General features: G+C 45.7%; 3 protein-coding genes across 3 annotated transcripts; 1 reads left to right on the top strand and 2 right to left on the bottom strand.

Annotated features, from left to right (window-relative positions):
• Positions 1-1,549: 1,549 nt before the first annotated feature.
• On the bottom strand, positions 1,550-24,524 carry LOC117354533 (gastrula zinc finger protein XlCGF57.1-like). Its single transcript, XM_033932235.1, has 4 exons — positions 24,387-24,524; positions 14,783-14,909; positions 8,148-8,234; positions 1,550-4,364 (listed from the first exon to the last, which is right to left on the bottom strand). Exons 1-4 carry the CDS (start codon positions 24,411-24,413, stop codon positions 2,833-2,835), a joined length of 1,773 nt encoding a protein of 590 aa, XP_033788126.1. The 5' UTR covers positions 24,414-24,524; the 3' UTR covers positions 1,550-2,832.
• Positions 24,525-44,170: 19,646 nt separating this feature from the next.
• Positions 44,171-102,718, bottom strand: LOC117354534 (zinc finger protein 569-like). Its single transcript, XM_033932236.1, has 4 exons — positions 102,493-102,718; positions 86,306-86,426; positions 53,768-53,884; positions 44,171-46,291 (listed from the first exon to the last, which is right to left on the bottom strand). The coding sequence occupies exons 1-4, from the start codon at positions 102,514-102,516 to the stop codon at positions 45,153-45,155; spliced, it is 1,401 nt and encodes a 466-aa protein (XP_033788127.1). The 5' UTR covers positions 102,517-102,718; the 3' UTR covers positions 44,171-45,152.
• Positions 102,719-114,904: 12,186 nt separating this feature from the next.
• On the top strand, positions 114,905-130,437 carry LOC117354540 (zinc finger protein 664-like). Its single transcript, XM_033932245.1, has 3 exons — positions 114,905-115,051; positions 120,107-120,233; positions 128,837-130,437. The coding sequence occupies exons 1-3, from the start codon at positions 115,028-115,030 to the stop codon at positions 130,036-130,038; spliced, it is 1,353 nt and encodes a 450-aa protein (XP_033788136.1). The 5' UTR covers positions 114,905-115,027; the 3' UTR covers positions 130,039-130,437.
• The last annotated feature ends 12,415 nt before the right edge of the window (positions 130,438-142,852 follow it).

Raw genomic sequence — 142,852 nt, 5'->3', positions numbered from 1 at the left:
CACACAGGAAGTGACATCAATGAAAGAGCCGACGGGGTCACGAGGAGCACGTTCAAATTCTCGTTGCGGTGAACAGCTAGAGGTACGGGGGAAGGGAAGGGGGGAGTGGGAAGAGACAAGGGCGGGGGAGGGGCGCCTCTCACCCTCGCTGTGCCACTGTGTAGAGGAGAAGGGTACTGCCAAGAGAGACGTGCTGGAGTATTTGTGCACATAAGTGGCTGGAAAACTAACATGGCCATGTATAAATGTATTTATTTTTAACATTTCTATTCCACTTACAACCTAATCGGATTACAATTTCCGTTCATGACATTGTCTTAAGACACTTTTGGACACTTCCCTCTCTGTTCCAAGTGGGCTCACATTCTAAGCTAAAGTGCCACAGGGAAATAGAGAACATGAAAACTCTTACAAATATTTTACAAATCCAGAAAAAAAAATGAAGAGAAAAGGAAATAAAACAGGAAGGCAAGACAATAACATAAGAACGCAACAAAAATACACGTCCCCTCCATATTCGCGGTTTCGGTTATTCACGGTTTTTCGTTTGCAGGCTCTGCCCCCCCAAATTACATCAGAGAAAATCACTGCTCCCAGCGTTGCACAGGGGAAATCGCTGATCTTTCTTCCAAGGAACTGCTCAGTTATTCGCGGTTTTATCATATTCTCTGGGGTTTGTAACAGAAAACCGCGAATAACATCTGAAAAGTTATTCGCGGTTTTTCTGTATTCGCTGACTTGTTATTCCGCTACTGCTTCGAATGCGGAGGGGGAAGTGTAAATAGAATAAGCAAAATAAATAGCTATATGTTGCTTAACTCCTCTTGTATTTTGCCCCCTTTCTTTTATTTTAAGCAATGTATCTTCCCCATTTGCCCTTATGTACCTTGTTATGTCTGTAGTGTAATTGTGAGTTGGTTCCCCACTATTTTATATTTTTTTAACGTGTTTTTTAATACTTTGTATAAATTGAAAATCTGCGCAGAAAGCGATATATCAAGACCTAAATAATCTTGAAATAAACTTACTTCTATTATAAGTACAAGAGGGTGCTGAAAATTTCTCTGCCCAAGCAAGAGGAGAATGACGTGGATAGGGTTTAATCGGTGATCTGAAAAAATGTCAAAATAACCCGCCCAGACATTCGCACGCAGGACGTCAGCGCGCTGGATTTCAACACTATTTTAAAACGCTCTGAGGGGATGTGTGGGGGATTGTTGGCGCTCCCATGGAGGGGGGTAGAAACCCCCATTACAGAGGAAACAGCCTTTTACCCTGTTTTTTTAGGGAAAAATGACTGTTCCTCTGTAATAGGGGGTCCCACCCCCACCTCACCCCCAACGGGAGCGCCAGCATTTCTAAGTAAAGTGTGGGGGGGGTTCCCCCCCCTTGGAGCGCTTAATCTTTTCCTATCATAATAAATTTTACATTACGCTGGTTCCAATCGTAATTATTTTAGCAAAGTTTTGTATTATTCACCGTTATCATTTACGGCTATTGTAAACATAGTGTAAATATGTCATAAGTCTGTAAATTCAAATATTTCGTGTTCCTGGCTCTTTATTAGTCCATACAGATTGTTTATCCACGATGGCAATGACATTTTTGGAATGTCCCGTTATCCGGGACACACGATAGGAAAAGATTAAAATAGTGTTGAAATCCAGCACGCTGACGTCCTGCACGTGATTGTCTTGCGTGCCAAATAAAGGGATAAAAATAAGAGGGAGAGTTGGGCATTTGGGATCCGTCCTTAAATCTCCTTTCACATAGACAGCACAGCCAGACTTTGAATATACTATCATCCACCGTTGGCTTAGTTCAGGGGTAGGGAACTCCAGTCCTCAAGAGCTGTATTCCAGTCGGGTTTTCAGGATTTCCCCAATGAATATGCATTGAAAGCAGTGCATGCAAATAGATCTCATGCAGATTCATTGGGGAAATCCTGAAAACCCGACTGGAATACGGCTCTCGAGGACCGGAGTTCATTACCCCTGGCTTAGTTCTTTATCTTCCATCCACAAATTTAGGATTCTGTCTTGGATGGCGGAGGGGTGTGGGCAGGGATTGAGATGGTTTGGGGTTAGAGCTCAGGAACGGTTGTTGTGGGGGAGGGTAAGGGGGTAGAATGGGGAGGGGGTTAAGTAGGGTTTGCTCTGTATTAATACTGAATTCTTGGGTTTCCTTGTGACTCTTAGCGAGAGCCTCGTTTGTTTTGCTAGCAATGATTACTCAATCTGTCGATTTGTTTTTCTTTTCTCGTTTAATGCTTACTGCCTTGCTTTTATATCTGTTATTCTCAAGGTGCAGTTCTGAATAATAAAAACTGTTGAATCTAAAAATAAGAGGGATTGGGACTTGTATACTGCTCAAAGTGTCTTACATGCAGGTACTTCAAACATTTTCCCTGACTGTCCTAGTGGGCTCACAATCGAGCCCATGTACCTGGGGCAGTGGAGGATTAGGTGACTTGCCCAGGGTCACAGGGAGAAGGGTGGGATTTGAACCCACAACCTCAGGGTTGTAGCTCTAACTACTATGCCACGCTCCGCCCCATAATAACCTTATCATATGCCCCTTTTTGAACTTTACAGATAGGCATCCTGTTACAAAACCAAGCCCATTGTGTCTTTATGTGACATCAGAGGTGAAACGAGTCGTCATGTGTCAAAATTTACTTATGGGGGCAGGGTCTCCAAATATGTGCACACCATGACAGCATGAATCTCACTCGTAAGCCAGGATATGAACTTAGTCTGTCCAAAACAGATCTTTTACAGACTCGTCGGATCAGTGAAAATGTTATTAGAATTTTCTGAACTTGTGGTCACTTCATGAAGTTTCAGATCTCAAGGCGTCATGATGTTTCTTTCTGCGGTGGATTGCTAGGTGAGTTTTCAGCGTTGAAGACTGACTGAAGCTTCTATTGCATTCAGTACATGTAAATGGTTTCTCTCCAGTGTGAACTCTCTGATGAATTTTCAAATGTGATAACTGGATATAACTTTTATTACATTCGGGACATGGAAAGGGTCTGTCTTTTAGGTGAATCCGTTGATGAATTTTCAGATTTGATAAACAATTGAAGTTTTTATTACACTCCATGCATGTAAATGTTTTCTTAAATATGTGGATCTTTCGATGCTTCTTTAAATCTGACAGCTCAATAAAACATCTTTTGCAATCAGCACATGTAAAGGTTTTCTTTTCTATATGAATCATTTGGTGCCTATTCAATTGTGCCAACTGACTGAAATTTTTATTACATTCACTACATGCAAAGGGTTTCTCTCCAGTATGGATTCTTTGATGAGTTTTCAGTCTTGACAGACAAATGAAGTTTTTATTACACTCGGTGCACGTATAGGGTTTCTTTCCTGTGTGTTTCATTTGATGCCTGTTCAAATGTGAGAGTTGAATGAAACTGCTATTACACTCAGTACATCTATAGGGTCTCTGTCCTGTATGATTCCTTTGATGAATTTTCAGTTGTGACAACTGAAAGAAACATTTATTACATTCAGGGCAGGTAAATGGTTTCTCTCCTGTGTGACTTCTTTGATGAAGTTTTAATTTTGATAACTGAATAAAGCTTTTACTACACTCTGGGCATGTGAAAACTTTCTCTCCTGTGTGGATCCGTTGATGAATTTTTAGCTCTGTTACAGAAGTGAAGTGCTTATTACACTCTACACAGATAAAGGGGTTCTTTCCCGTATGGCTCATTTCATGCCTTCTTAACCATGATAAATAAACAAAACTTTTATCGCACCAAGAGCACGTAAAAGGTTTTTCTCCCAAGTGAATCTTTTCATGAATTTTCAGCTCTAAGAGCCAGGAGAAACATTTGTTACACTCGGTACATTGAAAAGGCTTCACGTCATTGTGAATTTTCTGGTGCACCTTCAGCTTTGACTTTTCTCTGAAACATTTCCCACACTGAGAGCATGGAAATGGTCTCTCTCCCGTGTGGGTCCTCTGGTGCAATAGCAAATTATACTTCTTATGAAAGCATTTTCCACAGGTGTCGCACAGAAACATTTTCTTCCCTTGGCGGTATTCAGGAGTCATCTGACTGTTATTATTTTGAGACGATTCCTCAGTTCTCCGGTGTCTGTAGTGCTCGGAGATACTTGCGAGCTCCCTCTCACTTCTCTCATATCCAGTGACTCTTCCTACTGAGTTTGCTGCAGGATCTCTCTGCCTCTTCTCCGATTCCTGCTCATAATGCCTTCTGTTTTTCCTCTCGGTCTCCTGGGAAATATTCTCACAGACATCTGCTAATTGTCTTAGGATCTGTTCCGCCTCTGCGGGAGGTCCTTCTCGATGTGTCTCCCTCTTCTGTTCCAATAGACCCTCACTTTCTGCAGGATATAAACAGAAGACATTAATCGTGAATTAGTGACAATGAAAAAGTTTTGATAATCAAGGAAAATGTTAATTTGGGGGAGGGGGGTGTAGTTTGCAATGCAACATAGGACTGTAACATTTAGGAAATTTCATAGGTAAGTACAGTGTCTCGCAAAGTTTTTTCGAGCCGGGGCACACTAACCCCCCCTCTTCTTTTAAACTGCGCTAGCAGTTTTTAGCGCAGAGAGCCGCGCTGAACGGCCTGTGCTGCTCCCGACGCTCATATGAACTCTATGAGCATTGGGAGCAGCGCGGGCCATTCAGCGTGGCTCCCCATGCTAGAAACTGCTAGCGCAGTTTAATAGAAGAGGCCCTAATCCTAGTGTCCCTGGTTCAAGACACCTGGAAGTGTGCTGGCATCAGCGCAAAGGCCCTTCAAATGGGCCTTGCGTCGGAGAGCAGGGCCGGCAGAGAGTAGAGGTGCCAGCGGCGGGAGATTGCATACAGGACATAGAAACATAGAAAAAAGCAGCAGAAAAGGGCTATAGCCCACCAAGTCGGCCCATTCCAAGTATCCCCTCCCCTGAATTTACTCCCTTAAAGATCCCACGTGAGTATCCCATTTTCTCTTAAAATCCGTTACGCTGCTGGCCTTTATCACCTGGAGTGGGAGTCTGTTCCAATGATCCACTACTCTTTCGGTGAAGAAGTACTTCCTGGAGTCGCCATGAAACTTCCCTCCCCAGATCTTCAGCGGATGCCCTCTGGTAGTCGAGGGTCCCATGAGCCAGAAGATATCATCTTCTGACTCGATACGTCCCGGGATGTACTTATATGTTTCAATCATATCTCCCCGTTCTCTTCTTTCCTCAAGTGAGTACAGCCGCAATTTTTTAAATCTTTCTTCATACGTGAGATCCTTGAGCCCCGAGACCATCCTGGTGGCCGTTCGCTGAGCCGACTCGATCCTCAGCACGTCCTTTCGGTAGTGTGGTCTCCAAAACACACAGTACTCCAAGTGAGGCCTCACCATGGCTCTGTACAACGGCATCATAACTTCAGGTCTCCTGCTGACGAAACCTCTGCGGATACACCCCATCATTTATCTTGCCCTGGAGGAAGCCTTCTCCACTTGATTGGCAACCTTCATGTCCTCACTAATGATTACCCCTAGGTCGCGTTCTGCCGTGGTCCTAACCAAGGTCTCACCATTTAGTACACGAGAGGCACGTTCTGTAGACAGTCAGCTGGCGCCGGCATTTCTCCTCTTCCCCAGTGTACCGCGGCACACCTGAAATCTCAGGAGGCACACAGTTTGCGATACACTGGGTTAGCAGAAGCCGCATGAGAAACAGTACAACTCAAATGCCCTTTGTATGACTGAAACACTATGTACACTTCTTTTACATAGGTTTCTAGAGCAGTCTCTATTCTTCATGGCCCATGCACTATCACTTTATTTATTTACTTATCTGGATTTATATCCCAGAAGAGCTCAGAACGGGTTACAAGTTGACTCGTACATAATAAAACATAGCTGGGTATAGTGATGTAGAGCATGGCAGTACATTTCGTCAGGGGTGTCCAACCTGCGGCCCCGTGAAGTATTTTGTGCGGCCCCGGTCGAGGGCGATGCAGTGTTTTTTTTTTAGTCTTCACATGTTGAGGAAAGTGAGATCCTGCTTCCGCCAACAACATTTTGCTGTCCTTGTACAATCAATCATTCTTTCCAGACTGGACTATTGTAAATCCATCTATCTAAGTCTAACCAATAAAAATCTTCAAAGACTTCAGCGGATCCAGAACACTGCAGCTAGGTTGATCTTAAACAAATTTGACCATCTTTCCCCGCTTCTGTCAAAACTTCACTGGCTTCCGGTGATTTCTAGGATTCACTTTAATTGTACCTGCCTAATATTCAAGATCCTACATGGCATTCTTCCTCCCCTAATTCCACTATCCTGGAATTCTTCGAGACCTGACACTACCAGATCCGCCCACAAACTCAAACTATCTTTCCCCTCGTTAAAAGGCGTCACGTATGCAGGTAAATTAGGGAAAACCCTTTTCTTCAAATTCACCGAGCTTTGGAATAACCTCCCTGCCCCGTTGCGGAACCTAGGCTCATTCCAATTATTCTAAAAGCATCTGAAAACCTGGCTTTTCTCCAAAACGTAAAGCTATCTATTTAAAATGTAAAGCTAGCTATCCTCTTTATAACCTCTAATTTCTTATTATGTTCTTCCCTCATTTATTGAATTACCTGTAAACCGTGCCAAGCTCTATCTTTATGGAGGTGATGTGATAAACAAACTTAAGGTTTAGTTTAGTTTAGTTTCTCTTCCTCTCTCTCTTTTTCTCTCTCTCTCTCTCTTTCTCTCTCTTTTTTTCTCTTCCTCTTTTTTTCTCTCTTCCTCTCTCTTTTTTTCTCTCTCTTCCTCTCTCCTTTTTTCTGTCACTCTTTTTTTCTCTCTCTCTCTTCTTTTTCTCTCCTTTTTTTCTCTCTTTCTCATTATCATTAAAAGGCATCATGTATGCAGGTAAATTAGGCAAATCCCTTTTCTTCAAATTCACCGAGCTTTGGAATAACCTCCCTGCCCTGCTGCGGAACCCAGGCTCATTCCAATTATTCTGAAGCATCTGAAAACCTGGCTTTTCTCCAAAACGTAAAGCAATCTATTTAAGCTAGCTATCCTCTTCATAACCTCTACTTTCTTATTATGTCCTTCCCTCATTTATTGAATTACCTGTAAACCGTGCCAAGTTATATCTTTATGGAGATGACGCGGTATTCAAACTTAAGGTTTCGTTTAGTTTAGTTTCTCTTCCTCTCTCTCTTTTTTTTTTTTTTTTTCTCTCTCTCTCTCCTTTTTTTCTCTCTGTTCCTCTCTTTTTTTTCTCTTTCTATCCCTATCTCTTTTCTTTTTCTTCCTCTCTCTTCCTCTTTTTTTCTCTCTCTCTTCCTCTCTCTCTTTTCTCTCTTTCTCTCTCTCTGAACTGGGTTTCCAGCTTATTTCTGAAATACCAATTCTTACTCTCTACAGGAGTTATTATTACTCCCTCTGTGTTCTGTATTGCTTCTGTTTACTCTACATAGTATTTATTATTACGCACTGGTCTGCACAGTTTTTATTATTACACCCCCTGTGCCTTGTAATATCTCCTCTTACTCTGCACAGTATTATTACTCCCTGTAATACTTCCTCTTGCTCTGTATAGTATTTATTATTACTCCCCCTGTGCTCTATAATACCTGCTCTTACTCTGCACAGTATTATTACTTGCCCTGAGCTTTGTAAGGTATCATACAGTATTTATTACTCCCTGTAATACTTCATCTTGCTCTGTATAGTATTATTGCTATGTAATACTTCCTCTTACTCTGTACAGTATTATTTGCCCTGTGCTCTATAATACCTCCTATTACTCTGCACCATATTTATTATACTTCTCCCTCTGAATCCGCAGTTTCAGTATCCGCGGATTCGGTTATTCGTGATTTTTTGGGGGGGAGGGAAAAGAAAAGTAACGCTGCAGCCCAGACCTTTCCGGACCTTACCTGGTGGTCTAGCGGGCTTTCGGGGCAGGAACGATCTTCCTTCGCTCCTGCCTCGTGCAGATCACTCATAGAAAATGGCTGCCGTGAGTTCCCGTAGGGGAAGGAGGAGGGTGGGTCAGAGCCGGCCCAAATGTTATTTGCGAATTTTCAATATTCGTGGGCCGGCTCAGCCCCTAACCCCGCGAATATTGAGGGAGAAGTGTACTCACCCTGTGTTCTATACAGTACTATTACCCACCTGTATATAAGTGAGAAACTTCTTTTTCTCCTGTCTCTTGGGTATCCTGGACATTCGGTTCTTCCTCTCCCTTAAACGTTTCGTAGCCTGTTTCCAAGAATAAAATCAAGAACTGAGTTATCGTTCCCTTATATTTACAGGAAAACATGCAGCAATAGTTCTCAAGGAAGCAGCACATGGTGAGGCAGGGGGAAGGGGTCTACTGTAGTTGTCCTGTTATAATTAGGGTTCCCATATGGCTCCAGAAAAAGAAGGATGGATCAAGAGATCCAGGTTTTACTTCCATTGCTTTCAGTGGAAATAAGAACATAAGAATTTGCCGCTGCTGGGTCAGATCAGTGGTCCATTGTGCCCAGCAGTCCGCTCACGTGGTGGCCCCCAGGTCAAAGACCAGTGCTCTAAATGAGTCCAACCTCACCTGTGTACGTTCGAGTTTAGCAGGAACTTGTCCAACTTTGTCTTGAATCCCTGGAGGGTGTTTTCCTTTATAACAGCTTCCGGAAGAATGTTCCAGTTTTCTACCACTTTCTGGGTGAAGAAGAACTTCTTTACGTTTGTACGGAATCTATCTAGCTTTGTCTTGAATCCCTGGAGGGTGTTTTCTCCCATAACAGCCTCTAGAAGAATGTTCCAGTTTTCTACCATTCTCTGGGTGAAGAAGAACTTCTTTACGTTTGTACGGAATCTATTTAGCTTTGTCTTGAATCCCTGGAGGGTGTTTTCCCCTATAACAGACTTCGGAAGAGCGTTCCAGTTTACTACCACTCTTTGGGTGAAGAACTTCCCTACGTTTGTACGGAATCTATTTAGCTTTGTCTTGAATCCCTGGAGGGTGTTTTCCCCTATAACAGACTTCGGAAGAGCGTTCCAGTTTTCTACCACTCTCTGAGTGAAGAAGAACTTCTTTACATTTGTACGGAATCTATCTAGCTTTGTCTTGAATCCCTGGAGGGTGTTTTCTCCTATAACAGCCTCCGGAAGAATGTTCCAGTTTTCTACCATTCTCTGGGTGAAGAAGAACTTCCTTACGTTTGTACGGAATCTATCTAGCTTTGTCTTGAATCCCTGGAGGGTGTTTTCTCCTATAACAGCCTCCGGAAGAATGTTCCAGTTTTCTACCACTCTCTGTGTGAAGAACTTCTTTACGTTGTACAGAATCTATCCCCTTTCAACTTTAGAGAGTGCCCTCTCGTTCTCCCCACCTCCATACCTGTCTCTATCTACTAACTCTATTCCCTTCAGTATCTTGAATGTTTCGATCATGTCCTCTCTCAGTAAAATCCAGATGTCTCAATCCGTCCTTTTTTTTCTGGAGCCATATGATAATTATAATGAAGGGAGATCTATAAGTCTCTTGCAAGCCAGATGAAGGGAATCAGAAAGCACTTCATGAATGTTAGGAGGATTAGACTCTTGCAACTTACTGTAGGTTAAAAATATAGAGGTTGATAATATCAGAACAATTTAAATGTTTAAATCACTTAAGTGGACAATGCTGCTGAATTTTGGAATTTACCGACCATATCCCAAGTGTTTAGGTCGGGGTGGTATAGGACCAAATGGAGGAGCCGTGTTTTATGCAGATGCTGACAATATTGTGTGTCAATACCTGCATAGGTAACCGGATACGTAGGACTGAATAAAATGTAGTTGCAATTTTGCGTGGAACTGGACGTTTGTCAACAGCTGTATAAATTCCAGGAGTGGCCAGTGCGGGATGCTATGCTTTCCTCTTCCTCTCACCCTCTGGCACAGCCCCACATCTCCTGCCAACAAGTAACCACAAACTTCCATTCTCCTCCCCCCCCTTTCCCAATTCATTATCTCCCATCCATCTCCCTATTTCTTCTTTCTCCTGATAAGAACATAAGAATAGCCTTACTGGGTCAGACCAATGGTCCATCAAGCCCAGTAGCCCGCTCTCATGGTGGCCAATCCAGGTCACTAGTACCTGGCCAAAACCCAAGGAGTAGAACATTCCAGAATTCCAAAAATTTCGGAACCCCAAATAGTAGCAACATTCCATGCTACCGATCCAGGGCAAGCAGTGCTTCCCCCATGTCTTTTTCAATAATAGACTATGGACTTTTTCTCCAGAAACTTGTCCAAACCTTTCTTAAAACCAGCTACGCTATCTGCTCATACTACAACCTCTGTCAACGCGTTCCAGAGCTTAACTATTCTCTGAGTGAAAAAAAATTTCCTCCTATTGGTTTTAAAAGTATTTCCCTGTAACTTCATCGAGTGTCCCCTAGTCTTTGTAATTTTTGACGGAGTGAAAAATCGATCCACTTGTACCCATTCTACTCCATTCAGGATTTTGTAGACTTCAATCCTATCTCCCCTCAGCCGTCTCTTTTCCAAGCTGAATAGCCCTAACCTTTTTAGTCTTTCCTCATACGAGAGGAGTTCCATCCCCTTTACCATCTTGGTCGCTCTTCTTTGAACCTTTTCTAGCGCCACTATATCTTTCTTGAGATAAGGAGACCAGAATTGAACACAATACTCCAGGTGAGGTCGCACCATAAAACAATACAGAGGCATTATCCAACATCTCCCCCCCCCCAAAAGGTCTGGCAGCTTTCCTTTCCTTCCTCTCCTTCCCAATGTGGCCCAGCATCTCTGACTCTCTATCCCCTCCCCATCCAGCATCTTAGCATCTCTCTCTCTGTATCCCTCTCTATTTCCTCCTATTGCATACCCAGGATTTCTCCCTGCTCCTCCCTTCCTCCGCCAATAAACATCTTTTCTCTCCTCCCCCGTCATATAGTCCAACATCCCACTCTCTTGCCACCCTCTCCCCTCAAATCTTCCTATCAAGGCTCTTCCCTTTGTCACCACTGAAAGAGCAAAACAACATGCACCGAGCCTCCTGCTGACGTGCACTGTTTGGGTCCCACCCCTTCTGTTGTGCACTTCCTGTTATTGTGACCCTTCAGAGACTTGCAACGTGCTTGAGCAGGAGACTGCATCTTGCTTTGCTTTGCTTTTCAGTACCGACACTATCATGGCAATAGGAAAGCAGTGTCTCACTTCCGGCTCACCACACAATTGTTTCCCACGTACTCACCTTTATAGGACCCCCAGGAACCCCTGAAGAAGACTTTTTGTCGAAACGCGGACCGTGTTGGGTCCTGTATCCCTAGCGGACTAGGTCCTTTAAGGCTCTTATGTGGATGATTTATTTTTATGTGGATGATTTCAGTGTACCTTTGGAACTTTGACACTTTCAAATAAAGTCCATTTAGGAACATCGTCACTCCACAGAGTTTTTTGGGTTTTCTCTGGATTTTCTTCTTTGTGGATATTTGGGGGTCAGTTCCTTTTGTTTTTTGCTACTTAGGATTTTAAAGTGTTTGAGGCTTGTGCAGATGAGGACGGAGCTTAGGCATTGGTGGAATGAGGCATTATGACATCACAGTCTGAGCTCTAGAATGTTGCAAACACAAGCAGTGTCTCACTTCCGGCTCACCACACAATTGTTTCACCTTTATAGGACCCCTGAAGAAGACTTTTTGTTGAAACGCGGACCGTGTTGGGTCCTGTATCCCTAGCGGACTAGGTCCTTTAAGGCTCTTATGTGGATGATTTATTTTTATGTGGATGGAATTATTTTATGTGGATGATTTCAGTGTACCTTTGGAACTTTGACACTTTCAAATAAAGTCCATTTTAGAACATCGTCACTCCACAGGGTTTTTTTGGTTTTAATAGGAAAGAGCCAAGACAGGAAAGTTTAAGGGGAGGGAAGGACCAGGGTGATAACAAGAGGGGAGATGCTGGATGGGGTGGAGGAGATGCTTCACCACACTTGAGAAGAGGGAAGAAAGCAGGGAGGTATTCTGCCCTGCCTAGGCTTACCAGATTTCCTCTTTACTTGGCCCAACTCCATTCCACCCCCAAACTCTGCCCTGCTCCGCCCTCAGCCCCGCCTCCACACGAACTGTGTGTCCCTTCCTCAAGCTCGGGGCCATGTCTAAATGTCCTCTGCGCGTGCGCAGATTTGACGCGATGACATCACGCACATGTGCGCGTGCTTGTGACATCATCACGTCGATGCTTGCACATATCCAGAGAACTGGGTTACCAGATTTGACGTCAGTAAAATCCAGACCCCTAGACCCACCCCCAGGCTCATCCAGTTCCACCCATCTCCACTCCATTCCACCCCAGCTCCGCCCTCAGCCCCACCCCCCACTGCAGGAAGGCATCTGCGCATGCACGGATGCCCCCTCCTGAGGCGATTTCTTGACAAAACCCGGACAAAGCGCCAGGTTTTGAAAAGCCGTCCGGACCCCGGAGGACATCTCCAGGGAAATCCAGATGTCTGGTAACCCTACCAGAGAAGGTCCCGAGCTCGGGGCCTTCCAAAACCCGGACAAACTTCCGGGTTTTGGAAATCCCTCCGGGCATCCGGACAGTCCTCTAAAAAGAGGCCATGCCGGGTTTTCCCGGACGTCTGGTAACCCTAGTCCTGCAGCATATAGCAGTGCAATGCCTCCCCCATATTATACCCATGATCTAGACCAGGGGTGTCCAACCTGCGGCCCTGTGAAGTATTTTGTGCGGCCCCGGTCGAGGGCGATGCAGTGTTTTCCTCTGCTGCCCCCTGGTGTTTACCGTCTTGCCGGCTCCCTCCTCTGTCTTGCTGCAGCGTTTGCGCAGCCCCAGAAACATTTTTTTCAGCCTATGTGGCCCAGGGAAGCCTAAAGGCTGGACCCCCCCCTGATCTAGACCTTCACAGTGTCATAGGGAAATGCAAGGTCATGCATACTGGGAAAAAGAACCCGATGTTCACTTACAAGATGGGGGGATCACCGCTAGGGGTTAGCAACTTTGAAAGAGACCTGGGAGTGATGGTAGACACAACATTGAAGGCGTCAGCACAGTGCGCCACAGCCTCAAGGAAAGCAAACAAAATGTTGGGTATCATTAAGAAAGGTATCACGACCAGGACGAAGGAAGTCATCCTGCCACTGTATCGTGCATTGGTGCGCCCGCACCTGGAGTACTGTGTCCAGTACTGGTCGCCGTACCTCAAGAAGGACATGGCGGTACTTGAGAGAGTCCAGAGAAGAGCAACTAAGCTAATAAAGGGTATGGGGGACCTCTCATATACTGACAGACTGAAGAAGCTGGGGCTTTTCTCCCTGGAAAAGCGGAGACTTAGAGGAGACATGATAGAAACCTTCAAGATCATGAAGGGCATAGAAAAAGTGGACAGGGACAGATTTTTCAAACTAAGGGGAACCACAAGTACAAGGGGGCACTCAGAGAAATTGAAAGGGGAAAAGTTTAGAACAAACGCCAGGAAGTTCTTTTTCACCCAGAGGGTGGTGGATACATGGAACGCGCTACCGGAGGATGTGATAGGCAGAAGCACGCTACAGGGCTTCAAGGAGGGTCTGGACAGGTACCTGGAGGACAGAGGGATTGAGGGGTACAGATAAGAGTAGAGGTAAGGTTATAGGGACAGGATTAGAGGTAAATTATAAAATTAGTCAGAGACCACTGTTCAGGCAGTGGGCCTGATGGGCCGGCGTGGGAGCGGACCGCTGGGCGAGATGGACCTCTGGTCTGCCTCAGCTGAGGCAACTTCTTATGTTCTTATGTTCATTGTAAGACAGAAGTCAGGGCTGAGACAGATCCTAATCATGCATGGATATTTCTGTTACCGAGAAGGTACAGAAAAATATCTCAGATTAGCAGGTGCAGCATTTGATTTATTAAAGCTAAAAATGCAGATAACAGCACGGTTGTATATGAGAGAACAGAGCTGGATTTTTAACCTGGACACGCTCCAGCCAGGAGGATTAAATAGTGAGATCGAGTGGCAAGCTTTATTACAGTAAAATTTTTTTACAGAAATTTTTCAGCTTATGAGGCGTCTTTGAGTCTTTTCCAGTCTGAAACTTCCCGTACCTTTTTGTGTTTTATTTAACAATCTCTGACAGCTGCGTCGGCATCACATTTTTTTGCCGTCGTGATGTCAGCTGGTCAGCTGGTCTTTACATCGGAGTTGCGGCATTTTTTGCCGTTTAGAGTGTGGAGAAAGCAGCTTACATTCTTTGAAGAAGCAGTTTAAAGTTTTTGTGGTGGGTACCCTTGGTTTAGCCATTTGAATTTAGCAAATTTACATTCGAGCACAAAAAGTATAAAGTGTTAGCAAGTTGATTTAGTATGTTAAAAACTTATTGGTTTCATTTGTGCTTTCAGAGACAGACGCCACCTTTTAACCATTTGAATCCTGCACACTGGTTCCCTGAGGCAGGAACAAAACGGGCCACGTCGGAACCTTCAGTTAAGATAAGTTTTTTCAACATTCTTCAAGTTATTAATCGTTTAGACTGCTTATGCAGCGAAGAGAAAAGTTTTTTTTTTTTTACAAAGGAGTCTAACGATGTGCAATGATTGGGTGGCGAGGCGTTTTAGCTTGGGGTTCGCCCCTCGCTTCTGCCTTCATGTCTCTGAGCAGATTTTGTGACTAATTTATAAATATACATTCATTATTTAAAGAAGTTTTTTTTATTTTCATACTATCCTCCTTCTTTCACTCCCTGTGATATTTTTACCAAGATATTTTGGTTTCCCCCATTTTTGTTTTGACTGAAAAATGCAGATAAAGCAGTCCTTACCTAGAGAGATCAGGGCCTCATAATTCTCCTTCATCACCTCTCTGTAAAGCTCCTTCTGCCCTTCGTCTAAATACTCCCACTCCTCCTGGGAGAAAGAGATGGTGATGTCCTCAAATGTCACCCGCATCTGAAACACGAACCAGAAACATATTCAGAGACACGTGGAAAGGCTCAGGAAGCATTACATTTCAGCTGGCTTCATTCTCCTGACATTTTATCATGGAAATTCCTGTCCTAAAAGGAAGCGCCAGACTTGTTTTCTCTGTGTCCGTTTCCTCTATGGACTCCAGGGTTTGCAAGTCTAACTATAAACAAGACCCTTTGATACCAAAGACACTGAATATCACATATCACTGCCTGGATTCCAGGGTTGGAGCATGGATGAGACTGTCACACATATGGCTTTTATATGCTTCCCGACCACAATTTTGCAGCTGTACTTACATTAGCTCTATGGCAGATGTAAAAAGGGACAAAGACCAAAACAAATCTTCTATATGCAAAATCTTAACAATTCTAATCTTTTGCTTAATTCGGGAGCTTTTTTGGATGGATCTTACATAACGTGAAATAAATAGAACCAAGAGAGGCTGTTAAATAAATCTATATCCACATAGCACAACCTCAAGAGTATAGGATAACAAGTCCAAGTGTTACTCTTAAGGGAGAAAAGACCTCAGTGTCTAATAGGGAAAATCAAAGCAACCCATATAGACAGGCTAGTTGCAAATATCACTTGCAGCCAGCAGACACATCCTCGGTCAAAAACTCCCAAAAAGTTGAGGACACAATTTCACAGTGAATTTCAACAGTCTTAATTCTAAGTCTCAAAAAGTTTTCAAAAAAAACACTTATCTGAAAATTGTTGTCTTCTCAATCAAATTGCAAACACAAGAACTTGATCCTGGAGCTTGGAAGCAGGAGAAAATCACTCCATAGGAGACAAACTCAGAGCATAGCAGCTACTAAATATCACCACTAGCATAATCCATAATCCATTGGGGTTCCCTGTTTCGCTGGTGCGCTTCTTCAGGGATTTGAGCATCGATTCACCTGCTTCAATTTCTGTCAAGACTTTTTGAGACTTAGAATTAAGACTGTTGAAATTCACTGTGAAATTGTGTCCTCAACTTTTTGGGAGTTTTTGACCGAGGATGTGTCTGCTGGCTGCAAGTGATATTTGCAACTAGCCTGTCTATATGGGTTGCTTTGATTTTCCCTATTAGACACTGAGGTCTTTTCTCCCTTAAGAGTAACACTTGGACTTGTTATCCTATACTCTTGAGGTTGTGCTATGTGGATATAGTCTTACATAACATGACCATACGTCCCGTTTTGAACGGGACCATCCCGTTTTTAATTAGCTTGTCCCGTTGTGCCGAAGCATAGCTTCGGGACGCCGAAATCTCCCGTGTTTGAGCAACCCGCCGCAGTGTTCTCCCTAGCACAGGGGTGCCTAAAACGAAGGCAACGTGAGTCGATCGCCCGGGAACAACGTCAACGCAAGAACAGATCAGGTGCGTGCAGCGACTGCACAAAATTCCCGCCACGACATCAATTCTGACATCAGAGAGGAAGTTCCGGGCCAGCCAATCGCTGCCTGGCTGGCCTGGAACGTCCTCTCCAATGTCAGGGGGCAGGCTTGTGCAGTCGTTGCACGCACCTGGCCTGTTCCTGCAGCAGTGGCTTGGAGAAATCGGCGGCGGCAGTGGCTTGGGGGGGGGCAGAGAGAAAGAAAGAGAGACAGAAAGAAAGATATAGGGGTAGGAAGAGAGAGAGAAAGAAATGAAAGAAAGAAATGTGGGTAGGAAGAGAGAAAGAAAGAGAAGGAAAGGATGCACAGTCAGAAAGGAGTGCAACCAGAGACAACAAAGGTAGGAAAAATTATTTTATTTTCAATTTAGTGATCAAAATGTGTCAGTTTTGAGAATTTATATCTGCTGTCTATATTTTGCACTATATTTGTCTATTTTTCTATAGTTGTTACTGAGGTGACATTGCATATTTTAAAGTTATCTGCCATGACCTCTTTGAAAAAATCCAAATATAAATTATAATTAATATTTTCTCTGCATACAGTGTGCTTTGTGTTTTTTTTCAAATTTTATGGTTACTGTTATGAATTAATAAGATATTCTCCAGCAAAGTTCTGGGCATCACCATAGACTCCTCACTATCCTTCAACGACCACCTCAACTCCCTGATAAAAAAATGCTTCTGCAGCCTTCACATGCTGAGGAAAGTAAGGTCCTGCTTCCTCCAAAAACACTTTGCCGTCCTCGTACAATCCATCATCCTCTCCAGATTAGATTATTGCAATTCCATTTACCTAAGCTTAACAAAGAAAAGCCTCCATAGACTCCAACTAATCCAGAACACCGCGGCTAAGCTTATCTTCTCAAAAAGTAAATTTGACCATGTCTCACCGCTCCTGTCCAAGCTCCACTGGCTTCCTGTAATCTCCAGGGTCCACTTTAAATGCGCCTGCCTAACCTTCAAGATCCTCCACGGCATCCTTCCTCCTCTCATTCCTCTATCCTGGAATTCTTCAAATCCAATTTCCACTAGATCCACACAAACACTAAAATTATCCTACCCCTCCTTAAAAGGCATCTCCCTCGTTGGTAAACTTGGGTCCTCCCTCCACTTCAGAATCGCTCAGCTCTGGAATAGTCTCTCTTCCCCTCTCCGCAACTTGAGCTCCCTTCCACTATTCCGTAAGCATCTGAAGACCTGGCTCTTCTCCAAAATGTAACCCCGTCCCCTTCCTGGTACTCTTACACCTAACTCTCTTCTGATTACTTTATAATTCCATTGGAGTTCCGTTCATACCCAAACCATGTAAACCGTGTCGAGCTCCACTTGTGGAGATGATGCGGTATATAAACCCAAGATTTAGTTTAGTTTAGTTTAGTTTACATGAAAAATGAATGGAAGAAATTGGGGGCGGGGCTAGGGCGGGAATGGGGGTGTGACTGGGGCATGGCAGGGCAGGGATGGGTGGAACTGGATGGGCCTGGGGTGGGTCTAGGGGATATGGATTTTCCAAATGGAAAATCTGGTAACCCTCTATACACCGCCTCTCAACTGATATTTCAAGGAGAGGGCATATACATTTTAAAAAATAAAGTGTTGCTATGTCCAGTGCTTTAATTTGCTTTAATTGTGATGCAATGCAGTGGGGAGAGGGGGCAAATCACAGGTAAGTAAAAGTGACCGTGTACGGCAGTGTTCTTCAATGCAAGGCCTGGGGACCAGTGACAGCCTCTAGAGAGTTGCGCGGGGACAGAAATCCCACCCGTCCCCGTGAGGAATCCTTCCGTCCTCACCCGTCCCTGCGAGAAATCCCTCCATCCCCACCCATCCCCGGGAGGAGTCCCCTCCGACCCCACCCGTCCCCACGAGGAATCCCTCCGTCCCCACCCGTCCCCGTGAGAAATCCCTCCTTCCCCACCCATCCCCACGAGGAATCCCCTCCTTCCCCACCTGTCCCCGTGAGGAATCCCTCCGTCCCCACCCATCCCCACGAGCAATCCCCTCCGTCCCTAACTCTCCCTAACTCCCCCCCCAAGGTAAATTAAAGCAAAACCAAAATGGAAGTCAAACAGAAGCACCAGTCATACAAAGAAGTCATCTTCATACTGAAGAAAGAGTGTGCCTTTGCTGAAACAACTTTTCTATTCAATGTTTGTCCATCACAAGGAAAATCAACAGAGATATAGGAACTTGGAGGGGGGGGGGAGAAAGACAAAGGAAAGCAGGGGCAATAAATACAGGAAGTGACAAAATGGGCAGGCAAGGACAATTAACAGATAAAGCAGAGGCTCCCAACCAGTGTGCCACAGCAGGGAAACCTCAAGAGTGTCACAAAATTAAAGCCATGCCATTAGACAGGACAAGTCACAAGCACCGGCTGAGCTGGCAGGGGGGAGCTAGGGAGAACACTGCTCGTCTTCCATTTCCTGCCTGCCCTGCTGCAGCACACATAGCCGACCGGAAGTCTTCCATAAGCCCTCCTTCCGATTGGCTATGTGTGCTGCGGCAGGGCAGGCAGGAAATGGAAGACGAGCCTCGAGGCAGGGCAGGTAGGAAAATCAGACGAGCCTCGCGACTCGAGTTGTACTGAACCCGAGACCACAAGGGGCGTCCCCACAGGATCCCCGCGACCCTAGGGGCCGTCCCCACGGGATCCCTGTGGATCCCGCGGGATTCCCGTCGTCCCCGTTCCCGTGCAGCTCTCTACTCTGGAGACATCTGGGTTGGCCCTCATCATCATTCTGGCTTATTTTCTGCCCCTCTCTGCCTCTCTACCCAAGCTCATGACAGAAAGAGGAAAGTGGATGGGAGGAAAAGCTGCAAGCTTGAAGGAGAAGGCTTTTCTCACTAGATGAAGAGAATGCATTTGGTAGGGTTACCAGATTTCCTCTTACAAAAAAAAAAAAAAGAGGACACCTGGCCTCACCCTCTTCTGCCCCCAACTCTCCCCCTCCACGAACCTTGTGTCTCCTTCCCCGAGCTCAGAGCTGCGTCTGGAGGACCTCCGTGTATGCACGGACATCGACACGATGACGTCATGGGCATGCTTAGAATGTCGTCATGTTGACATCTGAGCACGCACAGAGGTTCTTCCAGATGCGGCCTCGAGTTTGGGGCCTTCCAAAAACCCAAACTGCCACGTTTTTGGAAATCCCTCCGGGCACCCAGACGGTCCTCTAAAAAGGGGACACGTCCGGGTTTTCCTGCACACCTGGTGACCCCAGCGTTTGCAAATGGCCACCTCCTTGAAAAAACGGGCTGTGGGGTAGATTATATTCCATTAGTGTCTTTTATTCTGCCAATACCTTGCGGTTCTAGGCAGATTCCAAAAGAGATTTGGACACATTCAAAAATAATCACAAGATAGATATTAAGCTGGGACGTTGTGATCTGGAGATAGATTGAGGAGTTGGTTTATGTCATTGGCTTGTTTTGATAAATTTCTTGAACAACATGGGTTTTATTTTTATTTCTGCAATACTCCAGGTGAGGTCTTTTTTTAAAAAACAGTTCCTAGCATCTTGTTTGCTTTTTTTGGCTGCCGCTGCATACTGAGTAGAAGGTTTCATTGTATTGTCTACAATACTAAAACCATACTGGGACAGACCAAAGGTCCATCAAACCCAGGATCCTGTTTCCAACAGTGGCCAACCCAGGTCCCAAGTACCCGACAGAAACCCAAAGAGTAGCAACATTCCAGAGCTGAGATTCTGATGTCATAAAGCCTCATTCCACCAATGCCTAAGAGCCTGCCTCATCAGTGATGTCACCATGGCTTCATTATCCTATACAGTACTTGGCTCACATAAGAACATACGAGTTGCCATACTGGGACAGACTGAAGGTCCATCAAGCCCAGTATCCTGTTTCCAACAGTGGCCAACCCAGGTCCCAAGTTCATTCCAGATCTCTACAAACTTGAAAACAAAAGATCAACTGAGCTTCCCAGCACATTTAATTCCCTTAAAGGAAGGGAAGGCTAACTTATATCTTATGTTAATGTTAATATTTAGCTTATCTCAGTACTGAGCTGCGGTCGGACTAGGGTTACCATATGGCTCCAGAAAAAGGAGGACGGACTAAGACATCCGGGTTTTACTTCCAGTGCTTTCAACGGATGTAAAACCCGGATGTCTCAATCCGTCCTCCTTTTTTATGGAGCCATATGGTAACCCTATGTCCATAAGTTTCAGCGTGTACTTCTTCTGCTCTTGTAGCTATTTGTAAGGTTACCAGACATCTGGGAAAACCCCATGTCCTCTTTTTAGAGCAGGGCTGCCAGAGATGGACTGGCAGGCCAGGTTTTCAGGATCTCCACAATGAATATGCATGAGAGAGATTTTGCCTGCACTGCCTTCTTGGTATGCAAATCTCTCTCTCATGCATGTTCATTGTGGAGATCCTGAAAACCTGGCCTGCCAGTAGATCTCGAGGACTTGGGCAGCCCTGTTTTAGAGGATGTCAGGTCAAAAGCGCGCCGGGGCAAAGGCACGAGCAGACAACTGAGCGCAGCGTGGAGGCGCGCACCGAAGAGAAAGACTGTTTTTAGGGGCTACGACGGGGTGTGGGTGGGGGGAACCCCCCCACTTTACTTAATACAGATTGCGCCGCGTTGTGGGGGGTTTTAACCCCACACATCTTACTGAAAACTTAACTTTTTCCCTGTTTTCAGGGAAAAAGTTACGTTTTCACTAAAATGTGGGGGGTTACAACCCCCCAAACCCCCCACAACGCCGCCGCGATCTGTATTAAGTAAAGTTGGGGGGGGGGGCTCCCCAACAAAAACCCCCGTCACAGCCCCTAAAAACAATCTTTTTCTTCGGCGCACGCCTCCGTCTTGCACTCAGTTGTCAGCGCGCGCCTTTGTCTTCCGCGTTACTGTCTATGAATCGTTTTAGAGGACTGTCCAGGTGGCCGGACTAAGTTTTCCAGATTTTACATTCATAAAATCCGGAACCCTAAGCCCACCCCTAGGCCCACCCATCCCTGCCCTGTTACACCCCAGTCCTGCCCTTTATCGTACCCTACCCCCCCCACCCCCACCCCGCTGCTTGCTCTGGTCAGGCAGTAGGGCATTTGCGATGATGTCACTTGGCATCCGCACACGTAAGGATGCCCTCTTGCCTGACACAATTTGGGGAGAAGCTTTTCAAAACCCAAAGTGCTGGGTTTTGAAAAGCCGTCCGGACCCCCGGACATGTCCTCAAAAGAAGGACATGTCCGGAGAAATCCGGACCTCTGGTAACCTTAGTCCGGACGGATTTTCTAAACCTAGCAGTTTGTTTGGGATTTTGGAAGGCCCTGAGCTCGGGGCTGCGTCCAGAGGTCCTCCGAGCATGCGCGGATATGACGCATGCGTCGGGGAAGGAGAAGAGACAAGGTTGGTGTGGGGTCAGGGCTGGGGCAGAAGAGGGCGGGGCCACATGGCTGAGGGGAGATATGATTGAAGGCTACAAAATCCTGAGCGGAGTAGAATGGGTTCAAGTGGATCAATTTTTCACTCCATCAAAAATTAGAAAGACTAGGGGACACTCGATGAAGTTACAGGGAAATACTTTTAAAATGAATAGGAGGAAATTTTTTTCACTTAGAGAATAGTTAAACTGTGGAACGTATTGCCAGAGGATCTAGTAAGAGCGGATAGTGTAGCTGGTTTTAAGAAAGGTTTGGACAAGTTCCTGGAGGAAAAGTCCATTGTCTGTTATTAAGACAGTGGGGAAACCACTGCTTGCCCTGGATCAGTAGCATGGAATATTGCTACTCCTTGGGTTTTGGCCAGGTATTAGATACCTGGATTGGCCACTGTGAGAACAGGCTACTGGGCCTGATGGACCATTGGCCTGACCCAAAACAGTTGAAGGCTATTCTTATGTCCTTAAATCTGGTAACCCTAGCTATTTGAAAACAGAAAGGTTTAAGCTTTTTTTCCCCCTCAGTTATGTGGAAATTAGGATGCTTTGATCCACTTGTCAGTTCTTGTTGATTAATTCTTATTTTCATAGAGCCAAGGCGGCTAAGAGGGCAATCACATTTCACTTTCTCAAGTATGGAGGAAGAAAACATTTCAGTGATCTGAAATCCAACTATAATCTGCCTGTCAGTTCTGTTGTGCATGATTTTTAAACTTACAACTCTTATTTTTCTGGAGGATCACTAATAAGAAAGGGAAACGGGAGGAACATGCGGGCCCCCCAGAGACTATTTTGTGGCCCGCGATCTGTCCTCTCCACTTCACAAGTTTTCGACTGTGGAGAGGACAATCGCATACAGACCGCGACTGCTGTAATTGGACTTGCAGAAGTCTCTCTGGAGGGAATGTTGGCAAATGGCTCGCGGCTCGCCTAATCTGCTTCCCTTCCCATCTTATTGCCCGCCCCCAAGCCACCGCAATCGGGGAACAGGCCAGCGCCGAGGTCTTAGCTCTCCCTGCTTATCTTTCCCAGCTTGGAGCCGACCAATTCTCGCCACTCGACGTCAATTCTAACGTCGGGGATGAAGTTCCGGGCCAGCCAATCGCTGCCTGGCTGGCCCGAAACTTCCTCTTGGATGGCAGAATTGATGTCGGGTGGTGAGAATTGGTTAGCCCTGCGCTGGGGAAAGTAAGCAGGGAGAGCTAAGACCTCGGCGCTGGCCTGTTCCCCGATTGTGGTGGCTTGGGGGAGGGCAGGGAGAAATAAATAAAGAAAGGGGGGGACAGGGAGACAGAGAGAAAGAAGGGAGACAGGACACAGACAGAAAGGGGCATGGAGAGAGAAAGACAGAAAGAAAGGGTGGGCATGGAGAGAGAAAAAAAAAGAAAGAAAGGGGGCACGGAGAGAGAGAGAAAGACAGACATATAGAAAGAAAGGGGGCATGGAGAGAGAGAGAAATAAAGAAGGGGGCAGGGTGAAAGAAATAAAAAGTTGGGGGAGGGAAGGAGACATATGCCAGACCAGGGGAAAGGAAGGAAGGAAGGAGGGAGGGAGAGAAAGGAAAGAAAGAGATGTTAGACCATGGAAATAGGGACGGAAGAAGAGAGAGATAGAAGGGAAGGTAAGACATGGAAACGTAGATTTTGAAAAGAAAGCAGAAAAATTGAATATTAAGTTAATGCCAAAGATGGATGCAAGGCAGAAAGTGAAGACGGAGAGAAAAACAGTCAAAGGACAAGAAGGCCCTGGAAACATAGTTAAAAGCACAGAAAAATAAAGTCACCAGCCAACATAGGTAAGGAAAATTATTTTATTTTCAATATAGTGATTGAAATGTGTCAGTTTTGAGAAAGGAAAGATATTAAACTTTAAATGTGAGGGCCGCAGAAAAAATAGTTAATGACAATTTTGCATAAGGTAAAAACTCTTTATAGTTTATAAATCTTTCCTTTAAGCCCTGCAGCCATCCTCCTGCCCTGACTCAGTGCAGGGCTCAGCTTCTCTCCTAATGGCTTCAGAGGACACAGAAAGAGGAGAGAAGGGGAAAGTCTGGGGACAGATCAGAGAGAAGGGAAGCAGAAGAGAGGGAGGAGGAGCATGGAAATATAATCTTCTAGAGAGATCAGAAAGCAGAAACTGAGCTAATCATGAAGCCAAAGGAGAACCAAGAAGAAAAGCCCGAAGGGCTGCAAGGAAGAAAGAGCAGAAGTGTCTCTTCTGGAGCCCCAGGGAGGGATTGAGCAGTGCCAGGCTCCTTTCTTCATCTGCCTTGCCCTGCCTCCCCTGCTGCCCACCTGCAGCCATCCTCCTGCCCTTCTCCAACCCTGACTCAGTACAGAGCTCAGCTTCTCTCCTAATGGTTTCAGACAAAGAAAGAGGAGAGAAGGGGAAAGACTGGGGACAGATCAGAGAGAAGGGAAGCAGGAGAGAGGGAGGAGGAGCATGGAAATATAATCTAGAGAGATCAGGAAGCAGAAACTGAGCTAATCATGAAGCCAAAGGAGAACCAAGAAGAAGAGCCCGAAGGGCTGCAAGGAAGAAAGAGCAGAAGTGTCTCTTCTGGAGCCCCAGGGAGGGATTGAGCAGTGCCAGGCTCCTTTCTTCTGCTTGCCCCATGGTATTGCCTGGCACTGCATCACCTCCTGCCAGTCTCCTACCTGCTCAGCAGAAAGCCCTGTGGCCATCCTCCTGTCCTTCTCCACAGCACCAGCTCCAGCCCTGGCCCCCTCCCTCCCTTCCTGCACAGCTTGCCGGGACCTGTGTTGGGCTTTGCTGAGTCAGTGCTGGTGCTGCCGGAATTCAGCCCTGCTGGGTACAAACAAATATGAATGCCACTCCTTCCAGGAAGAGGCGGAGGAGGATTGTACAGGTGTGGGAGTGGATTCTGGGAAATGCCCTAGCATGCCTTTTTCTCTCTACTAGTACAACTGCTACTAATTATTTCTGTAGCGCTACCAGATGTACGCAGCGCTGTACAGAGGATAAAGGGAGGCTGGGAATGGTGGGAAATGCATTCCTGGAGCTGTTTGGGGGGGGGGGGGGGTTGTTTAGTTTTTTAAAGGTGAAAGTACAAATCTGTTTTGCCAGGTGAGGAAGATTCTGGAGATAGAACAAGGAACAGGGGGGAGCAGGAAAGAGGGGAGAGGGGAGAGCAGGGAGGGCAAAGAGGAAGGAGGGAGATTAATGAGGAGGGCTGACCTGACTGCCATCTGCCCCTGCAGCTACCCAGCACTGACAGCAAACTCAGTCCCTCAGTCCAGAGACGAGACCACGAAGGAATTGTACTGGGGCATACTGGTTTCATGGGTTAAGTTTATAACATTTTATTGAAGGAATCAAATAAATATACAATAATATAATACAAAAAGATATTCATTTCAATTAGATTCACAATAATAATTTTTCCATACATATTTCTATCATTCCTCCAAAATATATTTCCATATGGCCTATTTCATTCCTCTATGCTCCCCCCCTGTTCCCTTCCCCCTTTCCCCCTTCCCTTCCTGCCCCCCATTCTTTTTATTTCCAATTATAACATTGTAATGAAAGAATTAAGCAAATATACAATTCAAGTATTTCCATACAAATTGCTATCATCCCTCCTATTCCCTCCCCTTCCCCGGAATGGAAGGTGACACAAATTACCAGGCGTTGGAATGCAATTAATGTTTCCAAAGCTTCAATGTAAAACATTAAGAATCATACTTTGTGCTCTAGAGCAGTGTTCTTCAACCACCGGTCCATGGACCAGTGCCGGTCCTCAGAAATTTCCAGCTGGTCCACAGGGCCAACACGTGCATCAGGCCCAAAACAGTGTTCTTCATCTGCCGGTCCACGATGCAATCAATGTGGTATTATCTTCGAGCCAGCGCCCTCTTCCTAACTGATTCAGTGCACAAAGCCACGGGCAGTGGCTCCTACGGGCATCCTGCGCCTGAACTGGAAGCCTTCATTGACGTTGCAACGTCAGAGGGAAGGCTTCCAGATGAGGCACGGGACGTGCAAGGTGCAATTAGTACTATTATGTGGGTGGGATCTGGGGTGGAGATTGGGTAGAGATGGGCGGGGTCTGGCCCACGACTTAGCCCCGTGTTCTTCAACCGCCGGTCCACGTACCGATGCCAGTCCACAGAATAATTATTTTATTTCTGCCGGTCCATAGGTGTAAAAAGGTTGAAAAACACTGCTCTAGAGGAAAGATTTTGAATATAGGGGTCCCAAATTCTCAAAAAGAGACGAGTTCGTCTAGGAAATGTACGAACCTCCCAAACCTCAAATAAAATTAAACGATGGAGTCGGTTCCTCCAATGCCAAAAACTAGGAGGATCTTTCTGTAACCAATATTGCAAAATGCATTTATGAGCAATCATACATGCCTTTTGAAATAAAATGCTTCTTCCTTGTCCAAACCCCCCACAAGCAGCAGCTTTACCAACTAACATGGGTTAATTTGTCATCTGTAAGGTTGGTCTTTTTTAATCCTTGCTGCCTTTGGATCTAACTGTAATCCTTTCTTTAAAGAAAGAACAGTACTTTCAATCCCCCCCAAAAAAGAGCTTCTCTGTGTGCGGTTCCAGCTTTGCAATACAATTCTTATATTCTGCTGCAGCCAAGAGGTTCAGTGCAGATCACAAGAAGAAACTAGCCATTTCTAGGAATTACAGGATAATGCAATGCCAGATAATGTGTATTTTGATCTTTTTTTTCCTTCAAATTAACAATATCATGCGAGCAAAATACTTTATTAAGATAAAAAAAATACAACTCAATTGCTAAACATACTTAGGATGATATTCACCGCTATTTAACTGGCCAGAAACAGTGCTAACTGGTAAAATAGCGCTTAACTGGTTAAATGTGAACATGCAATGCAAGATAACTGGTTATTTCCACTGAATATTCATGGTTAAAAGTTAACCGACTATATATCATGTGAGAACCAGCAATTTTCAGCACTGAGCTGCTAAGTTTAGCGGCTAGGGCCATTTGGCCTTTATCGGCCATCAAGTTTCTATGTTTCAGCCTGGAGAAGAGATGGCTCAGGGGAGGTATGATAGTGGTCTATGAAATACTGAGTGGAAAGGGTAGATGTGAATCGCTTGGTCACCCTTTCCAAAAATACCAGAACTAAAGAGCTTGCAATGAAGCTACTACGTAGTAAACTTCTCATAAAACTAACCAGAGAAAATATTTATTCACTCAACGTGAAATTAAACTCTGGAATGCGTTGCCAAAAAAATGAGGTGAAAGCAGTTAGCGTGGCAGGGTTTAAAAAAAAGGTTTGGCTCCTATCAGCTCTAGTTTTTGAGATACAGAACATGTGTCATATACCACTCTTCACTCTGCTCGCCCATTAAAAAAAAAAAAAATCAGGATATTTTAATGTAGTGTTTAAATCAGGGTTACCAGACGTCCGGATTCCTCGGATATGTCCCCCATCAAGATAACACCCGGTGAATCCCCTGAAAGCCCTGACAGCACGCCACTGGTACAAACTGTTGACGATGTATTTGAGTTTGAACCAATTATCACCTTTTGCTATAGTAAAGGAAGTGGCATGCAATGTCTAACAGCCAGACTCATCAGTGATGTCACTGGGACAGACCGAAGGTCCATCAAGCCCAGCATCCTGTTTCCAACAGTGATAACCCAGGTCCCAAGTACCTGGCAGAAACCCAAAAAGCAGCAACATTCCAGAGCTGAGATTCTGATGTCATAAAGCCTCATTCCACCAATGCCTAAGAGCCAGCCTCATCAGTGATGTCACAATGGCTTCATTATCCTATACAGTACTTGGCTCACATAAGAACATACGAGTTGCCATACTGGGACAGACTGAAGGTCCATCAAGCCCAGTATCCTGTTTCCAACACTGGCCAACCCAGGTCCCAAGTACCCGACAGAAACCCAAAGAGTAGCAACATTCCAGAGCTGAGATTGTGATGTCATAATGCCTCATTCCACCAATGCCTAAGAGCCAGCTTCATCAGTGATGTCACAATGGCTTGGTTGTCCTATACTTGGCTCACATATGAACATAAGAATTGCCATATCCAGATTTTAGAAATGACTAAGGTTGTAATTTTATAAGGGGGTAAAGTACATGCCCATTTGGCAATATGTTAGTTATTAATGTGTATATGTGACCATATATAAGGGTTAATGGCACAACCAGCATGAAAGTACATGCATTTTCATTGGTTTCTCACAAACATTTTTAGCTCCAGCTCACTAAACAGAGCAAATATATTTCACGGCACATTATAATCTATATATATAAAATCGAATGTATGTATGTATGTGCCGCGATCACGCAAAAACGGCTTGACCGATTTGAACGAAACTTGGTATGCAGATCCCTCACTACCCGGGATGATATGTTCTGGGGGTCTCGCGGCCCACCTGCACACATGGGCAGAACTACAAACAGATAATCGGATTTCACCCATTCATGTCAATGGAAAAAATGTAAAGAGCTGCCAACGCAAAAACGGCTTGCCCGATTTGAACGAAACTTTGTATGCCGATCCCTCACTACCTGGGGTGATATGTTCTGGGGGTCTCACGGCCCACCTGCACATGTGGGCGAAGCTACAAACATAAAATCAGATTTCACCCATTCATGTCAATGGAAAAAATGTAAAACAGCTGCCAACGCAAAAACGGCTTGCCCAATTTGAACGAAACTTGGTATGCAGATCCCTCACTACCTGGGGTGATATGTTCTGGGGGTATCGCGGCCAACCTGCACACCTGGGCGGAGCTACAAACAGAAAATCAGATTTCACCCATTCATGTCAATGGAAAAAATGTAAAAACTGTCTCCGCAAAACCGGCTTGCCCGATTTGAACGAAACTTGGTATGCAGATCCCTCACTACCTGGGGTGATATGTTCTGGGGGTCTCGCGGCCCACCTGCACACGTGGGCGGAGCTACAAACAGAAAATCAGATTTCACCCATTCATGTCAATGGAAAAAATGTAAACAGCTGCCATTCTCACAGTAAATCTAAAACGGCTTGACCGATTTGAACGAAACTTGGTATGCAGATCCCTCACTAACTGGGGTGATATGTTCTGGGGTCTCTTCACCCAAGAATTTATATGTTCTTGCTCCTGGAGGTGAAACTAAAAATGTTGTTTATAATCAAGTTTTGTGTTAGTTGTATTGTATTCATTTTGTCAAATATTTCACATTATAATTTGAATATTGTACTTTTTATAAAGCTGTAAAAAAATAATTTCATTCACCACTATAAAGTATCTTTATTTGAATCCATTTACATTGTTATTGCTATAATTAAATACCCGTGCAACGCCATCAGCTAGTTGAAATGATAAAATTGCAAACCAACAATACATTAAATTTAAGAGATATTTATTTAAAGTTCTTTAAGCTATGTACGGGTAATTGTAACAACGGTGAAATTAAAGTCGATAGAATTGCTAATCAGTGCGTGCTTAACCCTTTAACTGGCAGATGGTGAAAACGGCTGCTTTATGTAACTTGATGTTGAACGAAAGCAACGATGCCAAATAAAGGGTTAACCTCATTCTGAATGCCCTGTTATAAAATGAACCTCACCATCCATCTTCATGCCTTCAGAAGGAGTGCGGTCTGCCCCAGTCGATCCAAGGAGGATTTTGCACATTTCAGGGCAATTTATTATCCAGGAGTGTGGGATGCCATCAAAGGCTTCCTTGCAGTCAATGCACATTATACTGTGATTTCTGCTTTTCTTACAACTCGGCATGATGGCTTTATTTAGCCTTAGCTGATCTTAAATTATGTTGGCTCCCCTGCTCGTTCCCTTCTGTTTTAGTTCCATGACGTTGATGGCATCTATTGCAGTGAACAGGTCATAAATTGTAGGTAGATAAGAACATAAGCAATGCCTCTGCTGGGTCAGACCTGAGGTCCATCATGTCCAGCAGTCCACTCACACGGCAAACCCAACAGGTCCAGGACCTGTGCAGTAATCTTCTATCTATACCCCTCTATCTCCTTTTCCAGCAGGAAATTGTCCAATCCTTTCTTAAACCCCTGTACTGTACTCTGCCCTATTACGCCCTCTGGAAGCGCATTCCAGGTGTCCACCACCCGTTGGGTAAAGAACTTCCTAGCATTCGTTTTGAATCTGTCCCCTTTCAACTTTTCCGAATGCCCTCTTGTTCTTTTATTTTTTGAAAGTTTGAAGAATCTGTCCCTCTCTACTCTCTCTATGCCCATAGTGACATAGTAAATGATGGCAAATAAAAACCAGAGCGGTCCATCCAGTCTGCCCATTAGTTATGCTCATTAAAAATACATGATTAAATCAGCTTGTCTTTTTTTCTTTGATATTTCTGGGCCATAGATGGTAAAGTCCACCTGGCATAAGCAGCGGAACACTGTTTTGTTTGGGGGGGGAGGGGTAGTCCAAGGCTCTGCCCTAGCCAGCAAACTCCTGCGGCAAGGCCTTGCACCAGCTCCCGCCTTACCCACCCACTTCCTCTCAGCACCGTACTTTTAAATCTTCGGGCAACCATTGCACAGCATTAACAAGCAGGCCTGCCCCTGGAAGTAGAATGAAGGATTCTGGGGCAGGCCTGCTCGTTGACGCGGCATGGTGGCTGCCTGTAAATTTAACAGTGCAGCGCCGGGAGAGGGATGGATGGGCAGGAACTGACCGGCGACTGCCAATCTTTAGGGAGGCCAGGGCTCCTGTGGCCTCCCTGTTCTGGCGCTATCAGGTGGCATGGGCGCCAGATCAGGGAGGCCATCCAAGCTCACTCCGGCCTATCTAACTATCCCGTTATTTACAAGGTACCTACCGTAAAATCTGGCCAGTAATGTCCTCATGTTCTAAGTTACTGGAGTTCCCATGGATGCCCTCCCCAGTCCATCCTATACCGAATCACCATATATGGGACAGATTGTGCAAATCTGCCCAATACCCGCCTTTGATAAACTATATCAGTCTGTAATTTTTGGGAATATTATTTGGACCTCTTGTGGAGAGGAGAGTTCTTCTTGTTATTCATTTTTTGTAGTGTTAGATCAGGCTGTCCAATTTTATTTTGGAGTTTGCCAAATCTTAGTGGATAAATGATAACAGTTTGAGCCAATAATTGGTCACCCGCTCTGGGGTGCGGCTCTTCCAGAGAGGGTACATCTTAATGGTGAGATTATCAAATTACTTACTGTTAGCGATACTTTGGGTTCTAAAATACTGTCCCACGACTTATATGTGTTTGGCATCGTGGCATTTTGCCAACCAGTGTTTACGCATGAAAGACTATAGCCTGCACAGAGTGGCGGGTACAGCTTCACCTTTGCTGGGCACACTGGATGGACCGGGTGGTTCTTTAACTGCATTAACGCATTTTTTTATCTACTTTCCACCTCTTCTGTTGTTCCTTCAGGTTGATCCATAGCGTTGATGCTTACCTTTTCCAAAGTCGCTCATGATGGATAACCATTCTGCTTCTCAATTGTGGTCTTCAGGGTCCTCATATGAAATTCCTCTATAGTGGCAGACAGTGAGGTATACAGCCATTTTTTAATTTTTTTGCTTACGCTTCTCCCTCCGTATTCGCTGTGATAGGGGATTATCAGAACCGCAAATACAGAAAAACCGCGAATCACTTTTTCATGTTATTCACTGTTTTCTATTAAAAAAACATTGTGAATATAGTGAAACCGTGAATAATATGGTGGGAGACCTGACCTATTCCTGAAGGATAGGCAAAACACGCCAACGAAAGTGCAATTTTCTCTGCAAATGCTTGGAATCGGCGATCTCTCTGTGCAAGCTGAGGTAATTTGGGGGGAGGAGCCAGAAAGCTAAAAACCGTGAATAATCAAAACCGCGAATACGGAGGGAGAAGTTGTTGTTGTCTGCCTAGCAAAGGTGAAGCTATAGTCATTCATGCGTAAACACGGGTTGGCAATTTGCCATCCTGCAAGCCACATATAAGTCTTGGGACAGTATTTTATAACTCCACACAGTATAGGATCCTCACGTATCAGGATTGAAAATCAGCATAAATAGCAGTCAAGAAATATCATAATGAAGATTGATAAAAAGTCAATGGCAGACCAGGTTTAGTCATTCTTTTACTTATCCTTTATTATATTGTAGTTTAGTATGCTTGCCCCAATGCTTATGTGCCCGACGGGACCCGTTTTGCCAAAACAGGTTTCTCAAGGGTGCCAGCAGGAAGCACTCATTTTTGGCTTCCTCTCGCTTCTTGGGCAGGAAGCCTGTTTTGGCGAAACGGGTCCCGTCGGGCACATAAGCGTTGGGGCAAGCATACTACAATATAATAAAGGATAAGTAAAGAATGACTAAACCTGGTCTGCCATTGACTTTTTATCAATTTTCATTATGATATTTCTTGACTGCTATTTATGCTGATTTTCAATCCTGATAAGTGAGGATCCTATACTGCAGTGGTTCCCAACCCTGTCCTGGAGGAACACCAGGCCAATTGGGTTTTCAGGCTAGCCCTAATGAATATGCATGAAGCAAATTTGCATGCCTATCACTTCCATCATATGCAAATCTCTCTCATGCATATTCATTAGGGCTAGCCTGAAAACCCGATTGGCCTGGTGGTCCTCCAGGACAGGGTTGGGAACCACTGGTCTAGTGCAGTGGTTCCCAACCCTGTCCTGGAGGAACACCAGGCCAATTGGGTTTTCAGGCTAGCCCTAATGAATATGCATGAAGCAAATTTGCATGCCTATCACTTCCATCATATGCAAATCTCTCTCATGCATATTCATTAGGGCTAGCCTGAAAACCCGATTGGCCTGGTGGTCCTCCAGGACAGGGTTGGGAACCACTGGTCTAGTGCAGTGGTTCCCAACCCTGTCCTGGAGGAACACCAGGCCAATTGGGTTTTCAGGCTAGCCCTAATGAATATGCATGAAGCAAATTTGCATGCCTATCACTTCCATCATATGCAAATCTCTCTCATGCATATTCATTAGGGCTAGCCTGAAAACCCGATTGGCCTGGTGTTCCTCCAGGACAGGGTTGGGAATCACTGCTATACTGTGTGGAGTTTTCCTGTATACCTCACTTCCTATCTTCTATATTTTTCGTCACAGTATTTATATAATCCAAAGTATCACAAACTGTATGGAATTTGATCATCTCAACATTCTCTGTATTCTTTTTTCAGATTATTATTGGAACATATGAATTGAAGGTTTGCTTCTGTTAATGCAATAGATTTTAGCTCAGTGTAATGAATTTGATCCTTCAAGGCAGGAGTAGGGAACTCCGGTCCTCGAGAGCCATATGCCAGTCAGATTTTCAGGATTTCCCCAATGAATATGCATTGAAAGCAGTGCATGCAAATAGATCTCATGCAGATTCATTGGGGAAATCCTGAAAACCCGACTGGATTGCGGCCCTCAAGGAGGGACTTTGAAACCCCTGATCAATACCTTGCTAGACCAGTTAGGACAGTGGTTCCCAAACCTGTCCTGGAGGACCACCAGGCCAGTCGGGTTTTTGGGATAGCCCTAATGAATTTTTGCATGGGGCAGATTTGCATGCCTTTCGCCTCCATTATATGCAAATCTCTCATGAATATTCATTAGGGCTATCTCAAAAACCCGACTGGCCTGGTGGTCCTCCAGGACAGGGTTGGGAACTACTGAGCTAGAATAGGGGTGGGCAACTCCGGTCCGCAAGGATTTCCCCAATGAACATGCATTGAAAGCAGTGCATGCAAATAGATCTCATGCATATTCATTGGGGAAATCCTGAAAATCGACTGGATTCCAGCCCTTGAGGACCGGAGTTGCCCACCCCTGAGCTACAAGTAAGTATCCTCAATGGAAGACACAGGTCAACAAACAACTTTGAATTTATATACAGAGGAAAATAACGCACTGAAATAATTGAATGTAGGGGTTCATAGACAAAAGTGCGCGCCGACAATTGAGCACAGCGCGGAGGCGCACACCGCACAAAATTACAGTTTTTAGGGGCTCCGACGGAGGGTTTTGTTGGGGAACCCCCCAGTTTACTTAATAGACATCGCGCCGGCGTTATGGGGGGTTTGGGGGGTTGTAATCCTCCACATTTTACTGTAAACTGAACTTTTTCCCTAAAAACAGGGAAAAAGTTAAGTTTTCAGTAAAATGTGGGGGGTTACAACCCCCCACATCGTGGCGCGATGTCTATTAAGTAAAGTGGGAACCCTAAAAACAGTAATTTAGAGCAGCGCGCACCTCCACGCTACGCTCAATTGTCTGGGCGCACCTTTGTCCCGGCCCGCTTTTGACCTGACACCGAATGTAGGAACCCATTGTCAAAGCTGAAGCTAAGGTTGGATCAATTGCAATGCAAGATTGGCAAGCCTACTACAGAATACAGACCAGCAAGAAGAACGTCAACCAAAAGTGGGATGAGGAAAGCAGCTTTATTGAAGCAACTTCGGAAACCCAACATGTGCTGTGTTTCGGTACACTTGCCTGCGACAGGAGCCTGGATTGCGTTCTTCAGGATCCTCAGATACTTCCTCTGTAGTTTCAGTAGCAAATAAATCCAGTCGACTAAGAGGGGCATAATCAAAACATCCAGACGTCCAAAAACCTGCCTAAATCGGCACTTGGATATCCCAATCACCAGGACATTCAAATGCCGATAATCAAAACAGTTTTTCTGTACGTCTAGAAAGGTGTTACTGTCTCTGTACGTTCAGAGCACGAGATGGGCGTGGTGGAGGTGTGTTATGGACTGGTTTTCAGCAATCCCAAGGGTAGGTTAGACCTGTTTTAGAAAGGTCTAATTGCCACTCCACGCACCAAGGTAAGACACCCCCCCACTCTCCCCAATGCTCATGGACCCCCTCACACCCACAAAGATCAGAACACAAACGTACATACCAGTCTCCCACACATCAGCACCTGGTATAAGAAAGCCTAGTAGAGCTGCACATAGGTGTCTTTAAGTAGCCTGGGGGGTGGGCTAGTGAACCATAGAGCGGACTAGCCAGTCCCATAAGCCGCTCTAACCACTACATTTATGGTGTCCATGGTGGAAAATGTGAGCCCCCCCAAACCCTAATTCTACTGCTATATAGGTAGGACCTGCAGCCATAAGGGCTATTGGGGTTATAGACAGGTGGGTTTTGGGGGGCTCACCATAATTCCCTTATAGGTTATCTGGTACCCTTTATGTGAAGTTCACAACAGTGTCCTCTAAGGTGCCCCATTGCCATATGTGGGTGGTCAGTTACAGGACTGACCCTCCTCCCATAACCAAATGGTCTTGTTCTGGGTTTTTGGGACGTGGATGAAATTTTGGTCAGAAATGTGGCATAAAGATAGACGTACTGGCAGTCTGGGGCCTGGATGTCCAGATAGAGGATTAAAAATATATATATAATTTCTTTCAAAAATAGGCATTTTCTTACTGCCGACGTTGGATGTCTAGCGCCATATGTCCAAATTGGACTTAGATGTATGTTTTGAAAATGCCCCACCACATGCATGTGGTGAATTGATGAACACAAGTAAAAAAAAAATTCCTCTCAAACAGCAGCAAAGAATTTCCGAAGAGAGAAAAAAAAAAATCTTACTGCAGAGAAATACATAGCAAACTCAGTCAGACACAAAATCACATGAAGTTCAAATTTTAATCAGACAAAGACGCTACAGACTTAGATAAAAATTTTACATCAGTTGGGTTAAATCAGGGTTTTCTTACATGATCCGAGTACAGGTTCCTGAATGCAAAATATCAACAAATGGCTAGTATTTACACTTTACCAAAGACACATAAAGCTTTTGGAGTCATTTTCTCTTAAGGACCCCTGCTTTCCATCATTGTAGATCAGTTTTTGAGATCAACGGTTAAAGAAATCCCTTTTTTTGTATTCTTTTTACAAATTTTGGCAAAAGTCTTTTGAAAAGGTTTCAACATTTACATTGATTACTCTGGATGCTTTTTTTCTCTTTTTAATATCATAATTCATCAGGATGCGGCTCACAGTGTACTTTAACAAGTTCTGGATACTTCTTTTTTTTTGGGGGGGGGAAGGGGTTAACCAAAAAAGCCCTAAAAAAACCTAATTTTCCTTATGAAGGGTAATATTATATGCAGATTTCTGGTATAGTTATGAAGGCCACCATGGCCCCCCGTCTTTGGCTAATCTATATATGGCTTCATTTGAAAGTGTTTGAATATACCAGTCACCTTTTTTGACCAAAAATATTTGGGGCTAAATATATTGATATATTCTTGCTAAGAAAGGGCATCGAGGCAAACTTACAATTGCTTTACAAGTGGCAGAATACTTCTAATGAACAAGTCACGGGGTCCTTTTTGATCGTATGATCAATTTTTTTAGATGTGGACATCGAGGAGCGCAGAGAGAGGGGAGACATGATCGAGACGTTCAAGTATCTCACGGGCCGCATCGAGGTAGAAGAAGATATCTTCTTTTTCAAGGGTCCCACGGCAACAAGAGGACACCCGTGGAAAATCAGAGGCGGGAAACTGCACGGTGACACCAGGAAATTCTTTTTCACCGAAAGGGTGGTAGATCGCTGGAATAGTCTTCCACGTCAGGTGATTGAGGCCAGCAGCGTGCCTGATTTTAAGGCCAAATGGGATCGACATGTGGGATCTATTCGCAAAGTAAAGGCAGGGGAGGGTCATTAGGGTGGGCAGACTGGATGGGCCGTGGCCCTTATCTGCCGTCGATTTCTAGGTTTCTATTAGTGTTCAAAATAATAGATTTGTTACTAAGATAAATCCACAGATGATCATTTTCTACATTATGCCAGCTTTCACCTTGATGTTTTGAAAAAGTCCCGTCCTCCTCACGGCCTTTGTGTCATCATCACATTTGTTCAGATACAAAAGATCATAAATTATAGCTGAAGCAACAGGGCCTTTTCGCCCAAGTGCGGTTAAGGTTTTGCACTTACTGTGCAGTAATATGAAAAAAATGAACGCAGGGTTTGTGCAAAGCGTGTGTGGTAAAGCAGAGGGTTTGCTCCGCAGCTTACATCAGAGTGGCCTAGTGGTCAAAGCCACTGTCTCAGCACTCTGAAATTGTGGGCTTGATCCCAGCATTGCTCCTTGTGACCCTGGGCAAGTCACTTAACCCTCCGCTGTCCCAGGTACCATAGGATGATTGTAAGTAGAGAATGACACAGGTACAAATTTGTCCCTTTCTCCGCAGGGACTTACTTTCCCGTCCCTGCCCCATTCCTGCAAGCTCTGTTTTTCTCTGAACAAGCCTCAAACACTTTAAAATCATAAGTGTTTTTAAGAAAAGAAATGAACACTTCTAACTCATCCATTCAAAAAATAGAAAAAGAAATTATAACATCGAAACAATTGCAAGAGACTTTAGTTAAAGACAATATTAACCTAAGGAAGAAGATTGAAATGCTTGAGAACAATTCACGTAGCAACAATTTAAGGTTAATTAATTTTCCAAGACTTGATTTGGTAACACCCAGAGATATGCTTAAGAGATATCTAGTGGAAAATTTGGAGATACCTGAAGAATCATTACCACCATTTTCACGGGTTTATTATTTGCCTGATAAGGAACAAAATCAACAACAAAAAGTAAAATCTTCAGATCAAGAACCCTTAAACATTTCACAGATCTTAGAGACATCTGAGAAGGACTTAGCATCACCAGCCACTATGATTATTACTTTAGCTTTGCCAATTGATAAAACATGGTTGTTAAAACTTTACTTTAAAAATAGACAAAAAAGTTTTCTTGGTTACAAAATACAAATGTTTCCAGATTTGGCACGGGAGACGCAAAGGCGCTGCCGTGAATTTCTTCTTTTGAAACCTGGGGTTTTATCTTTGGGGGCAACTTTTTATTTGAGACATCCGTGTAAGTGTATTGTGTGTTACCGTACCCTCAAATATGTGTTTTTTGAACCATCACAATTGACAAATTTCGTGGCAATGTCTCGTCTGAATGCAAATAATCTTTGAGCCCTATAATCTGGACATTGATGACCTCATCTCACTGCTATAGCTCTCAGTTTCTTATGTATTATTATGATTTTTCTTTATTATTTCGCCAATTTTCTTTAATTCTTGGATCTTAATTTGAGGACTTGAGCATAAATAGTATATTTGTTAATCTATGATTTATATTTGTATTGTATTTGATATCTATTCTATTCTTGCTTTCTGTACAAGTGTAACACTTGGAATTTAAATTGAAAAATAATAAAAGATTTAAACATAAAATCATAAGTGTTTGAGGCTTGTGTGGTTAAGGCATTGCTTATAGGAATGCGACAGCGACAAAATTCGCAGGGACGGGGAAACCGAGTTCCTACGGGAACAAATTTGCCTTCATGTCACTCTCTAACTGAAGTCCACCAGAATAGATAGGGAAAATGCTTAGAATACCTGGGTGGATCTCATTATGGTGCTTAATAAATCGCCCCCCCCCAATAAAAAAAAAATAAAAAATTTGGTAACCCCCATGCTAACTGCTTGATGCAGTTGGGACTATCCATCCAGAGCGGTAAAAGATACACATGGATAAGTGCTGAATATCAGTAGCGTTTTGCTGTTTGATCAGAATTAAGGTACCATCAGAAGACCGAAGGATTTATGATCCTAACTTTGGAAAGTTATTCTTGTAAATTGTGGCCACTTCTGATGTGAAAGAAGCTCAGTATATACAACTGTGATTTCTAGTCAAGAATTACGGTTCATAGACAAGTCGGCGAAAGACAAAGGCGCGCGCCGAAGAAAATGACAGTTTTTAGGGGCTCCGACGGGGGTTTTTTGTTGGGGAGCCCCCCCCCCCCCAGTTTACTTAATAGAGATCGCGCCGGCGTTGTGGGGGGTTTGGGAGGTTGTAACCCTCCACATTTTACTGTAAACTTAACTTTTTCCCTAAAAACAGGGAAAAAGTGAAGTTTTCAGTAAAATGTGGGGGGTTACAACCCCCCACAACGCGGCGCAATCTCTATTAAGTAAAGTAGGGGGGTTTCCCCCCACGCCCCCCCCGTCGGAGCCCCTAAAAACAGTAATTTTCTTCGGCGTGCTGCGCTCGTCTGCGCGCGCCTTTGTCCTGGCGCGCTTTTGATCTGACACCAAGAATTACAACAGAGAAGTCAACGTATCCGTTTCAGTCGTTTTACTAACTCCGCTCCATTGTAGAATTTCAATCACCGAAAACTCAGATGGGTTGAGGACCGTGGCACCAGGAAGCATCATCAGAAGTCCTCTTTATGGCACACTGTGTACAGTTTAATCATCAACTATGATTCGAAGGGTCGACAGCATTAAATGTTTATTAAGATGGGAGAAACGGTGGAGGAGGGTCACGAGTGGTGTCCCGCAGGGCTCGGTGCTCGGGCCGCTGCTATTTAATATCTTCATAAATGATCTAGAAACAGGAACGAAGTGCGAGATAATAAAATTTGCGGACGACACCAAACTATTTAATGGAGCACGGACTACAGAGGACTGCGAAAAGTTGCAAAGGGACTTGAACAAATTAGAAGAATGGGCGGCGAAATGGCAGATGAAGTTCAACATTGAAAAATGTAAAGTATTACATGTGGGGAGCAGAAACTCGAGGTACAACTATACAATGGGAGGGATGTTATTGAATAAGAGTACCCAGGAAAGGGACTTGGGGGTAATGGTGGACATGACAATGAAGCCGTCGGCACAGTATGCAGCGGCCGGTAAGAGAGCGAATAGAATGCTTGGTATAATCAAAAAGGGTATTACAGCCAGAACGAAAGAAGTTATCCTGCCGTTGTATCGGGCGATGGTGCGCCCGCATTTGGAGTACTGCGTCCAATATTGGTCGCCGTATCTTAAGAAGGATATGGCATTAGTCGAGAGGGTTCAAAGGAGAGCAACACGTCTGATAATAGGTATGGAAACCCTGTCATACTCTGAGATTGGAGAAGCTGGGTCTCTTTTCCCTGGAGAAGAGGAGACTTAGAGGGGATATGATAGAGACTTACAAGATCATGAAGGGCATAGAGAGAGTAGAGAGGAAAGATTCTTCGAACTTTCGAAAAATAAGAGAACAAGAGGGCATTCGGAAAAGTTGAAAGGGGACAGATTCAAAACAAATGCTAGGAAGTTCTTCTTTACCCAACGTGTGGTGGACACCTGGAATGTGCTTCCAGAGGGCGTAATAGGGCAGAGTACGGTACTGGGCTTTAAGAAAGGATTGGCAATTTCCTGCTGGAAAAAGGGATAGAGGGGTATAGATAGAGGATTACTGCACAGGTCCTGGACCTGTTGGGCCGCCGCAAGAGCGGACTGCTGGGCACGATGGACCTCAGGTCTGACCCAGCGGAGTCACTGCTTATGTTCTTATGGGAGAGGAGGAGATAGTGGATGCTGCGGATGGACCATTTGGCCTTTATCTGCCATCATGTTTCTAGGTTTCTATAACCATAAAGCTCTATGACATCACAATGCAGGTGCAAAGCCTATAGGAAGAGGAGATGCAAATGTTAAGAGCCTTAGCCAATGCGCTTCCAGAGAGCGTAATAGGGCAGAGTACGGTACTGGGGTTCAAGAAAGGATTGGACAATTTCCTGCTAGAAAAGGGGATAGAGGGGTATAGATAGAGGATTACTGCACAGGTCCTGGACCTGTTGGGCCGCCGCGTGAGCGGACTGCTGGGCACGATGGACCTCAGGTCTGACCCAGCGGAGGCATCGCTTATGTTCTTATGTTCTTATATAGAGGCTGACTACAGTAGAACTGTTTGGATTAAATTTACAAACTGAATGGGGTGTTTTATGCATTAGAACTGAACGGAGCTCAACCACCACAGATAATTAAATTAGGTATTCACAATTATCATTGGTATTTGCTCAGCTGAACCAAAGTGGATGGATTTAAGTAAGATTTGGGAGCTCTATGAGCAGAAGTGGGAAATTGATTAATTTATGATCACAGTAAAAGCACAGATAATAAAGGGTTTGATTAATAAGAATCATAAACCACAAGTAATGGACTAGGGTAGGCAACAGGGGCCATGGAGCCACCAATATTTCCCTTACGTGACACAGTATCAGCAATTAGATAAGGTGGGGGCAGGGCTAAAGATTAGAAAGTTTGGGCCCTCCAATCAAAAACGTTCTGAATTGTAAGAGCTCGGAGTCGATTAGGATTTGAAGGATAGTAAGAAAATGGGCGAGTTACGAGTTTGTGACATCAGCAATAACGGTAGGCTCAGACTGGTTAAAAATATTGAACCACCATTTACGAACACGTGGGCAAAGTAGGATGGTGTCAGGTCAAAAGCGCGCTGGGACAAAGGCGCATCCAGACAATTGAGCGCAGTGCGGAGGTGTGCGCCGCAGAAAATGACTGTTTTTAGGGCTCCGACGGGGGGGCGTGGGGGGGAACCCCCCCACTTTACTTAATAGAGATCGCGCCGCGTTGTGGGGGCATTGTAGGGGGTTTGTAACCCCCCACATTTTACTGAAAGCTTCACTTTTTCCCTGTTTTTAGGGAAAAAGTTAAGTTTACAGTAAAATGTGGGGGGTTACAACCCCCCACAACGCCGGCGCGATCTCTATTAAGTAAACTGGGGGGGGCTCCCCCACAAAACCCACCGTCGGAGCCCCTAAAAACAGTCATTTTCTTCGGCGCGCACCTCCGTCTTGCGCTCAGTTGTCGGCGCGCGCCTCTGTCTTTCACGGTGTTGTCAAGTAGGATCACTGGGCCATGGTACACCCTCACCTGGAATACTGTGTCTAGCACTGGTCGCCATACATGAAGGACACGGTATTGCTCAAAAGGGTCCAGAGAAGAGCGATTAAGATGGTTAAGGGGCTGGAGGAGTAGCCATACAGTGAGAGATTAGAGAAACTGGGCCTCTTCTCCCTTGAAAAGAGGAGACTAAGAGGGGGACATTATCAAAACCTTCAAGATAATGAAGGGAACAGACTTAATAGATAAAGACAGGTTGTTCACCCTCTCCAAGGTAGAGAGAACGAGAAGGCACTCTCTAAAGTTAAAAGGGGATAGATTCCGTACAAACGTAAGGAAGTTCTTCTTCACCCAGAGAATGGTGGAAAACTGGAACGCTCTTCCGGAGGCTGTTATAGGGGAAAACACCCTCCAGGGATTCAAGACAAAGTTAGACAAGTTCCTGCTGAACCAGAACGTATGCAGGTAAGGCTAGACTCAGTTAGGGCACTGGTCTTTGACCTAAGGGCCGCCGCGGGACCCAGCAGCGGCAATTCTTATGTTCTTATGATTAAAGTTGAAGGAGAGTGAGAGAGAAAGAGACAGACAAAGAGAGAGGTATATCTGAACAGATTACTTTGTGTTAAGTCGAACATTTTAACTAATATGGTTAATTTGTGCAGAATGGTGTGTAAACAGTACTGGATGTTGTTGGAAGTATTGATGTCCAAATGCAGTCAGCAAAGTTGAATGTAGGCACTAATACATAGTAGGAAGAGGTCATTCGTTGACCATAACAATCACAGGAAAAATCCAATTAATGTGGACAGAGACAGTATGGATTGCAATCAAATCTAAAGGGAGCTGAGGGAATTGACATTGCTAGTTTAATAGGCCCCCATTGGTTAATCTGGACTTGAAAATGCTGAACCACCATTTTGAGACATTGTGAAGGAGCAGGTTTATACTATAAAAGACTGTGACAGGGTGATGTTCTTGTCACAAGCCAGCAGAGGGAGTCTGAGCAGTGGTAATGGAGATCATTTGCATACAAGATCTTGCAGACCACCTAGGAGCTATCCATTCTCCCTAAGTGGAAAAGGCAAAGAGGCCTTGCCAAGTGGAGGAATGCTGGCTTCAGCCTAACCCCCAGTAAGCCTGTTTTAGATCAGCCTGACCGGTAGAGCCTGGAACATAGAAAAGGCTCAAGCTTGACGACCAGCAGGGGGCCTGGTGGAGAGAAAGAAGCTGAGCAACTGGGAAAGTCCTCAAAGCACGTATGCAGGAGATGATTGAGGGACTGGGTCTGGAATAAGGAGTAGCCGGAGGGCCCAGTGCAGCTTGGAGTGACCAGCAGAGGGAATGGTGATGAGTGTCCAGGACCCATGGGGACCCAAAAGGCCAAGTATCAGAGGGCCAGTAGTGGCCCACAAGCAGCTGGAAGAGTTTGAGGCCCAAGGCTGATGGGGACTGGTAAGTGACCGGCGAAGGTGGCGACCAGCAGAGAGACTGGTAATGGTACTGGGAGCTGCCAGAAAACCTAGGGAAGCAACTTGTAGAGCACTGGACAAAGGTGACTGGTGAGTGACCGGCAGGGCCAGTAGTGGACTAGTGGAGAAACTGGCAATGGTACCAGAAGCAGCTCAAAGACCTAGAGAGCCAATGAGGGTTGGAGAGGACCCGGTGAAGGAGTAAGAGACCCTGGACTGACAGTGACTAGCGAATAACTGGCGGGACCGGTGGCAACCAGTGGAGAGACTGGTAATGGTACTGGAAGCTGCCCGAAAACTCAGAAGTCCAAGGGAGAGTTTGGAGAACCCGGTGGTGATCAGGAAGAGTCTTGTCGGGTTTTATACGTGTGAGAGTTGTGTGAGTGAGGAAAGAAGACCAGAGCTGCCTGGATATAGAGACGTGACGGGTGATGAACGCTTGGCCTGATCACAAAGACGTAAGTATGTCTAGTTAAAGTGGAAAGGTATTAAACCATATATCTGTGATTTTTTTTGAGACAGATGTTGTGGTTACATTAGAAGAGAACAAAAGAGTGGTTCATCTGATTGAACTAAAAGATGGAGGACTCAGCACTATGGATACATAACTTAGCAGCAGATTCTGCTGAAAGAAAGCACACTTTACTTTCATTTGGGAGCAGACAGATATGCATGAGGCTAGCCCGAGGGTGGGCGAGTTAAAAATAACGACTCGCTATGCTGGTATATGAGTGTGCATTCTGAATATTTGTCAAGAATGAACGAGAGCCGTGATATTTTGTGAGCTCAGCATAATAAGTTTGGAACTGAATGTGGGCAAGATCATCGAGCATAGGAAGAGGTATGGCCAGTAGGAAAAAGGAGGTACTAATGACCCTGTATAAGACTCTGGTGAGACCTCATTTAGAATATTGTGTACCATTCTAGAGGCCGCACCTTCAAAAAGATATAAAAAGGATGGAGTCGGTCCAGAGGAAGGCTAAAAAAATGGTACGAGGTCTTTGTGATAAGGCGTATGGGGACAGACGTAAAGATCTCAATCGGTATACTTTGGAGGAAAGGCAGGAGAGGGGAGCTATGATAGAGACGTTTAAATACCTACGTGGCGTAAATGCGCATGAATCGAGTCTCTTTCATTTGAAAGGAAGCTCTGGAATGAGAGGGCTGAAATTAGGCTCAGGAGTCATCTAAGGAAATACTTTTTTTACAGAAAGGTAGATGTGTGGAACAGTCTCCCGGTAGAGGTGATGGAGACAGAGACTGTGTCTGATTTCAAGAAAGCCTGGGATAGGCACATGGGATCTCTTAGAGAGATGAAGAGATAATAGTTACTGTGGATGGGCCATTTGGCCCTTATCTGCCATCATGTTTCTATGTAATATGCCCGTCATTGTTGTATGAAGGAAGAATAAGCTCTGCTTTTGCTTGAAATACAATTGTAAGGGAGGTAATAACAGGTGTTATATAAAGACTCGTTTGTTCTGTATCTTGTAGAGTTATTTGAGCACAGCAGAACGAGCTCCTGAAGGCCTATGCAAAATGTGTGCCACATCAGTCTCCAGTCTTCTGAATATATATTGTTTTCAGCAAACGTCTTTGCAGCATTAAGATAAAAGGTTTTTTGTTTAAATATCTATTTATATATAACTTAGAATATTGTAGGAGGTTTCTTGGACCAATGATAACAGTTAAGGACTAGGCAGTTGCCTAGGTAAAGTTCATTGGCCTTTATGTTTTATGAAAACTGCTTACTCTCGACACCTCTTTATTGAATTAAAAATTAAAATATATCTTTTAACAAGTTCCACAAAAATTACAAAACCTATGTTTATATTTACTAACTTAGATAGGAACATGCAGAGTATAGATTGGGTAGTTATATGACATATCCCCACAATGATCTTGTTCTTGGATTGTGGCATAAATACAGAAGCATAATATATTCTCCTTATGTCAAGGGGGTCTACTTAATTGTAGTTAATACTCTTAACCTTTTAAAATTAACTTTTGTGGTTAATTTCCAACTATTTCCATAAACAAGTTCACCATGGCCCTTGTTTGTAACAGGGGTGTTTTAATTTGTATTATCTGTTCTATTGCTACCACAATCTCTAGACCTACTGCATAAGCTACGGGTGGACACATTTTTTATCCTAGGCAATGTATGCCCAAGATGTATTTTTCCCCCCTTCCTACCATATTTCAGGTGTAGTGTTGTGTTACTGAGATTTGGTACAGATTTTATACAACAGTTTCAACATGTGAAGGTACCCAGCAAGGCTTGGGAAGAATAATTTATTCTCGCGCCCTTCGCAGCGCGGAGCAATTCGTTAGCTTTACTGCTGCTGAATTTTATGTTCTGCCCTCTGACACCTTTCTCGCCTATGTGAGTCCTCTGGTGCGTTTTTAAATGTGATTTCTGATTAAACTTTTTACCACACACTGGACATGTATATGGTTTCTCCCCCGTATGGATCCGCCTGTGGGTTCTTAAATATGATTTCTGATTAAAGCTTTTATCACACTCTGGACATGTAAATGGTTTCTCTCCTGTATGGATGACCTGGTGGATTTTTACATTTAATTTCCTAGTGAACCCTTTACTACAATGTGGACATGTAAATGGTTTCTCCCCTGTATGGGTCCTTAGGTGGATATTTAAATGTGATTTCTGATTAAAGCTTTTACTGCACTCTGGACATGTAAAGGGTTTTTCTCCTGTATGAATGCGCTGGTGGATTTTTAAATGCGATTTCTGCATAAAGCTTTTACCACACTCTGAACATGAAAATGGTTTCTCTCTCATGTGAATTCTCTTGTGAGGTTTCAAATGTGATTTATGAATAAAGCTTTTACTGTGCGCAGGATATGGAAATGGTTTCTCTTCCAAGGACAGTGTTTCCACATGATTCACTTTTCCATACGCCATGTGGACTCTCTGATAGTCTAACTGGTTTCTTTGACCAACATCTTCACCGCTTGGTTTCTTCAATCTGTGCATCCTCTGGTGCATTTTCACACACGAGAGGGAAACAAAGATTTTACCACATATACCACATTGAAAAGGTTTCTTCCCAGTGTGATTTAGCTCATGAGCTACTAAAGGTCTTGTGACATTTTCTTCCACACTTACATAAGTGGATAACATTTGTTCTCCTCCTGTTTGGGATCCAGTGGCGATCATCGCATTATCAGCATTATTGTCTGCTTCTCCTCTGGGTCTCTCTCGGATTTCCCTTTCCTCGTTAGAATTAAACATTCTCCTCCAGTCTTTTCTCCCCTCTGATCCTAGAATAAACATTCTCTTGTTTTTCTCTGGGAGGCTCCTGTGGGTTTTCAGATGTTCAACACGTCTCTTATGATGCTTTTTATTTTCATGACTGGTCCCATAACCTGTGGGATAACAGAGAAAGTGCAGACGTTATTTCACAGATTTGCGGCACAGGAAAAGTCCTTAAGGTCTGCGTTCTGACCCTCAGAGCTGAATGTGTATAAGGGCCCGGGTTTCATTCAAACCAAATTATTTCAGAAAGAAGGGAAACTTTGGACAGACTTTCCCATTAAATCTACTGAAGTCACTCTCAGATAACAGAGATTATATAGGCCATATCTCACTCATTAAAAGTGATAAGATAAGGTTTCCACTATGGACCTGTAAAGGATTACTGTAGTGTATCTGGGCATGACAGGGTAAGGAATAAGCCAGCGAGATTAAATACGAGTCCCTGAGGAAGAGCCAATGAATGCTCCTGGAGGACCAGTTCACCCTCTCTTTTCTTTCTTTCTTTATTTAAAAATAACTTTTATACTGCCTAAAACTAAGCGGTTTCCAAGAAACATACAGTACATACAATAAAAATATAATAATATTAGTATTTTAGCCCGTTACATTAACGGGTGCTAGAATATGTCTGTCTGTCTTTATTTCTGTCTCTCTCTCCCTCCCGCTGTCTTTCTTTCTGTCTGTCTCTGGCCCCCTTTATCTGTCTGTCTTTCTGTGTATCTTCCTGCCCCGGTGTCTTTCTTCTTTTCTTTCTGTCTCCCTTCCTCCTGCTGTCTGTCTGTCTTTCTATCTGTCTCTCTCCCTGCCTCCTATGCAGCATCATTTCTCTCCCACCATTTCCCTGTGCAGCAGCCAAAGCAGCATTCCCTCCCCCTCCATTTCCCTCTCCCCACAACACTTCCCTGTGCAGCAGCAGTAGCGTTTCCTCTACCCCCCTTTCCCTTCCCGCGGTCTGTCCGGCTCCCTTAGTCCCTTACCACCTCCCCCTTCCCTTCCCTTCCCGCGGTCCCGACTATGAACCTGGTGATTCCAGCAACGTGTGCAGCAGTCTTCACACGCTGCTTTGGGCCCTTCTACTGCCCTGATTTACTCTGGCACGTCCCTGATGACATCATCAGAGATGCGGCAGAGCAAATCAGGGCAGTAGAAGGGCCCGAAGCAGCGTGTGAAGACTGCTGCACACGCTGCTGGAATCGCCAGGTTCATAGTTGGAACTGCGAGAAGGGAAGGGGGGGGCGGCAAAGGACTAAGTGAGCCGTCAGACGTCGGGAAGGGATGGGAGGGTCAGACCGATGAAAAAGCTTACCGAGTGGGGAGCTGGCAAAGGAGTGTTTTCTGCTGCCGCGAGCGTGAGGTCTGTTAAGCATGTAGGCGCACTCCTGCAACCACAGACCTACAGATCATGGAAGCATGCAGATAGGAGTGCGCATGTGCGGCTAGCGTTTTATTATATAGGATATGTAGCAAAAACATTCTTCGTTCTTTATCCCTTGATATTACATACATATTACATATTAGATATTACATACATATTACATATTAGATATTAGTTTCTCTAACCCACTAATGCCACTTTAGGTTTATCCCCAAGAAGAGAACAAAGAGTCCAAAACCAAACAAAAGCAGGGTGAAAGGTACTCTGTCTTCAAAACACTTTTACTGTATACAGGCAGTCCCCCGAGTTACAGACACCCGACTTAAGTACGACTCGTACTTAAGAACACAGTCGCGGCTTCATTTGATATCACTGAGCTGTATTTCCAGTGGCATAGACTCCACCTTCAACAGATTCAGGAATGGTGCATGGCCACATGAAGAACAGTGTGTGGTTGTGCATGCTGGACCTTAGAGAGAACGCTGGTGGGGACAGTTGGCCCTTTTGTCAGCTGGGAGCAGAGGGAAGCAGCACGAATCTTAAAATCTTCAAGTTCTGAGTTACATACAAATCCAACTTAAGAACAGCTTTAAAAACATTACATTACATTGGTGTTTTCTATCCCGCTAATACCTTTCAGTTCTAGGCGGTTCACAACAAGAAATTAGCCTGGGCATTCCAAGGGAGATTGCAAGGTTGATAGCTATAGTATGCATCAGGAACTGGGAATGGTTGATATGGTTTGGTTAGATCATTTGACAAATTTCTTGAATAGTATGGTTTTCATTTCTTTCCTGAATGTTTTGTAGTTGGGCGTCGTGGTCAGCAGATTTGAGAGGTGGTGGTCTATTCTTGCTGCCCTGGTGGCTAGTAGACCGTCATATATTTTTTTGCTTTGCAAGCCTTTGATTGGGAGGTGGGTAAAGTGTGCTTGAGTTCTCCTTGGTCTGGATGTGTTTTTCCTGATTAGGTGGTGGTTCAGATCGCTTGGTCCATTTCCATTTAGGGCTTTGAATAGGGTGCAGTAGAATTTGTGTTGTATGCGTGCTTACTGGGAGCAAGTGTGAATCTTGGAAAGCTGAGGTAATGTGGTCATATTTTTTCCGCGAGTATATTAGTCTTAGGGCTGTATTTTGGACTGTTTGTAAATGTTTTAGCATGTTGGCAGGGCATGACAGGTAAAGTATGTTACAGTAGTCCAGGAGTCCTAGGATTAGCGCTTGTACTTTAACCCGAGGACTGCCTATATTCAGAAAACCTACCATAGATAAATTTTTCAACAGAATGCCTTCCTCAGGGGAAGAAGCATAGAATTTCATGTGGTGCGAATTTCCACGATTATGAGCAATGCCAGGTACAAGTAGTCTAAAATCCAAACCCAACTTAATCAGCTTTGGCATCTTCTTCATAAGTTTATACAACCCCTTACTTCAGGACAGCAAAGCTGTTTATGTGTTTCAGGGGTTCTCTCTAGACAGCAGGATAAATCTACCACACAAGCGGGTGATAAAAGGTTTGGGAATCACTGTTTTATTTCCTATAAATGTATCACTATTGGTGGCATCACTAGACAGAGGCGATAAAGGGGGCAAGCCAGATATTTAGGGGGGAGTGACCAAAGTGACATTTATGCATATCAAACTGCTATATCACAGCCCTCCCTTCCCCCCACTTTTAAATTAAGTAAGCTTCAAACATCGTATTGATGAATTTAAGGAGAAACTCCTGACTAGGACGTCCAGACAGTTCCTGCGGACACTCACAAGCTCCTTTCTGGGGTCTTTGCCTGCTTCAAAGCACTACATGGACTTGCCCCTAAATACATAACTGACCTTTTCTTCTTCTCAGCCAACAGACACAAGAGAAGCTCACATTCCAATTTCGTTTCCTGAAAAAACACCACGAATGCCTTCTCTCACACCAAGCAGCATCATGGGGTAAAGACCTAGAACAATTGCTTTCGCCTACTACTTATGAGGAATTTAGGAAACGTTTAAAAACACACTTGTTCATAAAGCATCTAGACAACTGATCCTCTCTTTTCTCTCCCCTCTATAGTGATTAACTTATCCTATTGATCACTCTCTCCTCAACAATGAATTTTCTGTCCTATTAATTCTCTTTCTTCCTCCCCTCTTAAAGTCAATCAATTTGTTACCTTTGCTTAATCTTCTGTAAACCGCATAGAACTTCACGGTATTGCGGTATATAAGCTGTTATTATTATTATTATTATTATTATTAAGTGTAAAAGATGCTACGAGTAAAGTCCCCAAAGTCTTAAGCATAAAGAAGATCCCACTCAGTTTCAGCCACCCTAAAGCAGAGACACTACTGTCCCCACCGCACCTTCACACATCCAATGAGACGGAGCCGGGATCACCCGCTGTCCCAGAAAGGGTTGACTTGGACCCCTTGCTGGCGGAAAGCCACCTTAATTACCATCACTTTGATGAAAATGCGGGAGCCATCGCAAGGCCCAAGAGGCAGAGCTGCGAACTGGAAATGGTGTTGCAGAACATGAGAATGCATAAACCTGCGATGCTCTGGCCAGATTGAAATATGGAGATAAACCTCGGTGAGGTTCAAGGACACCAGAAACTCCCCTGGAGAGACAGCAGCCATCACAGTGTACTCCTTTGTCTATTCGGAAAAAAGGAATTTGCAAAAAGCGGATGACTGACTGTAGATCCAGGATGGGTCTCCAATCCTCTGTGCCTTTCTGGCATGAGTATAAGGAGTATCTGCCTAAGCCCCCGATGTATAAGAATAGTCGCAGAGTATCATGGACCCTGGACTCTGTTCCGGTCGACAAGCCGGAAGCGAGCAAAGAAGGATTAACTAGTGTCCAATGAAAGTCGAGTCCACTCCTGACAAAACTGAGAAGTCAGCCTTTGAGATGAAGAAGTCACGACTGACCCTTGGCATCATCAATGCTTCTTTTTTTTTTATTTTAAGGTGTAGCCACTGCACTGAAACCTGACGCCACCTGGAATTGGAACCGTTGTAACGCGGGCGTAGCCCTGGGAATGTCTCTGGGAGAAAAAACCTGCATATTCCTGATGACACCTGCGGGAGGAACGAAGGGTATTACGATCCTCTCCAGATGTCCAGTGAAACTTGTTCACAGGGAGCGACCTAGGGCAGCGCTCGGCGACACCTGTGTAGAGGTCATCCAGATCAACAAGAAGCTGGCCCTTGAAAAGACGACCGCTGAAATGACCCTTGAGGCGGCATCCTCAGTCCAAAGATGGATCGAAAGAGTCCAGTGCACAGTCACTGCACCAGCAGATAATGTACTAAGTACTCCCAGCACCTAATCCACACCAACCATCACCAGCGGAGGACAGGCATGCACCTCCACAGACGACGCATTGCGCAGACTGGAATGACAGGCATGCGCCATAAAGGAAGTGGCCACCACCACTCGGCTACCTCAGAATGCTAGAAAATAATATTTTATAGCGTAACATCCACCCTGCGATCCTGAGAGTCCTGAAACGTCACTCCCCCAGCACTAGGGAAGGCTGCACGCTGGAAAACCGGCGCCATGGCAAAAATCTACCTCAGGCTGTTCAAACCTGTCAAAAAAAAAATCAGGATCCAGGTGATAAAGCGTAGACATAGCTTTAGAAAGTCAGAAAGAGCTTTCCTGGGTATCGCATTATTCTGAACCCAGACCAAGGAGCTTTTTACAGGCTCCGTCAAATTCGCTCAATGACAAAATTTTTATGCCCAAAATCCTTGAATATATTGGTACACTCCTTAGTTATTTCCAAGATCGATTACTGCAATGCCTTATTTAAAGGAATAGCCCAAAAAGAAATTAAACGTTTACAAATTATACAAAATGCCTCGATTAAACTTATCGAAAACGCTAAGAAATTCGATCATGTTACGCCTTTACTTGAGAAAGCTCATTGGTTGCCTATCGAATAATGTATAAATTATGTTTGCTCACTCTCAAATCCATAATTTTCAAAACCCCAGCATTTATTTATAAAGTTTTAATTCCCTATAACATTTTGAGAGTATTACGGTCAACAGAACAACATCTATTGGTTGTTCCTTCCTTAAAAGTTATTAGTACACGACGTCATTCTATTTTCTCAGTTACGGCTCCCCTAGCTTGGAATGCCCTGCCAATTTACCTAAGAGAAGAAAGAATTCTTGACAAATTTAAGAGCAAACTTAAGGGCTTCCTTTTTAAAGACGCTTTTAGTGATTAACTGAATTCTTTTCGTTTTTAATATTTTATATTAAATTTCTTCCCCTTTTCCCAATGTTATTTTACCTTAATTGTTTCTTTTATATTGAATTGTATTTCTTCCTTCAACTTTCCCTTTATTTGATCATGTATGTTAAACAGTCTTGTTAGTTATGTTTAGTCAAGTTATTTTATGTTATGTATTTTTATGATATTTTAATATGTTTATTATTAATTTTGTTAGTTATGTATGTTTCCCCAACTTTGTAATTTTTAGCTGTACATCGCTTAGAATCTGGAATAGGCGATTAATCAAATCATATAATAAACTTGGACTCAATGGAAAAAAAGAGGGCACAGGAGAACGGTCCAGGACTGAAGCCTGAGAAATGAAAGGTGGAGAATCCAAATGGAGCATTCTCAGATCATCATCCTTAAAGAGGTGGACAGAAGCCGGCTTAAAAATCTGCAAAGAAGGGCAACACACCAAAGGAGACCAGTCTAAGCAAAGGCATCAGCCGGATCCAAATAAAGACAGTGGCAGGAGACAGAGAAATCTTAATATCTGCATGGCAACTACAGCAATCGAGGTCTGGCACAGCCAGACGAGAAGGCTCCCGAACAGGAAACTTTGCCACAGGCACAACAGACCGAAAAAGCCTGACACGCCCACCGGCTGCGTCAAACGAGCAGGACCTGAGGAACACGAATAAAATCTGGTGAAAAGGCCCACTCCACAACCATGGAAGGGCTCTGGTGAGGTATGGTATATGCACCGTGCCAAGAGTCCCCAGACTAGAACGCAGGATGGCCTCTGGGTGAGATTTTCTTCAGAAGGCAGGGAGCCAGGCTGGCTACCCAGCCCAAGATTACTTGGAGGAGGCAAAGTCTGAAGCTCCTGCCCACTCCCTCATTGTGCCATGGCACGCAGTACACAATTGCTGATCCGGCGCAATCAATGTCCACATTCAACAGATTAGGTGCTGGGGAGTCCATTCCAAATGATTTTGGGTCAAATTGAGGGGTTTTTGAGGCAGAAATAAAAGTTAGTAAAAAAGATTGATTTTAAAATCCAAGATGGCTGCTGTCATGAATTTGCGCTAAAACCAGCAAAAATAAACAAAAACTGAAAATAAAAAAATAGTGATTTGTGTTCTGGGGAGGTAGGGGACCTGAACCTTACCTTCAGAAACTATGAAAAATGATTTTAAAATCATTTTACAAGCCACCCCCAAAGTTCCCATAGAAAATAATGGAGGGTTACTCAACATGCTGTACCAGACTGTCAGCAGCTGTAAACAGCATTAGAATGGAGGAAAAGGATTTTCTGCCTCAGAAACAGCTCCAAATGAATCCAGACTTGAAATCTGGCCAGACACTGACTATGACCTCCGCCCGCCCCCACGGATCCTCGTCCATGCGGTCAGGGGCAGGAAAGGCAGACTGCGCCTTGAAACTTGGGTGGGTTTTACTCCAGACGCATGTGCTTGAAACCCGCGACAAGGTCACCGGCAAGCAGACTCCCAAGGGAAGGGACCCCAAGTCTAGAGTTTCTCTGTGAAGCAGCAGTTCAGCACCGCAGGACTGTATCCTTTCCTCCAAACAGGGGACCACCAGGAAGGGGTCTCAAGGCACTGAAGCCACCGAGAAAATGAACTTTAAGCGTAAAATAAGAAAAAGAAGCAGAGCAATTGCCAAAGACTTCTGCACGGATTACTTGCAGAAATTATAACTAGCTCTCAGTAAAGGAGGAGGAGCTTGTGTTCAGAAAAGTTGTGGATTTCTGCAAATCCCGGATTGTGGGTTGGGATTGAACACCTAGCGTATGGAATCCAGAAGGAATGTAACAAAACCATCATTAAGGGCATGGTAAGTTTTGAGAAGCCGGCCTAAAATCCTTTAGCAATTAGAAACCTCCAGCCAGCCTCATTTCCCCCACCTCATGCAAATAGAAAGTTGCCTCAGCCTCCCAGGTTCCTACTCCCGTTCCTGAGCATTCACTCACCTCTCCAGAAGTTTTTCAGTCGTCTTCTTCTTTCTCTGGAGTTCTGCTGGTCCCTGACACATGGATCCTCCTCCTGCTCAATCTTTGATATAAGAGAAGGTTTCTCACACAAAAAGCCTGTTACAGGGCAAAAAAGAATTATCAGCTTTCTCCTCAGATAAGAAAAAATAGGTTTATTCTTTTCAACTCAACAGATGTTAGCAAAAATAAACAACCTTTAAATAGAAGACTTTAGGAAAAGTAACCTATATAGCATTAAATGCTGTCCAAACAATAGCTCAAGCAGAGAAGGAAGTATGATGCTGAATCTGGTCCAACTGCCCTGAATCAGTGATTTGGAGATCACAAAACGCTAGCCATCGTTGGAGGACCTAAGACTCATAAGATAAATATAAATATATCAGCAGAGAAAAGAGAAATTAGGTTCTTACCTGCTAATTTACTTTCTTTAACAACCCTCCAGACCAGTATAAGTTAATCTTACAAGCGGGTATATATCTCATCATGATCAGCAGATGTAGACTGAGGCAAAACTTTGGAACTGAACATATCATGTGACCCCTCCCTAATTACCTCAGTCTGCCAAATAGCCAAGCAGAGCTAAGAACAATATACAGAAAACAAACAGGAATCCAAACAGGAGTATCAACAAATAAAAACAGGAGCGCTGTTGGAAAATGCAAAGGAACAAATGCAAATAGCAAAGGTCCCTACAGCTCGCCAGCTACACCAGCCAAGCCACTGTTCTTAATCTTCTCAGCCAGAAAAATACTAGAAACTGACCAAAAATGAAAATCTGCACGCAAGAACACGACAATAGACAGGGTAGGGTCCTATGCTGGTCTGGAGAGGCTAAAAGAAAGTAAATTAGCAGGTAAGAACCTAATTTCTCCTTCTTTAGCAACTCTCCAGACCAGCCTAGGTTAATCTTACAAGTGGAACGTACCAAAGCAGTCCCCATCATGGGTGGGACCCCCGAAGGGCCGACACAGAACACGCTCTCCGAACACTGCGTCCTGACGCGCCTCAACATCTACATGGTAGTGTCTGACAAAGGAATGTAGATAAGACCCGACCGCCACCTTACAAATATCCACTGGAGGCACCAGCGAAGACTCAGCCCAAGAAGTTGCCTGACCCTGAGTGGAATGAGCCTTGAGAAATTCCAGAATAATCTTTTTCTTTTTTTTTTTAAATATTTTTTATTCTTTTTTTTAAATTCTTACATCAAGTGAAATACATGTAATACATTCAATTATGAAAAAACACTTGAAATTATTATTAAATGTTCTTACAATGTGAATTAAATAAACCCTTTATCAGAATTTTATATCATATTAATATTACAATAGTTTTCCCTCCCTACCCCTTCTATATGTTCTATATATGTGTTATTATATCTGATCAATAGAATAATTTGTCAATGGTCCCCATATTTTATTAAATTTTTTAATATAACCTTGTTGTAATGCCAATACTTTTTCCATTTTATATATATGACAAATTGAATTCCACCAAAAAGTGTAATTCAATTTAGTGTAATCCTTCCAGTTCTGAGTAATTTGCTGTATAGCGACCCCTGTTAAAATTAATAAAAGTTTATTATTGTTAGCTGAAATCGGACTTTGTGTTCTCATTGCTGTTCCAAATAATATTGTATCATATGATAGTCCAACATGATTTTCTAATAAATTATTAATTTGGGGCCAAATTAATTTCCAAAAGGAATTAATGCAGGGACAAAAGAATAGTAAATGGTCCAACGTCCCCACTTCTATCCTACAATGCCAGCATCTATTAGATCTACTATTATCTAATTTTTGTAATCTCGTAGGGGTCCATAAAACTCTATGTAATATAAACAACCATGTTTGACTCATAGATGCTGATCTTGTAGTATGTATTCTCCAGGACCAAAATTTTTGCCATTGAGATGGAGAAATTATCTGTCCTATCTCAATACTCCAAATATCCCTAAGTCCTGATCTCTTTTTTTTGTTTAAAAATTCGTTTATATTCTTATACCATTTTGCGGCTTGGTGTCCTTGAAAATCCGCCTGAAAACAAAGGATTGGTAAACTATATTGAGTGTTTAGATTCTTCCATTCAGGGAACCCTTCCTGAATGGCCTGCTTCAATTGCATCCATTTAAAATATTGTGTTTTATCTAATCCAAATTTTTGTTGCAATTGTGAAAAACTAAGCAGTGATCCATTTATTATTATATCTTTTAAAGTACGTATACCTGCTTTTATCTATTGTTTCCATACTATTTTAAATCCACCAATTTTGATCCTGGAGTTTACCCAAATAGATTGATTTAAAGATTTAGTCAATGGATCTTTTGATAAATTGCTTATAAATCTTAATGTTTTCCATGTATCTGTTAGAATTCTATGATCTTTATATCTCCTAGGTATTGTTATACTAATGAAATGTTCTGGATGTAAAGGGAACATGAGGCGCCATTCTAAATATAACCAGTCGGGTACATTTTCCATGAGATCTGGGAGGATCCAATACATTCCTTGTCTTAAAATATAGGCTTGATGGTACCTATAGAAATTTGGAAAATTTACCCCTCCTTCCTTAATTGTTTTTTGTAATGATGCTAAAGCGATTCTTGGTCTTTTCCCAAACCAAACAAATTTTGTTAGTATACTGTTTAACTTTTTATAAAATGACCCCTGAAAAAATATTGGAATCATACTCATTTGATAACAAACCACAGGTAAAATCATAATTTTAATTGTTTGGATTCTTCCCCACCAAGAAAGATGTAAAGGATTCCATTGCTCGCACATTTCTGTTATTTTCTTTAATAAAAGTTTTTCATTCTCTTTAACTGTTTCATCAATTGTATTTTTTATAAGAATACCTAAATATTTTAGTCCTTCCTCTTTCCATTTAAATGAATATGAATCAAATAATCCTTTGGTGCAATGGATATTAATTGGAAGAACTTCAGATTTTTCCCAATTGATTTTATATCCAGAAAATTTTCCAAATTTTTCTATTAAATTAAGTAGATGTGGAATGGTGTCTTCTGGTTCTCTTAAATATAATAATATATCATCTGCATATGCAGATAATTTAAATTCCCAATTAGAAAATGTGATTCCCTTTATTCCCTTAGTTTGATTTATTGCAATTAATAAGGGTTCTAGAACGATATCAAAAAGTAAGGGAGATAAAGGACAACCTTGTCTAACTCCCCTTAGCAAGTTAAATTTATCAGATAAGTTATTGTTTATATTTAATCTTGCTCCAGGGGAGCTATATAATGTTTGAATCATTTTAATAAAACCAGGTCCTATACCAAACCATTCTAGAGCTTGATACATAAACTTCCATTCTACTCTATCAAATGCTTTTTCTGCATCTAATGATATTAGAAAAGCTGGATCATTCAAATTTTTTGCTAAATTTAGAGAATGAAATGCTAATCTAGTGTTATGTGAAGAGTGTCTTTTAGCAACAAATCCTGTTTGGTGTATATCAATAATAAAAGGAAGTGCTTTTGCTAATCTTATAGCTAGCACTTTAGCAATTAATTTAGCATCTACATTCATCAAAGATATAGGCCTATAATTTGTTATCAATGTCGGATCCCTGTTTGGTTTTGGTAAGACAATTATAACAGAATCAGCCATAGTTCCTGATATATTTTCATTGTTTATTTGATATTGATATAAATTTAATAGATAAGGTAATAAAATATTTTGAAATGTTTTATAATATTCAACAGTATATCCATCTCCACCTGGAGCGGATCCAACTCTAAGAGCTTTCAATGCTGATTCTATTTCTTTTAAAGATATATGTTCTTCTAAACTTCCTTTTATATGATCCAGAATATTTGGTCCAATAAATGCCTTTAAAAATTCTATATTTTTACTAATAACACAATCAAAATTTCACAAGGGTCCTTAATCAAGAAAGTTTCACATATGGTAGTATAATTATTCCACCATTTGAATACCCTTATGGTTTTACTATTTTTCCCATACAGTTTTAAAGGATCCTCAGCGGCACCACTTGGAACTCAATAGCATTTCATTGTACCAAGCTTTACGTGTCAACTCGTCATCGGGTCCCGATAGTTTTAATAATTTTATTGTATATTCTTCACTTCTGCATTTTTATAACGCTTTAAAATTAATATTTTTATAATTTTATAAGCTGTCACTTAGCTTTTAGATGTGGTCTCCGGCTAGGGGAATGTCATACCGACATGTTTCGCTAGAGATAGCTTTATCAAGGAATTTTCCCCTATAAAAACAGCAAAAGTTATATTAGACACTGTCCAAACAAAATCGCTATCTCAGTGACCCATATACTTTATAGAGAATCAGAGTGATTCTCTATAAAGTATATGGGTCACTGAGATAGCGATTTTGTTTGGACAGTGTCTAATATAACTTTTGCTGTTTTTATAGGGGAAAATTCCTTGATAAAGCTATCTCTAGCGAAACATGTCGGTATGACATTCCCCTAGCCGGAGACCACATCTAAAAGCTAAGTGACAGCTTATAAAATTATAAAAATATTAATTTTAAAGCGTTATAAAAATGCAGAAGTGAAGAATATACAATAAAATTATTAAAACTATCGGGACCCGATGACGAGTTGACACGTAAAGCTTGGTACAATGAAATGCTATTGAGTTCCAAGTGGTGCCGCTGAGGATCCTTTAAAACTGTATGGGAAAAATAGTAAAACCATAAGGGTATTCAAATGGTGGAATAATTATACTACCATATGTGAAACTTTCTTTAAAAATTCTATACCATCTTGTTCTTTATTTTCATAAGTATCAGAAGTATATAAATCCTTATAAAAATCAAGAAACTGTTTTATAATATCTTCATTGCTAGTGTGTGTATTGCCCCGTTTATCCTTAATTGCAATAATCTTAGATTTTCTTTTTTTTGCTTTAATAAAATTTGCTAATAATCTTCCATTTTTATTTGAATTTCCATAATACTGTACCTGCCGACAGAACATATCTTTCCTTACAATTTGAGAAGAAATCTCATTATATTTAACTTTTGTTTTTAATAATTTCTGCAATGTATCATGTTCCCATTTAGTGATTAATTTTTGTTCTAATAATTTAATTTCTTGTTCCAATTGTATAAATTGTTTTTTAAGTTGTTTTTTCATATATGCAGAATATGATATGATATTTCCTCTCATTGTTGCTTTATAAGCATCCCATAAAATTTCAATGTTTATGCTATCCGAATTATTGAATTGAAAGAATTCATGCATTTTTTCTTTAATATCTTCTATAAATTTTATGTCTGCAAGTAAAGCATTATCAAATCTCCATATTGGTTTAGAATAAACTGATATATCATTCTGCAGATCAATCCACACACCAGCATGATCTGATATAATAATAGGATCAATAATTGCTTTCATCACTTTTTGTGCTATGTTATTAGAAACAAATATATAATCAATTCTTGAAAAGGATTTATGGACCTGAGAACAAAAAGAATATTCTTGATCATTAAAATGAAGGATACGCCATATATCTACTAAATCACAAGTTTGTATCAAATTATCTAATCCTAATGATTTCATAATTTTACTTGGTTTTTTATCCAAAATAGGATCCATTACAGCATTGAAATCTCCAGCTACTATTAAATTATTAGCAGCCAGTGGTAGTAATATCTGCTGAATATTTTTGAAAAACTCCATTTGATTTGAATTAGGAGCATATAAATTAAATAAGTCCAGGGTTGTATTCCTCAGATCCATTTTAATATGTACCCATCTTCCTAATGGATCAAATTTTATTAACTTAAAATCTGCTATACATTTTTTATTTATGAGAATAGCTACTCCTGCTTTTTTTCCAACAGCCGGTGCAAAAAAACATTTGGACACCCAACCCTCTTTTAGTTTATTAGATTCAATACCTGACAAGTGTGTCTCTTGTATGAAATAAATATCAGCTTTTTGCTTATGAAGAAAATCTAGTATTTTCTTTCGTTTGATTGGATGGTTAAGACCATTGACATTAAGAGAATAAATTTTAAGAGCCATTTAATTTAATAAGTAATATTTGAAGTAAAAATCTATAAATATATTTTTGATCAGATATCCACACATGTTTAATATTTATTCTTTTATTTATTATTAAACCCTTACTTTTAAGATTTTCTTTAATTAATTTCATCTCCCTTTTCCTACCCCCCTCCCTTCCCTCCCCATTTAGCAAAAATAGTGTATACTTGGCAACACGCATATCAAGATCAGCCATAACACACTCCAAAAAGACCATTTAGCTTTCCAAATACAGTTTAAGTCATTAAATATTTAAATAATATTAAAATGTAAATAATTCATATATTATATATCTATGAATTCAGTCAGTTTCATATACATTTCTTAGGATATTTTAAAGTTCTATATTTAATACCATTAATTCATTAATAAATAAATAAATATAATATTTATCTTTTATTATATCCTAAAAAGCTTTTTCCTCTCATCTTATATTTTATTATAGTAATATCATTAATATGGGAACATAATGATATAGGAACAATAGTTTCACAAGTAAAGAATCTCTCCCCCCATGAGAGATCACCGCTAAAATCACACACCAGGCACATACATCGTTTCTCCACTTATCTGATTCTCTCTTTCTCTCTTCTCATTTTTATTTTCTTCTTTTTCCTTGTCTTCTTTCTTCTTCTTTTCCTAAGGAGATTGTATTGAATAGTTCTTTACGTTCTTCCAAAGTTCTTGTAATCCATTTTCTGATTTCTTTTTCTTCTTTTTTCTTCTTATATTTTATATTATATGTTCATGTTGTGTTTCCGGTATGAAAAAAAATCCATTTCCTGTGTTCCTCACGCATAGACCTTCGGGATTGTAAGTTTTTAAATTTTTAAGTAATTTTGAAGAGAGAAGAGGGAACACAATTCAAACAAGCATATATATGTGTCCGGTGTGCGACCCCGCAGCAGTCTCACCACAGGAAAAGAAAAACCTCACCCGAAAAACCATCCCCCTCAATTTTTTTTTTTTTTTAATCTCTGATATTCCCACCAATCTATTCTGTCTGTAATCAATTTCAAAGCAGGCTTTTAGTTATATTATCTTTTCTATATTACATTCATTTAAATTTATGTTAACTTTCTTTCTTTTCATATTTTATATTATAATTATATTTATTTCCTGTTAAACTTAGACATATAATTGTATTAAGCCTTTTAAAATTTTTTTTTTTTTTGCATTTTAGAATGTCTGCTACATTCTAATTCTATTGTAAGAGAGACGTTGAAAAGAATATATTTGAAGCTAATTAAAAACATTCTAAATCGTTGCATTTTGAAATATAGTAAATTCTTTAAAGTTATTTTTCTCTATATAATTAATATATGATGATATATATAGTATAATATTTTTCCCAACATTTCTAATTAATAAATTAAAGACATATTATTCAAAATTAGGATGACATAGGTATTTCTTGAGTTTGTATAAATTTCTCCAGTTTCTCAGCATCATCAAATGTAAAAGTTTTATTTCCGATGGTAACCTTCATGTTTGCAGGATACATTAATCCAAACTTTGCACCTAATTCACTTAGTTTTGGCCTCAATTCCAACAGCTATTTCCTTTTTATCGCTGTGTTTTTAGCAAAATCAGGAACAAAGTGGATATAAGCATCTTGATATTTAAGACCTTTATTTTGCTTTGCTAGTTGAAGTATTTCTAAGACCTGTTGGTGGCGCAATAGTTTGAATATAAATGGTCTTGGTCCATGTTGATTTTCTCCTCTCTTCATAGGCACTCTATGTGCTCTTTCTACCTCTATGGGATATTTTGTTTTTATCGGAAGTAGTTTGGGTAACAGATTTTCAATAAAGACTACCGGATTTCCCTTTTCTGCTCCTTCTGGTAATCCAATCAAACGGACATTACTTCTTCTTTCTCGATTAGAATAATCTTCAATTTCTTTAGTAAGTATTTCTATTTTTTTTCTTTCTGTTCGACTGTAACTTGCTTCTTTTTCTACAAGCATCATTCTTTCTTCTAGATTATTTGACTTTAATTCCAGGAGATCCATTTTTTTGTTTAGCGTTGAAACGTCCTCTGATATATTCATAACTTTTTTTGTTAAAACTGATAGCATTTCCTTTATTTCCTTTAGTTCTTTTATTACTTCTATATCTGTCATTTTTGAACCTGTCTCCTGTTCCGGTTTTGCTCTTTTGCTGCTACCAGCCAGCGCAAAGTCATTCTTGTTTTGTTTTCCTGTTGCCATCTTTTATCTTATCTTCTTTATTTAATCCAAGCTTTTTTTCTTATTTTTTTTAAAATTCTTTTAGACTTTTTGCAGACTTTCAAGGTCTTTTTCTTGGAGCTCACTTATTAGCCGACCTTCCTCATGCGCGTCCAAGCCACGCCCCCCCGAATAATCTTTTTCTGAAGAAGATAAGCGGAAGCAATAGTATCCTTGATCCAGCGCGCAATGGTAGCCTTGGAAGCGCCATCCCCCCTACAAGGACCCGAAAGAAGGACAAAAAGATAATCTGATTTCCTGATCTCCTGGGTCCTCAGCAAGTAGACGTGAAGGACCCAACCAATATCCAATTTGTGCAACTGTTTCTGCTCAGAAGAACCTGTCCCCCTACCCAGGACCGGGAGGACCACAGATTGATTGACATGAAAAGGAGAAACTACTTTTGGCAGAAAGGAAGGATAGGCCTCAACACGACCTTCTCCCTAGAAAACTCGAGGAAGGGAGACCTACAAGAGAGAGCCTGCAGCTCTGAAACGCGTCTAGCAGAAGTAATAGTCACCAAGACCACCGCCTTAAGAGTAAGGTCCTTCAACGAGCAGGCACCCAAAGGCTCAAATGGAGAGTGCACAAACACAGACAGGACCAGATTCAAATCCCAAGAGGGAATAGACGGTCCCACGAGAAGCTTGAGCAACACGGCCGCCCGCAAGAAGTGAACATCAAGAATGGTAATCAGACGCTGACCCCCCTAATAACCCACAAAAGGCTTAAAAGGCCGCAAGCTGAACCTGGAGAGAAGACCAAACCAGGCCCCTGTCCAGGCCATCCTGCAAGAACTCTAAGATGTTAGGCAGAGAAGCGTGAAAATCAACCATTCCTCACGCCATACACCACTCCTCAAATATACGCCAAACTCGCACATAAGCCCAAGAAGTGGAAAGTCTGTGGGACCCCACAAGAGTGGAGATCACTTTATCTGAATATCCCTTCTTACCTAAGTGTTCCCTATCAAGAGCCAAGCTGTAAGACACAAGGGACCCGGATCGAACATGGGAATGGGGCCCCGAGTCAGAAGATCGGGCAAAAGAGGCAGAGGAAGAATATCCAACACCAGATGCCGCACTAGATCCGCATACCACGGGCATCTGGGCCAATCCGGAGCCACCAGAACCACCAGGGCCAGATAATGAACAATGCGAAGAAGAACTCTGCCCATTAATGGCCACAGAGGGAACACATACAACAGCCCCTCCGTTGGCCATGGTTGAACCAGAGCATCCAGACCCTCGGCCTGACTGTCTCTGCGACGACTGAAGAAACGGGGTGTTTTGGTGTTGACCCCTGTGGCCATCAGGTCCATGAGGGGCTGACTCCAAGTTTGCACGATCAACTGAAAAGTCAGGTGGCTTAGACACCACTCTCCAGGAACATGTGATGACTGAGGAAGTCTGCTTGAACAATGTCCACTCCGGCTATGTGGGTGGCCGAGATGTCCTGAAGATGCGACTCTGCCCAGACCATGAGCAGAGCCGCCTCCTGTGCCACCTGAGTGCTTTTGGTGCCCCCCCCCTGACGAATGACATAGGCCACCGCCGTGACATTGTCTGACAGAACCCGGACCGACTGGCCCATCAAGAAGGAGTGGAAGGCTAACAGCGCAAGACGGATGGCTCTGGTCTCCAGAACATTGATTGACCAGGACACCTCCTCCATGGATCAGGTGCCCTAAGCTGAGTGACCCAGACACTGAGCTCCCTAACTGAGAAGACTGGCATCCGTGAGAAGCACCGTCCAGTGTGGCTGATTCAGACTCATACCTTGAACAAGATGGGAGGCCTGGAGCCACCAACAAAGACTGCAGCGAGCCAAGCCCCGCAGAAGAACAAGGTGATTAATACTGAGACTCTGGGGCAACCACCTCCAAAGCAGAGCATACTGAAGAGGATGCATGTGGACCCAAGCCCACCTCACCATGTTGAGGGAAGCTGCCATTGACCCCAAGACTTGGAGGAAATCCTGTACCCGAGGACACCGGGATGCCATAAGCAGGCGAATCTGAGATTGTAATTTGCTTACCCGGGCCTCTGGAAGGAAGACCTTCCCCAAGGAGGTGTCGAACATAACCCTAAGATACTCCAGGCGCTGCGAGGGGGCCAACTGGCTCTTGGCAAGGTTGACAACCTATCCCAGTGACTGCAGGAATTCTACCACCCGAGCCGTGACCCAGGTGCTCTCCTGGAAGGACTTTGCGCGAATCAACCTACATCAGGTCGAGAGAGATTAGATACCCCCCCGGATGAACCAGCAGAATCACTGACCGCAGTGTCTCCATGTGAAAAGACGGAACTCTGAGAGCCCTGTTGACCCCCTTCAAATCTAAGATGGGCTGAAAAGTCCCCTCTTTCTTGGACACCACAAAGTAAATCAAGTACCTGCCAGTGCCAGACTCCTGAGGGGGCACTGGAACCACAGCTGTGAGATCTAGCAATCTTTGAAGGGTCTGGTGAAAAGCCTGCTTCTTCCACTCACCGTCACAAGGAGAAGCTAGAAAATAGATCGAGCAAGCTCTAGAGCATAACCGTCCCAAATTACCTCCAGGACCTACTGATCGGACGTGAGCTCTGACCATTTGTGAGAAAACTTGTGCAGCCGAGAACCCACCGGAACCAGAGGGAGGGCCGGCAAAGAGTCATTGGGCAGGATGGGCTGCAAGGGAAGCGGCGGGGGGATTCCCAGCCCCCCCGAAAGGACTGCATGCACTGAAAGAAATGCCCTCAGGAAAACCCAGAAGACGGGAAGGTAGCAGCCCCACATCCAGGGCGGAACCTGCGGAAATCCTGCAGATGCCCCCTAGCAGTGCCTCTTCTAGCCGCCTGGTGGGCACAGTCCTCAGGCAGGCGGGGCACCTTAGAGTCTGTCAAAGTCTGAACCAACTTATCTAAATCTTCTCCATACAAAAAAGACCCCCAAAAGGGAAATTTTGTGAGTTTAGTCTTGGATGCCGCATCCACCAACCAAGCGTGCAGCCACAAGGTACGATGCGCAGCCACCCCAAAAGCCATAGACTTGTCAGAGGACCACACCAAGTCATAGAGGGCGTAGGAGAGGAACAAGACCGCCATTTCAGTCTTCGCGACCTCTTGATCCACCAAGGACCAATCATCAGACTCGCGGTCAAAAATACACTCGGCCTACCGAAACACTGCACGAGCCACGAGCTCTCCACAAATAGCCACCTGGACCCCCAAGACACAGACATTAAAATTCTGTTTAAGGAGAGCCTCCAATTTATGCTCCTCAGAATCACATAAGGCAGAACCGCCCTCTTCAGGCACAGTATGCCGCTTTGAAATAGCGGAGACCACCACATCTACCACTGGCGACTTCAAGGTAGCCCAATCCACCTCTGGGATGGGATACAAACGAGCCAAGGAGTGCAAAAACCGAAACGGCTCCTCTAGCATATTCCACTGCACCAGAACAATATCCTGAATATCCTGATGCATAGGAAAAGAGTGGGACGCCGGGCAGATTCCCCGAATAAGAGGGTCCCCCACCTGCGGGGTCTCAGGTGGCATCTCCTCAAAACTTAAAACCGAGGAGACCTGCTGAATCAAAACTGGGAGCCCGTCTCTGTGAAAATGGCGCACTGCGGATGCCTCCTCGCCAGTAAACAGAAAAAACGAGGCCCTGCTACCAGTGGTCATCCCCTTATGAGGATCTTGGAGGTTCCCCCAAGGGTCGAGGTCTTCATCCAGATCTGCCCGCTCCTCAGACCATGCCATCTAGTGGCACTTGGACGAGGTAGGAGGAGGAGGGAATGTGAAAACGTGAAAGTAGTAGAGGGGGCAAAACCGCAGAGGGTGCGGGTGGGGTGGGGGTGCACAACCTCCCCCCAAACCTCCGGGCTAACTGCAAAACCCCCGGCCGCCTGAAAATAAGCTCTGCATAAATTAAAAAATAAATCAGGGGAAAAAACTTCCGGCGGCCCCATGGGACTGCCTGCCCGAGCAGGGGGTCCAAGCAGAAACCTGCCCCTGTTTTTCCAAGATAGGGGGAAGGTCATCTAAGGTGGCAGAGCAAATGGAGGGTTTATTGTGCAAAAATGGCAAAGTTCCCGCCAAAAATAAACCTTCCAGGGCTTGTAGCGGCTGGGAAGCCTGAACTGTCCCAGACGCTAAAGCAGGCAAGCCGGCATCAGCTGATAAGGAAACAGCTGAGAGGGAGTCCCCAGCTGAACCAGCGGTAAGGGAATCCTTTTTACCCTCACCATCAGCGGCTGAGGAAATTCCTCCGTGGGCAGTGAGGGAAGGCCGAGCTTCCCCACTGTTCCCTGCTAACTCGCGAGGCACTAGCAGCGGGGAGCCCTGGATGCCTGTGGCCGCTGCTGACGAGGCTCCTCCACCGCACCGGCCTGTACACCGCTTACACAGGCCGGCCGCCAAGTGCCTTGCGTCTGGAGCACAATGAGCACTTTTTCCCTTGTAAAGTGCTCATTGCTCCATACGTGACCTAGCTAGAAGAAAAGTGCTGGTTCGATTAAAAATACAGCAAATTTAAAGGGAAAGCAACCCTTCAGACCGGCACTACCTCAGGATTTTTTTTTTTCACAGAACAGACTACTGGCTCTCTAAACAATATGCCTTACCACCAGGGGGTAAGGCTTACTGTTGAGGCACCTCTAGAAAAATGTTGGGGAGGTGGAGGAAAGAAGGGGAGGGACTCCGTTCACGACCTGCCAGTTTGACACCCCCGAGGTCGGACGGACCCCCAAACAGGGTCCACCCAAGCTCAGTCCGGCAACAAAAAAGGACAAAAATTCCTAAACAAATTCCAACAGCCCTACCAAGGGAGATGGGTACAGTTTACCACACCTGCTGGAGACTGAGAGAAAACTGAAGTAATTAAGGAGGGGTCACATGATTTGTACAGTTCCAAAGTTTTGTCTGTCTCCACCTGCTGGTCATGATGAGATATATACCCGCTTGTAAGATTAACCTATGCTGGTCTGGAGAGTTGCTAAAAAAGCTTAAGTTTAAATATTTCATAATGTTTTCAAAGTGGTGGCAGAACTTATATTTGGTTCCAAGGAACAGATAAGCCAGGGGTGCCCAACTTCGGCCCTTGCCAGGCCAGGATTTCCCAAATGACCCGGTATAAAAGTTTTAGATTAGAATATACATGAGATCAATATGAATACAATGGAAACAGTGCAAGCAAATAGATCTTATGCAAATTCCCTGGGGAAATCCTGAAACCGACTGGATTCGGCCCTCAAGGGCCAGACTTGTGCAGGCCTGAGATAAGCTATAATGAACAGAGAATGCGTACAATGTCTCTGAGACATTGTACCCTTGAACAAATGTCATCATTTCCTTATCCTATTAAAAGGTGTTTAAGCCAGTGGGCTATTGTATGGACAGCATCTAGAATTATATAGCAAAAAATAAAAAAAAGTTATACATAAGAGGATTAGATAATATTTATTTATCTGATATACCACCTTATACCAAGATTGTAAAGCAGTTTACAATAAAAATAATTAATTTGTACATAAATAGCCTACACACATTTGTGATTAACGTAGCTGCTGTTATAAAAAAGTTTGAATGTTCCTGGAGGGAAAGTTCACAGTCTGCTATTGAGACTGACATGGGGTAAGTCACTGCTTGCCCTGGGATTGGCAGCATGGAATGTTGCCACTATTTGGATTTTTGCCAAGTACTTGTGATCTGGATTGGCCACTGTGGAAACAGGATACAGTGGTGCCTCACACAACAAACTTAATTTGTTCCAGGAGCAAGTTTGTTATGCGAAAAGTTCGTTATGTGAAACGCGTTTTCCCATAACAATACATGTTAAAAAAAATAATTCGTTCTGCAGCATAAAATATGCTAAGATGACATAAAAAAAGATAAATTTGTCAAAATGGTGAAAATGGTGGTCTTGCTGAGGCCAAACTCTTTGACGAGGTCACACTGTTTGACCCCACATTCACTCCTTCTAATTATTTCCCGTTTCATTTCAACAGAAATCACCTTCCTGCTTTTTTTAGAAGCCATGATATATAAAAAATATTGAGTTTATCTTAAAAGGACGACTGTATACAGTGAGAGAGGGCAGTTAAGCGCAGTGACTAACGACTGCCTGCAGTGCCTGCGCGGAAGGATGCAATACATTGGCAGCTCGGGCGACTTCGTTGTGTGAAACAAAGTTCGTTGTGTGAAACGCGTTGTGTGAAACGAAGTTCGTTGTGTGAAACGCGTTGTGTGAAACGAAGTTCGTTGTATGAATCAAGACATGAAGTTCGTTGTGTGCAGCGTTCGCTGTGCGAGGCGTTCGTTATGCGAGGCACCACTGTACTGGGCTCGGGTCTGACCCAGTAAGGCTATTCTTATGTTCTTATCCACAATAATATTAAACAGCAAACCGTAAAATGACATTACATTCTGACTTATATTCCGCCAAAGCTCTTTATGAGTTCATGGCGGATAACAATAGATTTCTATTACTGGGAACATAACGTAATGACAAATATTCAAATAGAACATTAAAAGTAGAAGGTGATAAATTTCAAGCTAAAATTTTTTTAAACAAAAATCTTTAAAGGTTTTCTAAAAAACAAACAGTATATAGGCCTGCTGATCTTATTAAAATAGGGAGATCATTCCAAATCAAAGGTGCCTGATGAAAGAAGAATGCCTTCCATTGAACAAATGATCCGATTGTCTTTGGTGAGGGAAACTGAAGATAGAATTGCTTCCGTACTCTATGACCTGGTCTTCCTGCTAGTAATGAAATCAATTCCACTAAATGATATGGCACCTGGCCACGTAGAATATTCAACATCATAACAGAAAGCTTATAATAAATAAAGCACAGTTACTTACCGTAACAGGTGTTATCCAGGGACAGCAGGCAGCATATTCTTAACGCATGGGTGACGTCACCGACGGAGCCCCGGTACGGACCTTTTTAACTAGAAAGTTCTAGTTGGCCGCACCGCGCATGCGCGAGTGCCTTCCCGCCCGACGGAGAGCGTGGTCCCCAGTTTCTTCGTTTCCGCGGAGCGAAGAAGACGCATGTGTTTTCAATGGCCGTTGAAAAATCAATTCCTGCCTTCCCGCTCGCCTAATTTTTTGTATGGCACCTGGCCACGTAGAATATTCAACATCATAACAGAAAGCTTATAATAAATAATTGCATTTACTGTCAACCCATGTAATCTAATGAAACATGTAATTCTATCATATTTAGAGATGGAAAAAATGACCCTCACTGCAGTATTCCGTACAGTAACAGAGCATTGAAAATCATTCTGAAAAATCCAGGTTTTGAACATAAGAACGTAAGGTAGCAACATTCCAGAGCTGAGATTGTGATGTCATAATGCCTCATTCCACCAATGCCTAAGAGCCAGCCTCATCGGTGATGTCACCATGGCTTGACTGTCCTCTACTTGGCTCACATAAAAACATAAGAATTGCCATACTGGGACAGACCGAAGGTCCATCGAGTCCAGTATCCTGTCCCAGTATAACAGTTTTTATGTGAGCCATGTACAAGAGAGTCAAGCCATGGTGACATCACCGATGAGGCTGGCTCTTAGGCATTGGTGGAATGAGGCTTTATGACATCACAATCTCAGCTCTGGAATGTTGCTACCTTACGTTCTTATGTTCAAAACCTGGATTTTTGAGAATGCTTTTCTTTTTTTTTTTTAAATATCATTTTTATTAAACAAGAAACGCATGAACATCCACAAACAACAGTGGTACATACATCGAGAAACAGTGGTACATCGAGAAATCAATGCAGAAATACAACAGTACTTAGCTATGTACCTGGGGAGCGAAGACACAACCCGAGATGTCAGTGAGCTCACCCACACAAACAAACAAAGTAAATAAGAGCAGTTCATAAGCATGTGCAGGAACAGAATATGCTCTTGAGAGATAGTACAAAAGAAATGCCCAGCACACCGTGGAGTAGTAAACAGTGGAGAGAAAGAAAAACAGTGAACCGTTCAGCATTCCTCGTTCACAGTTTCTAGGTAATTAAACTATGACAGCAGCAAGGATCCCCAAACGATCCTCCACAAACGCACAGCAGGCATACCACATTCAAGCACACACAACTCCAAGCGAACCACAATCAACCCAACATACGCACTCTTATACTTCAGCATAGTATTCAGAAGAGCTCTAGCCGCCTGAGCAAGAATGGAATGGCATTCGATTATACATAACAATAAGATTCAATGAAGCAGACGTGAACTTGCTGCACCCTGTTCGAGAGAGGAATACATGATATAAACATGACAGTGCATTGTAAGGAGATACAGAGGTATGATACACAAAAGTGGGAGTCTTGAGGGACTAGGATGGAATATATAGGGTCATGTAGTACAGAAATGCAATACAGAAATACTTAAGCACTCTATCCACCGAAAAGCTAAGCTAAGCAATCCGAGCCAAAGAGTCCCTCCAAAGGGAGCAATACTGCTTCCAGTGGGGCTGGGGGCGGGACTCATAAGTGTCCAATTCAAATCGTGCTTGGAGTTGCATCCTCGCTGTCCACATACAATAGGTTGGAACCTCTGCGGCAGCCCAGAACTGTAGGACGAGTTGTTTGCCCACGAGGAGCGCGTGGAGAATGTATTTGTGGGCCGGAAACTCTAGTCCATGGTGGGTAAAATCCGTGATATCTCCCAGTAACAGGGCGGGTGGGTTCCACGGTACGGCATGCTGCAAGACGGCCGCCAAATGGAGCTGTACCTGACTCCAAAAATGTAGTTTGGGGCATGTGAAAAAGGAATGAACATAATCACCCTTATGAGACGTACATTTAGTGCATGTGTCAGTACCCCACAAGCCCATGTGATAGCCTCTAGCCCTGGTGAGGTAGTACCTGTGTAATATTTTGTATTGTGTTTCCTGCAGGCCGGATGCCTTCACATATAAGTACAAGGTTTGAAATAGAGGCCTAAGATCGTCACCCGTCACCTGCAGTCCAAGCTCTGTGGACCACTCTCCCCCCACAATACGTAGGCATCCCTCTCCTAGATGGTCCCTCCCCGCCTTATACCACGTGGAAATTTTGTTTGAAGCAGTAGGGGTGGTAAGGAAGAGTAAGTCCAAGGGGCCACTTCTCCAGGCATCCCCATGCGCACGAGCCCAGGAGTGAAAATAGTGATGAATTTGCAAATAAGTGTACATGTGCGCTGGAGGTAGGTGCCATGCTTTCCGCATTTGTGCAAAGGAAGGGAATTCCCCCCCGCCCAGGGCTAAGACATCCCCCATGGTCGTATTACGTGCGGTTCTATCCCTCAATCCCGCCAGACCCCCCACCCCAGACGCAAAACTAGGGTTCCCAAAGAGAGAAAGAAAGGGCGATACCGTGGGCGACCTACCCTGAAGAGATCGCCACCAACGCCATGCCCATCTGAATGGAAGGAGGAATGGTAAAGCAGCTGAGCGGGGTCGCGCACCCCCCCTCCCCGCTCCATGAAGAAAGGAGGAAAAGGTCCACGGCAAACAACAGTCCTCTAATAAAGAGTCAGGGGAATAGCGGCGTGAAGAAACTAGTTGCTCATGAATCCAGCGAAGGAGCGCGGCCACATTGTATAAGCGAAGGGATGGTAAGCCCAGGCCCCCACGCTCTCGACTCTGGGACAGTTTAATGGCATTAATACGTGCTTTCCTCCCCCTCCACACAAAAGAGCTAATAATGGACTGGTAGGTTCTCTCATCCGCACGGGTCACCCAGACGGGTATAGTTTGTAGGGGGTAAAGTAGTTTCGGGAACATCACCATTTTAACCAAGGCTACACGCCCCATAAGCGAGAGAGGCAGCGAGTGCCATTTAAGACATAAGGTTTTGATCTTTCCAATAGTAGCGGATATGTTAGCCTCGTACAATTTGCGTGGATCCTGAAAAAGCATAATACCCAAGTATTTCAGCTTTCCAGGTGCAATACCTACTCCAAGATTCCGACACCACGGCTCCATCCGGGAGCCCCCTAAAATTAGAGCCTCCGTTTTCTCAAAATTAATCTTCAAACCAGAAAAGACTCCATACGCCTGGATGATGGACATCAGGGCGGGCATCGTCCGGTCAGCATGGTTGACATATAATAGCATGTCGTCCGCAAACATACTTATGCGAAATTCATTAGAGCCCACCCCTAAACCCTCCAACTTCGTATCTTGGCGAATACGCGCCGCCAGAGGTTCCAGCGAGAGGAGGAAAAGGAGGGGTGAGAGTGGGCAACCCTGGCGAGTTCCCCGTCCCAGAGAAAATGGTTGGGAGAGTCCTCCATTCACCAGGAGTTGGGACGTGGGACAATGATACAGAGCTGACAGCCAGGCCATGAAGTCTCCCTGAATCCCAAATCTACCCAGTGTCTGAAAAAGATGGGGCCAAGAGACCATATCGAACGCTTTTTCTACGTCCAAACTAGTGATAAGTGCCCTGTCGGAGGCGGTACGTGGTTGTTGTAACACAGCAAGGACCCGTAGGAGATTCATGGACGCATGCCTACCAGGCACAAAACCAACTTGATCTTCATGAATGAGCGTTGGTAAGAATTTATTAAGACGCGCCGCCAAGATGCTAGCCAAGAGTTTTACGTCCTGATTAAGCAGGGAGATGGGACGGTACGACCCCAAAGCATCAATTGGGCGTCCGGGCTTAGGAAGAATAATCATATGTGCCCTGTTATGCGAATTTCCAGGAGGTAGGACGCTCCGCAGTCCCATAAAGTATTGTTGAAGAGAAGCTAGTGCCGGGGGGTCCAACAATTTATAGAATTCAGGGCCAAAGCCGTCTGGGCCTGGAGTTTTGGCCAACCTGAGCTTTTTAATAGCAGTCTGTAGTTCTTCTCCTGAAATGGGACCGTTAAGGGCTTGGCATTGTGTGTCCGTCAAGGTCGGTAGACAGAGGCCCTGGAAGAAACAATCACTAGCATTTTTGTCATAAGGTTGCGCGGAGTAGAGGTCTGTGTAAAAGCGTACGAATTGGTCTGTGACGGCTGAGTGGGTAACATGTGTAACACCCCCTTTATCTTTAATGGAGGTAATGGTGTGGCGGGTTCTGTGTGGGCGCACCAGGTTAGCTAACAATCTCCCCGTTTTATCCCCCCAGCGGTGAAGTTTGTATTTGTAACAATAGATGTTACGGTTAGCTCTTTGGTCCAACAGGAGATTAATTTTTTGCTTAACGTCATGCATAGCCTGTCTGGAGGCATCGTCCAAGCGAGAGATATGAAGAGAACGAAAGCCGGCGAGGTCCCTCGACAGAGCCAAAAGTTCCCCGTCTCGTTTTTTATTCAGGGACGCCGCGTATGCCAGTATATGGCCACGCAGGACCGCTTTAGCCGCCTCCCAGTAAACAACGGGGTCCACGTCTGTAGGCGAGTTAGAGTTATGGAACTCCTCCCATCGTTTTTGAAAGAATTCACGGAATTCCGCGTCTTTGTATAGGAAAGGAGACATCCGCCAAATACGCCCCTCAACCTGTGTCCCGAAATGTAAGTCAAGGCCGAGCATAGCATGATCAGATACAAGAGGTGGCAAGATAGTCGAGGCCGATAGGGTCGAAAATAGAGAGGCGGAAATTAGGAAATAGTCGATGCGCGAGTGAGACTTGTGAGGGTGCGAGTAGAAAGAAAAATCAAACTCAGTGGGGTGTAGTGTGCGCCAGGTGTCCAACAATCCCAGTTCCTTAATGAGGAAGTGTATACCCCTAGAGAAGTGGCCCCTTGGTACCGGTCTGGCCGGTATACGATCCCATTGAGGATTAGCAACAAAATTGAAGTCACCCCCCATGATGGTCGGTTGGGGCATGAGAGGTGCCAAATGACCCACCACTGAGGTGAAGAAAGCATGGGTGTAAGTGTTAGGGGCGTAGATATTGCATAAGATTAGAGGTTTGCCCCAGAGTTCACCCACCAGAATCAGAAATCTCCCATTGGGATCATCAATTTGGCTGTGGACATGGAAGGGTATGTTCTTGTGGATAAGAATAGCTACTCCGCATTTACGAGTAGTAAATGGGGCCGCGTGTACCTGGCCCACCCAGCCCCTGCGCAGCTTCCCGTGCTCCCCAGAGCTCAGATGAGTCTCCTGTAAGAATGCTATGTCAGTGTGTTCACGCTTAAGGTATGCTAGGATTTTTGTACGCTTAATGGGTGAATGAATTCCATCCACGTTCAGTGATTTAACATGCAGTTGTACCATGGAACTTACAGAAATGCATATAAGAAACAATGAAAAACCATAGGACGAGCTGTGGAGGCCGTCCCAGCCAATGCCTCCACCCGCTCCTGAAATACCAAGTTAACCTGCTCAGGCTAAGCCATCCAGCATACATACCCCTCATACATACCCGAGCCATACACATACACACTCCCCCAGTCATGCTCACTCGTCCCTCCCCCCTCCATACAACCCTCCCCCAAACCCCAGCATGGAATACCATGCTAATACCAAGGAATGAAAACTTTTGAAGGAACAGCCCCGGGCCGCACCCACCAAGGGCAGGAGTGTGAACATAAACATACCAAGATCAACAACTGAAAAAACTGGAGCTCACACATCGCAAGCTCATAAGTAGTTTACAAAAGCAGGTTATATTTGCCCATGGGGTCCGGGGGGACCAAGGAGCGGGTGCCGTCCTGTGTGGACCAAGATCACAAATATCAGCACATCCCCCCTTCCCCCAGCACCCATCAGCATAACACAGCATCTGGCCCTCCAGAGAACATTCGAGCCGAGAAAAGCAACTCAAACAGTGCAATAAAAATATAAGTAGATGTGAGATAACAGGAACAGTGACAGCGACATTTACCATAACAGTAACAGCGTGCTCCATGGCACTGAGGAAAATAAAATGTCTATAAGAACCGTAATGGCAGGAGCGCCCATACCATACAATGGGGAAACAAGACTGGAAGAGGGCAGGGGGTCAGTCACTCAAAAAGGCCGCATGGAAACAAGCAGCAGCTCCAAGACATAGAAACAGTTCGTCTAGAGTGGCACGTCCCAGTCAGGTAGTACCGGACCCGCACCTGCATGCGCCCCCCCAGTCCGCCAGGCCCCCAACCAGGGGGGGCACCCCGCGGCCACACAGCGGGCCCACAGTCCCAGGTCCCCGTCCGCGATGTGGTCTGAACCCGCGGGCGGGCAGACCAGGCCGCGGAGGCGCCCCCAGCACGGGCAGAGCGTCCCCGTCTTAGGACTCAGCCCCGCCCGCGGACGCCGCCAGGTCGCCCCCAGCGCCCGCCGCAGCGGTTCGCCAGCAGAGGCCTCGGGAGCCGCAAGAGAGTACAATGGGGGCGCATTGCAGAAATTGTGAAAGTTGTGAATGATAGTCTTACCACCCGCCTCAGCCCGATAGCACGGTGTGTGTTTGCCCGACTAGACCATCTCCGGTTCCAGGCGCGGGGGTGCCGGCAAGTCCTGGATAAATCTCTCCAAATCCCGGGGGTTCTCGAAATAGTGGATCTTATTATTGTACGAGACCCGGGCTCTTGCAGGGTAGAGCAGGGACACTCTGATTTTCCTTCGGTAGAGCGTGGAGCAGTGAGGCGCCATGGCTTTTCTGCGGGAGGACACCTGGGGGGAGAAGTCTTGAAAGACCAAGATTTTAGTTCCCTCGAAGCAGAAGCTGTCCCCCCGACGGAAACTTGTTAGGACGCGCTCCTTCATGGCGAAGTTTAGGAATCGCGCAAGGACCGGTCTGGGGCGTTGGTCACCGTCACGCTGTGGACCCACACGGTGGGCGCGTTCGATCATTACCCGCTCCCCCGTCTCACCGAGATGCAGGCTAACCTGTAGCCAGGTTTCCAGGCAGGTTCTCAAGTCTACATCCCGGATAGCGGTGGGAAGACCAATGAAACGCAGGTTGTTTCTACGGTTGCGATTCTCATGGTCTTCCAGTTTGTCCAGGCAAGCGGTTTTAGCGGTTTCTAGGGTCTGCAGGCGTTCCTCAAAGTCGGCTGCTCGGTCCTCTTGTTGTGCCACTCGGTCCTCCACTCTCTGAAGTCGGCCCGCATGCGTTTCCAGCGTTTCTCTGAAATCCTCCATAAAAGTTTGGATTTTCGCTAATTTATCTTCCATAACGAGAGTCAGGGACTTAGTCAGCTCTTGTATGGCCGCCTCGTGGATCGTGAACATAGGGACCTCGTGGCCCTCCGCCATCTTGGAATCCGCCGGCTTCACTTTCCCGCGGGTGTCCCGCTGCGCCCTAGCAGTCATTCCGGGCCCCGTTCCGCTTCGAAAAGTGCTCCTTGCGCCGTGGGAACTAGAGTGCAGATGGTAGTTCAGTGGGCGACGTGTTTCGCCGCGTTTATGGCATGTATAAAGCAGATGTGGCACAGCACGGCCCGGAGCTGTGTGGAGACACGTCCGATCAGCTTCGCGGCATCACGTGTCTCCTTGAGAATGCTTTTCAATGCTCTGTTACTGTACGGAATACTGCAGTGAGGGTCATTTTTTCCATCTCTAAATATGATAAAATTACATCATGTTTCATTAGATTACATGGGTTGACAGTAAATGCAATTATTTATTATAAGCTTTCTGTTATGATGTTGAATATTCTACGTGGCCAGGTGCCATATCATTTAGTGGAATTGATTTCATTACTAGCAGGAAGACCAGGTCATAGAGTACGGAAGCAATTCTATCTTCAGTTTCCCTCACCAAAGACAATCGGATCATTTGTTCAATGGAAGGCATTCTTCTTTCATCAGGCACCTTTGATTTGGAATGATCTCCCTATTTTAATCAATAAATGTTTATTGAAAAGTTTTGGAAATATACAAACCATACCATGAATATCATGGACAACAGAACATACAGCCATCAATCAGAGAGCACAGCAATAAATCTACAAATCACAGAAGTACCCCCAACTATACAATCAAGCCCCTGATACCCAGCAGCAACCAGAACTCCACAAATCCCTCCCCCCCACCCCCAAGCTCCACCTCCAGCAAAGAGGGCCCCCAGTTGGTTCTTCAGGAGAGCCCCCTCAGTCCTCAACCCCCCCCCCCCCACAGAAATAAGCTCAAGACAAAGATATAATTTTATCAAGGATTCGTGTCCAAGTCCGGGTATAAGTATAATAATAGCCATGACGCTTTGCTATAGACAGTTCCATATTACAAATAAACTGAAGTTTAACAGTCCATTCCAATTGAGTGGGCGCCTGCCCCTGCTTCCAATGAGCAGCTATCAAGCATTTAGCCGCCGCCAGGCCCCAACGTCGGATCTTAGTTTGCCATGAATATAAACATACATTGTAAAGGCCTAGCAAGCACCCCTGCGGAGAAAAAGGCAATAATATTTGTAACAATTGTGATAAACACCCCACCACCTGAATCCAGAAAGGCTGTAGAACGGGACAGGCCCACCAGATATGCAAAAACGTCCCCAAGGCCATCCCACATCTCCAACACAAAGCTGAAACACCGGGATACATACGGTGAAGACGTTCCGGCGTATAATACCACCTCAGTACCACTTTGTAGGCATTTTCCTTAATGAGTGCACACGAGGTGGCTTTGCCTACTTCAGTAGTGATCAGAGCCCACTCCTGAACAGAAAATGTACAGTTTAAATCCATCTCCCAAGCTCGCTGATAAAGAGACGGAAAGGAATAGGAGCCCCGAATATATTGGTAAAGAACAGAGATAGGCTTAGGAAGGCTCTTAAGAGTGAACCACATGTGAGCAAAGGGATCAATAGACTGAAAGGACCCTCGATCCCACTCCCGAGAATGAAGAAAATGACGTATTTGAGAATAGGCTAGAAAATCTCCTCTGGGCAAGGCAGCACTAAGGTTTCAAAAGACATCAGGACCCCCTTTTGAAGCACATCCCGAAAAGTATGCAACCCTAATTGTGCCCACCGCACAAATGCAGAACTCTCCCCTCCAGCGGGGAACAGGGTCTCCTCCCGCACCGCCCCGAAAATCGACGGAACCCCCCCCCCCCCAACAGCGACAGGTATCACACCACACTTTCAAAAGATGTTCCAGAATCGGGTTTCCCGGAACCACGAACCTCCTAGTACCAATGGAAGAAGACCAAAGCAAATACTTCAAACAGGGGCGCCCCACAAAGTGTTGTTCCAGACGGACCGCCAACTTATACTCTGCAATCTCCCAATCCAATAAAAGTCGCAAGTGAGCTGCTCGGAAATACCAAAATAAATTCGGTACCGCACACCCCCCACTGGTCCTGGCCGCCCACAGAGCGGCCCTAGAGATACGAGAAGGCCTCCCCTGCCAAATAAAGCGAAAAAACAGAGTATGCAACTGTTTCAAAACTAGAGTAGGGACCGAAATCGGTAATGTTTGGAAAAGAAAAAGCAAGCGGGGTAAAACATTCATTTTGAGAACTGCTATGCGACCCCACCATGACAACCAAAACCCATTCCAGCGTTGAATATCATTCCTGATCTGTTGAATAAGCCGCACATCGTTAACAGTAAACAATTGGGATAAGTCCGCAGGTAAACGAATCCCCAAGTAACGGATAACCCCAGGCGCCCAACGGAAAGGAAACCGGACAGCCAAACGATGTTGGTCTTCTTCTCCCAAGGTAACACTCAACAGTTCAGATTTATCCATATTCACCGTAAATCCCGAAACCCTCCCATACTCCAAAAAAAGATCAACAAGAATCGGCAATGAAACCTCCGGGTCCCGAACATACAACAACACATCATCGGCGAACAGTGCTAAACGATGTTCAAGATCTCCCACCTTCACCCCCAATAAATCCCCATGTTCCCGAATACGAATGGTAAGGGTTCCATAGAGAGAGCAAACAACAAGGGAGATAAAGGACAGCCCTGTCGAGTGCCTCTCCCTATGGAAAAAAATTCGCTATAAATCCCAATACGCACAGTAGCCTTAGGAGCCCTATAAAAGGCTTGCACCCAAGCCAAAAAGAAAGAGCCCAGCCCCATCCGATGCATCACCTGCCATAAAAATTCCCATGCCACTTGATCGAAAGCCTTCTCTGCATCAATCGCCAAAAAGGCAATTTTTGCAGAAGTCCGCTGTGCAGCCCACAAAAGATGCAACGTTCGTCTAATATTATCACATACCTTCCGCTTTTGAACAAAACCAGATTGATCCAAATGTACCAGAGAGGGCAGTACCTTACCCAAACGAAGAGCCAAAACTTTCGCATCAGTATTCAATAACGAAATCGGTCTATACGACCCACACCCAATAGGATCTCTGCCCGGCTTAAGCAAGACCGAAATCCCTGCCTCCCCCATTGAATTGGGCAACGGGGAACCTCCCCGTACTCCATTCGCTACACGAACCAATAATGGAGCCAGAATCTCACGAAAAAGTTTATAAAATTGATTAGTATACCCACCTAGCCCAGGCGATTTACCCAACTTCAAATTAGCAATGACTCCCAAAACTTCCCCTAATTCAATAGGCTCATTTAGCAAATCTCTATCAGTGTCCAAAAGCTGTGGTAGCCGCAACGCAGAAAGGTACCCCTCAATGGCAGTGGAAGCTCGCCCCACCGATGGCCGATACAAGTCTGAATAAAAATCGAGAAAAACTGAGCTAATAGCCGAATCAGTACAATGCACAGTGCCCGCAGAATCCCGAATCTTTGTAATAGTCGCTCTCACCTGCTTCAGCTTAATAAGTCGAGCTAAGCGAGATCCAGGTGTGTTATTATACTCATAAACAGTTTGGCGTAGGCGCAACCGCAAGAACTCATACTCCTCCATCTGTAGTAAGGAGAGTTCCGCACGAACCTTAACAAGATGTTCATATACTAAGGGGTCCTGATGTCTCTGATGCAACTTCGTCAATCGCTCCAGTTGTTCATGAAGTGCTAAAGAACGCTGCGCCCGCAAACGCTTTCGGCGAGCACCCCATTTAATAAAAACGCCCCGTACCACCACCTTCAGTGCATCCCACAGAGTCGCATCAGTGACCGTATTGTTATCATTATGTTGAAGGTACTGAGCCACGGTCGCACCCACCTCTCGAATTACAGCTGGATCTTTTAATAAAGACTCATTAAGTCTCCAAAAATGACGTCCCACCCCCTCCCAATAACCTGCACAGGCTACCCACACTGGCGCGTGGTCAGAAATTTGGATAGCACCAATTTCGGCCTGTCGAATCCCGCCCCAGGAATTACGATGAACCCATACCCCATCAATTCGCGCATACGATCTATGTGCATGAGAGTAGTGAGTGTAAGAGCGCTGCGCCGGATGAGACAACCTCCAACTGTCTATCAAGCCCAGAGAAGAAAACAAAGATAGAAGAGCCTTTCTAGCGGCCCTAGTCGGAGAACGAGTCCCTCCCACAGAGTGATCCAGATGAACATCCGGGGTAACATTAAAATCTCCACCCAGATAAACAGAGCCTTTCACAAAACCCACCAATTCAGTTCTAAGGGACCCAAAATATTTTGCTTGACCAGTGTTGGGACCATACAGATTTATAATAGTGATGGGACGGCCCTGTAAGGTAGCCACTAGAGCCAAACATCTTCCTGCCCCATCCCGAAAGACTTGTTGAACCACTAGACCCAGTCCCTTTCTAACCAATATGGCCACCCCTCCCACCCTCTTCCCCGGCACCGACCCCTGGTGGGTCCAGATTTGATCAAAATAGGGAGATTGTAGGACTGCTACATCTCAAGGCCTTAAATGTGTTTCCTGGAGTAAACAAACATCCCATTGCAAGCGTACCAACTCTTTAAATACAATACTGCGCTTACCCAGACTATTAAGTCCATTAACATTCCACGAACCTATAATGAAGAGCTTATCACCCTCCTTCCCTGTCCCGCTCCCCACCCTAACCCCCCCAGATCCCACCCCCCTCCCCCATCCCCTGCGCTGTTTCGAATCCCGAGCCTCAGGATTCGCCAACGTGTAGAAAGTGCAATCCTCCCCCAAAGGCAATCATCACTCATCCATAAAGTCAATGAAACTTCCAACAAATGAATTCCCCCACAGTCACAATATGCCACTTCACCCCTCTCTATCCTGCACTCATCTTCCAAGCACTCCCCCAACCCCTCACACCCCATACTTGCAAACACTGAACCCACCAGATCCCAAACCCCAACAACCAGAGAACCATACAACCTCAAACTTACACCATGAGAACAGTACGTAATAAACCAAAAAGCCCCATTCAAAGAGAGCAGTTTCAAACCAATGTCTCCAATTCTCCCAGGCAGTTCCAAGGGCCTGCGCTCAACAGGCCCAGTCAAAGCCCAGCAGTGAGGCAGATCAAAATAGTTTTACCAGTGTCCAAACACGTTCAGGTCTGGGATTTCGCAGATTTCTTGCCAGAGCGCAACGCTGTACTCCAAGGCTCACTTTGCGCAGAAGTGGATGCTACTGCCGGAGGTCTGTCCCCTTCCATCGGAGTCCCGCAGCCCAGAGCTCTCATCTCCGCCCAAGCTTCCGACACTGTGGTCACTCGCCGAGATGTGCCATTAATGGTCATCCATATGCCAAAGGGGAATAGCCACCGATATTTATGGCCCCCAGAGCGCAGCACTTGCGTGACATCTTTAATCGCTCTGCGCTTCTGCAAAGTAGACCACGCCAAATCCTGGAAAACTCCCACGGCCAGATCTTTCCATCTGAGAGCTGCTTGTCTGCGGCCAGCCAATAAAATACGTTCCTTCAGTGTAAACTCCCCAAAGCAAGCTATTATATCTTGTGTGCCCTGGGAGCTCCCAGACTGCGGTGGGCCCGCACCAAAACGATAGACTCAGGGACTTCAGCTCCATCAGCCCTCAGTAGATGTGCACAAAAGGCTCTTACCACCTCTTTACTGTCCTGAAAAGCTTCCGTTTCAGGGATGCCTTTGAACCGCAGGTTGCATCTCCGAGAGCGGTTCTCCAAGTCTTCAACTTGTGCCTGTAGTTCCCGGAGCTCAGTCGATAGGCGACCCGTAACATCGGAGGTAGTGGATACTGTGGTAGTAAGAGCAGCCACGTGGTCCTCGGAAGCTGAAACACGAGCTCCCAGCTCACTGACCTCCGTACGGAGCTCTGCAATCGCCGCCCGCACATCTCCCCTCACCCCAATTATTTCAGCTTTCAGCTCCGTAAACCAGGCAGCCACTGACTTTTTCGGTGCCTCTCCAGCCTCCCCCCGCTGATCGGAGATGCCTTCGTCTTCCGACTCAGACTGAGTCGCCGGCCCGGTCACCATCTTTTTTTTCTCTCCCATGCCACTCACCACCTCCAGGCCCGATTTTTCCAGCGGATCGCCGAAAAATTTAAATTTGTCCAGGCGTTTACGAGTCGCCATTAGCAGGGGGACCCCGGCAGCCGAAAATAGTGGCAAAGAAACAACGCTGTGGAAGCGCCACTCGCAAATTTTCACAAAAGCCCGACGGAGCTTCTGCTTCACGCTGCCATTCAGCGAGGTGACATCACTTCCTCCTTCCTGATCTCCCTATTTTAATAAGATCAGCAGGCCTATATACTGTTTGTTTTTTAGAAAACCTTTAAAGATTTTTGTACTGCTTATTCCTAGAATAAGTACCACTACTATGTATCACTTATATAGTGAAAGGCATACGAAGTGCTGTACATTGACATTTATAGACGGTCCCTGCTCTGAAGAGCTTACAGTCATGACATATAGGGTTGGGGATGCAGAACCTAAGATGAGAGGAGTTAGGAGTCAAATGCAATTTCAAAGAGGTGGGCTTTTAACTGAGCCTTGAACACTGCCAGAGACGGAGCCCGCAGTAGAGATTCGGGCATTCGGTGCAGCAAGGCAGGAGGGACGGAGTCTGGAGTTGGCAGTTGAAGAGAAGGGCACAGAAAGGAGGGACTTACCAGGTCAGCGGAGTTCACGGGAGGGGGGTGGATTATAGGGAGAGATAAGTGAAGAGAGATAGTGAGGGGCAGCTGAGTGAGTGCATTTGTAGGTAAGAGGAGTTTGAATTGTATTCAGAAACGGATGGGAAGCCAATCAAGTGACTTTAGGAGACGGGTAACGCGAGTATAGCGGCTCTCCCGGACTATGAGTCGTGCAGCTGAATTCTGTACGGATTGGAGGGGAGCGAGACGGCTAAGCGGCAGGCCTGAGAGTAGCAAGTTGCAGTAGTCCAGGGATCTCAAAGTCCCTCCTTGAGGGCCGCAATCCAGTCGGGTTTTCAGGATTTCCCCAATGAATATGCATTGAAAGCAGTGCATGCAAATAGATCTCATGCATATTCATTGGGGAAATCCTGAAAACCCGACTGGATTGCGGCTCTCAAGGAGGGACTTTGAGATCGCTGTAGTAGTCTAAGAGCGAGGTGATGAGGGTGTGGATAAGTGTTTTGGTAGTGTGCTCAGAGAGGAAAGGTTGGATTTTGGTAATATTTGAAGTGGCAGGTTTTAGTGATATGTTGTATCTGTGCAGTGAGGGAGACAGAGGAGTCAAAGAAGACCCTGAGATTATGAGCAGAGATGGAGAAGTAGGAAAGCGTGGAGGCAGGTTTAGGCAGGAAGAAGGGATAAGCAATATAAAATGCGTTTTATTCTTTGGGATCTTGCCGGGTACTTGTGACCCGAGTTGGCTGCTGTTGGAAACAGGATACTAGGCTTGACGGACCTGCGGTCTGTCCCAGGATGGCAGTTCTTATGTTCATGGAAGCAGCAGCATGCAATGATTTCTTGTCACATGGTGATCCTGAAGACAAATCTGCAGCTTGCTTTAGGAGTATTCCATAGTAGTGCTGCCCAATTCACCGATTCATTTCGGGTGAATCAATTCAAAACAAAAAATCGGCCTCCCGATTCACTCTGACCCTTCCTCCTCACCCCTAAAGCAGGATCGGCAGCGCTGCCTCTTGCTGGCCGGCGCTGCTGCTCCTGCTTTAGAGAGCGAGGGGGGAGGGACAGTCAGGAAGTGCTGCAGTGTCCGGTTTCCCCCCTGGCCTCCCGCGGCTCCCTTTACCTGATTGCAGCAGAGAGCAGCCTGCAGAAAGGATCACGGGTCATAGGCCTCAGGAGCTGTCGTCCTTCTGCCGCGGTCCCGCCCCTCCTCTGACATCACAGGCAGGATCGCGGCAGAGGGATGACAGCTCCGGAGGCCTATGGCAACCTGCAAGGATCGCTAAAGTACCTGCGATCCTTTCTGCAGGCTGCTTGCTCTCTGCTGCAATCAAGGGAGGCACAGGAGGCCAGAGGGGAACAGGTCTTCCGGGGGCGGGGGGGGGGAACAGGTCTTCAAGGGGGTACAGGCCTTCAGGGGTGGGGTGTAGGCCTTCAGGGGGGAGGTACAGTTCTTCAGGGGGCACAGACCTTCAGGGTGGGGTGCAGGGCTTCAGGGGGGGATAGACAGACAGAAAGAGAGAGAGAGAAAAAGGATTTTATATACCGCCTATCAAGGTTATCTAAGCGGATTTACAATCAGGTACTCGAGCATTTTCCCTGTCTGTTCCGGTGGGCTCACAATCTATCTAACGTACCTGGGGCTATGGAAGATTAAGTGACATGCCCAGGGTCACAAAGAGTAGTGTGAGATTTGAACCCACAACCCCAGGGTGCTGAGGCTGTAGCTTCAACCACCGCGCCACACACTCCTCTGAGTGTTCAGGGTGGGGTGTAGACCTTCAGGGGGGATAGACAGGCCTTCAGGGGTGTGATGCCCTTCAGGGGGGGACAGACCTTCAGAGGAGGGGGCCCTGTTGTAAAAGTACACGGAGGGAGGGAAGAGGGGGGTTCAAAGAGACGTGCATATGCCGGACTTTGGGGGGGGGGGGGGTAAAGAAATAATGGCTCTAAAAACAGAGGAGTGGGATTTAGGGATGGAAGGAACAAAAAGGGAGAGAAGTTGGACACAAGGGATGGTGTGGAAGGGGGGTGGATAGAGATACAGGATAGGAGGGTAGTTTGGAACCGAAAGGGAGAGATGGTGGACCCTGGGGTGGTGGGGAAGATGGGAGAGATGCTGGATGAAAGGGTAGTTGAGAAAAGGTGGATCTGTGGATGGAGACGAAAAAAAATAAAGATGCCAGACCTCCGGGGGAGGGGAAACGGAAGGGGAGGACAGAGATGGCAGATGGATGGTTAGCACTGAGAAAGAAGAAAGAAGGAGACCCTGGCAACCTGAGCCTGGGACCAACAAGATTTGAATATTGACCAAACAACAAAAGGTAGAAAAAAAAATCATTTTCTGTTTTGTGATTACAATATGTCAGATTACGTGTATCCTGTCAGAGCTGGTTTTATATCGCAAACGTGAGCTAGGATTTAACAGAGAGGAAAAGTCTTTTTTGTTTGTTTTTTTTGTTTACACCACTGTGCCAGTGTGGTTAGAAGAAGGCAAAGGGGGTGAAGAGGCTATAAAATAAACCCACCAGGATGTTTTATAAAAACACCCAATTGGGCAGGAAAATCGAATCGAATCAAATCGAAAAATCAATTCAATAAGCTGAATCGAATCAAAATTTTTTTCCTGAATCGGGCAGCACTAGTCCATAGTGCCAGACACTGTCATAATCTGCAGCACCTCACTTCTCCTTGTTCCGAGAGGCTGCTTTCATGCAATCTGTTGCAGCCAGGTCCTGAGCAATGGAGCTTCTCAGCATTGTGATTTAAAGGGGAGGAAATTTATAGGACAAATGGATGGTTTTATGGTCCTAAAGGTTTGATTCTAACACTCTCATCTGAAGACACATAGGGCCTAGACAGGTCCTATAAGAACAGCCTTACAGGGTCAGACCAGTGGTTCATCTAGCCCAGTAGCCCGTTCTCATGGTGGCCAATCCAGGTCACTAAGACCTGACCAAAACCCAAATAGTAGCAACATTCTACGCTACCAATCCAGGGCATGCAGTGGCTTCTCCCCCCCATGTCTTTCTCAATAACAGACTTTGAACTTTTCCTCTAGCAACTTGTCCAAACCTTTTTTTTAAACCAGCTACGTTAACTGCTCTTACCACATCCTCTGGCAACACATTTCAGATCTTAACCATTCTCTGAGTGAAAAAAATATTTCCTTCTATTGGTTGTAAAAGTATTTTTCCTGCAACTTTATCGAGTGTTCCCTAGTCTATAATTTTTGATGGAGAAAAAAAACAAAAAAAAAAAACGCATCGATCTACTTGTATCCATTCTACACCACTCAGGATTTTATAGACTTCAATCATATCATATCGGGTCCTGATCATACTTTGGAAATTTCCGGAGCAAGGGAGGTGTAGAAAAATGTCTCGTGAAACATAGTTAATACAGTCCTTACCTAGAGAGATCAGAGTCTCATAATTCTCCTTCATCACCTCCTTGTACAGCTCTTTCTGCCCTTCATCTAAATACCTCCACTCTTCATGGCAAAAAGAGACAGCGATGTCCTCAAAAGTCACCTGCACCAGAAACGCAAACCAGAAATTATCTCAGCACCTTCTACCGCATCCATCAGGAGACCTCCCGGTTCTGGGGCTCGGCAGGGCAACTGTATATAATGTGAACAGTGCTGTGTAACCTCGAGTAACATTTTAAAACTATGTGTAAAGTCTGCCTGCAAAGATCGGAACCTGCTTTCGTGGTGAAAATTTACAAGGCAATTCTGTAACTGCACGCAATGGCACAATGAGGGTGAGAGACGCCCCTTCCTCCCGTAAGAAACAGGTTCCCCTTCCCTACCCCCGTACCTCTTTTAACGTTCCTGGCGTGAGCGGGAACCCCCAACCTGCTACTCGTGCTAGCATCGGCTCTTCTTTTGACGTCACCTCCTAGGCGCGGGATCCAGGATGGGAAGTCAGAGGAAGAGTCGACGCTGGCGAGAGCAATAGGTGGGGGGGGCTTGCTGCTTGCGCCGGGAATGTTAAAGAGGTACGTGGGGGGGGGGCGGCGGAGGGTTGACGGGGGGCGGCGCCCCTAGCAAAATGGTGCCTGTGCCTATGTAAGCACCCTTATAATTGGGACCTGTCCGCTGTAATAATACCCTTAGCGTGCATGCGCACTTCAAACTCTGTGGTGACGTGCATCCGTGGTGCCGTGCTCCCGCATGCGCAGTAGGACCCTGTGGCGGTTTCTTTATCAGCCTCCGTCCTCATGCGCATATGCTTCCCACATCCCAGCCAGCCTGCGCCTCAACGAACGGCAAATGTGCAGGCCTCAGCCCAAGCCCCCGACCAGCAACGGAAGCAGCCGCGGTGCATTTGCTAGGCCGGCCCACTTCGATAACTCGAGGCGGGCTGGTCTAGCAAAAGTCCCGAGACTACCCGGGCTGGCGGATGCTGGACAGGGGGAGCAGGGAAGGGAGAAGGGGTACTGCTGGACAGGGGGGAGGTAAAAGGAAGGGAGAAAGGCTACTGCTGGACAGGGGGAGCAGGGAAGGGGTTCTGCTGGACAGGAGGAGGTAAAAGGAAGGGAGAAGGGCTACTGCTGGACAGGGGGAGCAGGGAAGGGGTTCTGCTGGACAGGGGGAGGTAAAAGGAAGGGAGAAGGGCTACTGCTGGACAGGGGGAGCAGGGAAGGGAGAAGGGGTACTGCTGGACAGGGGGGAGGTAAAAGGAAGGGAGAAAGGCTATTGCTGGACAGGGGGAGCAGGGAAGGAGTTCTGCTGGACAGGGGGAGGTAAAAGGAAGGGAGAAGAGCTACTGCTGGACAGGGGGAGCAGGGAAGGGGTGCTGCTAGACATGGAGGAGGTAAAAGGAAGAGAGAAGGGCTGCTAGTACCCGTTAATGTAACGGGCTAAAAAACTAGTCAGGCTCATAATAAAAAAAACATAGACATCCAAAAAGCATCCTAAATCGGCACTCGGACGTCCTAATCACCAGGACGTCCAAGTGCCGCTATTTGAAACCATCTTTCTATGTATCTAGTGAGATGTCCCAGCCTCAGTGCGTCCAGAGCACGATATGGGCATAGGGAGGCGGGCTATGCGTGTTCCCAAGGGTGGCTTAGACACGGACATCTTGCAGCGATAAACAAACATTCTGCAAGATATCCTGAACGGAACTTAGACCTTTCTAAAACAGGTCTCGTTCCTAACGCTTAAGTGCCACAAAGGTGCCCAAACTGACCAGAAGACCACTACAAGCATTATGTTAAAACATCCCCCGCACTCACCAACCCCCTTCCACCACACAAAAATGAAAACAAAAAGGTACATACCTAGCCCTAAAACAGCAACATCTGGTATGGGGAAGCTTTACAGAGCTGCACACAGGTGTCTTTAAATAGCCTGAGGGGTGAGTTAGTGAACCATAGAGAGGAGGACCCAGGCCCATAAGCCACTCTAACCACTACATTTATGATAAAACATGTGAGCCCAGCCAAAACCTACTCTATTGGTACACAGGAGGATATAGTAGGTTTTTGGGGGCTCACCCTAAATTATAAGGGGGTTATGGTGACATATACTGCTGGCACCCTTTATGTGAAGTTCACAGCGTTGCCCTCTAAGGCTTCCCATCACTCTGTCGGGATGTCTAAGTGGCCAGTCCATTTCTTTGCTGGCCCCACCCATATACAAATGGTCAGGATTAGGACATTTTCAACCTGGACGTTTTTCTGATCAAGTAGACGATTTTCAAAAAAAAATACAATAAATTTGGACGTCCAGCAGTTTGCCATTCGAAAACGGCCATTTTTGTTCCTCTGCACAGCTGATTCCTCCTCCTCTCCCCCTCCCCTCCCCAGAACATAACAGGTATGATTTACTGTACCCGCCAATCCCCCAGCTGCTCTTTCCTACCTTATTACAGACTCAAAACCGTATTCACAGTTTTTCGAAATTCGCAGATGTTCCTGGAGCGGAACCCCTGCGAGTTTCGGGAGAGTATTGTATATGTTTCCTTCAAATGCAGGGCTTTTCCTGGAAAGACAGGATTTGGGGGGTATTTTTGCATATATGGGGGTTATTTTGGCTGGTTCAAAGATGGACATGACTTTTTGAAAAATTCTCTTTCTGTTTTGGGATACAGTAGACCCCCACAAATTTGCGGTTTTGAATTCGCAGACTCAAGTCATTTGCAGTTTTTTTCCCCGTGCGTGTTTTTAGACTGCAATGACTCCAGAGAAAGTCCCAAAAAGCACAAGACAGCAGGAGGCAGCGCAGATCGGCAGCCAGTTGCAGACGGGCAGAAGTCCTCAGCACCTCTGGCAAGATCCAAGTTAAAAAAAAAAAAAAGCAGCAAAGTGGTGAACTGCCGCCCCTGCAGCCCTCTCCCGCCTCCAATCCCCACATCCAATATTCACGGTTTTTCAAAGTTCACGGGTGCTCCTGGAATGTAACCCCCGCAAACTTTTTTGGGGGAAGTACTGTATATATTTTTTCTCTGGACACACATTTGAAGGTTAACATATATATGCCGGCAGCAATATCTATTGAAAAACGGCGAGTCCAACCCCTTGTGGTGAAGATTCCAGCAAGATGTAAATAAATGATACTTCATATCAATATTTGTCTATTTAGTTTTATTGGTGGTAGGGAGGTGATGCTATGATGTTATTTATAACACTGTGAGTCACACGGCTGCCGGTGCGCAAGGGGTTAATTTGACTGGGCACTATTATTCACATTTTTATTAGCATATAAGTTCTATAGTGGAACGGATCTTATTATGGATATTCGGTATTAACAGATCCGATTAAATTCTGCCTCCTGTTACTATTTTTACTTGATTCAAAGTTAGGCGCCCGGAAAAATCTATGCTAAATGCCGTTCCATACAAGGGAACTCCGTGCTGAGCATCCATTATAGCAGTGGTTCCGAACCCTGTCCTGGAGGACCACCAACCAGCCAGGTTTTCAGGAGAGCCCTAATGAATATGCATGGGGCAGATTTGCATGCCTATCCTCTATCTACCATGTCCCACCAACAAGATTAAACAACTACAGACCGTTCAGAACACAGCTCTCAGACTTATCTATTCACTTGGAAAATTTGACCACATCACCAATGCCTATCTAGATTCACATCTGCACAAGCCTCAAACACTTTAAAATCCTAAGTAGCAAAAAAGAAAAGGAATTGACCCCGAAATATCCACAAAGAAGAAAATCCAGAGAAAACCAAAACAAACTCTGTGGAGTGACGATGTTCCTAAATGGACTTTATTTGAAAGTGTCAAAGTTCCAAAGGTCCACTGAAATCATCCACATAAAATAATTCCATCCACATAAAAGTAAATCATCCACATAAGAGCCTTAAAGGACCTAGTCCGCTAGGGATACACGGTCTGTGTTTTGACAAAAAGTCTTCTTCAGGGGTCCCTATAAAGGTGAGTACGTGGGAAACAATTGTGTGGTGAGCCGGAAGTGAGACACTGCTTGCATTTGCAATGGAAAGAGCACTGCTTGCATTTGCAAGCAGTGTCTCACTTCCGGCTCACCACACAATTGTTTCCCACGTACTCACCTTTATAGGACCCCTGAAGAAGACTTTTTGTCGAAACGCGGACTGTGTTGAGTCCTGTATCCCTAGCGGATTAGATCCTTTAAGGCTCTTATGTGGATGATTTATTTTTATGTGGATGGAATTATTTTATGTGGATGATTTCAATGTACTTTTGGAACTTTGACACTTTCAAATAAAGTCCATTTAGGAACATCGTCACTCCTTCCTTAAGCACCTTACGTACTCAATGCACTTTATATTTATTGAAAATTGATATTATAAATATTTAAATACATTTCCACAGCACAAGTCACTTTACCAAGACCAATGATGAATTTACCACCCCACTAAGGGCATGAAAAATCATTTAAGTAGTGTCTTGGGTATTTGAGGTCTGGTAATTCAATATAACTTGATACATATTTATTCTCCACCTCTACGCCAAACATTTTGGAATGCTCCTCCCATGGCCATACCCCCCGTTTGGGTTGTGTGCAGTGACATATTAAGGGGGCGGTGGACCGCCCCGGATGCTGTCACATCTCCTCCTCTCCGTCCCCCCCCCCCACGTTCCTTCCTGCCATGTGTACGCCTTCACTCTCCCACTCCACCTCTAGCTCTTCACGGCACGAGCAACAGCTCCAACCTGCTGCTCGCGCCAGACTTGGCGCTCTCCTCCGACATTACTTCTGGGTCTCGTGACTAGGGGGAAGGGGTGGGCAGAGAAGAGGATGAGGGAGGGCGCCACCGTCCCAGGCACCTCCCACTCTCGCTACGCCAATGGTTGTACGCAGGACGTGATACAACTGTATGTAGACAGATACATGAGTAAATCCAAATTAATGCCAATGAACTCCGATGAAACTCAGTAATTGGTTGTTAGCACTCAATTGGTTAATTAGCTTGTGTGCAGTGACAGCGAGGGTTCTGAACCTTTTAGAAAAGCTAAGGCTGCCCCAGGAGACAGCCTGGGCAGAGCTGGGTTTAAACCCCAGAGGAAACACAGGTGTATTCCTTTAAGAACACAGCTGACCTGGAGCTCGGGCATTCTCTCCCCCACCCAGCAGGTCGTCAGGAACTCCATGGCTTTAGCTTGGTTACACAGCTTCTAGGTGTGATAAGTGTAAAACTTGGACTGGAGAGTAGGAGAATCAGGGGTTGCGATAGTACCCTCCCACAACAAGAGCAGCTAACTCCTTCTGAAGTCCAGCCCAGGACCTCCGAGTCACTCTTGAATATCCCACTAGACTTATTAATCAGGCCCTTACAGTAGAGGATAAAGTCATGGAAGTAGAGCCATTGGTAACTGAAAAGTCTGCTGCAACTAAAGAAGAATGTATTGAAGAGCTGGGTTGAGCCAAACTCACAAATCTGCTACAAGCTTGTTACTTCAGGAGTAAGCCTTTTCCTTTGCGTTGAGAAGGGAGTTTTCTGGCTGCTTCCAGTTTATGAAATCTGGGGAAAGAGTTCCTGAATTTGCCTGGAGAAATAGGAATTCCACCCAAGGGAGGGAGGAGTTTGGGAAGTAAGTCTATTGCTCAGAGGCTAGAGAGGAATTAAGCCAACCTGGATAAATAAACTGTCTGTATGGTTGTTTTTATGGGAGGGGGGGGGTTGCAGCACAGGGCAGTGCTGGAGTTTGGGGGCTGAGACAAGAATATCTAGCTCTGAAGAAACTTTGAGTATGTGAATTTGTACAGTGATAATTAGTCTGTTTGGAGCCTGCAAGGGACAGGGAAGATTAAAACCCAACATTTATACAGTAAGTTGGATTTAAAGGGGAGCAGACTGAGGAAGTTTGACTTACTTTTACTGCTTTCACCAGGCTCCAATCTAGGGTTCAGGCCAGGAATCCAAGATAGTCAAGGAGATTTAGTGGAGAGAGACCACAAAATAACTTACCTGGCTTTGAGATTTAGCCTTATGGACATTGTTGAAAAATATAAATGTTGGAGACATTTAACTCTTGATAAAAGCTTGGAAATTGTCACTGCTCTTTTTCCCCTGGAGTTTTTTCAGTACAAAGAGCAAGTTGAATCACGCTGGGCAGTGTGACAGCGCACATATGGGTTCTACACCCAAATTTGGGAATCCAATTTTGGCAACCTATATAGAAGTGGGGAGGGGGGGTGATAGGTAGCTCTTAAGTCATGCTCACATATGCCTACCATTGACCTGGCTAAGTGAGTACACCTAACCCTGTGCGCATGTTTGGGTTACCCTAGTGCACAAATGACATTATAAAACTAGCATTTTTTACGTGGTGCCCAGTCACAGAATTGCTCCTTTTTAAGAAATTCAAAAGTAAGCACTTAGGCACACTTTCCTCCCCAGTCCTGCCCCCAAGAAGGACTCCTTAATATACCTATACAAGTCTAATAATTAGTACATATTTGGAAGGTGATTTTCAAAGACCCCACTTCTGTGCAAAAAAATACCTTGGAAAATCCCCCAGAGCAGGGTTATATTTCAGGAATGCTCTCAGTGCTGGGTCTTAGCAGAGCAGGATGGTCAGAGCAACTAGAAATCAATTAAACGTAGAAACTGGGGGGAGGGGGCACAAAAACCTTCCCTGTGTTAGGTCCTTGATCTCTTCCTTCATCCCCCCCCCCCTCAGGAAGGTCCCCAAGAGTTTGATGTCACCCCCCTTCCCCACCTCAGGAAAGTCCCCAAGTGTTTGATGCCACCCCCTCCCCCTCAGGAAGGTCCCCAAGTGTTTGATGCCACCCCCTCCCCCCCTCAGGAAGGTCCCCAAGTGTTTGATGCCACCCCCTCCCCCTCAGGAAGGTCCCCAAGTGTTTGATGCCACCCCCTCCCCCCCCTCAGGAAGGTCCCAAAGTGTTTGATGCCACCCCCTTCCCCTCAGGAAGGTCCCCAAGTGTTTGATGCCACCCCCTCCCCCTCGGGAAGGTCCCCAAGTGTTTGATGCCACCCCCTCCCCCTCAGGAAGGTCCCCAAGTGTTTGATGCCACCCCCTCCCCCCCTCAGGAAGGTCCCTAAGTGTTTGATGCCACCCCCTCCCCCTCAGGAAGGTCCCAAAGTGTTTGATGCCACCCCCTCCCCCTCCCCCCAGGAAGGTCCCAAAGTGTTTGATGCCACCCCCTCCCCCTCCCCCCAGGAAGGTCCCAAATTGTTTGATGCCACCCCCTTCCCCTCCCCCCCCTCAGGAAGGTCCCCAAGTGTTTGATACCACCCCCTCCCCCCTCAGGAAGGTCCCCCAAGTGTTTGATGCCACCCCCCCCCCCCCTCAGGAAGGTCCCCAAGTGTTTGATGCCACCCCCTCCCCCCTCAGGAAAGTCCCCAAGTGTTTGATGCCACCCCTTCCCCCTCAGGAAGGTCGCCAAGTGTTTGATGCCACCCCCTCCCCCCTCAGGAAGGTCCCCAAGTGTTGAATGCCACCCCCTCCCCCCCTCAGGAAGGTCCCCAAGTGTTTGATGCCCCCCCCCCCCCCCTCAGGAAGGTCCCCAAGTGTTTGATGCCACCCCCTCTCCCCCCCTCAGGAAGGTCCCCAAGTGTTTGATGCCATCCCCTCTCCCCCCCTCAGGAAGGTCCCCAAGTGTTTGATGCCACCCCCTCCCCCTCAGGAAGGTCCCAAAGTGTTTGATGCCACCCCCTCCCCCCCCAGGAAGGTCCCAAATTGTTTGATGCCACCCCCTTCCCCTCCCCCCCTCAGGAAGGTCCCCAAGTGTTTGATGCCACCCCCTCCCCCCCTCAGGAAGGTCCCCAAGTGTTTGATGCCACCTCCTCCCCCCTCAGGAAGGTCCCCAAGTGTTTGATGCCAACCCCTCCCCCCTCAGGAAAGTCCCCAAGTGTTTGATGCCACCCCTTCCCCCTCAGGAAGGTCACCAAGTGTTTGATGCCACCCCCTCCCCCTCAGGAAGGTCTCCAAGTGTTTGATGCCACCCCCCCCCCCCTCAGGAAGGTCCCCAAGTGTTTGATGCCACCCCCTCCCCCCCCTCAGGAAGGTCCCAAAGTGTTTGATGCCACCCCCTTCCCCTCAGGAAGGTCCCCAAGTGTTTGATGCCACCCCCTCCCCCTCAGGAAGGTCCCCAAGTGTTTGATGCCACCCCCTCCCCCTCAGGAAGGTCCCCAAGTGTTAGATGCCACCCCCTCCCCCCCTCAGGAAGGTCCCTAAGTGTTTGATGCCACCCCCTCCCCCTCAGGAAGGTCCCAAAGTGTTTGATGCCACCCCCTCCCCCTCCCCCCCAGGAAGGTCCCAAATTGTTTGATGCCACCCCCTTCCCCCCCCCCCCCTCAGGAAGGTCCCCAAGTGTTTGATACCACCCCCGCCCCCCTCAGGAAGGTCCCCCAAGTGTTTGATGCCACCCCCTCCCCCCCTCAGGAAGGTCCCCAAGTGTTTGATGCCACCCCCTCCCCCCTCAGGAAAGTCCCCAAGTGTTTGATGCCACCCCTTCCCCCTCAGGAAGGTCGCCAAGTGTTTGATGCCACCCCCTCCCCCCTCAGGAAGGTCCCCAAGTGTTGAATGCCACCCCCTCCCCCCCTCAGGAAGGTCCCCAAGTGTTTGATGCCACCCCCTCCCCCCTCAGGAAGGTCCCCAAGTGTTTGATGCCACCCCCTCTCCCCCCCTCAGGAAGGTCCCCAAGTGTTTGATGCCACCCCCTCTCCCCCCCTCAGGAAGGTCCCCAAGTGTTTGATGCCACCCCCTCCCCCTCAGGAAGGTCCCAAAGTGTTTGATGCCACCCCCTCCCCCCCCAGGAAGGTCCCAAATTGTTTGATGCCACCCCCTTCCCCTCCCCCCCCTCAGGAAGGTCCCCAAGTGTTTGATGCCACCCCCTCCCCCCCTCAGGAAGGTCCCCAAGTGTTTGATGCCACCTCCTCCCCCCTCAGGAAGGTCCCCAAGTGTTTGATGCCAACCCCTCCCCCCTCAGGAAAGTCCCCAAGTGTTTGATGCCACCCCTTCCCCCTCAGGAAGGTCACCAAGTGTTTGATGCCACCCCCTCCCCCCTCAGGAAGGTCCCCAAGTGTTGGATGCCACCCCCTCCCCCCCTCAGGAAGGTCCCCAAGTGTTTGATGCCACCCCCTCCCCCCTCAGGAAGGTCCCCAAGTGTTTGATACTACCCCCTCCCCCCCCTCAGGAAGGTCCCCCAAGTGTTTGATGCCACCCCCTCCCCCCCTCAGGAAGGTCCCCAAGTGTTTGATGCCACCCCCTCCCCCCTCAGGAAAGTCCCCAAGTGTTTGATGCCACCCCTTCCCCCTCAGGAAGGTCGCCAAGTGTTTGATGCCACCCCCTCCCCCCTCAGGAAGGTCCCCAAGTGTTGGATGCCACCCCCTCCCCCCTCAGGAAGGTCCCCAAGTGTTGGATGCCACCCCCTCCCCCCCTCAGGAAGGTCCCTAAGTGTTTGATGCCACCCCCTCCCCCCTCAGGAAGGTCCCCAAGTGTTTGATGCCACCCCCTCTCCCCCCTCAGGAAGGTCCCCAAGTGTTTGATGCCACCCCCTCTCCCCCCCTCAGGAAGGTCCCCAAGTGTTTGATGCCACCTCCTCCCCTCTCAGGAAGGTCCCCAAGTGTTTGATGCCACCCCCCCCCCCCCCCTCAGGAAGGTCCCCAAGTGTTTGATGCCACCCCCTCTCCCCCCCTCAGGAAGGTCCCCAAGTGTTTGATGCCACCTCCTCCCCTCTCAGGAAGGTCCCCAAGTGTTTGATGCCACCCCCTCCCCCCTCAGGAAGGTCCCCAAGTGTTTGATGCCACCCCCTCTCCCCCCCTCAGGAAGGTCCCCAAGTGTTTGATGCCACCCCCCTCTCCCCCCTCAGGAAGGTCCCCAAGTGTTTGATGCCACCTCCTCCCCTCTCAGGAAGGTCCCCAAGTGTTTGATGCCCCCCCTCAGGAAGGTTCCCAAGTGTTTGATGCCACCCCCTCTCCCCTCTCAGGAAGGTCCCTAAGTGTTTGATGCCCCCCCTCAGGAAGGTCCCCAAGTGTTTGATGCCCCCCCCCTCAGGAAGGTCCCCAAGTGTTTGATGCCAACCCCTCTCCCCCTCTCAGGAAGGTCCCCAAGTGTTTGATGCCACCCCCTCTCCCCCTCTCAGGAAGGTCCCCAAGTGTTTGATGCCACCCCCTCTCCCCCCCTCAGGAAGGTCCCCAAGTGTTTGATGCCACCCCCTCTCCCCCTCTCAGGAAGGTCCCCAAGTGTTTGATGCCACCCCCTCTCCCCCCCTCAGGAAGGTCCCCAAGTGTTTGATGCCACCCCCTCTCCCCCTCTCAGGAAGGTCCCCAAGTGTTTGATGCCACCCCCTCTCACCCCCTCAGGAAGGTCCCCAAGTGTTTGATGCCACCCCCTCTCCCCCCCTCAGGAAGGTCCCCAAGTGTTTGATGCCACCCCCTCCCCCCCCCTCAGGAAGGTCCCCAAGTGTTTGATGCCACCTCCTCCCCTCTCAGGAAGGTCCCCAAGTGTTTGATGTCACCCCCTCTCCCCCCTCAGGAAGGTCCCCAAGTGTTTGATGCCACCCCCTCTCCCCCTCTCAGGAAGGTCCCCAAGTGTTTGATGCCACCCCCTCTCCCCCTCTCAGGAAGGTCCCCAAGTGTTTGATGCCACCCCCTCTCCCCCCCTCAGGAAGGTCCCCAAGTGTTTGATGCCACCTCCTCCCCTCTCAGGAAGGTCCCCAAGTGTTTGATGCCCCCCCTCAGGAAGGTTCCCAAATGTTTGATGCCACCCCCTCTCCCCCCTCAGGAAGGTCCCCAAGTGTTTGATGCCACCCCCTCTCCCCCCTCAGGAAGGTCCCCAAGTGTTTGATGCCACCTCCTCCCCTCTCAGGAAGGTCCCTAAGTGTTTGATGCCCCCCCTCAGGAAGGTCCCCAAGTGTTTGATGCCCCCCCCCCTCAGGAAGGTCCCCAAGTGTTTGATGCCACCCCCTCTCCCCCTCTCAGGAAGGTCCCCAAGTGTTTGATGCCACCCCCTCTCCCCCCTCTCAGGAAGGTCCCCAAGTGTTTGATGCCACCCCCTCCCCCCCCCTCAGGAAGGTCCCCAAGTGTTTGATGCCACCCCCTCGCCCCCTCTCAGGAAGGTCCCCAAGTGTTTGATGCCACCCCCTCTCCCCCCCTCAGGAAGGTCCCCAAGTGTTTGATGCCACCCCCTCTCCCCCTCTCAGGAAGGTCCCCAAGTGTTTGATGCCACCCCCCCCCCCCCTCAGGAAGGTCCCCAAGTGTTTGATGCCACCCCCTCTCCCCCCCTCAGGAAGGTCCCCAAGTGTTTGATGCCACCCCCTCTCCCCCCCTCAGGAAGGTCCCCAAGTGTTTGATGCCACCTCCTCCCCTCTCAGGAAGGTCCCCAAGTGTTTGATGCCACCCCCTCCCCCCCCCCTCAGGAAGGTCCCCAAGTGTTTGATGCCACCCCCTCTCCCCCCCTCAGGAAGGTCCCCAAGTGTTTGATGCCACCTCCTCCCCTCTCAGGAAGGTCCCCAAGTGTTTGATGCCACCCCCCCCCCCCTCAGGAAGGTCCCCAAGTGTTTGATGCCACCCCCTCTCCCCCCCTCAGGAAGGTCCCCAAGTGTTTGATGCCACCCCCTCTCCCCCCCCTCAGGAAGGTCCCCAAGTGTTTGATGCCACCTCCTCCCCTCTCAGGAAGGTCCCCAAGTGTTTGATGCCCCCCCTCAGGAAGGTTCCCAAGTGTTTGATGCCACCCCCTCTCCCCCCTCAGGAAGGTCCCCAAGTGTTTGATGCCACCCCCTCTCCCCCCCTCAGGAAGGTCCCCAAGTGTTTGATGCCACCCCCTCTCCCCCCCCTCAGGAAGGTCCCCAAGTGTTTGATGCCACCCCCTCTCCCCCTCTCAGGAAGGTCCCCAAGTGTTTGATGCCACCCCCTCTCCCCCCCTCAGGAAGGTCCCCAAGTGTTTGATGCCACCCCCTCTCCCCCTCTCAGGAAGGTCCCCAAGTGTTTGATGCCACCCCCTCTCACCCCCTCAGGAAGGTCCCCAAGTGTTTGATGCCCCCCCCTCTCCCCCCCTCAGGAAGGTCCCCAAGTGTTTGATGCCACCCCCTCTCCCCCCCTCAGGAAGGTCCCCAAGTGTTTGATGCCACCTCCTCCCCTCTCAGGAAGGTCCCCAGTGTTTGATGTCACCCCCCTCTCCCCCCTCAGGAAGGTCCCCAAGTGTTTGATGCCACCCCCTCTCCCCCTCTCAGGAAGGTCCCCAAGTGTTTGATGCCACCCCCTCTCCCCCTCTCAGGAAGGTCCCCAAGTGTTTGATGCCACCCCCTCTCCCCCCCTCAGGAAGGTCCCCAATGTGTTTGATGCCACCTCCTCCCCTCTCAGGAAGGTCCCCAAGTGTTTGATGCCCCCCCTCAGGAAGGTTCCCAAATGTTTGATGCCACCCCCTCTCCCCCCTCAGGAAGGTCCCCAAGTGTTTGATGCCACCCCCTCTCCCCCCTCAGGAAGGTCCCCAAGTGTTTGATGCCACCTCCTCCCCTCTCAGGAAGGTCCCTAAGTGTTTGATGCCCCCCCTCAGGAAGGTCCCCAAGTGTTTGATGCCCCCCCCCCTCAGGAAGGTCCCCAAGTGTTTGATGCCACCCCCTCTCCCCCTCTCAGGAAGGTCCCCAAGTGTTTGATGCCACCCCCTCTCCCCCTCTCAGGAAGGTCCCCAAGTGTTTGATGCCACCCCCTCCCCCCCCCCCCGGAAGGTCCCCAAGTGTTTGATGCCCCCCCCTCGCCCCCTCTCAGGAAGGTCCCCAAGTGTTTGATGCCACCCCCTCTCCCCCCCTCAGGAAGGTCCCCAAGTGTTTGATGCCACCCCCTCTCCCCCTCTCAGGAAGGTCCCCAAGTGTTTGATGCCACCCCCTCCCCCCTCAGGAAGGTCCCCAAGTGTTTGATGCCACCCCCTCTCCCCCCCTCAGGAAGGTCCCCAAGTGTTTGATGCCACCCCCTCTCCCCCCCTCAGGAAGGTCCCCAAGTGTTTGATGCCACCTCCTCCCCTCTCAGGAAGGTCCCCAAGTGTTTGATGCCACCCCCTCTCCCCCCCTCAGGAAGGTCCCCAAGTGTTTGATGCCACCCCCTCCCCCCCCCTCAGGAAGGTCCCCAAGTGTTTGATGCCACCTCCTCCCCTCTCAGGAAGGTCCCCAAGTGTTTGATGCCACCCCCCCCCCCCTCAGGAAGGTCCCCAAGTGTTTGATGCCACCCCCTCTCCCCCCCTCAGGAAGGTCCCCAAGTGTTTGATGCCACCCCCTCTCCCCCCCTCAGGAAGGTCCCCAAGTGTTTGATGCCACCTCCTCCCCTCTCAGGAAGGTCCCCAAGTGTTTGATGCCCCCCCTCAGGAAGGTTCCCAAGTGTTTGATGCCACCCCCTCTCCCCCCTCAGGAAGGTCCCCAAGTGTTTGATGCCACCCCCTCTCCCCCCTCAGGAAGGTCCCCAAGTGTTTGATGCCACCTCCTCCCCTCTCAGGAAGGTCCCTAAGTGTTTGATGCCCCCCCTCAGGAAGGTCCCCAAGTGTTTGATGCCCCCCCCCTCAGGAAGGTCCCCAAGTGTTTGATGCCAACCCCTCTCCCCCTCTCAGGAAGATCCCCAAGTGTTTGATGCCACCCCCTCTCCCCCTCTCAGGAAGGTCCCCAAGTGTTTGATGCCACCCCCTCTCCCCCCCTCAGGAAGGTCCCCAAGTGTTTGATGCCACCCCCTCTCCCCCTCTCAGGAAGGTCCCCAAGTGTTTGATGCCACCCCCTCTCCCCCCCTCAGGAAGGTCCCCAAGTGTTTGATGCCACCCCCTCTCCCCCCCTCAGGAAGGTCCCCAAGTGTTTGATGCCACCCCCTCTCCCCCTCTCAGGAAGGTCCCAAGTGTTTGATGCCACCTCCTCCCCTCTCAGGAAGGTCCCCAAGTGTTTGATGTCACCCCCTCTCCCCCCTCAGGAAGGTCCCCAAGTGTTTGATGCCACCCCCTCTCCCCCTCTCAGGAAGGTCCCCAAGGGTTTGATGCCACCCCCTCTCCCCCTCTCAGGAAGGTCCCCAAGTGTTTGATGCCACCCCCTCTCCCCCCCTCAGGAAGGTCCCCAAGTGTTTGATGCCACCTCCTCCCCTCTCAGGAAGGTCCCCAAGTGTTTGATGCCCCCCCTCAGGAAGGTTCCCAAGTGTTTGATGCCACCCCCTCTCCCCCTCTCAGGAAGGTCCCCAAGTGTTTGATGCCACCCCCTCTCCCCCCTCAGGAAGGTCCCCAAGTGTTTGATGCCACCTCCTCCCCTCTCAGGAAGGTCCCTAAGTGTTTGATGCCCCCCCTCAGGAAGGTTCCCAAGTGTTTGATGCCACCCCCTCTCCCCCCTCAGGAAGGTCCCCAAGTGTTTGATGCCACCCCCTCTCCCCCCTCAGGAAGGTCCCCAAGTGTTTGATGCCACCTCCTCCCCTCTCAGGAAGGTCCCTAAGTGTTTGATGCCCCCCCTCAGGAAGGTCCCCAAGTGTTTGATGCCCCCCCCCTCCGGAAGGTCCCCAAGTGTTTGATGCCAACCCCTCTCCCCCTCTCAGGAAGATCCCCAAGTGTTTGATGCCACCCCCTCTCCCCCTCTCAGGAAGGTCCCCAAGTGTTTGATGCCACCCCCTCTCCCCCCCTCAGGAAGGTCCCCAAGTGTTTGATGCCACCCCCTCTCCCCCTCTCAGGAAGGTCCCCAAGTGTTTGATGCCACCCCCTCTCCCCCCCTCAGGAAGGTCCCCAAGTGTTTGATGCCACCCCCTCTCCCCCCCTCAGGAAGGTCCCCAAGTGTTTGATGCCACCCCCTCTCCCCCTCTCAGGAAGGTCCCCAAGTGTTTGATGCCACCTCCTCCCCTCTCAGGAAGGTCCCCAAGTGTTTGATGTCACCCCCTCTCCCCCCTCAGGAAGGTCCCCAAGTGTTTGATGCCACCCCCTCTCCCCCTCTCAGGAAGGTCCCCAAGTGTTTGATGCCACCCCCTCTCCCCCTCTCAGGAAGGTCCCCAAGTGTTTGATGCCACCCCCCCCCCCCCCCCTCAGGAAGGTCCCCAAGTGTTTGATGCCACCTCCTCCCCTCTCAGGAAGGTCCCCAAGTGTTTGATGCCCCCCCCCAGGAAGGTTCCCAAGTGTTTGATGCCACCCCCTCCCCCCCCTCAGGAAGGTCCCCAAGTGTTTGATGCCACCCCCTCTCCCCCCTCAGGAAGGTCCCCAAGTGTTTGATGCCACCTCCTCCCCTCTCAGGAAGGTCCCTAAGTGTTTGATGCCCCCCCTCAGGAAGGTCCCCAAGTGTTTGATGCCCCCCCCCCTCTGGAAGGTCCCCAAGTGTTTGATGCCACCCCCTCTCCCCCTCTCAGGAAGGTCCCCAAGTGTTTGATGCCACCCCCTCTCCCCCTCTCAGGAAGGTCCCCAAGTGTTTGATGCCACCCCCTCTCCCCCCCTCAGGAAGGTCCCCAAGTGTTTGATGCCACCCCCTCGCCCCCTCTCAGGAAGGTCCCCAAGTGTTTGATGCCCCCCCTCAGGAAGGTTCCCAAGTGTTTGATGCCACCCCCTCCCCCCCCTCAGGAAGGTCCCCAAGTGTTTGATGCCACCCCCCCCCCCCCCTCAGGAAGGTCCCCAAGTGTTTGATGCCACCTCCTCCCCTCTCAGGAAGGTCCCTAAGTGTTTGATGCCCCCCCTCAGGAAGGTCCCCAAGTGTTTGATGCCCCCCCCCTCTGGAAGGTCCCCAAGTGTTTGATGCCACCCCCTCTCCCCCTCTCAGGAAGGTCCCCAAGTGTTTGATGCCACCCCCTCTCCCCCTCTCAGGAAGGTCCCCAAGTGTTTGATGCCACCCCCTCTCCCCCCCTCAGGAAGGTCCCCAAGTGTTTGATGCCCCCCCCCTCAGGAAGGTCCCCAAGTGTTTGATGCCACCCCCTCTCCCCCTCTCAGGAAGGTCCCCAAGTGTTTGATGCCACCCCCTCTCCCCCTCTCAGGAAGGTCCCCAAGTGTTTGATGCCACCCCCTCTCCCCCTCTCAGGAAGGTCCCCAAGTGTTTGATGCCCCCTCTCCCCTCCATTGTTGGCTTTGATCATGAGCGCGACTACACGGACCGGTCGGGTGTCTTTAGCTGCCGTCTCGGGCTACGCTAAGACGTGGCAGAGTCCCTGCGCTCAGAATCCCGTCTGGGCAGGAAGTTGGGGGGGAGCAAATGTCCTACCTGAGCGGAAGCTCCCGCAGGCATTTTCCTCTCTTCTATTGTTGTTTCGCGGGATTAGAAACGGATCGGGGTGGGGGGGGTCGTTCTCCGGCCGCAGGGGAGGGAGGGGGGGCGAGGGTCCGTCTCTTGCGATCTACGGGAGGAAGGAGAGCGGGGCAGAAGCTGAAATTTGCGGCCGGAGGTTTTTCCTCGATTAAGCTGCAAATTAAAAAAGGATGAAAGACAAGAAGGCCCCACCTCCTGCTAGACGCAGACTGATGACATCACAAAGGAGAGCGTAGCTCTTGCAGCGGAGGGCGCCGCCTCCCTCTTCTGTGACGTTACCGCCTCCTGAAAGAGGTGGGGCTTAGCTGCAAAGCCCAAGGCTGTCCCCCTCCCCCCCAGGGCCTTAGAAGGAGAGAGCCATGCTGTGGGGAAGGGCTGCAGGGCCAGGCCGAAGGAGAAAGGAGCCTGGCACTTCTCAATCCCCTGCCTGGGGCTCCAGCAAAGAAAGTTCCGCTGCCTGTGATTTCTTCAGATTAGGGCAGGGGTAGGGAACTCCGGTCCTCGAGAGCCGTATTCCAGTCGGGTTTTCAGGATTTCCCCCAATGAATCTACATGAGATCTATTTGCATGCACCGCTTTCAATGCATATTCATTGGGGAAATCCTGAAAACCCGACTGGACTATGGCTCTCGAGGACCAGAGTTCCCTACCCCTGAGCTATATGACAACCCAAGGGTCTCAAAGTCCCTCCTCGAGGGCCGCAATCCAGTCGGGTTTTCAGGATTTCCCCAATGAATATGCATGAGATCTATTTGCATGCACTGCTTTCAATGCATATTCATTGGGGAAATCCTGAAAACCCGACTGGATTCTGGCTCTCGAGGACCGGAGTTCCCTACCCCTGGATTAGGGGGTGGGGGGGATTCACTAGACCAGTGATTCCCAACCCTGTCCTGGAGGAACACCAGGCCAATCGGGTTTTCAGGCTAGCCCTAATGAATATGCATGAGAGAGATTTGCATATGATGGAAGTGATAGGCATGCAAATTTGCTTCATGCATATTCATTAGGGCTAGCCTGAAAACCCAATTGGCCTGGTGTTCCTCCAGGACAGGGTTGGGAACCACTGCACTAGACCAGTGGTTCCCAACCCTGTCCTGGAGGATCACCAGGCCAATCGGGTTTTCAGGCTAACCCTAATGAATATGCAAGCAAATTTGCATGTCTGTCACTTCCATTATATGCAAAAACGCTCTCATACATATTCATTAGGGCTAGCCTGAAAACCCGATTGGCCTGGTGGTCCTCCAGGACAGAGTTGGGAACCACTTCACTAGACAATTCTAACCTGATTATGTGTAATGGATTATTAATTTGGGGGGGGATTAAAGTAATTGTTAGGTACATAGATTAGTTAAAAGTGCTTTTGCTGTAACATTATTTGTGTAAATAACTGTTATCCACTATGATTGTTTCAAACTTAATAAAGATTTATTTTTTTTAAAAACACATTTTTTAAAATTTATTTATTTATATTTTAACACTTTATCAACAAATACACTTCTTGTACAGAACTGAATAATCTATACAATTGCTATAAAAGGAAATAAAATTTAAAAAAAAAGTAAAATTATTCACTTAATCAATATTTAAAGTCCCATATTGACAAGATCCAGGATTCTAATGAGTGAATTTCAATAAAGAAAAAAAGGAAAATACATCCTATTCACAAACTAGGCAGTCAACTGTTAGTGAATACAAAAACAATTTCTTATTAAGTTGTTTTTAAATTTCCCCCTTCAAGACGCTTCATAGTTAAGAATCCTGACAGCTGAGAAGGTTCAAAAAATATATAGGTATTAGACTTATATTTTATAACACATTTACAAGGGTATTGTAGAAGAAAAACAGCCCCCATTGCAGTCACCCCTGGTTTTAACAACAAAAATTGTTTTCTACGTCTGGGTTTCTTTTGACACATCTGGAAACACTTGAATTTTTTGACCCAGAAATTCCTTATGTCTATTCTTGAAGAATAATTTCATGATCCAATTCTTCTCAGGCAACAATACTACTGTGACCAACAAAGTAGCTGGTTTAACTAATTCTTTCAAAGAGGTATCCAACAAAGTTGATAAATCCATCTGTTGATTCTGGTCTTGATGCGGATGTTGTTGCCCCTCTTGATCTTTTATTAGAAGATAATACATTTTTGAGAAAGGAGGAAACAGTTCTTCTGATATATGGAGAATTTCATGAAAATATTTTTTTAACATTTCTTTAGCTGATATTGAGGAAATTTTAGGAAAATTTAAAATTCTAAGATTATGTGCTCGACTATTATTTTCCAATATTTCCATCTTTCTTCTCAAATTCAAATTATCTCTAATCATAGTGGATTGTATCTGATTAACTTCCAAGAGGTCTTTTTCAATTTTTTCCACTTTTGCATTTATTATAATATTATCTTTTTTCAAATTTGTTATATTCTCCTTTTGTTCCTGGATCTTTTGCTCTAAGTTTTTAATTTGTGGTGACAAAGTCTGTCCCAAAGACATTACTAAATCCCATATTTTTAAAAATAAATAAAACCACTGTAAAACAGAACAACAAAAAAAGAAAATACCTTTTTAGTGGACTATTTTTTTAAATCTTTGTATTTTTATTGAGAATTTTTTTTTTTTTTTTTTACAAAAACAGTGTTATGATCAAAATTTGCATAACAAGTACTGCCATTGTGGGAGATTGTGGCACAGTGGTCAAAGCTTACAGCCTCCGCACCCTGAGATTGTGGGTTCAAACCTGCCCTGCTCCTTGTGACCCTGGGCAAGTCACTTAATCCCTCCATTGCCCCAGGTACATTAGATAGATTGTAAGCCTGCCAGGACAGACAGGGAAAAATGCTTGAGGACCTGAATAAATTCATGTAAACCATTCTGATCTCCCCTGGGACAACGGTATAGACTATTGAATAGATAAATTAAGACGAGAAAGCAAAAGTTCTAACGTGAACAGAGTTAAATCTAAGACAATGTGATAGATATGTCTTTTGTATTAACTTTCCAAAGGCAATAACTTCTTTAGATTAGAAATTACCAAATGATGGCATATCAGAATATGTAAGTGAAACATAAAAGCATTCCAGTTATTACTAAAAGGGCACTTTAAAATAATCCAGGAACGTAAGACCTATGAAGTTAAAATGAATGAATACTGACACCCACCAGACATGATTTAACAATGATCTGGGCTTCTTATCACATTACTAAACAAAATTACACTGCTTTTTTACCCACTGATCACTTGTCTATCTTTCCATTCTCATCCTCCCAACCCTCCTACCTTTTTCCCACGAGACTGCTATTGCAGTGCTTTTATGTTTCACTTATATACTCGTAATCTGATATACAGGCAGTCCCCGAGTTACAGATGCCCGACTTAAGTACGACTCGTACTTAAGGACACGGATGAGGCTTCATTTGATTTCATTGAGCAGTATTTCCAGTGGCATAGACTCCTACACTTCTCCTGTAGCAGATTCAGAAATGGTGCATGACCACATGAAGAACAGTGTGTAGTTGTGCATGCTGGACCTTAGAGGGAACGCTGGGGACAGTTGGCCCTTTTGTCAGCTGGGAGCAGAATCTTAAAATCTACAAGTTCTGAGTTACATACAAATCCGACTTAAGAACAGCTTTAAAAATGTAACTCATTCTTAACCTGAGGACTGCCTGTATGTCATCATTTGTTCATTTCTGATCTGAAGAAGGTATTGCTTTTGAAAGCTAATCAAAAATGTATTAACATAGTCCAACAACAAGGTATCATCTTATTTTCTTTCTTTTTTTTTGTTCTGATATATTTCTATCGTTACTGTTAAAAGTAAACTAAAATATGGCTACCAAACCATTTTGTCCGTAACTATAACTGAATGTTCTGATGTGCACAGAGACGATAACTAGAAATGGGAGACACGTTACTGCCCAGGGCACAAAGCTCTTCCTGCCCTGTCAAGATTTAGTACTGAGAATTCTCCGGGTCTAATAGTTTCTGATGTTCTCGGTAATGCTCTGCTACTGCTTCTGTTTTATCATATCTATCCAGCCAGTGGCATAGTAAGGGTGGGAGAGGGGTGGACCATTCAAGACACCTTGGTGGGGGTGCTGGCAACTCTCATCCTCTCTGCCCCCATACCTCTTTTGTTTTTTTGCCGGTAGAGCAGAATCTCCAAACTGCTGTTCGCGGGACCAGGAAGTAATGTCAGAGGGAGAGCCAAGGCTAATGTGGGTAGCAGGTTAGAGATGTTGCTTGCGCTGGCAAAGAGCCAGAGGTTCATAGACAGTAACGCGGAAGACAAAGGCGCGCGCCGACAACTGAGCGCAAGACGGAGGTGCGCGCCGAAGAAAAAGACTGTTTTTAGGGGCTGCGACGGGGGTTTTTGTTGGGGAGCCCCCCCCCACTTAATACAGATCGCGGTGGCATTGTGGGGGGTTTGGGGGGGTTGTAACCCCCCACATTTTAGTGAAAACGTAACTTTTTCCCTAAAAACAGGGAAAAAGTTAAGTTTTCAGTAAAATGTGGGGGGTTACAACCCCCCAAACCCCCCACAACGCCCCCACAATGCGGCGCGATCTGTATAAAGTAAAGTGGGGGGGGGTTCCTCCCCACACCCCCGAAGTAGCCCCTAAAAACAGTCTTTTTCTTCGGCGCACGCCTCCACGCTGCGCTCAGTTGTCTGCTCGTGCCTTTGTCCCGGCGCGCTTTTGACCTGACACCAAGCCAGAGAGCTATGAAAGGGGAGGGGAAGGGAAGGTGTGCAGCCTGGGGGGGGGGCAGGGCAGGAGTGGAGGAGGTGGAGAAGAAGGCGCAGGGGTGCCATTACCCCAAGCGCCCCTTACCCTTGCTATGCCACTGTATCCAGGCCATAGGCACCACCATTTCAAAGTCACTGGGGTGCCAAACACAATACAGATACCCCTGGATTCTATATAGGTTGCCCAAATGTGGGCAGATGTGCACACAAAAATAATCAATTAATGAGGCTAGAGGAAAGTATTCACCTACGCTGGGTGTAGGTCATCACATCCACTAATCCTTTGAAGAGACCTGTTGGGACCCCTGAGGAAGACATTAAGGTCGAAACACGGACCGTGTTGGGTCATCTTCGTTGTCTAAAGTTGTGGATGACCTTTTTGATACAATAAAGTCTGCACCAGTAACATTTAGTTTTCTATACCATTCTCCCAGGGGAACTCAGAATGGTTTACATGAATTTATACAGGTACTCAAGCATTTTTTTCTGTCTGTCCTGTTGGGCTCACAATCTATCTAAAGTACCTGGGGCAACAGGGGGATTGAGTGACTTGTCCAAGGTCACAAGGAGCAGCGTGGGTTTGAACCCTCAACTTTAGGTTGCTTTAAAAAGTGTGTCACACTCTCCCCATTTTCTTCTTGGTTCGGCTGAGAATGTTTCAGCGGCCCCTCGTTTTGCTTCATGCCACCAATGCCTAAGAGCCAACCTCATCGATGATGTCACAATGGCTTGGTTTCCCTATACCTGTGCCCATTTACTAGATGCATTTGCCTCATTGAAAATAAAAGCGTGGAATAACTTATAAGTTTCATGGCTTCACATCATATCTATTTGATTTTCTGTACTATTCTTCCAGAGAAGCTCAGAATGGTTTCCACAAATTTATTCAGGTACTCCAGCATTTTTCCCCAATCTATCTAATGTCCCCGGGGCAATGGGAGGATTAAGTGACTTGCCCATGGTCAAAAGGAGCAGCATGGGTTTGAACCCACAACCTCAGGGTGCTAAGGCTTTAACCATTGCACCACACTTTTACATAGAAACATGTTGGCAGATAAAGGCCAAATGGCCCATCTAGTCTGCCCATCCACAGTAACCATTATCTCTTTCTCTGAGAGATCACATGTGCCTATCCAAGGCCCTCTTAAATTCAGACACAGTCTGTGTTTCCACCACCTCTTCCGGGAGACTGTTCCACGCATCTACCACCCTTTCTGTAAAAAAGTATTTTCTTAGATTACTTCGGAGCCTATCACCTCTTCACTTCATCCTATGCCCTGGCATTCCAGAGCTTCCTTTCAAATGAAAGAGACTTGACTTGTGCACATTTACACTATGTAGGTATTTAAACGTCTCTATTATATCTCCCCTCTCCTGCCTTTCCTCTAAAGTTTACAGATTGAGATCTTTAAGTGTGTCCCCATATGCCTTATCACGAAGACCACATGCCATTTTAGTAGCCTTCCTCTGGACAGACTCTATCCTTTATATATCTTTTTGAAGGTGTGGCCTCCAGAATTGTACACAATATTCTAAATGAGGTCTCACCAGAGTCTTAAGCCTACTGCAAATTATGTGTACAACATTGTGTGCATCCAGTCAGAGGCGTAGCCAGATCTCAGATTTTGGGTGGGCCACTGGGCAGATTGGGTGGGCACATGTTGTCCCCTCCCCCCTCAGCCAACTCAAAGCATTCAAAATTCCTGAGCTGGTATGGATTCCTAGGTCCCAACAGCCGCAAGAGTCCTCCGGCGGCAAGAACTCCTTCCTCTCTTACTTGCTCCAGCCTGCGACTCTGTGCGCTGCCCCTGCCCCACCTTCCCCACGCATGCCCAGGTTTTGCGCATGCATGAAACTGAGCATGTGCAGCAAGGGGGAGACCCGTGCTCAGACAGTGCTGTGGGCTGGAACAAACAGGAGAGGGAGGAGTTCTTGCCACCGGAGGACCCTTGCAGCTGGTGGGGCTTGAGAATTCCTACCAGCCATAACAAGGACATGAGAATTTGGGGAGGGCCTTAGCCTTAAGAGGGCGGGCCCAGGCCCACCCATGGCTAAACCACTGCATCCAATGGCACTCTAGAAATTATTAATAGTAGGGTCCCATTACTTACTACCTACTACTTATTATTTCTATAGTGCTACCAGATGCACACAGTGCATTAAACACACAAGAGATAATCCCTGCTTGAAAGAGTTTACAATTTAATTATGGCTGCCATCAGTTCTTGAGAGTCCTGCGAGAACTGACGGCAGCCATTCAGGGAGCGGTGCGGGACCAGGCAGCGCGCACTTGACTTGTGCACCACTCTGCCGCTACCGGAAGAGATCAAGAGGAGTTTTAAAAAGGTACAGGGGGGAGGCCCTGCCGGAATTTTTTTAAAAAGGTACAGGGGGCCTACCAGATTTTGAAAAAAGGTAGTGGGGGTGGGGGGACCCTGCCTGCCTGCAAGCCAGTCGGCCACTAGGCCTGCCTGCCCTGTCCAGGCCTGCCACTAGACCTGCCCTGTCTCCTGTCCCAGCAGATGATGGATGTGGGAAGAACGTAGAGAGAGAGAGGCAGGGGCAGATGATGGAAGTGGGGAGAACTTGTGCCGTCAGTGTCAGGTGCATATGGAAAAGCAGCAGCATGGGGTGGAAGGAGACGTACATAGATGGATCAGAAACTGGTTGGAGGGTAGAAAACAAAGGGTAGGAGTGAAGGGTCACTACTCCGACTGGAGGAGGGTCACGAGTGGTGTCCCGCAGGGCTCGGTGCTCGGGCCGCTGCTATTTAATATCTTCATAAATGATCTAGAAACAGGGACGAAGTGCGAGATAATAAAATTTGCGGACGACACCAAATTATTTAATGGAGCTCGGACTACAGAGGACTGCGAAAAGTTGCAAAGGGACTTAAACAAATTAGAAGAATGGGCGGCGAAATGGCAGATGAAGTTCAACATTGAGAAATGTAAAGTATTACATGTGGGGAGCAGAAACTCGGGGTACAACTATAAAATGGGAGGGATGTTATTGAATAAGAGTACCCAGGAAAGGGACTTGGGGGTAATGGTGGACATGACAATGAAGCCGTCGGCACAGTGTGCAGCGGCCGCTAAGAGAGCGAATAGAATGCTTGGTATAATCAAAAAGGGTATTACAGCCAGAACGAAAGAAGTTATCCTGCCGTTGTATCGGGCGATGGTGCGCTCGCATTTGGAGTACTGCGTCCAATATTGGTTGCCGTATCTTAAGAAGGATATGGCATTAGTCGAGAGAGTTCAAAGGAGAGCAACACGTCTGATAATAGGTATGGAAAACCTGTCATATTCTGAGAGATTGGAGAAGCTGGGTCTCTTTTCCCTGGAGAAGAGGAGACTTAGAGGGGATATGATAGAGACTTGCAAGATCATGAAGGGCATAGAGAGAGTAGAGAGGGACAGATTCTTCAAACTTTCGAAAAATAAGAGAACAAGAGGGCATTCGGAAAAGTTGAAAGGGGACAGATTCAAAACAAATGCTAGGAAGTTCTTCTTTACCCAACGTGTGGTGGACACCTGGAATGCGCTTCCAGAGGACGTTATAAGGCAGAGTACGGTACTGGGGTTCAAGAAAGGATTGGACAAATTCCTACTGGAAAAGGGGATAGAGGGGTATAGATAGAAGATTACTGCACAGGTCCTGGACCTGTTGGGCCGCCGCGTGAGCGGACTGCTGGGCACGATGGACCTCGGGTCTGACCCAGCAGAGGCATTTCTTATGTTCTTATGTTCTTATGTATGGTAATCTTTGGGTTTTAAAAAATTTTAGAATAAAAGGAAAAAAGAAATACAAGTGGAAATAAATAAGTAAATAAGAAAACGGGTAAATAAATGTGGTGGGGCAGAGCTAGGGGGTCCAGTGTATTTGTGTGCCTAGGGGCCCTTGAAGAATTAATCCTGCCCTGTAGATGAGAGATAACTCTAATTATAGAAGGAAGGTCATTCCAAAAAAGAAAATGATCGACAAAAATTGGCCATAGTTTTTATTCCTTTAGCAGTGGGAAGGCCAAGTTTATATTTCTGAGAGCTCCTAGAATTAGAGATTTCTTGTGAATTAAATGAGACAGGAACCAAAGGAGAAAAAATACCATGTAGGATTTTGAACAGTTGCACATTGGAACTAGATCCTCCAGTAAACAGGAAGCCAGTGAAGGGATCTCAGTAAAGGTGTGACATGGTCATATTAATGTTTACTGTATATCAGTTTAGCCGCCATATTCTGGATAAGTTGTAGCCTCCTGAAATTACATTTACTTAAACAAGCATAAAGCGAGTTGCCAAAGTCCAACTGAGATAAAATAATGGCCTGAACCAAAACTGCAAAATGTTGCTGAAAAAAAAAAGACGACGTACTCTTCTAAGCATCTTTAAACTGAAAAAGCTGAATCCAGAATAAAAACCAGAATTCTAGATGAAAAATCAATTTTCAGTGAGTCACCAGAAGCTAACAAAATTGAGCTAGGTAACTACTCAATTTTTGGCCCAAACCATAATAATTTTGTCTTGGTAGTATTTAGGGGTCCTTTTATCAAGCCATTTGGCCTTTATCTGCCCTCATTTTTCTCTGTTTCTATAGCCATAATGCTCTATGACCTCACAATGCAAGTGTTAAGAGCCGTGGAGGGGCATAATTGAAAGGGATGTCCAAGTCCGTTTACATCTATATCGCAAGTCATCCAAAGTTAAAAAGAGCCTAAGACACATTTTCAAAAGATACGTCCAACTTTTTTTTACTTTCGAAAATCGTCTAATTATATGTCCTGCTGATCTGATCGTCCAAGCCACTAAATTGTCTATCTTTATACCACATTTTCGTCCAACTTTCCATCCAAGTCCAAAACGCCTAGAACAAGCCCTGTTGGACGTGGGAGGGGTCTGCAAAGTGATGGACTGCACACCCAGACCTGCACCTAAATAGTGGGGTACCTTACAGGGCACTGCTGTGAACTTCACAAAAAGGGTGCCATGGCTTCTCCTCACTATAGCTCCCTTATAGGTCATGGTGAGCCCCCCAAACCACCTCCAGAATCCCCTAGACCCACTTATCTATCACCCCAATAGCCCTTATGGCTGCAGGAGCCACTTATATGCCAGTACAAGAAAGTTTTGGGGGTGTATAGGGCAGTGCACATGTTTCAGTATCAATGCAGTGATTACAGGGGCTTATGGGCATGGGTCCTCCTCTCTATCGGTCCCTAACCCACCCTCAAGACAACTTAAGCTGCCTCTGGGTTGGACATCTAGGCTTTCCTATGCCAGGTGATGATGGTCTGGAGGCAGAAATTTAAAGTTGTAAAGAAAATTTTTATGGGGGTGGGGGGGGTTGGTGATCACTGGGGTAGTGTGTGGGGGTCTGTGTTATGTGTTTTCAGTGCTTATCTGGTGAGTTTAGGTGGATTTTTGTGACTTAGACCATGTTTTACATGGTCTAAGTCACAACGTCCAAGTTCCATCTAGGCCAGGGGTAGGGAACTCCGGTCCTCGAGAGCCGTATTCCAGTCGGGTTTGCAAGATTTCCACAATGAATATGCATGAGATCTATTTGCATGCACTGCATTCAATGCATATTCATTGGGGAAATCCTGAAAACCCGACTGAAATACGGCACTCGAGGACCATAGTTCCCCAACCCTGGTCTAGGCTCTGTTGTAAAACTTTCGGTTATACATACTGTACGACTAAGTCTAAGCCAGCCCACGTCCCGCCCTCAACACGCCTCCCGAAACGCTCTGGTTAGCTTTGGATGTTGAGCGGCACTATGAAGGCCTAGGTCGTTTAGAAATATGTCCAAAACCCAGTTTTATTATCGGCGCTTGGACGTTTGAGAAATGTTCGTCCAAATGCCGACTTAGGCCGGTTTTTGGACATTTTTCTCTTTCGATTATGAGTCCCTTAGCCCAGTGGTTCCCAACCCTGTCCTGGAGGACCACCAGGCCAATCGGGTTTTCAGGCTAGCCCTAATGAATATGCATGAGAGAAATTTGCATATAGTGGAAGTGACAGCATGCAAATCTGCTCCATGCATATTCATTAGGGCTAGCCTGAAAACCCGATTGGCCTAGTGGACCTCCAGGACAGGGTTGGGAACCACTGCCTTAGCCTATAATCATAAAGTTCTATGACCTCACAATGTAGGTGTAAAGAGCCTTAGCCAATAGAGAAAGGAATAGATAATGGTTACTGCGGATGGGCAGACTGGATGGGCTATTTGGCTTTTATCTGCCATCATGTTTCTATGTTTCTAAATAGCAAGGTAAATCCTGTTAATCCCTGTGCTCACAGGCATTGCAAACATGATCTGGTCTGAAGGGAGCCATGTTTGCAATACCTGTGAGCACAGATTAAGTGCCGATGTGAGTATTTGGTATCTGTTCTGAAGACAGGAGGTTTTAAAAGATTGTACGTTTTCATTTGCATTGTTTGAGAACTGAGAATATGTCTGCTTATATCATTTTTTTTAGTGCAGCCCAGGAAGCCCTGACGCAGCTTAGCGAAACGCAGGCTGGCCATCGTTGGTTTTGGCTGAGCAGACTTGCTACAAGAACAGCCGTGTGGATGAAAGACGCGTAGGCCTGATCCAGCACAGCGCTGGGAAAGACTACGACGGGAACTCCCTACAGCCATTTCCTCATGGTGATCTGCACGGGACAGGAGCGTAGGAAGATTGCTCCTGCCCCGAAAGCCCTCTAGACCACCAGGTAAGGCCGGGAAGGCGGCAGGGAGGTAAAAATTATGTGTTTTTTTTTTTAATTTTCCCCCTCCCCAGAAAAAAATCACGATTATGTGAAATCGCGAGTGCAGAAACCGCGAATGGGGAGGGGGAAGTGTATACTGGCACGCAATCCGGACGCAGTTCAATTACAATAGCGGGAAGTGATTTTATGGTCGCTCCCGACACAGCTGTTCTTTAGGAGTTTGGAGTAGGGCTCCCAGCGCATGTGGATGGAAATTTATTGAAATATTTGAAAAGTATTTATTATTGAAAAAATATTTATCACTGAAGATAGGCGTACTTGGAGGAGGGGGTTTTTATGCCGATGAGGTAACTCTAATAGTAGCCTGAATGCTTATAAAATTTTCTCCCCCTTTACAAGATTCCTGAAGCACTGCAGTGGCTTTTTGAGTTTTAAGTCCACAGTGCGTTGTTGAGCCTTAGGAAGAGGTTTAAAATTATGCTATTGTAAAGGAGGAAAAAGGGAAATCTCTTTTTTGGAGAACAGGGTTTGCACTAAGGGTATTTGAGGTTTTTGATTCTTTGTATTTATCCCAGGCCCTTTTTATTTTTTTTGCCTCTGTCACTGTTTTGGTCCCACCAGGAGTTGGTTGGGACAACTCCTTCTGGTGTTCAGGCATCCATTACCCTTTTTTTTTGGTTTTGAGCGTTTCAGCCCTCTTTGCTAGCCATCTCGTGAGCACGCTCTTTCTTGCCTTCCCCCTTTTGTCTGGAGCTCCTGACATGGAGCTGGTTGGCAGCCAGGACCAGCTCCTGGAGTCTCAGCGAGCTTTTTGCCAGCCACAAGATGATCCCGAGAGAGCACGGACAATCGCTGGGGCTTCATTCTGGTCTCTCTCGCTCTGCCTAGATGCCGCCTCCCCCTTCCGCTCCAACCTCCTGCTAAGCCTGGACGTTTCCTGCCCTCCCTGCCTGCAGCTCCTTTGAGAGAGAAGCAGAGCCCGGAGAAAGGAAGAATCCGGGTCAGAAGAATCGGGAGAGAGAATGGCTGGGGCAGTACCTGCACAGGTAGGGCAGTTCCACTCTTGTGGCTGGGGGGGAGGGTTCACATCTTGGCTCTTCTCCCCTAAGGCCCTTTATACTGTGGGCGTATGTAAAAAAAAAAGGAGGTCAAGTGGGAATAATGTTTATTACACACACGTACTCTTCTGAATAGGCCGGAACAAAAGCAGGCAGAGGCCATGACTCCTGGTCTTGCATCCAGATCCTTTCACTGAACACTAGCCAGTGTTTGCCAACCAGCCTGATCTGATCTGGAAAAAAATCACCTAGGGTCTGATGCTCAGCTCCAGATCAGCAACCTGGAATCTACTTTCAGCAAAAAAAAAAACAAAAAACCACAGCAGCGGCTCTTAAACCTGCAAAAACTCCTTTCTGAACATATGTGCAGTCAGGCAGCCCCCCTCCTTCCTACCTACAACCTGAGCCCCGGAGTGTGGGAATGAACGGGTGGCATGCAGGGTATGGACAGCCAGAGTCACTCGCGGGGATGGGATGGAATGGGGACAAATTTGTCCCCGTGTCGTTTGCTAAGCTAGACCTTGCACGGCACCTCCTCCAGCTTTCTCCTTGTCTAGACTTGAGATGTGAAAAGCGTGCACTGAGCATCAGATGTGACGTTCTCAGATCAATGCGAAGAGCCTGCCTTAAACTAAACTAAACTAAATCTTGGGTTTATATACCGCATCATCTCCACAGGTGGAGCTCGACACGGTTTACATGGTTAGGAAAGCAACGGAACTCCAGTGGGTTTATAGAAGTAAGTAAGAGAGAGGTTAGGTGTGAGAATAATAGGGAGGGGACGGGTTACGTTTTGGAGAAGAGCCAAGTCTTCAGAAGCTTACGGAATGGTAGAAGGGGGCTCAAGTTGCGGAGAGGGGAGGGGAGACTATTCCAGAGCTGAGCGATTCTGAAGTGGAGGGAGGACCCGAGTTTACCGACGAGGGAGATACCCTTTGAGGAGGGGAAGGATAGTTTTAATTTTTGCGTGGATCTGGTGGAGAGTGGATTTGAGGAATTCCAGGATAGAGGAATAAGAGGTGGAAGGATGCCGTGGAGCATCTTGAAGGTTAAGCAGGCACATTTAAAATGGACCCTGGAGATGACAGGAAGCCAGTGCAGCTTGGACAGGAGCGGAGAGACATGGTCAAATTTGCTTTTTGAGAAGATAAGTTTGGCCGCGGTGTTCTGGATTAGTTGGAGTCTGTGGAGGCTTTTCTTTAAAGATCTGCATACGATTTTTTTCTTTTATGGATTTTATTAAGGTGTCTCCATGTGACTCCTTACATAAGTAGGGTTACCACATGTCCAGACGGCTTTTCAATACATGATTTGGAAAAGCCTCCAGCTTTGGACCGCTTTGGGAGGGCATCTGCGCATGCGTGGATTTAAGGCAGTGACATCACACCTGCTCATGCACAGATGCCCTCCTGACGTGGCTATGAGCATTTAGACAGGTTGAGGGGGGGGCAGGGCTGGGGAGGCGAGGCTGGGTGGGGACATGGGTCCAGATTTTACAATAGTAAAATCTGGTAACCCTATACATAAGACAACACATTTTGACAACATTTTGACAATTATTTCCCCTGTGTCCAATAGCCCACATCTGATTTTTATCACAGCTTAGTTTATGTCCATTTCTTTTTTTGTTTACTTTACCTTCTCCAGTGTAAGAAACTAATAATTTGAAAAAAAACAAACCAAAAACAAACCCCAAACAAACCTCACTTAAGAATCTGCCCTGAGGGAATCTGTGGGACCGTTGGATGATCAAGGAGCGAAAGGGGCGCTCAGGGAGGATAAGGCCATAGCAGAAAGACTGAATGACTTATTTGCTTCGGTCTTTACGGAAGATGATGCAAGAGATCTACCTGAACCGGAAATGGTTTTCAAGGGTGAATCTGGAAGATGTACTGAGTCAAATCGACAAGTTAAAAAGTGAGAAATTGCCAGGACCGGATGGTATACATCCCAGGGGTATTAAAAGAACTAAAAAAATTGCTGACCTGCTGTTAGTGGTCTGTAACCTGTCGCTAAAATCGTCTGTAGTACCTGAAGATTGGAGGGTGGCCAATGTTATGCCGATTTTTAAAAAGGGCTCCGGGGGAGATCCGGGAAATTACAGACTGGTAAGCCTCACTTCGGTGCCAGGCAAAATGGTAGAAACGATTATAAAAAATAAAATTGTGGAACACGTAGACAAGCATGATTAATGAAACACAGTCAGCATGGGCTCAGCTGAGGGAGATCTCGCCTCACAAATTTGCTTGTCTTCTTTGAATAAACATGTAGATAAAGATGAGACAGTTGTACTGCTATTTAACTGATTTATAAATGATCTGGAAATTGGAATGACGCGTGAGGTGATTAAATTTGCAGATGACACTAAACTGTTCAAAGTTGTTAAAACGCATGCGGATTGTGAAACATTGCAGGCGGACCTTAGGAAATCGGAAGACTGGGCGTCCAAGTGGCAGATGAAATTTAATGTGGACAAATGCAAAGCGATGCACGTTGGGAAGAATAACCCGAATCACAGTTACTGGATGCCAGGGTCCACCTTAGGGATTAGCGCCCAAGAAAAAGATCTGGGTGACATCGTAGACAATACGATGAAACCTTCCGCCCAATGTGTGGCGACGGCCAAAAAAGCAAATAGGATGCTGGGAATTATTTAAAAAAGGGATGGTAAACAAGACTAAGAATGTCATAATGCCCCTGTATCGCTCCATGGTGCGACCTCACCTGGAGTATTGCGTTCAATTCTGGTCTCCTTATCTCAAGAAAGATATAGTGGCGCTAGAAAAGTTTCAAAGAAGAGCGACCAAGATGGTAAAGGGGATGGAACTCCTCTCGTATGAGGAAAGACTAAAATGGTTAGTGGAAGGGGCATGCGGCAGTGTGTGGGGGGGGGTGCAGGGAAGGAGCAGGGCATGGAGAGGAGGTTGAGTGCCAGCGCCCCCATCAAGATGGTGCCCCCCCCCCTTATTATGCCACTGGGCACTGGTAAATTGGTCCCAGTAAAATCTGACCTAATATACCGGCACCTACTTCTGCGATGCCTAGGCACCGCGGAGCATGATTCTACCAGCGGCGCCTGTCTGACAGCCCTGCAGAGCGGAACCTACAATGTAGGCGTGCTTAGGCGCCATTTAAAGAATTTGTCCCTAAGTGCTTTCAGATTGACCTGGAGGGGAGTTGGGGGGGGTGGGATTCGGTAATTGGCACCCGCAATTAGGAGCCGAGAAGATCCGTGCTAAACTAGCCTTCTACAAACGGTGGTCTGCACAGAGCGCCCTTTGCAGATACGAGCTTAGTACAGAATTTGCGCCTAATTTTCAGCAGCACGCTTACCCCTGGCGGAAACGCAGACGAGCAACTAAGGGCAGTTGGGTGCGTAAAATGACACCAATCTAGACACCAATCTAGCTTACATTCAGGGAATGCCCCTCCCCCCCCCCAATTCGCCCCATTTTTAAGTGCATGCCATAACATTTAGGTGCGCGTGTTATAGAATGGAGCGCAGGGCATGTAACTCCAATTAACACCAATTACTGATTGTTAAACTACTCATTATCTAGCTTGCACAAAGATCTTAGATTTCCGCAGTGGCGTAGTGAGGGGGAGGGGTGGAGTGCCCATGGCACCATCTTGATGGGGGCGCCGGCACATCTCCGCCACTCCCCGCCATGTACGCCCCTTCCCTGCCCCGCTCCCCCGTAGGGATACCAGACGTCCGGATTTCCATTAAACAGGGTATCACGACCAGGACGAAGGAAGTCATCCTGCCGCTATATCGTGCAATGGTGCGCCCACATCTGGAGTACTGTGTCCAGTACTGGTCGCCGTACCTCAAGAAGGACATGGCAGTACTTGAGGGAGTCCAGAGGAGAGCAACTAAACTGGTAAATGGTATGGAAAACTTTTCATACGCTGACAGGTTGAAAATGCTGGGGCTGTTCTCCCTGGAAAAGCGGAGACTTAGAGGAGACATGATAGAAACCTTCAAGATCCTGAAGGGCATAGAGAAGGTGGACAGGGACAGATTCTTCAGACTGTGGGGAACCACAAGTACAAGGGGTCACTCGGAGAAATTGAGAAGGGACAGGTTTAGAACAAATGCGAGGAAGTTCTTTTTTACCCAGAGGGTGGTGAACACATGGAACGCGCTTCCGGAGGTTGTGATAGGCCAGAGCACACTACAGGGTTTCAAGGAAGGTTTAGATAGGTTCCTAAAGGATGAGGGGATTGAAGGTTACAGATAGATGTAGAGGTAGGTTACAGAAATGGTCAGGAACCACTTCACAGGTCACAGACCTGATGGGCCGCCGCGGAAGCGGACCGCTGGGCGTGATGGACCTCTGGTCTGACCCAGTGGTGGCAACTTCTTATGTTCTTACATCCTCTTTTTCGAGGACATGTCCGGGGGGTCCAGACGGCTTTTCAAAACCCGGCTCTTTGTCTGGGTTTTGAAAAGCCACCTCTAAATCGCGTCGGGCAGGAGGAAATCCGCACATGCGCAGATGCAACGCGATGAAATTACATGCTCATGATGTCATCGTGTGGCATCCACTCGCATGCGGATTGCCTCCTGTCTGACAAGAGCGGGCAGTGGGGGCGGGGCTAGGAATTGGGGGCGGGACTGAGGTATAATGAGGCAGGGATGGGTGGAACTGGGCGGCGGGGCTAGGGATTCCCCCCCCCTTATCTCAAATGCTTCGCCATCACGAGCACCATCTCCAACCTGCTGCTTGCGCCAGCATCGGCTCTCCCACTGAAGACACTTCCTGGTCGAGGGACCATGAAGTGACATCTGAAGGAGATCCGAGGCCGGCGAGGGCAGCAGGTTGGCGATGCTGCTCGTGCCGGCGAAGTTAAAGAGGTGTGGGGGGAAGGGAAGTGGTGTGCGCAAGTGTCGGGGGGAAGGAGTGGCGCCATTGCCCAGGGCACCTCTCACTCTTGCTACACTGGATCTGTGTAGAATTCGTTTGGGGGGGGAGGGGGAGCTGTGTCTATTCTGGACCCCTTGGCATGGTCCTGAATATTTCTGGTTTTGTGTTTCAGATGCGGGTGACATTTCAGGACATCGCTGTCTATTTCTCTGAGGAGGAGTGGGAGTATCTAGACGAAGGGCAGAAGGAGCTTTACTGGGATGTGATGAAGGAGAATTATCAGACCCTGCTCTCCTTAGGTAAGCATGACATCATCTGCATGTTTAGCAAACATAAGGGATGACCTTATGCCTGGAACACACCGCCTGAGTCAGTACGTCAAGCTCCGTCTCTGGGCCTATTCAAATCCAGGGTAAAAGCCCCCCCTCTTCGAGAATGCATTTAACTCATAACTCCCTTACCCTAAGCACCCTGAGAAACTCCCGAAGCCCCTACTTGTCCTGTTGTCCGTTGGCTTCTCAACATATATTTTATGCAGTTGCATTTTGTAAGACCAATTTGAAACAGAACAAAACGTAGAAACCTGATGGCAGATAAAGGCTAAATGGCCCATCCAGTCTGCCCATCCGCAGAAACCATTATCTCTTCCTCCCGTTGCCAACCAACACCCCTCGGCAGTGGGAGAGTTGCCCACGCTCTCCCACTGCCATGCAACCCCCCTCATGCCTCTGCCGACCCCCGCCCTCTCCCCCTTACCTTATTTTCTGATGGCTGGCCGGAGGGATGCCTACTCCCTCCGGTCTAGCTTGTCCGCCTCTTCAAAATGGAAGGCTTTCTGCACTCAAGAATTGTCCCTTTCTATTCCCTCCTTCTTTCCTTCCTATGTCCTTAGTGCCCCCGGTGCCTCCGTCCCATGTCCTTAGTGCCCCTTCCTGCCTTTAGTGCCCCCAGTGCCTCCTTCCCATGTCCTTAGTGCCCCTTCCTGTCTTTAGTGCCCCCAGTGCCTCCTACCCATGTCCTTAGTGCCCCTTCCTGTCTTTAGTGCCCCCAGTGCTTCATTCCTATGTCTTAGTGCCTCCAGTGCCTCCTTCCCATGTCCTTAGTGACCCTTTCTGTCTTTAGTGCCCCCAGTGCCTCCTTCCCATGTCCTTAGTGCCCCTTTCTGTCTTTAGTGCCCCCAGTGCATCCTTCCCATGTCTTTAGTGCCCACAGTGCCTCCTTCCCATGTCCTTAGTGCCCCTTGCTGTCTTTAGTGCCCCCAGTGCATCCTTCCCATGTCTTTAGTGCCCCCAGTGCCTCCTTCCTATGTCCCTCTCACTGCCTTCCACACTTTGTCCTACCTCCACCTCCGAAGCCAGCCTGCCTGCCTGTCTACCTCTCTCCCTCCCTCCCTAGCCAAAGCCAGCCTGCCTACCTCCTTCCCTCCCTGTCACGCAAAAAAAAAAAAAAAGCCTCCCTCCTTCCTTTCCCCAGGTCGGCTGCTATCTTGCCGCCCTGCTGCTGCTACTGCTAAAGTCGACAGGAAGTTTTCTTTCCGACATCAATTCTGACGTCGGAGAGGACGTTCTGGGCCAGCCAGGCAGCAATTGGCTGGCACAGAACGTCCTCTCCGATGTCAGAATTGATGTCAGAAAGAAGACTTCCTGTCGGCTTTAGCAGCAGTAGCAGGGCGGTAAGATAGCAGCCGACCTGGGGAAAGGAAGGAGGGAGGCCTTTTTTATTTTGCGCAACAGGTAGGGACAGGGTCTGAAAACAGGACCTATGGTCACCTTAATCTTGCCGGCCCTGCGCGGACCGGCAGAAATTTCCTGCGGACCACCACCGGTCCGCAGACCAGCAGTTGAAGAACAGTGGACTAGGGCATCTCAAAGTTAAAGGGAGTTCATTCCAATGGTCAGGTATCCAGGGATTTTCAGACAGCCACCTGAGTAGCATAACTCATGGTGGTAAAATCCTCATTAATCCCAACCTAGCATTTATGACGTTTTGACAAATTTTTTCTTTTTACTTATTCCATCTATGTAATTTACTTTGAATGTATATGAAGCCAACTTAGCTTTTATATATATGATTTCTTTCTCCTTAGCTGACGCGTTTCACTATCACTTCATCAGGACGGGGAAATCTGCAAAACGTAAAGACAGAGCATTTAAAAACTTAGCATTCCCTCCCAGTTTCAATGTAATAACAGGGGAAGCGCTCCAATTCTAACTACATACCTTGATTCATAATGCTTACGTGCAGCTTAAAATGGCAGCAGCGTTCTCTATCACTCTAAAATAGGGCAACTCCGATGACATCAGCCCCAAACAGGGCCAATAACCCTGATAGGATTTTGAACATCAATGAGCTACAATGGATGTACAATCTAAACTCCATGACTCCTTTTGGGTTAAATGAAACATCGGACTGGATGGCTCAAGTAGATTTTTTAAATAAGGAAAATAAGCTTCCTTTTCAAGACGTAGCTTGAGTCCAGTCCGGGTTTTCAGCTCTTTTATTCTGAAGTCGAGCTCCTTCCTTTGAGTATGTATGCCTGGGTTTGCTTTTAGACCTTTTTTTAATCCTCTGCTGTGATTGGTCCTGTTTGGGGCTGATGTTATCGGAGTTGCCCTATTTTAGAGTGATAGAGAACGCTGCGGCCATTTTGAGAGAGATTCAGAGCTTTTGAGGTCTGTCGTTTTCTCACAAAATTTCTGCTAATAGCTTTCTTGGCGATTTTAAATGTCTTTTGTGGCTCTTTATGTGAAAAAATTTAGGAATTCCCGTGCTAATCCATGGCATTTTCTCAACATCACAGGTTGTGTGAGCTCAAAAAATTCTGCTTCCTAATTATTTATTTAACAGTACTGCAGGTGTTGAGATTGTTTTGTACATGTTATATAATGGGGGGTTTTTTGTTTGGGTTTTAAAAATTTCTTTATTGAAAATTTTTCAAAACCAACACGAGAGACATGTACAGCATAGATCAGTTGTAACATAACTCTTTGATACAAGGCTGACAAACCCCACATTACACCGTACATGAGTTTCACCCCCAAGTTATATAATATTTCTAATTTATAACATTTTTATTGAAGAAATCAGTAAATATACAATAGAAACATAGAAACATAGAAAAAGACGGCAGATAAGGGCCGCAGCCCATCTAGTCTGCCCACCCCAATGACCCTCCCCTATTTATCTCTGTGCAGAGATCCCACGTGACGATCCCATTTCTTCTTAAAATCAGGCACACTGCTTGCCTCGATCACCTGAAGTGGAAGTCTATTCTAGCGATCAACCACTCTTTCGGTGAAAAAGTATTTCCTGGTGTCGCCGTGCAATTTCCCGCCCCTGATTTTCCATGGATGTCCTCTTGTTGCCGTCGGACCTTTGAAAAAGAAGATATCTTCTTCTACCTCGATACGGCCCGTGAGGTATTTGAACGTCTCGATCATGTCTCCCCTCTCTCTGCGTTCCTCGAGTGAGTATAGCCGTAATTTATCCAGCCGTTCCTCGTACGGGAGATCCTTGAGTCCCGAGACCATCCGGGTGGCCATTCGCTGGACTGACTCAAGCCTCAGTACATCCTTGCGGTAATGAGGCCTCCAGAATTGTACGCAGTATTCCAGATGAGGCCTCACCATGGATCTATACAATGGCATAATGACTTCAGGCTTGCGGCTGACGAAACTCCTACGTATACATCCTATGATCTGCCTAGCCTTAGATGAAGCCCGCTCCACTTGATTGGCAGTCTTCATGTCTTCACTGATGATTACCCCCAAGTCCCTTTCTGCAACAGTCCTTGCTAGGATCTCGCCATTTAGGGTGTAAGTCTCGCATGGATTTTGGCTGCCAAGGTGCATGACTTTGCATTTCTTGGCATTGAAGCTCAGTTGCCAGGTCCTAGACCATTGCTCCAATAGGAGTAGGTCGTGTTTCATATTGTCCGTTGTGCTCTTGCTTGTTATGTTACACAGTTTGGCGTCATCGGCGAATAACGTTATTTTACCGCGAAGCCCCTCAGCCAAGTCTCTTATAAAGATATTGAAAAGGATCGGGCCCAAGACCGAGCCTTGCGGCACTCCGCTGATCACTGCCGCCATTACGGAGGGGGTGCCGTTCACCACCACCCTCTGAAGCCTACCACCAAGCCAGTCCCCAACCCATTTAGTCAAAGTGTCACCTAATCCTATAGAACTAATTTTGCACAATAACCTGCGGTGAGGGACACTATCAAATGCTTTGCTGAAGTCCAAGTATACAATGTCCAAGGACTCTCCAACATCGAGCTTCCCCGTCACCCAGTCAAAGAAGCTGATCAAGTTGGATTGGTAGGATTTCCCCTTGGTAAATCCATGCTGACGGGGATCCCGCAGATTCTCCTCATCCAGGATCATATCTAATTGGTGTTTGATTAGAGTTTCCATTAGTTTGCTCACTATTGATGTGAGACTCACTGGTCTGTAGTTCTCAGCCTCTGTCCTGCAACCTTTTTTGTGGAGTGGAATGACGTTAGCCATTTTCCAGTCCAACGGGACTCTACCTGTACTAAGGGAGAGATTGAAGAGCGCGGATAGTGGTTCCACCAGGACGTCCCTTAACTCCCTGAGCACCCTGGGGTGTAGGTTGTCTGGCCCCATTGCTTTGTTAACCTTGAGTTTTGACAACTCACAGTAGACGCTGCTTGTTGTGAACTTGAAGTTTCTAAACGGGTCTACTGAGCCATCCTTTTTTTGTAGTTGAGGGCCGGAACCTGGCGCCTCGCGGGTGAAGACCGAGCAGAAGTATTCGTTTAACAGTTCAGCTTTTTCCGAGTCTGCTTCTACATAGGTCCCGTCTGGTTTCTTAAGGCGTACTATCCCGCTTGTGCTGCGGTTTCTGTCGCTAATGTACCTGAAGAAGGATTTATCGCCCTTCTTGTTGTTCTTTGCTAAAGTTTCCTCCATTCGGATTTTGGCCTCTCTAACTGCTGTTTTGACGGCTCTTGCTCTAGTCAAATAGACTTCTCTAGAGTCCTGAGATCCTGTATGTTTGTAGGAGATGAATGCTTTTTTCTTCTCTTTTATGAGGTCCAAGATCTCCGCAGAGAATACAATAAAAGTCATATTAATTTCCATCAAATATCTTTCATTTCTTCAAAATATATTTCCAAAATACCCATTACATCTCTCAATACCCTCCCCCTAATTCCTACCCCCTTCCCTTTTCCCTATTGACCTCTCCCCTCTATCTTCCCCCAAAATTTAGTTTATAACTTTTTATTGAAAGAATCATATTAAACCCCCCAAACCCAATGAAAGTTGACAAAAATAAAGAATAATAAAAGTAAAGAACTGGAATTTTATTTTTGTATTTTATTTATTTATCATTTTCAAACTTATATCAAGCATATTAACTTGTACAGAAAGAAGTTTAAACATATTAACATATTCCATCAGGTTGACATTAAAACAAAAGAAAAGAAAAAAATATATATGCTAACTTTACTCAAGTCCTATATTAGGATCCAAGATTAACAAAATGCGAGAAAATTAAGAAAATAATCACTAATATAAAACTATAGAGCTGAGGGCTAATGCCTATATTAATCTAAAGAGCTAATGATGTTCTTCCTTCAGACGAGATGATACCAAGAAATTAGTTAACTGAAAAGGTTCATAAAAGACATACGTAATCTGACGGTGATTCACTATACACTTACAAGGTTGCCTTAAATAAAATGTAGCCCCTAAAGCTAGAACACCTGGCTTCAAAAGAAGAAATTCACGTCAGCGCTTCTGCGTTTCACGTGAGAGGTCGGGAAACATCTGGATTTTAAGTCCATAAAATTATTTTTGTCTATTTTTAAAGAATAGTCTCAAAATCCATGCCTTATCTGGCTGAAGAGCCACTGTTAGAATTAATGTCGCTGGAGTTGCCAATTCTTTATCTGATGTCTCAAGTAAAGTTGAAACATCTAATGCCTCTGGATTGTTAGTCACATGATGTTGAACATGATTTTTTGTAGGCAAGTAATAAACCTGAGAGAATGGAGGAAAACACTCCTCCGTAACTCCCAGTATTTCTTTTAAGTATCGTTTAACCATTTCTCTAGGGGACACCATAGCGACCCTTGGGAAATTAATCAATCTTAGGTTGTTACCACGAGCATTATTTTCCAAAGACTCAATTTTTCTCCTAAGATTTGTATTGTCTTTAATTAATGTCTCTTGAACATTTTTAAAAGATATCAAGTCCTGTTCCATTTTCCCACTAGTCACTTTAGACGAAAGCATATCATTTTGAAGTTCTTTTATCGCTTTTGTTTGTTCAATTAGTTTCCCTTCTATATATTGAAAGTGGGGACTTATGGCTTTACCTAAGTTAGCCACAAGATCCCATAATGATTCCAGAGTCACTTCAGTGGGTTTGGTTATAGAAATTTCACCTTGATTAGTGAAAAAATGCTCACCATCAGTTAAAACTGCTTGGCATTTTCCCTTCTGGGCATGTCCTTCACTTAACGTTGATATTGCCTCGGTTTCCCCAATGGGGCTCTCCTGCTGAAGTTCCCCATCTCCCAGGCTTTCCACTGGTAAACTTGCCTCCAGAGGAGGGGACAATCCAATCCACGGGGTCTCCCCACTCCGTGGAGAGCTTGTGGTCCGAGGCTGTGAGGGCGGCGCTCTAGCGTCAGGGCTAAGGGTGATGTCCGGCCCAAGGAAAGTCGCCGCGGTCCCGCCTTCTCTCAGTGTCTCCAGCGGGCCCACAACTGACGCCGGTGGGGCACTTTGTATCCTCCTAAGTAGTTCGTCAATCGTGCCGACCGAGATTCCTCCAGTGTGCCGAGAGGCAGCAGCGGCACTCCGTCCTCATCTCTTCGGCATGCCTGTGAGGACTAATAATAATAACTTTATTTTTGTATCCCGCCATACCCGGAAGAGTTCTAGGCGGTTCACATCAATTAAACAGGTTACAAGTGGTTTACATCAGTTGAGCGGGGTTACAAGCGGTTCAATAACAAATTGATCAAAGTTGCCAGGGGGGGGTGAGGGAAGGATGTAGAGGGGAGAGGGGTTGTTAGATAGAAGGGGCGTTGGGATCCTGGTCTTGGAAGAGGCGGGTTTTGAGTAGTTTTCTAAAGCCGAGGTAGTTGGGGGCCTTGAGGGCCATTTGGGATAACCATGGGTTTAGCTTAGTGGCTTGGAAGGCGAGGGTTTTGTCGAGGAATTTTTTAGAGTGGCAAAGTTTAAGGGAGGGGTAGGCGAATAGTTGGATTCTGCGGGAGTCCTTGATGCTGTGATTCAGGGCGAAGTGAGGGATGATGTAGCTTGGGGATAAACCAAATACTGTTTTATAGCAGAAGCAGGCGAATTTGAATAGGACTCTGGATTCTAATGGCAGCCAATGGAGTTTGTGGTAGAAAGGGGTGATGTGTTCCCATTTTTTCAGGCCGAATATGAGGCGGACAGCAGTGTTCTGGATCATTTTGAGTCTCCTGATGGTTTTTTTTTGTGGAGCTTAAGTAAATGATATTGCAGTAGTCCAATATGCTAAGGATGGAGGATTGTACTAGCAGGCGGAATGAAGTGTCGTCAAAGTATTTTTTTATGGTGCGGAGTTTCCAAAGCACCGAGATACTTTTTCTGACGGTATTGTCCGTGTGTTTGTCAAGGGATAGATGTTTGTCTAGTGTGACCCCCAGTATTTTTAGGTTTTGTTCAAGGGGGAAAACGGATCCTTTTACTTGAATTGTGGTGTCTTTGATTTTATCTTTGGGGGTTGCTAGGAAGAATTTTGTTTTATCCGGGTTTAGTTTTAGTCTGTATGATAACATCCAGTGTTCTATCTGATTGAGTATGCTTGAAAGGAAGGTAAGGAGCTCTGATGTGAAACTGGTTAGCGGGATGATTATAGTGATGTCATCTGCGTAGATAAAAAATATGAGCTTGAGGTTTTGCAGAAGGTTTCCTAGGGAGGCGAGGTAGACGTTGAACAGGGTGGGAGACAGGGGGGAGCCCTGTGGCACGCCACAGGAGTTCTCCCAGCTATATGAGAAGGCGTCGTTTTTGAATACCCTGTATGATCTGTTCCGTAAGAACCCGTGGAACCAGTTAAGGACCTGGCCCGAGATGCCTATGTAGGTGAGGCAGTCAAGGAGAATGTTGTGGTCGACCAGGTCGAATGCACTGCTCAGGTTGAGTTGTACAATCAAGGCGCTGGAGCCTTGGCTGAAGAGTGTGTGAAGGTGGTCTAGGAGAGAGGCTATAATGGTTTCGGTGCTGTGGTTGGAGCGAAAGCCTGATTGATTGTCATTTAGGATGTTGAATTTATCAAGGTATGTGGTAAGTTCGGCATTAACCAGCCCTTCTGCTATTTTGATGAATAGTGGGATGCTTGCGATCGGTCTGTAGTTGGACGGGATATTGGGTGGTTCTTTTGTGTTTTTTATGACACTCCGAGACACTCTCTCCGAAAATTCCCTTATGTCGGACGAGTTCTGAGGAGCGTTCCTCAGCTCGAAAGGTATGCGGCCATCTTGGATTGCAGAGTGATTTTCAAGAACTGGAATTTTAGATAAAAAATCATTGCTTCAATGTAAATCATTAAGAATTAAACTTCTTGCCTTAGTTGAAAGATTCTGAATATATGGATCCCAAATTTCCATAAGCATACGAATTTTCCTAGCCGAACGCCTAACTTCCCAAGTCTCAAATAACAATAGACAATGAAATTGATTCCTCCAATGCCAAAAACTAGGTGCTTCTTTTGATAACCAAAATTGCATAATACATTTATGTTCTATTATACACGCTTGTATGCTCTTTGTAAACCACCTAGGTTTTTAGGTGGTCTATATATTTTTAAAAAAATAATTCAATAGTAACTTTTCATAGTCAGTAATACATTCTTAATGTCTTCTATTCACATCCAGGAGATAATGAGGTCATACAGGAACAGCAGAGAGAACTGGATCAAGAAAAACCTCCTGTGAAAATGGAACAAATCCCAAAACAATCAGGAAATGTGTTTGAAAATATTTCCCAGGGGACTGAGTGGAGAGACACAAGGAATTATCAGCAGGGATCAGAGAAGGAGCAGCGATATCTGGTAGGAGACTCATCGAACAGAGTCACTGAGTGGGAAAAATGTGACAGGAAGCCCACAAACATCCCTGAGCACCATCTAAGAGCAGAGAGACTTTTCCAAAATAATAACAGTAATCACATCACATATTTTCTCCACCAGAGAGAGGAGAACGGGATGAAATCCTTTCTGTGCGACACATGTGGGAAAAGCTTCAGTCAAATGTCACATGTGAAAAGGCACGAAATGATTCATATTGGAATCAGGAAGAAACCATTTACATGTCCTGAGTGTAATAAATGCTTTGCTTACCTATCAGTGCTAAAAATTCACCAAAGGGTCCACACTGGAGAGAAACCATTTAAATGTTCTGACTGTGATAAAAGCTTTTATCAGCATGCAGGTTTAAAAATTCATCAGAGGATCCATACAGGTGAGAGACCATTTATGTGTCTAGTTTGTGATAAAAGATTTTATTACCAATCAAGTTTAAAAAAGCACAAGGGGAGTCATACAGGAGAGAAACCATACTCATGTCCAGAATGCGACAAATGCTTTAATAGTCAATCAGATTTAACAAGGCACAAGAGGATTCATACAGGTGAGAAACCATATCCATGTCCAGAATGTGGTAAATACTTTGCTAATCCCTCTGGTTTAAAAAGACACAAGAGGATTCATACAGGAGAAAAGCCTTTTGCGTGTCTAGAATGCAGCAAAAGTTTTAATCACGAAACACATTTAAAAATTCACAAAAGAATCCATACAGGAGAGAAACCATACACGTGCTTAGAATGTGGCAAAAGCTTTAATCGTCGCTCAAATTTGAAAATACACACGAGAATTCATACAGGAGAGAAACCCTACACGTGTCTAGAATGTGGTAAAAGATTTACTCAGCGATCGGGTATAAAAAAACACAAGAAAAGTCACATGGGAGCCAAAGGAGAGCGCAACCCTAAATTCAACAGGAAACCAGACGAATTGCTTTCTGTCTCCGAGGGGAATACTTTTTCTCCACAAGACTTGCTGAATGCCTTCACATGGTGACCCTGTGGTTTAAAATCTACACCAGATTTCAGAAAGACAACAGTGATGTAAAAATATGACAACAGGTGCTCACCTGTAGCTTTTGCAGTAGGGCTAATGATGGTTATAGCCACGGTGCAAAACCTCCAGGAGAAGATCCAAGTTTCATTAAAATCTGATATTCCGCTTATCAAGCTTCTAAGTGATATACATAAAAATATAGCATCTCTGATGGAGCTGTAAGCCGTAGTGAACTTATTCATGGATCTCTGCAGCAAGAAATAAACCATAGACACTAACAGAAGTTTTGAGAGGACTAAAAATTATTAGATGGACTCCTGAAGATGAAAAAAAAGAAAAAAAAAGAAAGATAATTACCGCTACTGTTATTCCATAAGCCCTGTATTTGATTACAGAGAGTATATGAAGAGAGGTTGCCACAATATGGAAAAGGAAACCTATCGAAGGAAAATAAAATTCAAAAGGCAACTAATGTAAAACAATGCGGCATAAAGAAAAATAAAGAGAAAAGTGATTAAAAAAAAAAAAAGAAAGAGTTAAAGAAATGCAACAACAACCAGAGCATTTAAATGGGGAAATAAGTTAGATACAGTATTTTTTGTTAGATGTGGGTTAGTTGGCTACAGATGGCATTACAATGACCCAACTCGGGGGTGGGGGGGTATTTTCTTTTTACACGTGCATGTGTGTGTGTTTGAATTAGGCCTGACCTATTTTTTATGTTTAAATCTTTTTTATTAAACAAATACAACCGCAAAAAGTCAAAAGTGGAATACAAAGTTTTACAATAAAATCTTTCCACCATGGAGGCCTGAACTCTTATATCCTCCATGGCTACAACCAGACACGAACCCCCCCTCCACCCAAAGTCAGAACTCCTCCCAACCCCCCTACCCCCCCCCCCAAACTGAAACAATGCACAGACTGAGGTCAGATGTCATACAGGTATGGCAGGATACAATTGAAATCGATTCAAGATACGGCTACGAATCTCTGGAGACAAAAAGGCCAGACCTATTTTTTATGGCGTTCTTTTCCCATTTAATAATGATTTTATTGTAAACCGCTGAGAACTGTTGTAAGCTTCAGCGTTCTATCAAATTCTAATGACCATACGGAGTGGGGGGGAGGGAGGAGTGGGGGGCACAGTGTTGCGATGCGGTCCAGGAAGTGGAGGGGGAGCTGCAAAGGAGCACGCAAATAATTTGGAAGAGGCCAGGGAGCAGAGAAGAGAAAAGAGTCGGGAGAAAGATCAAGCGATCGAAGAACTGGCCTGTTATTTCCTTTTATAATCTTTTGTAAACCGCGTTGAATTTACGGTTACGCGGTTAAGAAGCACGATGTTGCATTATGTTATCTATCAACATTACAGAGATTAAATGGGACCAATGCTGTAGTGGCAAAATTTATTACTGAGAGAATCATCCTGACAAGGACCAAAAGAAAAGCAGAAAGATAACAGCTTCTTTTTTGGGGGGGAAAAAAATGCATTGAAGAAAAAAAAATCATTGCATGCAGAGTGTTTCAAAGGATTAAAATCTCCAGCAAATAACAGCAAAAATCCTAAATCATCAACTGCAAACCACCTTAAATTCATATCCTCCAAATCTGGAAGAAGCAACAGAAAAACTCTTTGAGATCTGAAGTAAACAGAAAAAGAGATCTCAAAATCAACTAGAAAGGATCCCAAACTTTTCTAAGGGTGATTGGGAAATACGAGGAGCCGCTGAAAAGTTCTGAGCCCAACCAAGAAGAGAATGACGTAGAACCACAAAACTTAGAAGTTATTCCACACTTTTCTGGACACTGTTTCATATCATATTTACAAGGCTCCACATCATTTCAATGAGGCAAATTCATCTAGCAAATGGGCACAGGTATAGGGAAACCACGCCATTGTGACATCACCGATGAGGTTGGCTCTTAGGCATTGGTGGAATGAGGCATTATGACATCACAAACGAGGGGCCGCTGAAAAGTTCTCAGCCCAACCAAGAAGAGAATGATGTGGAACCATGAAACTTACAAGTTATGCCACATCATTCTCTTCTTGGTTGGGCTGAGAACTTTTCAACAGCCCCTCGTATTTCCCAGTTACCTGTAACATAGAAACATAGAACATGACGGCAGAAAAGGGCCACGGCCCATCTAGTCTGCCCACGCTAATGGCCCACCCCCTAACTACTTCCATGAAGAGATCCCACATGCCAATCCAATCTTTTTTTTAAATCTGGCACGCTGTTGGCCTCAATTACCTGTTGTGGAAGATTATTCCAGCGATCAACCACCCTTTCGGTGAAGAACCACCCTTTCGATGAAGAAAACAAATATCAAATATTTATTAACCGAACTCAAGACTTGAACCCCTGATGTACAGAAGACAAATGCAGTGCTTTAGGGCACAGAGCTATAGAGGGAACCATTTTAGATCCTCTCTAGTTTATTTTGAGATCTGTTTTTTGTTTTTTTTTGTTTACTTCATATTGTACCACTAGCCAAAACTGAAACAGAAAAGTGTTGGAAAAATGTATACAATGAACCCATAGAGCACAGCCAAGAACCTCAATGGCCAGCCTGTATACAAGAGAATTTGGAACAGGCAAATGTCAAAGCTATGGAATGTCCTGACATAATAACAAACTGGTTAAAAAAAAGACCCCCACCAAGCTGGTAAAGCCCTGGCCACTTTTGGCTCTACAAGTTAATAACCCTTCACTGATACCAGACTTAATGTGCAGTGAGAATCTAGGATCCTTTGCTCCGAGACTGACAATACTTTCCTAAAACCATTTGTAGGCCGAAGAGGACAAAGCAACTTGCAGAGCTTGGAAAGGGAACTGAACGATGGAACCTTCTCCCAGTTGCTGTTAGGAACACAATCAGAACTATGGGGTCCTTTTGCCATAATTTAAGAACTGTTTTTTTAGGAAGTATTTAACTGTGAGCCGGTATTCTTTAAGAAATACCTGACTGTTTCCTATAAATTTAATTAATGTTAAAATTAACTTATAAGTTGTTTTTTGTTTTAGGAGTATTAGACAGTTTTACCGTGTTTCCCCGAAAATAAGACCTACCTCAAAAATAAGCCCTAGCATCATTTTCAGGATAGGTCTTAATATAAGCCCTACCCCGAAAATAAGCCCTAGTCCCAGGATTCTCTTCATCCCACCGCTGTCCCCACTGCGCAGCCGAACCCCTACTGACCCTCCATCCTTCCCTCCCCACCAACCTTGAGCGAGCCCTACCTTCATCCAAAGCAGCATCAGGCCGGCAACACTCTAAACAGGCTGCTTCGGCCTTGTCCATCGGGGATATCACTCTGCCGTGTTACTGATGATGTCATTCTTCCTCTTTCCTTTCTCTCCTCCACATGTGCAGCATTTTTCCTCCCCTCCCTCGTGCAGCAAAACCCTTGTCCAGCTTCTGTCCCTCCCTCCCTCCTATCCCTTGTGCAGCAGAACTCTTGAGCACCCCCCCCCTCCCCGCCCCCACCGTGCAGGATGGATGGCAGTGGTTTGGCTGCACGGTGGGGGCGGGGAGGGGGGGTGTGCTCAAGAGTTCTGCTGCACAAGGGATAGGAGGGAGGGAGGGACAGAAGCTGGACAAGGGTTATGCTGCACGAGGGAGGGGAGGAAAAATGCTGCACATGTGGAGGAGAGAAAGGAAAGAGGAAGAATTGGGGTGAAGGAGAGGAAGAGAGAAATGATCATGTGAATAATCTATGTATTGTAACCAGAATTAATTTCCTATGTAATATAATCAGAACCTCAATTCTATATCCTGTATTAGCAATTTTCCAATGTAATGCATTCTCTTGGAAATGTCCAGCTCTCTTCCACTATAAACCGCTTTGAACCGCAAGGTATAAGCGGAATATAAATCACTAATGTAATGTAATGTAATACCCCGAAAATAAGACAGTGACTTATATTAATTTTGGGCCCAAAAAACGCACTAGATCTTATTTTCAGGGAAACATGGTATTTGGCCACCATTAAAATCATCCTTCTGTATTATTATGTTATATGTATTGTAGTAACTGAGAATGTTGTTTTGATCCCTGTAATTTGTGATCCACCTTGAATCTGTCGATTACTGCGGAATATAAATCTTTTACAGTAAGTTAGTAACATGAAGAACACCTTTTCCAAAATGAGAGCCAAGTAATGTTCCCAGAAATGTAAAGACAAATGACTTGTCTATCTACAACCTATAAGCTGTTCACTATTTAAAAATGTATATGCCATATATCAACTACACGGTTTACAAAGATTACAATCATGACAGGTTAAACGCCACATACAGACACAATTACAAACAGCTCTCATGAAAACCAAAGGAGAAAACAACTAAGACAGGAAAGCGCTAAGAAACAACTGAGTTTTCAGCATTTTCTTAAAATTCATCCTCTCAGCACAGTATCGCAAAATTCCAGGCAACCCATTCCAAAACTCGGCACCTGCCACAGACAGCATCGCTGCACCAATCCTAACATGAGAGATTGACATCTTGCCCTCTAAACTCAGTTTCATACTATTTTCTGATCTCAATACCAGCCAATACCAGGATTCAATTCAAAGGTGTATGCATTACTTTCAAAATTTTATATGGTATTTTTATTCCTTTGTTCCTCTGCTATGGATTTTCCTATGCTAAAGGCATTCAACAATTTAAACTTTCCCTTCCTTCTAGGAAAGGAATTAAAGGAGTCAAGAACTTTAGCCTTTCTTTGGCTTTTAAATTTTCTCAATTAGGGAATGAATTCCCTTTAACTTTGAGATGCCCCAGTCCTTTCCAATCCTTCTGCAAATCTTTAAAAACGTTATTATTTGCTAAACATTTTGAAAATTTATCTCCATGCAATTTTAGCATATTTTTCTTAATTATTGTTAACCGAGTCGAGCTTCCTCTGGTTGATGACCTGGTATATAAAGCTAAGCTTTAGTTTAGTTTAGATCAAACGCCTTCTAGGCCGATATATTTTTTTAAAAACCTTGTAAGACAACCGGGGAAACATGATACAAAATGTGACGTATAGCTAAAAGAATCTTAAAGTGAACTCTGCTGCATAGGTAACCAATGCAATTGCTTCAGCATTGAGGTTATACGAGTCACTCTTGGGACCCCCAGTAATCTCTCGCCACAGAGTGACCTCGTCTTCACTTTAGCAACTCCCAAGTATAGTGCATTACAATAATCCACCCTACTCAGGATCATAGCTTGCACTGCAGTAAGTACACTAGTCTAATTTTATCATGGCAATAAAAGAGCAGCATATGGAACCAAAGACCAGTTCCCGCTAAATAAAGCCTTCATGGCCAATTTGAAGAAATCTGTTCTTAATATCGCAATACCTTAAGCAAGTCATTCACAGACCTATATTTTACTTTTACACACAGACTACTTGCACCAAAATCGTCATCGGACTTATCATTTCTAGCAGTATCTTATTTTAATTTTAAATTACCTTACATTAGTGTTGCAGGTATCGTAACAGCAACGTGGCTAGGGGATCATATTCCAACATAGGACTATGTTTCGCCGAAGCTGTTTCAAGGAAGTTTCCCCTATAGGGCATAGATAAACATAATGGCCCGGATTCTGTAAACTGTGTCTCGATTGTAGGCATCCTACAGCTGTCTAACCAGCCCATCGGGTCGCACGTATTTTTTAAAAAATGCGCCCCAGGCAGGCCGCATATATTGGAGGCACCTCCGTGAGCATAGGGAGGCCCGGAAGGCCGCCTAAGATTGGGCCAGCGGAGACGCGTACAATGTAGGCCAGCAAAATGCTGGCCTACATTGTAAGTAGACATGGCCACTATACTTATCGCAGCAAGGGATCTCCCTGCTGGGATTAGTATAGTGGCCGCTAGTTCCCCCTCCCCCATTGAAGGAACGAGGCAGGAGGGATGCCCAATCCCTCCTGCCTAGAAGACTCCATCACTCCCCCCCCAGACAATCGCTGAGAGGAGGGTGCCCAACCCCTCCTGCTGGAAGACCCCCTTACCCCCACACCCCCAAATTTCACTGGCAGAAAAAAGGTGCCAACCCCTTCTGCTGGAAGACACCCCACCCGCAAAGACCCCCCCCCCCACTAACACCCCTGGACTCTCCACTAACCTTAAAAATTAGCCAGCTGGGTCTTCCAATCATCCAGCTGGCAGACCTGCCTCCATCAAAATGAGGCGGGCCTGCTCCTTCCCAATGCATTGTGGGATGCACCAGGGAGGGACCTAAGGCCTGATTGGCCCAGGTGCCAACGATCATTTGGGGGGGGGGCTTCTGGGCAGGAAGGATTGGGGGGGAGAGACTGGCGGTCGCGGCCGCTATACTTAGCGTGGCAGGGAGATCCCTTGCCGCGATAAGTGTAGCGACCACATCTACAATAACCCGGTTCTGTAACTGGTGTCTGTAACATGGACATCCGTTACAGAATCGGGTTTATTTTAGGTGGCCTTAGGCTCGATTCTGTATAGGACACCCATTGGCTTCTGAGACCGGGCGTCCTATACAGAATCCGGGCTAAAAAGTTTAGTATTATTTCAAATATAAGTTTATATTAAAACTATTTCAATAGAATATCAAAACTGCTTCAATAGAATATCAAAACGACCTTATTCTGCTGGTTCCATTATTCCCACGTCTCAATCTTAATTCAGGGAAAATGGCCACGCCTTTTATTATTTTTATAAGTACTTTAAACCATATGTCATGACGTCATAATGTTCGTCCCAAAAACAATTTTAAGAAAAGCATAAATCTCAGTATTGCATGGATTAATTCTAAGCGAGGTTTTGATAGTGCTCTGTACTAATTAACAATAAATTGTCCTGAAACCGCATTCCATCGGAAGAATAAAGATGGACAGTCAGTGAGGAATATATTAGAGATGCTCCCTGTCACTATCGTGTTTTGTATAGCACTTAAATAATCTTATTAATGTAACCTATTTAAAAATAATAATAAATAGAATTGGTTTTATACCTGGCTAGGGCTCTCAAGTAATATTATTATAGATTTTTTTAAGTTGCTTGGGGAGAGGGGGGTCATATTTAGCTACAGGTGTAGTCTGTAAAGGAAACCACTGATGTCTCCAGTTGGGTTTGAATGATCCAGGGCTCCTGCAGCATGCACACAAGTGAATGTGTGATTTAACTGAAAATCATCACAGGACTAGTGCAGACCGACCGCAGTGTGAGAGAACCGTGTGGCCGAGAGTCCTGTGATGTGACAGGTCCTGAATGAGCGTGTGTGAATGTATGGAAAACAAACCAAAACCATGGGATCAATAAAGAGATGAAGTGGGATGGGGATTCGGCAAAAGTGGCAGGCAGGTCCAGGCCATAAACTTTCAGATGGTTGTAGGGTATGCTAAGGGTTACCAGACATCTGGAGAAATCTGCTGCTTATTCTTAGGATAAGCAGCATAAAATCTGTTCTACTACTTGAGATCTAGCTAGGTACTTGGGACCTGGATTGGCCACTGTTGGAAACAGGATACTGGGTTTGATGGACCGTCAGTCTGTCCCAGTATGGCAATTCTTATGTTTTTATGTGAGTCAAGTGTGGGATAATGAAGCCATTGTGACATCACTGATGAGGCTGGCTCTTAGGCATTGGTGGAATGAGGCTTTATGACATCACAATCTCAGCTTTGGGTCTCTGACAGGTAATTGAGATCTGGGTTGGTCACTGTTGGAAACAGGGTACTGGGCTTGATGGACCTTTGGGCTGTCCCAGTATGACAATTCTTATGTTCTTATGTGAGCTATGTATAAGATAGTCAAGCCATTGTGACATCACTGATAAAGCTGGCTCTTAGGCATTGGTGGAATGAGGCTTTATGACATCACATCTCAGCTCTGGAATGTTGCTACTCTTTGGATTTCTGACAGGTACTTGGGACCTGGGTTGGCCACTGTTGGAAACAGGATACTGGGCTTGATGGACCTTCAATCTGTCCCAGTATGGCAACTCGTATGTTCTTATGTGAGCTATGTATAAGACAGTCAAGCCATTGTGACATCACTGATAAGGCTAGCTCTTAGGCATTGGTGGAATGAGGCTTTATGACATCACAATCTCAGCTCTGGAATGTTGCTACTCTTTGGGTTTCTGTCAGGTACTTGGGACCTGGGTTGGCCAACCTGTTGGAAACAGGATCCTGGGTTTGATGGACCTTCAATCTGTCCCAGTATGGCAACTCGTATGTTCTTATGTGAGCCAAGTGTGGGATAATGAAGCCATTGTGACATCACTGATGAGGCTGGCTCTTAGGCATTGGTGGAATGAGGCTTTATGACATCACAATCTCAGCTCTGGAATGTTGCTACTCTTTGGGTTTCTGATAGGTACTTGAGACCTGGGTTAGCTGCTGTTGGAAACAGGATACTGGGCTTGCTGGACCTTCAATCTGTCCCAGTATGGCAGCTCTTATGTTCGTATGTCTGGATGGATTTTCAAAACTCAGCAGTTTGTCTCAGTTCTCATAACTACAGTCCAGATGTCCTTTAAAGTTATTTTTTTGTTGGAAATTGGAGGCTTGGAAATAATTTCCATCGAAATTTTTACTTCTGCCAGTAGACAATAGATCAACTCCTCCTTCAGATGAAGATTGCTGATCTAATGTCTCTGGACTCCTCTGGCTGTGGTGGAGGAGTTCTTACAGGAAGAGTCAGGCTTCTTCCAGAGAAGAAATGTTAGGTTGAGATTATACTGTAGGACCCATGTTCACATGTCTATCCATGGGTCCTACTACCTTGGGTGTTAATGTAGCCATAACTCCAGAATTAACTTTCCTTTTCTTCCTCATCACACAGTCAGGAAATCAAATTAAAGCTCAGAGGGGGAAGATTTCATGGGGACACCAGGAAATACTTCTTCACCGAAAGGGTAATTGATCGATGGAATGGTCTTCCACGTCAGGTAGTCGAGGCCAGTAACACGCTCGACTTCAAGGGACGATGGGACATACAGGTGGAGTCGCTCCAGAGGAATGCTTGATAGATGGATTCTCAAGGGAGGGAGGGTTCTTGAGTGGGAAGACTTGTTGAGCTGTTGGCTCTTTTCTGCCGTCATGCTCTATGTTTCTATGTAAAGATAGCAGACAATGTACACGATGCAGGCAAGAATTTATTGTACCAAAGTTAAAATGCAGTAATAAAAAACCTTTTGAGTGATTTTGTTTTTTGGCAGCGGCTTTTGGTGTAATACACAGACATTTGTTGTTACCTACATTTTTTGGGGTACATTGTATATCTTATTTACCATGGACCCCTGACGAAGGCATGTTGTCCGAAACACGGACCGTGTTGGGTCTCTTGGTTGGTAAAAAGGTTTTTTATTACTGCATTTTAACTTTGGTACAATAAATTCTTGCCTGCATCGTGTACATTGTCTGCAGTTTTTGTTTGGTTTTCCTGGTTCGGTGGTTTCTCTGCAGATTCGGTTGGATTTTTCTTTTTGTTGCTCTATGTAAAGATATATATATATTTTTTAAAAACCTTTATTAATTTTCAAAACTAATACAAAGTGCCATGAATTTTACAAACATTAATAATCAACATAAGCACTTAAATTCCATCAATAACAATAAAAAGAAAAATATCCCATCCCACCCTTTCAACAGTTCAATCAAAAAAAATAAACCAACAAAATATCCCCCTATCCTGGATATGCCTAAAAATAGACAGAAATTCAATGAAGAAAATTATGTTGAATTAACAAAGGATGTTATGCCCCATCATATCCGCATTCATCTTCTCATATTTATAGCCTAAACATAAACTGGCCCACCAAAACGCAAAATTGAGGCGGGCGCAATTTTTCCAATTGCGTGTTATCATTTGCCTCGCTATCCCTGTCATAATAAGGAAAAGCCTGCCTTTGAACAGTCTTAACAAGAATAATCACTGGTGATAAAGTTGGTCTGAAAAATGCTCCGAGTTGCTCCACGGTGCTCCCCCTTGGCCTAGTTTGCCCCTTAGGTCATGCCCCTTTGGCCACACCCTGCGACTGTGCCACTGAGCGGCAAGATTTTAAAGAAGGGGACTGCCATGGGAAGATATCATCATACGCCAGTGCCACCCACAGCAGCTCCCCAATGACAACCTTTCAATCTCCAACTGGTGGCAAGCCTCCCAGTATCATCCTTCCAGCACCGAAGATGCAAAGCAGCAAGATTTTAAAGAAGGGGACCGGCATGGGAAGATGATGTCAAATGCCGTCGCCAGGCGCAGGTTCACGAATGGCAACCTCTCAATCTCCAACCACCGGTAAGCCTCCCAGGGCACAGAGCAGCAAGATTTTAAAGAAGAGGACGGGTGTGGGAAAATGGCAACCTCTCGATCTCCAACTACTGGTAAGCCTTCCAGTCTCTTTCCTTCTACCCTGAGCCTATCACCTCTTAACTTCATCCTCTGGAGTTTCCTTTCTTTTTTTTTGGTTTGAAACGTTTTTATTAAGAAGCAAACAGACCGACAATGGTAATACAACCAAACAATATACAAGGACATAGCAAAAACGGTACATAATGCAATGCAAAAAGGCCAGGAAAGGCAGAGGAGAGAAGAACAGAAACATCCAGGCACTCAGAATGAACGGCAAGCCCCCCCCCCCCAAACCCCACAAAACCAGCCAGTACCCGGCAGGGCCCAGAACCCACAGAACATCCATGGATAAGAACCAGGAAAAACCAACAGTCTGGCCGCGTACCTCTTCCATTTGCCTCAGAGAAGAGAACCCCCCCCCCAACTAATCCAAACAGAAACACCCCCCCACTACCCTCCTACCCCCCTCAGCGACAGGAGAAAGAAAGAAAGATAGAAAGAAAGACAGAAAGAAGGAAGAAAAAAGCGAGAAGGAAGAAAAAGAAAAGGAAGAAGATAGCAGCATCAGAGAGAACCAGCAAGCGCAACAAGAACCTGCTCCCAGAGAGACCTATACAGCAGGATCGGCCCCTCCAGCTGCCCCTTCACACCCCTCAACTCCCAATGGGCCACCTCTCTCAATGCCTGGTGCCACCCCCACTAATGGAGTTTCCTTTCAATTGAAAAAGACTCACCTCATATGTATTTATGCTACAAAGGTTATTTGGGGAAGCCGATAGTCCTCTGGACTTCAGCAGAGCGGCTGAAAGTGAATTAAGAGGAGCTGTCGGGGATTAAGACAGTTCTCACATCTGTGTGTGTATGTGTGCTTTATGAGAGCGACTGGAATTAGTGGGGTGAGAAACTTAAAACATCCGGGCTCAGAGAAAAAGAAATTATAAAAGCAGAGGACAGCAGTAAATAAAAAGGATTTGGGCTATAATAGCTGATTGTATTGTGTGTACATAGAAGCCAGCTTTTCAAAATGATTAAGAACATAAGAATAGCCTTACTGGATCAGATCAATGGTCCATAGCCCAGTATCTTGTGTCTGCGGAGGCCACTCCAAGTCACAAATACCTGGCAGAAACCCAAATAGCTGCAGCATTCCATGCTACCGACTCATGTGTGTCTCCACTACAGACTATGGATTTTTCTTCCAGGAACTTGTCCAAACCTTGTTTAAAACCAACTACATTAACCGCTCTTACCACATCCTCTGGCAATGAATTCCAGAGCTTAACTATTCTCCGGAGTGAAAAAAAATAGTTCCTCCTATTGGTTTTAAAACAGGGTGGGGCCTGGTGTCCCCTTTTTAAAGAGGAAATCTGGTAACTCTTAATTAAGGATGTCTTGAAAACCTGACTGGCTGGGAGTCCCCCAGGCCAGGTTTAAGAACCAATGGTCCAGTCATCGTTTTTGTGTTCCTATCCTGAGAGATTGGGAAGTTACGTGGATGGAAGCGAGATATAGCACTTCTGCCACTGATCCAGCAGGAGGCACTCCTTACTCTGAAGAAAAGAAGTGCTGTTAGCTGAAAAACGGAGTAAAGTTTGTTTGTGAGAAGGAAGGACTTGATGTGTGGAGTGAAAAGTGCTGAAAGTGTGCTTCAGAGGTATTTAAAGGGAAAAAGTACTGGGTGGCTGGAGAGATGAGCTTAGCAGATAGTAATTGCGAGCTGATCTGAACAGTTCAGAGTTAAATTTACAAAAAAGGAAAAATGAAGAATTTGAATGTTTGGGCTTAAGGTGCCAGGTTAAGTACAATATACACAGTGGCATAGTAAGGGTAGAGGGTGTCCAGGGTGGAAGGAAATTAGTGATGCTCCTGCGACCTGTGCCTGCCACCCATCACCCCCCTGGCGCACTACTGCCTGAAGATTTGCAAACATATAATTTTTAACACTTAATGCTACTGGATTCTTGAGAAAGCTGGTGGGTACCTCCAGCCAACCATCCACAGCAGGAGAAACACTCAATCAAACAGAAAACAAAAAAAGAAGTGGAGAAAAAGCCTCAGTTCAGCTTCATTTGGCAAAAACTCCACTTCACATACACTCCTACACAAACAAACCGGTAGGGTGAAGAAAGCACTGTAATAGCTTGCAAAGTCAATGTTTAAAAGCACCAGGGGTACATAATGCTATGATTTCAGATCACTGTGCCTTTGGGCCCTGTTGCCACATTTTTTTCACGTGTGGGGTTATGTACCCCTGGTGCTTTGGAACATTGACTTTGCAAGCTATTACAGTGCTTTCTTCACCCTACCGGTTTGTTTGTGTAGGAGTGTATGTGAAGTGGAGTTTTTTTGCCAAATGAAGCTGAACTGAGGCTTTTTCTCCACTTCTTTTTTTTTGTTTTCTGTTTGATTGAGTGCTTCTCCTGCTGTGGATGGTTGGGTGTATGTATGTTTAAGCCTTGTAGCATTGCTGAGCAGGTTTGGTTG

This window comes from Geotrypetes seraphini, chromosome 2 (assembly GCF_902459505.1).
Source record: "Geotrypetes seraphini chromosome 2, aGeoSer1.1, whole genome shotgun sequence".
Classification (NCBI taxonomy): domain Eukaryota; kingdom Metazoa; phylum Chordata; class Amphibia; order Gymnophiona; family Dermophiidae; genus Geotrypetes; species Geotrypetes seraphini.
This window is presented reverse-complemented; position numbering and strand designations above follow the sequence as displayed.

Bases quoted from the DNA above. Each gene is read 5' to 3' on its own strand.
- LOC117354533 (XM_033932235.1), bottom strand. From the start codon at position 24,413: ATGGCCACAGGGCTTTCTGCTGAGCAG. The intron at 8,235-14,782 runs GTAAGGACTGCT...TCTTGGAAACAG, and splicing joins TGAGGCCCTGATCTCTCTAG to GCTACGAAACGTTTAAGGGA. The intron at 4,365-8,147 runs GTGGGTAATAGT...TATATCCTGCAG, and splicing joins AGTTTCTCACTTATATACAG to AAAGTGAGGGTCTATTGGAA.
- LOC117354534 (XM_033932236.1), bottom strand. From the start codon at position 102,516: ATGCCTGCGGGAGCTTCCGCTCAG. The intron at 53,885-86,305 runs GTAAGGACTGTA...GCCCTGTAACAG, and splicing joins TGAGACTCTGATCTCTCTAG to GCTTTTTGTGTGAGAAACCT. The intron at 46,292-53,767 runs GTGAGTGAATGC...GTTATCCCACAG, and splicing joins ACTGAAAAACTTCTGGAGAG to GTTATGGGACCAGTCATGAA.
- LOC117354540 (XM_033932245.1), top strand. From the start codon at position 115,028: ATGGCTGGGGCAGTACCTGCACAG. The intron at 115,052-120,106 runs GTAGGGCAGTTC...TTTGTGTTTCAG, and splicing joins CTGGGGCAGTACCTGCACAG to ATGCGGGTGACATTTCAGGA. The intron at 120,234-128,836 runs GTAAGCATGACA...ATTCACATCCAG, and splicing joins TCAGACCCTGCTCTCCTTAG to GAGATAATGAGGTCATACAG.